This window comes from Tenrec ecaudatus, chromosome 1 (genome assembly GCF_050624435.1).
Source record: "Tenrec ecaudatus isolate mTenEca1 chromosome 1, mTenEca1.hap1, whole genome shotgun sequence".
NCBI classification, from domain to species: domain Eukaryota; kingdom Metazoa; phylum Chordata; class Mammalia; order Afrosoricida; family Tenrecidae; genus Tenrec; species Tenrec ecaudatus.
This window is the reverse complement of record NC_134530.1, coordinates 135669212-135813390: the sequence shown is the minus strand read 5'-3', so window position 1 is coordinate 135813390 and position 144179 is coordinate 135669212. Positions and strand designations below refer to the sequence as shown.

The 144179-nt window shown below is 38.4% G+C and overlaps 1 protein-coding gene across 2 annotated transcripts; it reads left to right on the top strand.

The window, feature by feature from the left end:
- The first annotated feature begins 62266 nt into the window (after positions 1-62266).
- Positions 62267-123612, top strand: OLFM3 (olfactomedin 3). Of its 2 annotated transcripts, XM_075540274.1 has the most exons (7): positions 62267-62395; positions 76445-76462; positions 88069-88215; positions 97932-98087; positions 102576-102795; positions 121711-121817; positions 122935-123612. In XM_075540274.1, the coding sequence occupies exons 1-7, from the start codon at positions 62267-62269 to the stop codon at positions 123610-123612; spliced, it is 1455 nt and encodes a 484-aa protein (XP_075396389.1). The 2 variants fall into 2 exon arrangements, with proteins under 2 accessions (XP_075396389.1, XP_075396390.1); XM_075540275.1 differs by lacking the exon at positions 76445-76462.
- Positions 123613-144179: the final 20567 nt, after the last annotated feature.

Sequence of the window (144179 nt, the reverse complement as noted above, 5' to 3'; positions counted from 1 at the left end):
TATCCGGGCCTGCACCATTCTCACAGTAGTGGTTATTGGAGCCCATTGCTGCAGGCGTCTGTCAGTTCATCTCACTGAGCCTTTTGCTCTCCCTCGGGTCCTCTGATTTATGAGATCCTATCTTCTCCAGCGACAGGTGCCACCTGATAGCATGTCCAAAGTTCCTGAGATGAAATCTCAGCATCCTTGGTTATAAGGAGATTTCTGGCTGCACTTCCTCCGAGACAGATCTTTTGGTTCGGCAGACACATTACTCACACCTTTCTTCACTAACACCACAAGTAATGTTCTTTCGACTTCCTGTCTATTTCAGTTTTAGCCTGTATCTGAGGAAATTAAACATACCAGGTCTTAGGTCAGGTGCATCTTAGCTCTCAAATGACATATTTTCTTTTTAATACTGGTAAAGGCTTCTTTTGCAGCAAAATTTCCCAATGCAATATTCTGTTTGATTTCTGGACTGCTGTTTCCAGGGGCATTCATTATGGAATTAAATATGAATATCAACTTAATAAGGTAATGTAGGAATTTGCCTTTATATAGGTGTCACTTTATATTATAAACATTTCATATGATGTTATTAAATAAAAATTTAATATTAAATGGAAATAATAATTTCCCTCTGCACTTGGCATGATTAAAACACTTATTTGTGCAAATCTCTTGTTTCTTGGAATCTATCACTTTCTCTAAAAATTGACTTTTAAAACAGATTGATTCAAAATATTTACTTTCCTGTGACCTTTATTCTAGATATAGAGCTAGAGCTAGAGATGTACATGAAAGAACTTTATATCAAGAAGAAATTTTATATCAAGAAGGCATCCCAGCCCAAATCGCATGCACAGGTCAGATGTAAGCCAGGGATCTCTCCAAACTAACATATCAGCTATCTGATGACACAAAAGGAGAAGTGGGATGTAGAAAGATCATAGGCCAGGAGATGCACAGTTGCATAGATGCACGGTCAACTGAAACTTGATAGGGTGCTGACAGCTCTCAGAGCCAACAGGACCAGATGGGTCTACCCCAGGAAGCAGGCAGAGTCAAAGAAAGCTGGAAGATGGGACGACAGAGAGGGGAGTTACTGGTTTCTACCTAATAAGAATGACATACAGCAAGGAGGCATATCAGGCTGAGACCTGATTGATAGGTTGTATGCCACTCTGATGTGTTCATACAAATTCAAGTTGGCATAAAATCATCCAGCTACCATAGTTGGTCATACTCATCCTTGTCAAAGTTTGACTATATCCTTACAGACAAAAACATTGAATGGCACAGACCTTTATGGGTCTTTTCACATGTTACTGTTATTGTTAGGTGCCTTTGAGAATTTGGACTCAAAGTCACCCCACCTGGACTTTTGTGATTCTTACAATTGTTATGAGGACCCCTTGTTACAGTCAGGGCGTCCAGTGATCTCATTAAGGGGCTTCCTCTTTCCCCCCGACCCTCTCCCTCACCAAACATGATGTCCTATTCCAGGGACTGGCTCTTCAGATAACAAGTCCAAGAATGTGTGAGATGAAGTTTCAAGATCCTCGCTTTTTAAAAGTATTCTGGCTGTACCTATTCCAAATTTGTTTGTTTTTTTTATCTGGCTATTCATGATGGTTTTCATATTCATTGCCAAAATTATAATTCATACACATCAATTCTTCTTCAGACTTTGTTATATTGACTGTCTCAGTTGAATAATATAGGAGGTGGTTGAAAATACCCTGGCTTGGATCAGGCACGCTTCAGTCCGCAAAGTCACATCTGTGCTCTTCAAAGCTGTAAAGAAGTCTTAAGCAGCCGATTGGTACAATGCAAGACATCTTTTGATGTCTTGATTGTTGGTCCCCTAAGCATTGATTTTGGAGTAAAGCAAGATGAAATCCTTGAGAATTTATATCTTATCTTCATTTCTCATGATGTTGTCCATTGGTCCATTTATGAGTAATGTCCAATGTCCATTGGTTTTCTTGACATTGAATTTTCATCCATGCTGAAGGCTTCTACACTTCATCTTAATTAGCAAATGCTTCAAGTCCTCCTCACTTTAAACATCAGGATTGTGTTATCAACATAGTGAATATTGTTACTTAGCCTTTATTCAAATCTGATGCCCAGTTTTTCTTCATGAAATTCAGATTTTCTGGTGATATGATCATCATACAGATTGAGTAAGTATGATGAAATAGAAAACCTTGATAAATACCTCTTTTTTGTTAACCTTCAAAGGTTTTATTTCAAGTTCTTTCTTTTTTTCTCTTTTTTAAAAAACATTTTATTAGGAGCTCTTACAACCCTTATCACAATTGATACATCCATCCATTGTGTCAAGCACATTTGTACATATGTTGCCATCATCATTCTCAAACATTTGCTTTCTACTTGAGCCCTTGTTATCACCTCCTCTATTTTATCCTCCCTCCCCACTCCCCCTTCCCTCATGAACCCTTAATAATTTATGCATTATAATTATTTGTCATATCTTAGACTGTTCGACATTGCCCTTCACCCACTTGTACTGTCCATGCCCCATAGAGGAGGTTATATGTAGATCCTTGTAATCTGTTCCCCCTTTCTACCCAACCTTCCCTCCACCCTCCCGGTATCGCTACTCTCACCACTGGTCCTGAGGGGGTTCATCTGTCTTGGGTTCCCTGTGTTTACAGTTCCTATCTGCACCAGTGTACATCCTCAGGTCCAGCTGGATCTGTAAGGTAGAAATGGGATCATGATAGTGGTGTGGGAGGAAGCATTGAAGAACTAGCGGAAAATTCTGTTTCATCATTGCTACACTTCACCCTGATTGGCTCGTCTCCTCCCTGCAGCCCTTCTGCAAGAGGTGTCCAATTTCCCACAGATGGACCCTGGGTCCCCAGTCTGCATTCCTCCTCATTCACAATGTTATGATTTTTTTTTTGGGGGGGGGGGGTCTTTGATACCTGATAATACCTGATCCTTTGGACGCCCTGTGATCTCACAGACTGGTGTGCTTCTTCCATGTGGGCTTTCTTGTTTGTCAGCTAGATGGCTGCTTATTTATCTTCAGACCTTTAAGACCTCAGATGCTATATCTTTTGATAGCTGGGCACCATCAGCTTTCTTCACCACATTTGCCTGTGCACCTGTTGTCTTCAGCAATTGTGCCAGGAAGGTGAGCATCTCAGACTGCCAAATTGTTAGAACAAATTGTTCTTGTGTTGAGGGAGTATTTTAGTACAGCTTAGAATCCCACCATCACTACCTTCAATTCTTGATCATGTGCTGCTTCTTGAAAGGGTTGCATGTTGACTAAGTCTTTTTGATACAATGACTGCGTATTATTCTCATAGTGTTTTAACTTTTCCTGCATTATCCAACATTTTCCCCATAGAATTATTCAATAAGACAACTCAAGGCTTCGATTTTTCCTCTATTGTTTCAACTTGATATCTGCTGAGCACATTCTTCCCTTTTGGCTTTCTAACTCCAGAATGGTGCACATTTCACTATAACTGCTGTAACTTGTCTTCTTGAGCTGCTCTTTGGAATTTCCTGTTCAGCTCTTTTATTTCATTTTTTCCATTTTCTGTAATGTTCTATGTTCAAAAGTAATGTGAGAGTCTCAGCTGATGACTACTCTTCTCCTTTCTTTCTTTTTTAATGACCTTTCCTTTCTTCACATATGATGTTCTTGATCTCATGCTGCAGTTTGTCAACGCATCTGTCATTCATGTTCAATGCATCAGTCTGTTGTGGAGGTGTTCGTAAAATTCAGGTAGAATAAACTCGACATTTTATTTTGGATTTCATGGACTTGTAGTCAATTTGCTTCCTGTGAATTCCATCTGGAGGTGTATAGTTTCCATTTATATTGTTGAAAAATGTCTTTTCATTGGAGAAGTCATTGTTCTTTCAGATTCCACATTTTAAGTTCCTTCAACCTGAGGGGCTCATCTTCCAACATTGTATCTGACCATGTTCAGCTAATATTCATAAGGTTTTGTTGCCTTACCCCTCCATATTGGACATGTTATCCCTGCTTCTTCCTCAGATTTTTTCTGATAACTCCATTGAAACCTGTTCATCTAGAGTGACCCCACTGATATGTGACACCCAATGTCATAATCCAAGAGATGGAATATTCTGAAATTGAGACTTGTCAGTGATAAAAAATACAGATAAAATAGACCACAACTCCTTCACTGTGTTCTTTCATCATAAAGATTGAAAATGAAAGTGATATAAAATCATGAATTAAATGATTGCTTTTTATTTACTACATACTTAGAGATTCACTAGATAGTACAAATAGTTGCTTACTCCTAGATTACTCTGGTGTAGATTTCTGTTAGCCCTCTTGGCTTATTTGCTTAGAACAGAATAACGTCCAAAGAAATTCATAGATGCTAACAAAAAGGTTTTGGACTTCCGACAAAATTGAGGTTATCCTGAAGGCAAACTAAATTTAACTATTTCTAAGGCATTATTAACAACTGTTTTTATTTTCTTGAAATTGCTTGGGAGAGAGATAAACAGGAAGAAGAGAGAGAAAAAAGAGGCGATATTAAATGAGATTTCATAAGTAATTCCTTGTAAGGAATGTCCATTATTAGCTATAAAAACTAATTTTTGAAAATCAAAATTAAGGAAGAATGTGATTGTTAGACAAATGTGAAATTGTCAATATAACATCTCCTGGTCATTTTTTTTCCTTATAAGTTTCTAAGGATGAAGTCTTTGAGTACAAAAGTAATTTGACCTGTTATCTGTTCAGTGACTTATATCCACCCACCTGTTCTAAGAAGGGCTTGTAATAATATAAAAGCTCTACCATCCCATAGGAGTTCTGGGCTTATTAGGTTCTCAAATGCAAGTTCAAAACCACCAGCCACTCCACTGCAGAATGACAGGACAAAGCCAGAAACCTTGCAGAGGCAGTTCTTACTCTGCCCTAAAGGGTCACTGTGAGTCAGCATCAACTTAATGGCAGTGAGTTTGTAAGGATTTTTGTGTGTTTGCTTTTTTATTTTGGACCACTTTACCAGACACTATGAATGTTCTGATGCAGAAAGGAAGCCAGACCCAGCGCCTGTTTTCCAGGAACCCCTGTACAATACTGAGCAGGAAGCAAACAAACACACAAACAAATAGAGTTGCATTCTTGCTCAGTAAGGTCATAGGAAAAAGAAGATAATGACTAAGATTAAAGTAATTGATTAAAATTACTTATTCAATTAAATGTTAAAATTATTATGACATGCATATCTAAATCTACAAGTCATCATGCAGGTAAAGGACAATGGATGTTGCAAATCCCCAAACCCACTGCCAATGAGTCCATTACCCCTCTCAGTGACCCTATGGGACAGGGGAGAAATGCCCCTGTGGGTTTCTGAGACGAATTCTTTGTGGGAATAAAATGCCCTTGGAGTGGCTGCTGGATTCTGACTGCTTACCTTTCAGTTGGAAGCCCAATCAGAACCACTATGCCACAAGGTATCCTATATGCATAAAGCAAGAGGTAATTTGGCCATTATCTTCTGCTTCCTTTAAACACTATGCTTACCTTTATAAAAATGAAAATCCATTAATGTAGATGATCTAATGCATATAAATACTTGGTTTTCATTATTTATCACCTCATAAAAGCATTAAGTGTGCTGATGGACCTATATTAAAAATAAGCTAATTCTGTGTGAAGAAATATAAAGCTATGGTTCAAATAAAAAAAACTGTTCATCTTCAGGTGATATTGATCTGATCCATCAGTATTGTCTTCCTCTTGTGTTCATATATATATTTATCTTAATATGTCTATTAATAATTACTGTAATTAGTATAATTTTCCATATTTTATTTCCACCCATTTATAAGATAAATGGTAAGTTATATTATTTCTATCATAGCTAGTCTTTGTTTTAAAATTTCCTCTTTTAATCACTCTGGAAGACTTCACTTGACTTCCTTAATACAAGCAGGGGACAGTATAAGTTTGCATAGCAAGTTAACAGCTGATGAAATTTATTAACTAATGAAAATTAAAGACTCTAATCAAACCCTTCTAAATTCTGAGGACGAGGTAGGAATAATAAGCTATTCTTTAAGAAATATTTGCAGCATGTTGAAATCAGTTCACCCAGAATAAGTGGGAACACGCATGTGCTTAATCACTGTGAAAAGTAATGTGTATCTAATACTAACTAGACGAGAGCTTGCTATTAAACTATGTGATCTCTAGTTTGTTTAAATATTTAAATGGGCTGAAATTGTGTTCCACAGGGCATGAAAGACTCGTGCTATCATATGGAAAATGGAATGATTTCCTGTTTGAACATGCAGTTGTTTCAACCTCTTCTCTCTTCTGTTTGCTAAACCACAGCCCCTTTTAATGGCATAGAAAATTAATATTTCTGTGATAGATCTTTACTTTTGTCTTTTTAGTGGCTGAAGCACTAAGTCAAGTGACTTTATTGAATTTTAAAATTCGCAATATTCTCTAGATTCAGAAAAACTGGAACAAACTTTATGTTTTTATTTGCTTTACTTTTGGATTTTTCATAATGGCTATTCTACATTGGAAGAGTGGGGAAGCTTAGTGGAGACTCTAATGTGTGCCCTTCTGGTGTGGCCTGGGTCACTGGAATTAATCAGAAGTCAGGTCATGATTGCCCAATTAGGAACAAATGAATGGCTGTGTTCCCCACTTTGTGCTTCTACAAGCCAGTTGTCTTTTTCCAAGAATCTGGCTCCCCCCACTCGGCCCACTAACCATATGGAGTGCATTTGCTTCCAGCCAATACATACATGATCCCTTCTTCCTCTTGAGTTGATCACTCAGAGAGTGCATTGATAATTCTTATAGGGATGTCTGTTAATTTGGGGTGATCTTAAAACATTAATTTATGTTTGGAATGTGCTGCTTTTCTTCTCTCCTATTTCCCAGGCACTTGGGAGACTGACCCATCTGTAGCAGGTTCTCTACTCTTGCTGTGCTTTTGGAGGCACTTTAATAATGGTGGTATATATTTTATGAGGGTTAGGCATGCACACTGCCTCATTGGTTGGGGAAGAAGAATAGAATTCTATTTGCCTTCCTTGAGAGCCGGAGCCTGTCTTTGTCTAAGTTTTTATAATTATAGTAGTGGAGCCATACAATATTTTTCCTTTTTATTAACATTTTATTAGGGACTCATACAACTCTTATCACAATCCATACATATACATACATCAATTGTACAAAGCACATCTGTACATTCTTTGCCCTAATCATTTGCAAAGCATTTACTCTCCACTTAAGCCCTTTGCAGCAAGTTCTCTTTTTCCCCTCCCTCCCAGCTCCCCCCTCCCTCATGAGCCCTTGATAATTTATAAATTATTATTTTGTCATATCTTGCTCTATCCGGTGTCTCCCTTCTCCCCCTTTTCTGTTGCCCATCCCCCAGGGAGGAGGTCACATGTAGATCCTTGTAATTATTTCCCCCCTTCCAACCCACTTACCCTCTACCCTCCCAGTATCACCCCTCACACTCCTGGTGCTGAAGGTATCATCCACCCTGGATTCCCTGTGCCTCCAGCTCCTATCTGCACCAGTGTACAACCTCTGCTCTATCCAGACTGGCAAGGTAGAATTCGGATCATGGTAGGTAAAGGGGAGAGGGGGAGGAAGCATTTAGGAAATGGAGGAAAGCTGTATTCTTCATCAGTACTACATCGCACCCTGCCTCATTTCCTCCTCTAGAGCCCTCTGTGAGGGGATCTCCATTGGCCAAAAAATGGGCTTTAGGTATCCACTCTGCACTTCCCCCTTCATTCACTATGCTAAGATTTTTTTTATGATGATGCCTTATACCCGATCCCTTCGACACCCCGTGATCGCACAGGCTGGTATGCTTCTTCCATGTGGGCTTTGTTGCTTCTGAGCTAGATGGCAGCTTATTCACCTTCAAGCTTTTAAGATCCCAGAAACTATCTCTTTTGACAGCCGGGCACCATCAGCTTTCTTCGCCACATTGACTGATGCACCTGTTTGTCCTCAGCGATTGTATCATGGAGGTGTGTACCCAATGATATGATTTTTTGTTCTTTGATTCCTGATAACTGATCCCTTCATAAACACGTGGTCACACAGGCTGGTGTGTTCTTCCATGTGGGCTTTGTTTCTTCTCAGCTAGATGGCCGCTTGTTTATCTTCAAGACTTTAAGACCCCAGATGCTGTCTCTTTTGATAGCCGGGCACCATCAGCTTTCTTCACCACATTTGCTTGTTCACCCACTTTGGCTTCAGGGGTGTGTCAGGAGGGTGAGCATCATAGAATGCCAATTTAATACAAGGAAGTATTCATGCATTGAGGGAGTGCTTGAGTAGAGGCCCAAGGTCCTTCTGCCACCTTAATACTAAACTTATAAATATAGGCACATAGATCTATTTCCCCATCCTCATATATATTTGCATGTACATGTCTTTGTCTAGACCTCTATAAATGCCCTTTGCCTCCTAGCTCTTTCCTCCCTCTCCCTTGACTTTCCTCCTGCCCCACTAGCATGCTCCGTCCCCATCTGGGTTACAGCTACCTCTTCGTTAAGTTACCTTACCCTTGATCATTCCCTACCAGGCCTGCCACTCCCCCCTCACCACCAATTTGGATCCCATGTTGTTCCCTTGTCCCTGGGTTTGTTAACACCACTTCCTTACCCCCCACCTCCCGTATCCCAAGTCCCCCCAGAACTGTCGGTCCAGTTGCTTTTCCTCCAGATAATTCATGCAGATTATCTTATTTAGACAGACCTGTGTAGATAATAACATGCACAAAAGCAAGACAGAGGAAAACAAACCAACAGTATACAACAAAACAACAACAACAAATCACTGACAAAGAACAAAACAAAACACATCAAGAAAGAAAAGCTTGTAGTCAATTCAAGGATCATTCATTGGCCCTTAGAAGTGTTTTCGAGTCCAGTCTGTTGGGGCACGATGCCCTGGCTCCAAAGTCCACACCCAGCACTCCCTGGGGACCCCACCGCCCCATTCCCCCGCTGTTCCCCTGCACTGTCCCAGTGCTTCACCTTGGTGTGGTGGGATCAGGTCAGGTGCAATTCCCACACTGTCTCCGGTGCTGTCCCCTGTAGCACCATGGTTCAGTGAGGGGCATCATGTCCCATAGTGGGGCCAGTCATGTTGTCCTCTCTGTGGACTGGCTGCTCCAATCAGGAACATTTTGTAAATGACCAATTTCACTCTGCACAATGTTTCCTGTTCCTTCTATGTTATGGGATGTTTTATGATTTCAACAACATTTTTTATGCATGCATTGTATTCCATTGAATATATGTACCATAGTTTCTTTCTTTTCTTTTATAAATCCTTTTACTGGGGGCTCTCGCAGCTTTTATAACAATCCATACAGCCATTGTATCAGCACATATTGTACATTAGTTTCTTTATTAATTTATCTACTGATGGGAATTTGGATTATCTCTAGCTTCTTGCTATTGCGAACTGTGTAACTGTAAACATGAAGAGGCTATGCCTATTCTTGTTCTTACTCTTCCTTCCTTGAGGCATATGCCTAATGGTGGTATCACTGAGTCATATGGTATTTCTATTCACAGTTATTTCAGTTAGGACTATTTCATTTTCCACAATGTTTGCACAGGTTTACCATCATACAAGCAGTGTATGAGGGTTCCAATATTTCCACACCCTCGCCAGAATTTGTTGCTTCCTGCTTTTCTGTAATTGTTTAATTTTGTGGTCAATGGTGGTGTAAGGTGGTATTTCATCACTCTTTTAACTTGCATCTTCCAGAAGGCTAGTGATCCTGAGAATTTCCTCAGGTGTTAGCTTGCCATTGAATTGTCTTCTTTGGTGAATTCTCTGTGCATGTTTTTTTCCCAGATTTTAATTGAATTATTTGTTTTCTTCTGGTAGAGATGTTGCATAATTCTGCTATTTTATTAATTAATCCCTTGTCTGTTGTGTGGTTGCTAAAGTTGTTCCCCCATTCTGTGGGTTCTCACTCTTGATGAAATCCTTTGATATGCATAGGTGTTTTATTTTTAATAGGTTTAAGTAATCTATTTATTTTGTCTATCACTTTGTGACTTTCCTTTATTATGCTCGGTATCCTGTGTATCTGTAATAGTGTCCTTCAGTATATCCCAATTTTTTCATTAATGATCCTTATTGTTTTGAGGTTTACATGTAATTTTTAAAATCATTTTATTGGGGGCTCATACAATTCTTATCACAATCCATACACACACCCATTGCATCAAGCACATTTGTACCTTTGTTGGTATCATCATTCTTAAAACATTTCCTTTCTACTTGAGCCCTTAATATCATCTCCTCATTTTCCCCTCCCTCCCCTTTCCCTCATGAACCCTCTATAATTCATAAATTATTATTACTTTGCCATATATTACACTGTCTGATGTCTCCCTCACCCACTTCTCTCGTTGTCCATCCCCCAGGGAGGAGGTTATACATAGATCTTATAATCGGCTCCCCTTTTCCACCCCACATTCCCTCTACCCTCCAGGCACCGTCACTCTCACCACTGTGTGTCCAGTTGCTATCTGTACCAATGTACATCCTCTGGTCTAGCCAGATTTATAAGGTAGAATTGGGATCATGATAGTGGGCCGGGGAGGAAGTATTTAAGAACTAGAGGAAAGTTATATGTTTCATCGTTGCTAGCCTGTACTCTGACTGGCGCATCTCTTCCCCACAACCCTTCAGTAAGGGTGTGTCCAGTTGCCTACCAATAGGCTTTGAGTCTCCACTCTGCGCTCACTCTCATTTACAAGTATATGATTTTTTGTTCTTTGATGCCTGATATCTGATCCCTTTGAGAGCTTGTGGTCCAACAGGCTTGTGTGCTTCTTCCATGTGGGCTTTGTTGCTACTGAGCTAGATGGCTGCTTGTTTACCTTCAAGGCTTTAAGAATCCAGACGCTATATCTTTTTATCTTTTGATAGCCAGGCAGGGCACCATCAGCTTTCTTTACCACATGTAGTTCTTTTAATCCATCCTGGATTTGTTTTATGCATGGGATAGGTGCTGGTTCTTTCATCCTTGTGCAGATATATATCTAGTTTTTCCAGCACCATTGTGGAAGTGTGTCTCATTGTCATTTAATATTTTTGGGTCTTTCGTCCAAAATAGGCTGTAGGCAGATGCTACTATTTCTGGGTTTTCTATTCTGATCCATTTGCCTCTCATCTTTCTTTAGATCAGGATTTATGGTGTGTTGTTTTGACTACCGGGGTTATGTAATAGATTTTTAATTCAGTCAGTACAAGACCTCTTGCTTTCTTCTTTTGGAGAATTCCTTTGCTTATACTGGGTTTCTTCTCTCTCCATATGAAGTTGGTAGTTAGTTTTTTATTTCTTTACAGAATGAAATTAAACTTACATTGTATTTGCAGATTGCTTTAAGCTGTCTTGACTTTGTAACTACGTTTAGTCTATCCATGAACATGGGATATTCTTCCATTTGTAATAGGGTTCTGTAATTGTCTTTGTATAGCTCTTTTGTTTCTTTTGTAACCTTTATTTCTATCCATTTTATAGTTTGTTGGGAAATGGTAAATGGTATTATTTTCTTGATTTCTTTTTCAGACCTCTAAGAGTTTGTATTCAAGAATGCAATTGATTTCCGTTTGCTAATCTTGTATTTGCAACTTTACCAAATTCCTCGATTATTCCCAACAATGTTTTTTTGGAGTCCTTGTGTTCTCTTTTTCTAAGATCATATTGTCTGCAAATAAAGAGAGTTATAAGCCTATTGTCCAATGATTCTGGCCAAAACTTCCAACTTGGTGTTGAATAAAATTGGTGACAGGGGACATGTGTTTCTAGTTATCTTTATTAAGAAGAATGTTTTCAGGTTTTTCCATGATCAGCTTGTTGTTGGCGATTGGTTTCATACATGGCTTTTATTATATGAAGGAGTTTTGCTTCTAGTCCTGTTTTGTTGAGTGTTTTATCAGGAATGGGTGTTCTGATGGGTATTTTCAAATGCCTTTTCTGTCTCTATTGCATGATCGTGGGATTATTATTCTTTGCCTTGTCTATACGGTGGATTAATTTCATTGCTTTCCTGTAGTTGCACCATCCTCGAGTCACTGGTATGAATCCTACCTAATTGTAGTGCACTCAGTATGTTGTTGAATTCAGTTGGCCAGATTTTGCAGAGAAATTTTTCATTCAGGAGGGACATTTGTCTGTAGTTTTCTGTATTTGTGGCATTTTGTTCTGCTATGGTAATAGGCGGATGGTGGCTTTATAGAATGAGCTTTGGAGTTTGTTGTCTATTGTGTACAATTGGGGATCATTCTCCACTAAAGGCTTGATGGAAATCCCTGTGAATCAATCTAATATTAGAATTTTCTTGATGACCTTTTTCTGTCTTCTTTTGTTATGAGTGTGTTGAGGTTTCCTACTTCTGTCTGTGTTAATTTGGGTAGATGGTGTAAATCTAAGATTTGTTTCATTTCTCCTAGTTTATTAAGCTTGTTGGGATATAGCTTTTCATATAAGTGTGCTATTATTCTTTTTATTTCATTCATGTCTGTTGTGATGTCACCCTGTCACTGATGATTATAGATATTTGCATCTTCTCTCCTTTTTCCTTTATTAAGTTTGCCAGCTGAACCTATACTCTGCCTAACCATGTGAATTAAAAGCTTTATATAGTGCTTAGAAACAAAGTTTTACCTTTCTTTGAAGAATGTATCAACAATTCATAACATTCTGAACTAAATTTTGTATTTTCATGTTAATTATGAGATATTGTAAGGACACTTTTGATACCCATGAATGGTTCACATTTAAGGTCAATATATAATTTGCTTAATCAATCCCTTGTGATTAGATTTTTGTCGTATTTATAATTTAATTGCTATATATAATGTGATTGAATATGTATGATAAATTTTGGGGGGGTTTCCAATAATTCTGTAAGCCTAAATTCTGGTAAGTGAATTGTGGTTCAAATAATGGAAAAGGTAAGATATTTAAGCATATAAAATTAACATATTCAAATATTAAATAAAAATAGAGAAAAGTATTTTTAATTTTCTCTAATCTTTCATCTCTTAGTGAATTATTGCTAATAGGATTTTTTATGTTTTACATAAATTTCCTTGCATTACTATCAGTACATATACATATGTACAAATACTTATTACATATGTTTTATACTTTGTTTTCTTTGTTCTGCTTTTAATTAGCAAAAGTAAGTCATGCAACGATGACCTTAAAATCTGCAAGTTCTCATTTTAATATGCAAGTATATTTCCAAGTGAAAAATACATAACTCATCATTTATTGGCTGCATAGTTACATAGTATCAGTGCACAATATATTTATTCTTGTGGTTAATCAATACCACATTAAACATAGGACATATATTTATCCATTGATATTTACTTTCTCTATAAAAGACCCCTAACAGTGGGATTAGTTGAATTTTAATGGAAATAACTTGTTTTGCAAAATATTTTAGCCATTTATGTGATTCCCTTACTCATCCTTCTGAACCAAGCTGTATAAGAGACCATAAGTTTCCCCAAATCAAGCTAAAGTAAAAGATGTCATGGATCTTTCATTTTAATAAGGAGCAGCACATTTGTGATGTTTTTAATTTTTTCTCCCGAGTGCATTTTAACATGTTATTATGGATTTATTTCCTATTTTATTTGACATTCTGTAGATTGCATTTTCATATACCTTATCTACTTTTCTATTGAATTATTTCATACTTGATAATAAATACCTAAGAGCTGCTTGAATATTAAGAATGTTAACACTTTTCTTTGTCATGTTTTTCTCAGGTGCCTTCCGGTCGTCTCCGACCCATAGCCACCTGCGCGCGCAATAGAACAAAACACTGCACGATCCTGCCCCGCCCTCACAATTGTTCCTGTGCTTGAGCCCTTGATGCAGCCTCTGAGTCAGTCCATCTCCTTGAAGGCTTTCTTCTTTTTGCCGGCCCTCCACTTTACCAAACATGCCATTCTTCCCTAGGCACTGGTCTCTCCTGACAAGATGTCCAAAAATGTAAGTCTTGTCATGCTGACCTCTGAGGACCACTCTGTGACTTTTCTTCCTCCAAGAAAGATTGGTTAGTTCTTCCACCAGTCCATGGTACGTTCAATATTCTTCTCCAGCACCACAATCCAAATGCATCTTTGAATTGTTCAATGCATTTCTTATTTAATGCCCAACTCCCACGGGTGTAGCATGTAATGAAGGATACTGTGGCTTGAGTCAGGCACACCTTAGTCCTCAAAAACATCCTTGCCCTTCAAAACTCTAAAGAGATCTTCCAAATTCCCTCGAATAAACGAATGCGTTCTTCCGGTGCTTCTTCAGCTTTCTGAAACATTTCAAGCAATTTTCCTTCGATTCCTGGCGTCTTGCTTCAGCCAATGCGTTCAGTGCAGTTTGAACTTCTTCCTTCCGCACCGTTGTTTCCTGTTCATAGGATATCGATTGAAATGGTGGACTGTCGATTTGTTCTCTGTGGTACCATGACTGTGTATTCTTTCCAACTTCCCTTGATACTTCAATCGTTTGCCGACAGATACTTTCAGAATTGCAATTTGAAAATTAAAGTTTTTCCCGAGTTCTTTCAGTTTCAGGTATGCCGAGTGCTCTTTTCCTTTTTGATTTTCCAACGCTAGGTTCTTGCATGCTTCGCTAGAACTTTTGCGTTGTCTTCTCCAGCTGGCAATGTACCTTTCCACCCCTTTAATTCCTCCTGTCTTCCACTTGCTTCAGCTTCTCTGTGATTAAGACCAAGTTCCAGAGTGTCATCTCACATGCACTTTGATCTGTTCTTTCTTTCTTGTCTTTTTCATGACCTTGGCTTTCTTCACAAATCACGGTCTTGCTCTTCTTTAGCACTTTTTAGCATTTCCCATTTTGTGTTGTTTTATTTTTAGACCATTTCCTGCTGACATAAAAATTTTAACAAACTACCCAGCATTGAGTCTATGCCAGCACACAGTGGTCTTGTAGGACAGGGTAGAACTGCCCTGTGAGGTTCTGAGACTGGAACTGATCAGCGAGGAGAAGGCTGTTCCCCTGACGAGCAGCTGGTGGTTTCAAACTTTGGATTTTGCGGCTCGCAAGTGAACAGTAATACACTATAATTCCTTTTAAAAATCCACATAGATTTTTCTTCAGGTAATTTGAAAAATAAGCCCTAAATTTATTTTAGAAATAGTAGCTAATTGTCCTTATAACAATGATACAATATTCAAGATTTTCCCTCTTAAGATTTCTTAAGATAAACAGTTTCACAATTAAGTGTATAATTCACATTACAGGTAATTTATTGAAGGAGACTGATATATATTCTTGTACCTTATACACAGAATCATCGTATTATTAAATATATAATCAATGTTTGAAGAATGGGTTAGGGAGAAAATCAAGGAAAACAAAGTATAAACTTAATAATAATCTGCTAAAGGAATGTGCTCCAATTACCTCCGCTTACAGAACACACTGCCCCACCGTTTAGACGCTGTCCTTTAGTCTTTCATGAAGTCGCATGCGGGGGCCTGGCATCAGTGAGTGTTTTTTCTGCAATATGATTTCAGCTGTAAAAGCAGGGATTGTTAGAACAGTCTGGGGCTCGCTTCCCCTAAATCATTCATTGCAGCAAACTGGGGGTAGTCACAACATCTTCATGATATCGCCTCGATGTTTTCCACATACTTTATTACATCAACAGAGCTCAAGTACAGGTTGCAGACTAAAACAAAAGAATGCTAATAATAGGAGATAAGTTCATAGGGTGATACTATTTTAAAAACTGCCCCAAACTGTAGCTGGAACCATTCTCCACTGTAATATCAGGATAACATTGACCTAAAGTTTCATTCCAAATCCTGCCTTTTATATTAATCTTCTCTAGCTAAAATTTTCATTTGGTTTTCTTGAGATTCAACCACATGTGGAAAAAATAGCACTTTATTTGATGTATATGCAAAATAATCATCCATCTGCCAGCCAGCTGCCTTCCTTCCAAGATGTGCTTCTTTACAAAAATAGTGAGACGTGCCAAACAATTGCATTCTATTTTTCCCATATAGCAACGTCACTGGGGTGGTGCCGAGGTGTCAGGGGAGTGACACCAAAATGACAGTTTATAAAAATTTTGTTCAGTGTTTCAGCATATTTAATATTTTTATAAAATTATCCCAGCTGTTGCAACAACAACAACAGCAAAACATTATTTTAGGCTTCACTTATATTCCCTGGTGTCATGGTGGATAGGCACTGGGCTTCTAACCACAAAGTCAGCAATTCACAACCACCAGCTGCTCCACAGAAGAGAGAAGGCTCTCTGCTCCCCTAAGGAGGGACAGTTTCAGAAAGTCACCCGGGCGTTCTACCCTGGCCCATAGAGTTGGCATGACTTGGCACAAAGTCAGTGACAGTGAGTTTGTTTTTCGGTTTCTGTACTAATGTATGGGTTGTTATCATTGTTGTCAGGTGCCATTGAGTCAGTTCTGATCAATAGCAACTTTATGCTTAACAGAATGAAACCCTGCCCGGTCCTGCCCCATCCTCACAAGTGTTCCTCTGCTCGAGCCCATTGATGTGAATACGTCTGCATGAGGACTTTCCTTTTGTTTGCTTCCCTGCCACACCAAGCATGCTGACTTTTCCAAGTATCTAAGATGAAGGCTTACCGGCCAAGCCTCTAAGCTGCCCTCTAGCACATTTCTTTCCACACAGATAGGTTTGTCCTGGTAGCAGTCCATGACACTTTTGATATTCTTCTCCAGCACCACAATCCAAATGCAATGAGTGTTCATTCTTCCTCAATCAATGTACAACTCTCACATGCCTACAAGTAAACTGAAAATGCCCTGGCCTGGGTTAGGAGCACCTTTGGTCTCAAAGTAATACCTTTGCTTTTCAATACTCTAAAGAGGCCCTGTGCAGAAGATTTGCCTAATGCATGTTATTTTTGATCTCTTGACTGCTATTTCCATCAACATTGATTGTGGTTCCAAAACAAGTCAAAGTAACACTCTTGCTTTTCTCTATATGAAAGTGGTGTCCTATAGTAGATCTACCCAATGCAATGGAGCATTTGACGTCTTGGCTGCTGCTTCCATGAGCATTGATTGTGGATCCAGGTAAGACAAAATCCTTGCCAACTTCAACCTTTTCTACATTTATCCTGATGTCACCTATTAGTCCAGTAGTGAGGCATTTTGCCTGCTTTATATTGAATTGCAATCCACACTGAAAGTTGCAAACCTTTATCGTCATCTGCAAATGCTTTGATTCCCTCTAAGTGTCAGCAAGCAAGGCTGTGTCATCTGCAGACGGCAACCTGTTATCAGACTTCCTCCAATCCTGACACCACATGATTCGTCATATATCCTGCCTTTCTGACAATTTGCTCAGCATAATGAATGATTAATTATGTTGAGAGGATACAACCCTGCTGTGGTGACCTTTCCTTATTTTAAACCATGTAGTATTCCCTTGCTCTGTTCACACAACTGCCATGCACATGATCCATGTATAAGCTCTGCATAAGCACCATGAAATGTTCTGAAATCCCCATTCTTCTCAATGTTACCCATACTTTGTCACAATCCACTCAATCAAATGCCTTTGCATTGTCAAGAAAACACAAACAAACCTTTTTCTGGCATTCTCTACTTTGAGCCAACAATCCTCTGACATCAGCAATGATATCCCTTGCTCCACATCCTCTTCTGAATCTGGCCTGAACCTCCGGTAGGTCTCTGTCAATGGACTTCTGCACTGGTTATTGGATGATCTTCAGCAAAAATGTACTTGTATGTGACATTAATGATATTGTTGTATAATTTGCACATTCTGTTGGGTCACCTTTCTTTGGAATGGGTACCAATATGAATCTCATCTACTCAGTTGGCCAAGTAGCTCTCTCTTCCAAATTTCCTGGCAGCGAGTAGTGAGCGCTTCCAGTGCTTCAGCAGCTTGTTGAAACATTCCACTGTTCCATCGATTCCTAGAGCTTGTTTTGGCTAATGCTTTAAGGGCAGTTTGGAGTTCTTCCTTTAGCACCATCGGTTCTTGCTCACATGCCCTTTTTGAAATGTTTGCTTGTCAATCAGTTCTTTTGGGTACAGAGATCCTGTGCATTCTTTCCATTTTCTTTTATGCTTCCTGAATCATTCTCTAATTTTGCCCATAGAGCCTTTCTATGTTGCAAATTGAGGCTTGAATTTTTTCTTGAGTTCTTTCAGATTAAGGTATGTTCTTCCTTTTTTGTTTTCCTAACTCTGGGTCTTTGAATATTTCATTATAGTATTTTACTTTGTCCTTGAAATTTTCTATTCAACTCTTTGACTACATCATTTCTTGCATTTACTTATGAATATATGTACAAGGGTAAAAGTAAACAATCCCGACCACCGTAGAGTCAATGCGTACCCACAGCAGCTGTAGAGGACCGAGGAGAATGTTTCCATAAGGTTTCCAGTGTTATAGTCCTTTAAGAAAAAAGACAGCCTTATTTTTCTCCCATTGATCAGCTGGCAGGTTTAAACATATGACCTTTCTGGTTAGCAACCACATGCTTAACCCTTTCAGGGCTCCTCATAAAGCCAAAGCTCCAGGGCTAATTCATGGCCTTGTTCTTTTTAAATCAAAACTGGCAACATTGTCTAATTATAATGCCACTTGATATTATGAGTTATCTCCTTCACTTGCTATGAGCCTGCCTTGTTTTCATTACTGCTAGTAGTTTTTATAGCTGCTGATTTTGTCACACTTTCTGGTGTTTTAGCTACAATATTGTAATAACTGGCATTTGTGAGCCCATATCAATAACTTTCTTGAGAATAAAGTAGTAATTTAAGAAAAAGAAAGGAAAAAATCTACAAAGACTTCCACTCAGTTACTAAAAATGCTGTGATTAATAATGTATAAATACATTGTAAAGCAATGTTGTTTATAGCCTGCGAAATATTGTAAGGATTAAATAAGCAATGTTCAATTAAATTCAAAACATTTTTCTTTTAAAACTTATATTAAACTTTATTCAGGGTTCTTATGGTCTGGTACAGGAAATTCTGTTGGGGAGTAGAGAGAAGAGCCGTGTGAGCTACTTTCCTGGGTGACACCGCGCCTAGTGACCTACTGTGCTCCTCCCGTGAAATCCAGCATCAGGCCTACTTTGAACATCCAACAGATTAACAAAAGTTTTTGTATTATATTCTACTAATTGGACTCAATTGAATCTTTCTATGAGATTTGTAATTCTTCCTTTGTCTCAGATAGCTCAGGGAAAAATAATGTTGTTCCTCAAATTACCAAAGGAACAAAGAGCATAAAGAAAATCAGTGATATACAGGAGAGGCATTAATAATAATAATATAATTAATGAAGGTGAAATTCTAGAAGGCCAGCTACAAAATGGGCAAAGATTGAGAGAATTTGGGAAATCTTGAAAGCTAAAAAAATGGGTGATCTAAAAAACTTACTACTGCTGAATAGTCTCATATTTGTAGGACACCTGCATACCAGACTAGAACTGCCTCTGCAAATTTCCAAGAATTTATATCTTTATGTGAGCAGAAAGCCTCACTGAACTTTCTACCTTAGAGTTGAAGGCCAACAAGTAACCCACTACCCCACCAGGGATAGTAAAGGTTTTCTGTTCACTTGGTGGGCCAACATTCTCAATGGTTTTGTAGTTAAGACACAGTAATCCCCCATGAATAGAGCCCTGGTGGTGGTGTAGTGGTTATGCTTTGGTCTGCGATCAGAATGGATGACAGTTCAGAACCATTAGCACTGCAGTGAGACAAAGAATGGGCTCTTTATGACGTAACAGGAGGTATGAGTCAGTATTGACAGGGTTATAGTAAGTAATCCTCACTGACCTAACCGAACACAACATAGTCACAGCATATCAGTTAAAAATTTTCATCATGAGATGCTTTTAGGATGGAATGCAACATGCTTACTCAGGCCATAGCCGGGATTCAATTGATTACCTCAGAGGGATTCTTCCATATAAGTGGATGCTGTGGGAAACTTCTTTGCTTTATGCTTTGACTGGATCCTGCATCTGGCTCATTGACCTTCAGCCTTTGGAACTGAACAAACATCTTGCCATATTGACTTTGGAGCCTGCAAGTCTGTCATTTGATCTGCAACCTTGGAGTCAGACCCTCTGCTATGACTCCTGACTGTATGTCCTTTCTTTCATCCTTCTGCGGCCACCAGGCGGTGGTCTTCCTGTCAGTCATCAACCACCACCTGAACATCTGGCATCCAGACTGGAAATTTGCCTGGATTTGTGCTAGCTCATTTCTACTAATGTGTGAGTTATATTCTTGACATGAAAGTTTCTCTATAGCTGTACATATAAATGTCACTTCTTTTGTTTCTCTAGAGAACCAAGCCTAAGATAGCTAAGAACAGAAAATAGAAGATCTAAGAAGCCCAGTAGAGTATAAATTATTCTAGGTCGTTTGTGGTGTCATAAATAAGCAAACCCTAGCATTGAGCTAATTGGTGAAAACCTTGATAACAGCAATTCTAAAGGTTAAGATTCTTCTGGAAATTAGGGCACCCCCCCCAAACGATGCTAAGAAGTTTTATATTGTTCATTGGGAAATCAAATGGAATATCCTTCCCTTCATCTTTTTACTTTATTGATGCTTCTCATTTTAAATATAATTAATGCCAAGTATATATTTAATTCTAAGTATGGTTTTCATATGCAACATGCAGCTCTCAAATTGTTCATTCCTAAAAACAAAATGAAACTACAACAGCATATACTCTTCAGTTGCACACCACTTCTTAATCAGACAGCTCTGTTCAAAACCAAAGTGACAGGGAGATGTTCAAATATATTGGGTACTGATCAAAGTCAACTAACTAGAACATGATTAAGAAATATGACACAGTTAAAACATATGTAACCGGATATTATTAAACATATCAAGGATATTTTGCTACCAAAAATAGTGAGTCGGGAATGTATTCGGATATGCCCAAGACGATGAACCCTTTCTATCACTTGAAAGTCAGGGAGTTTATACATCAGTGGAGTAAGAATGGCTTCAATTGCTTTACGGATATTTGTCTCAGTTGGCAATAAAAATCTTCGAAGAATTTAGTTTTTGTTTGTTTTTCACCTAAACATTTAGAATTGATTCCAATATTCTATATGTTCTTTTGAGGTCAGTGTGGTAGATATTAGTCTTTGTTTAGTTTTGTTTATACCGAAATGAATAAAGGCCCCTAAGACCATTACTACAGAGAAAGGCTAGGTGCTACGAAGAACTTAGGATGTCTTGATCATCACTAGTTATGTCTTAGCTCTTTCTTATCTTTAATTTGAACAGGTCTTATTAAATAAACTACCATCAACTTTCTTGAACTAAGGAAACACATGAAGAAAATTACTGAATAGATTCTTTGAAGGGGTGAATACAGAAGGAAAAAAATTGAAAAACTTAGCAAAATAAAAATCGACTGACAACCTATAGACTTCTTTGTGGTCACAAAGCTTGTGCCTCTGATGGATGTTGTGGGAGTGGCATGTGAAGGGAGAGGTGTCGTAAGGATACAAAGTGAGCCGGGAACATTTCGTTGTGTTAGTATTCGTCCTTATTTTACATTTTATCCTTTCCACCTATAGCTGCTATCGCTGTGTATGCAATCTCTCTGTATCCTAGAAAATACTTGGGTTTGATGGGCTTGAAGTTATTGTAAAATTCATAGACGATGTGACTATCAGAGGAGCAGTAGGCCTAGCTGTATAATGGTTTCTATGGAAACAGATATTTGACAGTGTTCAGATGATCATTGCCAACGTGCGCATTTTCCTTGCTTAATTTGGGAAGGTTCAAGGTTTAGGTTCTCTTCAGAGTCTCAGTAGGGAATAGAATTTCTGGACGGTCAGTGTAGGAACCATCCTTCCTAGGGTTGTGTTGGAGGGATTGATCAGGCTTCATCCTAGGAGATGAGAGAGCAGCACACATCTGAAATTTGCCAGAACTTTCTCATGCTTGGCAGCTGCATCTGCTTTGTTGAGGTCGGTCCGGTCTTCACAGTGCTGCTCCCTGCTTGCAAATGTATCTGGCCACTGCCATCCAGCTTATTGGGCCTGGATTGATTTCATTTGTATCAAAATGAAACAGATGTCAAATACATAATCAGCATGTCTCATTTTGTCTCCAAATTGCCTGCCAGGCTTACACCAGTGTTGTCCCAACTGCTAACGCAGTTTTCTGGCTTCCAGGCCTTCTCACTGAGCCAGAGCAGTACTACCTTACAGACCAGTACAACCTCAGGATTGAGCGGTCTGCTGTCTACAGTTTGCAGAAATGTAGAGGGAATTTGGTTGAAGGCTTGCTTAGTATTTTTCAGAATGACTGTAATTGTGTATGTGGAAATTGGCTATGTGATGATATGATATTATTTTATATAGCGGGCAGGAAGCCTCTATTTTTAAAAGACATGCGATATCAAGGGTATCAATAGTGCTGTGCAGCTTTGTGATTCAAATATGCTTTTTATTTTTACATTTAACCAAAATCTGCAAGCTTCATTTATATTTAAAGTAGTGCTTTCTTCATACAGTATTAATTTTTATGTTGCATCACACAGTGAATAATATCTTGAAATCAAATAAAAAATTATATCCTCATCATATGGCTAAATTTCCATGTATTGACCATAAAGAAATGAAAATTAAATTTGATGGCATTGATATTTGATGGCATTATTTATGTATATTCCTGATTACACAATATATGTGTTTTCCTGTTCTCCATAACTAAATTCAATAAAGAAATAGTTTTTAAAATTCTGTTTTTATTTTATCACTAAGCTAGACATGATGTTAAATATTCAAACAAGGGTAACAGAGAAATAGATGGAACTTTTGACAGTAAAATATTTGACTACATATTGGATCATCTGCTCTTTCAAAAATCCCAGATTTTAGTGTGGAAGGAGGACTTTGTGATTACTTTTCATTTCCTTAAATGTATTTTTCCTTACAAAAAGGACATCATTTAGAAGAAATAAAAATATTTAGGCTTTTTGTCATCCTACATATTCATGGACATGGAACTGCCAACTGAATTTTAAAAATTTACCAAAAGGCTTTTATTAGATAATCTTCTTATAATTCTTTTGTAAATTCAAGCTTTCTGACAAGGAAATGGAAATAGTTGTCTATTTGCTATTTAGAATTATTCTTATCAAAATACAATTCATAAACCTATATGTAAATCTAGGCTTCTACATAAACTAAGAGTTTGTGAAATGCCAGCCCTGATTAAAGTGACTATGAAAAAGTTTTGGAGCCAACTTCAAGGTATCCCATCAAAAAGGAAAACAGTTAAGTAAATTTAGGAAATATATGAATTATCTAAATATTGATCAGATTATTTTACACAGAAAAGAGGAAATACTGTAAAGCACAGCATCGGTTTGCTTGATTTTAAACCATTCAGTATTCCCTTGTTTTGGAAATCAGGAGAAGAGTGTGTCGTGGTTGTGTCTTCTCCTCATACTTCTTCCATCTGTGTGCTGAGCAAATAACCAGAGAGACTGGATTATATGCTGAAGACTATGGTATCAGGATTAGATGAAGGTTTATTAACAACTTTTGAAAAGCAGATGTCACAACTTTTCTTGCTTAAAGTGAGGATGACTTGAAGCACTTGCTGATGAAGATGAAGGATTGCAGCCTTCAGCATGGATGACAACTCAATGTCAAGACCAAAATCTTCACTTCTGGATCAATAGGTAACATCATGATAACTGGCAGACAGGCTGAAATTGTCAAGGATTTTGTCTTGCGTGGGTCCACAATCAAAGCTCATGGAAACAGCAGTCAAGAGATCTAAAAACATGTTTCACTGGGTAAATATGATGCACAAAATCCTTTAGCATATTGAAATTTAAGCATGTTATTTTGAGGACTAACGTGTGCCTCATCAAAGTCATGTCACTTTCAATTGCATCATAGGCATATGAAAATTAAACATTGAATAAGGAAGAACAAAAAGAATTGATGGGTTTGAATCGTGATGTTGGTGAAGAATATTTAAATTGTGTTGTGCAATTAGAAGCATACGTAAATGCCAATATTGAGAGAAAGATGTAAAAATTTTCTGGTTTAGACCAAAGTGAATTATCATTAGTCCTTAATGAAAAAATATTATCATAGTCCATAGAGACTTTATGAAATTTCACAATTGACGTTATGTTTTTAGAAATTTGATAATTTAGCTCATATCCAGTCACCTTCTCTACATCTCTACCCCTTGATGGTATGTCTCAATACTCTCACAATCACTGGTCAATTTGTCAAAAAAATAATATACATTTTGTAGTGCAGGTGATTTCCTTGAAAAGCAACAATTACTTAAGTCTCTGATCAGGCCCACTCAAATACTGTTTCGGTAACTGCTTTCTGCTAACTGAGCTACAGTTGATCCTTAAGGCTTCAAACACACTATGCCCAGGTTAATCCTGCATCCATTTCAGAGACTCCTTTTGTCTTTGACTAGAGTTCAAATGGAGACAACCCAAGGGAGCCCTGGTGGGGCAGGGAGTTTCATGTTGGGCTGGGAAACCACCACCGATCCTCAGGAGGAAGGCAAGTTTTCTCCAGTAAAGATTTCCAGTTTCAGAAGCTCACAGGAGCAGTTCTATTCTTTCCTATAGGGTGGTTATGAGTCAGAATTGACCCAATGGTAGTATTTTTTTAATTTTAGTTTGGTGTTGTCTTTATTCTCAAAGACTCTTAAAGTGTTTGTTACTCTTATATCCTTTCTCCCTGGACCTCTGCTCCCATTACTGAAAAACTTTACCAAGAAGATGCATGGCTACTGAGGACGCTGTTCAACTCACTGTGCTTGAGTCAATTCTGACTCTGGCTCTGCACTGAGTTCATGAGTTCTGACATAAGCCTCCAGTTGGCCTTGGAACATTGCCTCTAATGGCTCCAGCTCTGCTGCGATTTACAAACATCAGACTCAACTTTAGAACCTCAGTGCTGGACATTGCACTATTTGATGCAGTCTAGACACGCACCATCTACTGCAAGTCCACTCAACCCTGACGCTGTAGTTCAGATTGGTCTCATATACATGGAAATCTATGCGCATTGCTGAGAGGAAGGCGTGACTATGTGCTCCTCTGAAGTTTCACAGTCTTGGGAACTGAAAGGACGAGTTTTACTCTCGCCTGCAGGGTCACTGTGAGTGGGATGACACTAGCAGCACAATCTGGCACAAATATCCTACATATCGTTACAGGACACTCCAGACCCAGGATTGAAGCTTGTAACCACTCTCGCTGCGATTGGTAGTAAACGATCATCCATATCTTCTCTTTAATGAATACTATTTTAAATAAAAACATTACTTAGATTTCTTCATAGCTAGTTTTTTGTGGTGGTCTGGAACCTGACCTACACTCTCTCAGAGGGACTCCTGTGGTGACATTTCAGAGATGCGGTTCATCCTGTGCTGTTGGTGGTAGGTGCTGTCAAGTGGGCTACCACTCCTGGCTGTCCTACGGACAGCGTCTGGGCCTGCTCCAGCCTCACGAATGCTACTCTGAAAATGCCTCTTTAGGAGAAACTGGTATCTAAGATGTAGTAGCTGTGTGAATAAAATCTGAACATCTTGAATTAGGAAATTATACATACATCGCCGACTTATGAAATAGAGGTCAAAGTACTGTAGTCAATATCAGCAAGTCTTTGAGGAATGGGGAGAAAAATAAACGGAATACTGAGTAGTCATGTCACTTCCATTACCAAACCCCATCCAGCCCTTCTGTCACTGATTCAGTTTGGAATCATGGAGGCGCTCCAGGAAAGAATAGAATGTAAATAGTCTGGCAGTGGACAGGGCCTTTGTGTCTGGAGCAGTGGGTGGCTTCTGGCTGCTGAACGTTCAGCTCACAGTCCAATACTTAGCCAACTCCACTACCAGGGCTCCATGTTGCTCCTAGAGGGTTTTCTTAAATGAACCGGGAGATTTAATTTTTCACGGTCTGGCTACAGCCTATCCTACCTAACACCCTCTAAATTATATGTTAGGTTTGATAATAGGTTACTATTCAGATGTTGCAATTACCTACATATTCAATAACTAATAATTATATATTACTTTAATGTTCACTAATAACTCCCATATAAAATCTTGTATGTTCTTCTAATGGCTCAATGGGGGGACCACTCATTAGTGATTGCACCTCAGTTTTAGTGTCAGTATATTTACTCCCTTCTCCAATTGAAACACTTAAATTTTATACCAGCCCATATAATTAAGATAACAAAGCAATTATTGAAATTAGCTGTGTGGCTGGCATACCTGGTGTCCAGTCTACGGCCAGACACTTGCCTTTAAAGGATAAAATGAATACAATTATGTGGCACAATGATTTACTGAATCCTTATTAAAATTTTTGACTAATTTCAATCTCCTAAAACATTTCAGCATACTGAAATAAAATAAGATTTCATACAAAATATTATGTGGTTATAAAGAGTAATTATATGATTGCAAAAAGTGAAATTGAAATATTAAAAGCTTAATGGATTAAATAAATAATAATATTATATTTTAATTTCCACAAGCTATGAATTGTGTACATTTTTAGCCATTCAACCCTGACTCCTCACCAGCCCCCGGGTTTTTTCCTAAGAGCTCTGTTTATATATTCACAAAGTATAATTAAGAAAATACAGATACAGTAACAGAAGGTATCATAGTTATAAAAAGATATACAAATGCATGATTTATGTGAAGATACAGTAGTAGATTCAGAAGTTTAGCATTAAAGTCTTGTCTTACTTGAGCCAAACGAAACCACATGCAAGGTTGATTCTCACTCATAGCAAGCCTGTAGGACAAAGTGGAGAATTGATCCACAGGTGTCTAAGGGTGGAGTTGACAGCCCCATCTTTGTCCGGAAGGGCAGCAGCTACTGGGTTTGCTACTGGGCAACCCAACACGTTGCCCAATGCCCCATCAGAATTTTTTTTTAATCTTACTTTACCAAAACTCAAACCCACTACGATTGAGCTCATGCTAACTCATGGTGACCCTACAAAGCACAAGTGCCCGTCCGTATAGATCTTTATCAGAGCAGACCGCCTGCCTCACCTTTCTCAAGTGGATTCCAGTACTGGCCTTGCGGTTATCAGCCCATCATGTAACTATTTACAGTACCAGGTTTCTTCGCCAAACTTGCCCTTCTCCTTACGCACCACAAGCAGAACAGCAGAGTTCAAGGTCTGTAACTGACCTCTCTGAACTGCTGAGTACAACATTATTTTTGAGACACTTCATCCCCGAGGATTCAGAAGGCTACACTAAGCCCTGCGGAGAGTCCACTGTTAGGTGGTGGCCCAGAGCCATCAGTTCTCTCATGGGTTCAGTCCAGATTCCTTGGGAATTGTATACGGAGGAGAGAGCTTGAGAAGCCGTCCAAGCCAGGGCGCTACCGCCTTCCAGCATTGGCCAATTCCCTCTCAGATGGTATGCACTCTAAGGCTGCGCAGAGCAGGTGGTTTCCTCTGTGGAAAGCAAATTGTGGTAACATATTCATGAAATGAATATTTATGAATGATCTCAATCTTCATGTTATGTGTAAGGGAAAAATAAATTTTAAAGAGAGAATCTCAAGAATCGCTGATCTAAGGCACCATCTTTTAAATATTTACAACCTTCTAGTGTTACTTCTGAAATCCTTTAATGTGAAGTACAGTAAATAAATTAAGAGAGCAAAACTGAATCTGTCAGAGAATCTTGATAAATTCTCTTTTAGCGTGAGCAAACCAGTCATTTATGTAAATAGTTTCCTTGTTTCATGCAAATTGTTTTTCAAGTAAAGTCAAATCATTTTGCTACTCAAATAAAATCTAGTTTGAGACACTTACTTAAAGGCTAATGTTTAAGTAATTCCTTAGAGCTGCTTCAAATTTAGTATGGCCAGATTAGATGACTGGAAGTCAGATACAGAATCTGATGAGAGCTTATAATTTGACTCCATGCACATATATTTTGGCTTCAAATGATCTGATTACAGACAGGAAATAATACAATTTTATATAATTCACTAGGAGGACTAAAAGTGCACTTTTAAAAATATCTGATACCTAATTCTTCTTACATCCTGGGATCAATATTTTAATTGCTTTATCAGATTTTTCACTCACAACCAGGTTAGTCCTAATGCCCAGTCTAGAGATGCTCTATTTAAAAATTCTTGTCTATAGAGTAATTCATTTTTTCTTTATTAATACAAGCTTTACTTAATTGGTTTTATTGGTTAATTTTTAAAATGAGTTTCACCCAAGACAACAAGGTTAAGAATAATGTTGCTTACCAAAATTGTTAGTTTGGGAGGGAGTCAAAATCACTGTAATTCAGAATACCTGAACTACAAATAAAAGAAGATGGGGTTTAAGGATCTGCAATAATTTCAGTGTAATATTTCTTCATGACTTAAGTCAGCATGGGGCATTTCACAGGCCAGCTGGACACTTAGAAATTATGTTGGCCTGTGAGGAGCGATGAAACCAGATTCCTTCTCCCTGAGGAAGGTCAGACTTGCAGGGCGTTCGGCCCTTCTCTTCCTCATCCAACGTCACGACAAAGGATGCTTAATGCGAGAAGGCCACCAGCTCTGCTGTGTGATCCTATGAGAACAATGTCATGATATTGAACTTCAAAGTCCTCAGTTTTTGAAATATACAGAATGGCTTTTGCCTCACTTCCGAAGAGATCAATTTACTTAACATGGCTCACCGACATTGAATAAATGTTTCCCAATCTTTTAAATAATTGTTCTTGTTGTTGTATTAGAATTTGTATTTTCCATTGGAAGACACAAGGAAGAAAATGCAGGAGCAACAGCTGTCTGAAGTGCAGGCAAGAATAAGCAAGACTCATAATAGATCTTCACTCCAAGTGATGGGTGATTATAGCAGTAAAACGAACCTAATAAAGTAGATTAGACGTGAACAGTGCTGGCATTCAAATAATTTACCAACTGTTTTGCTGTCCTGATGATCATTTTAAGTAAAAAATAACATATACTGAAAGGTAGTTTATTGCTTTGTAAAATTAGTATTTAAATAAGAACAAGAAAATTGGTAAACAAAACTAGATTATAAGAAATTTTTAAAAAATATTAATGAAAAATTGAATACCTGACAAAAATAAAAGCGTTGTTCAAGATACTTCCAGTTGCTTCTTGATTGGCGCCCTTTGATATTCTTCCCTTTTTTCGGAGCATCATTGGCCATGTGATTTATCATTCACCATCTTCTCACGGGTGGAGTAGGATGCCCTTGGTTTGCAGGTAGGCTAATTTGACATTAGTCTTGGTGTCTGATAGACCGCAAACAGGTGATTTCTCTTGTGAACTTATCATGTTCAGCTTTGAAAACCCCCTTTCCCTTCTGCCGAACTTACAGCCATTGTTCTGACAATAGTTTTGGCTCTTTGAACACTTTCACAAATTGCATACTTCACTCACTATCCTATGGGAATTTGGGGAGAAACACAAAGCTGAAACACAGGAGAGTGTGTCGCCCTCTCCTTGTTAGGCGCTTTTTCTCTTTAGAGTAGATTTTTGTTTATGGAAGTCACAAACACAAGGGAATAAAAATGTAGTATTTCATCAAAAGCATAGTGCTTTTAATGAAGTGAAGAAATATTGCTAGCATAGCTTTGTCTAATTTGTGCATACCTGTGAATGGAATGAACATGACTAGAAGTGCTGGGGACATGCTGTTGTACAGATGAACGTTAAAAACAGAATAAGGAGGCTGCAGGCATGTGGGACAGCTGGGACAAGGATGTGTACCCCGAGTCCCCGCGCTGCACACCGGCGCCCTCCTGGCAGACCTCACTGCCCAACCCCATCACCTTCGTCACCATGGCCTTCGAGTGCCTGGGAAAGGAAGTGCTGTACGTGTTCAAAGCTGAGATGCAGTGGCGGAGGGACTGCTAACTTGACCAGATTGCCAACATCCTGAGAGAGGATGAAGGTCTGCCTGCAGCAGGAGGGGAGAGCCATATGCAGAACTGTGCCCGGGAGGTGGGGCAGTTCACACAAGTGTCCAAAGCTACCAAGAGCGGGGAGCTCACTACTCAGCCTGGAAGTGCCTGGCCAAGCAGAATCAGAGGATGCTGGCTGAGCAGAAGGCAGCCAAGAAGGCAGATGCAGCCAGAGGAAGACTACTTTGTAAACCTCCTTTGTCTGACTACTGTCCTGAAATAAAAGTGCTTGCTCTCCCCGGCACCTCCCCCCCCCCCACCCCAGGAGTGGGGACAGCATTCAATTCAAAAAACAAGAACTGGAAATTCTTCTACTTCCCATTGGAGTTAGTCAGACATGTTTCTGTTTACAATCTAATAGTAATATATTTTAAACATATAATTAGGCTTTGAAAATCAGCATTTCTATTGGAAGAAGAGAAGGCATCTGTAAAAGTTTACCCACATTGATAATAAAAGTATACTAAAAGAAATGTTATTTTTGCCTTATTAGAGAATTTGAAATAAGCCATGACTGTCACTGTCTTCATGATGAGCCTACATGTACTAATCAATGTAGAGGAGAGCTTGCATCTCTTCAGATGAAAAACTTAAGATGATTGAAGAAAAAAATTCATTTTAAAGCATCCATATACTTTATCTTTGCTAGACTATGAAACGAGATAATTTCAGGAATAAGTGTAATTATTTAAGTATAATAATAATAGTAAATATTTATTGGTGCCTTCATGCCTTGGAGAGATATAAATGCTGAACATATGCTAAATTATTTATACCAAACAGGGACTGTGAATGCCATTAATTTCTATACTGAATGAAAAATATTAATCAGAAATTTGACTCAGTTAATAAATAGTATAAACAGGATTTGAAACCAGGATACCAGGCTGTAAAGATTCTTGACTCAACTATTCTGTCATTCCAGGACATAAAAATTCTGTTGGCAACAGAATCACATTTAAGATATAGATCGACCTTGTACTATTCCTAACCATGGAAAAGTCAAAAGCTCCTCAGAGCGACTTTCTTTTGGCTTAAAGTAGCCTGCTGGAGGCATCAGAAAGCTGCAGAGAATGGAATGAGAGCACTGTAATAGCTAGAAGAGGAAATGTAAAGCATTAACATCATGCTCTGCTTTTTTTAAAAGTCAAGGGACTTCATGTGGCATGGTAGAATTTCTGGTTTCCCTCCAGACTAATGTCTATTTTTCAAAATGTTACATCTGGACATTTTTTGACATCTGTCTATTTTTCAAAATATTACAGACTAGCAAACAATTATGAACTACATTGTGTGTGTGTCCACAATAACCTGGAAATTAATCCTTTTGAACATATATATAAATGGATAAAGGTTTGGGAACTTTTCAAGGTGACAATTATTATTTCAATATTTACTGTGATTCAAAATAGAAAGTGATCCTATTACTTTGATTTTAAAGTAATACATTTGGTTTCTCTTTTGTTTTTCCATAAACTCTTATTTTTCTGTTTTCCTATCATTCTATAAGCCTAATCTTTAATTCTCAAGACAAATGTTCCCATGCGAATAAATGATGGAGTGCGAAACTATCAGAAATGCAATGTTAATTGACCTTGGGAGCTTAGCACTGGCGATTTTCCAGAGGGAGGGATATTTCCTCCTGATAGTCCTATGGATGAATCCAGAAGACTGGTGGAAGAAAATGACTTTTCAGTAAAGTTAAAGGGACACAGGATACACTTGCATTGATTATAAACTTATAACACCTTCTATGAAACCATTAAGTCCTAATGTAAGTTCAACCACATTTAAGGAACTCTAAGGTTGTTGGAGGAGGACATTCCTATTCACCCATTTTTCTAGGACTGGAAAGCGGAAGATCTTTGACAGGACAGAATGCCCCAGGGGCTGAATCCATGACTTCCAGCGTAAGAACAGTCATGAGAATGGCACAGGGCCAGGGAGTGCTTTATTCTGTTTTTATACAGGGTCACTGTGAGTCAGAACCGACTCAATGGCACCGAACCATAATTACAACCGCAACAACAAAGAATTTAAAACTTCTCTCTTTTGTTGGTATGTGGAAGGAATACAGCAAGCATGCTCCTGAGCAGTGGCCATTGCAAGTGTTCAACTCCTGTAATCAGGGAGGACCAGCTCTTGGAGAAGAGCGTTTTGCTCAGAACAGTAGAGACTGTAGAAGAAGAGGAAGACGCTGGAGGGAATGGGCTGATGCACTAGTTACCGTAGGCTCCAGCACAGGGATGAGTTGGAAAAGAGCGGGCAGTTTCATTCTATGTTAAGTAGGGTTCCCTTGAGTCAGAAAGGACTTCATGACACATAGGACAACACAGATAGTTGTCTGTTAGGCACTGTTATTTTAGCAATGCATTAACTTCTGAAAAACTGTAATTTTGGATCATTTTTAAAGTATTCACTAAAGTACATCTTTTCAGCTCATAACCACTTTAAAAAATTCTTACTATCATGTAACCCATATGCTCACCCTGCTGCAGAGCCTTTGGCTCTGAGGTAATTAAAATTACCCATAATGAGAGCAAACAAAAATAATCCAAAAAATCAGTATGTTTCCTTTTTTTAATTGGACTTGTTAAGATGGAGAATTAGACACAATTATCAAGAGAGTTGATACTAAAACAAATATGATAGGAGAACACATTTGAATTCTAAAAGTACCAAAAGTTTGATCTTCATTACTCGAATATAGTTATCAGTTATAATATTTTTATCTGTGTGCTAGACTAGGCCACCTATCTTGTTGATGCCAAGTTGAGGCTCCACTGTAGAATAATGGTCGCTTATTATCATTTAGCTTGGAAAATCTAACTTCTGTGTCAAAGGGGGCTAAAGTAAGAACATTTCAGGGAAAAGAGATAAATAACTTATGGAGGCCTGAATATTTTAAAAAGTAAACAAGCAATTTTTGTATTGCACTTTTTATTTTTAAATGAATTATCTTTTTTAAAGTTTTACTGACATTTAATCATGTACCATGCAACTCAATGGTTTGGATATATTTAAAAACATTGTGCAATCATCACCACAATCAATTATAGGACATTTTCTTCATTTTTTTAATAAATCATTTTATTGGGAATTCTTACAGCTCTTATAACAATTCATACATCAATTATATCAAGCACATTTGTCCATATATTGCCATTATCATTTTCTAAACGTTTTCTTTCTGTTTGAGCCCTTGGTATCAACTCCTTGTTTTTTCCCTCCCTCCCCTCCCCTACCATCATTGTGACCACTTGAAAAATCATAGATCATTATTTTCATATCTTACACCATCTGCTGCCTCTCTTCACCATGTTTCTGTTGTTCAACTCCCTGGGGTGGTGGTGGTGATGGTCATTATACATCGATAACAATGAGCGGTCCCCCTTTTCTCCCTCTTATCCTCCTACCTTCCCCCTACCCTCATGGTATTGCCACTCCCATTATTGGTCCTGATGGATTTGTCTGTCCTGGATTCCGTGTGCTCCATGTGCTCTTATCAATACCAGTGATCATGTTTCAGTCTAGCCATATTTTTAAGGTGGAACTGGGGTCTTGATAGTGGGGAAAATAATCTTTAAGAAAAAGTATAGTACTTACTTCAAAGATATATCTTAGAGTTGTCAACAAACTACAAAATAAAAAGAGTTCTAGAGAAAGCTTGAATTTTCAACTACTCAGAACCCTGTACTTATCAATAAAACATTCCCTTCTATAATTGGCTATCATCATTCGTTTCCCTTAAGTGCCTCTGGTAATTTAAATTACGGCCAAATTACTGCAACAGGGAGTGATGCTTTTGTTTTCATTCTCTTGATCCCACCCCTGCTCTTCAGTCGGCAACATTCACATTGCTGTCTCAACCAATCCATGGGGAGATCAAAGCAAGCAGTTCTACACTGTGATTGCTCGCTAGCCTGTTATGATCATATCCCCACACCATTCCTGACAATAGGAGTATGGGGCACTCTCGTTGCCTTGACAACACTCCCTTCTCTTGGTATGAAGGTCAAACCCACCCCATTACTATATTTTCCTTCCAATAATTGTGGTTTTTAACATTTGTTCTTCTTACTTTGACTCCTTCTAAAGCCCTGTCATGTCACACCACTCTTACCTTTGATGGTCCTTTTTTCATTCTGTACATATGCTTTCTTATCGATTCCCATGAGTGATGATGAACACATCTGAATCTCCTCATGCAATGACTGTCTAATTCTTTAATTTGTATTTCTCTCAAGGAAACAATTCCACTTGGATGAAGCATTAGTGTTTCAACACCTCTAAGCATGTTCAACACTGAATTCATTACTCTCTGCCTAGATCAATGTCTTCCTGATCATGGTTTATCTATCCCTGTTCCTGGACCGGGCTCAGTAATTCCATTTATCCCTTAGTTTTCTACAATCTGACTGTTCTTAAGTAACTTTGTTTAGTATGTCATTTCTCTTTACCTTACTCTAATTATCCATTCTACAAAATCTATGGTGACTACCCTACTGACATTTTCTAAGTAAAATATACAAATAAGCAAATAAGTCCCATGATTAGAGATACTTTTTATAACCATTCTCAGATGGTAATCTTGATAGATCTTCGTGAAGGGCACAGGTTGATCATAGATGCATAATATGAAGAATGTTTAATAAAATTCAAACAGCATGAAGAGAAAGGTTGTCCTGAAAAGGTTTTCTCATCCCACCAGCTCACACCACAATCATGACAACATTCTTAAAGGGTAGGGAGGGCTCTCCCATGAGAATTTTGTCAGGAGTACTCTCACCAATCCAAACTACAGCTCCAGTCTTTCCCTTCCAGATAATAGATTTTGTTGTTAAAACTCAGGTCATACTGAAAAAGAACTCAAGATGGGTCTCTTAAGGATGCCAACATTTTCACTTTGATTTTGTATAAACAGAACAGGACCAAATTCTTCAGAGAAGGGCTAGAGAGAGACATACCACCTTTAAATGTGTATAAATTTTGGATATGTTGAGAACACTTGCTTCTAATGTTGATAGTTTTTATTTTCAATGATTTTATGTATTTGTAACACTATTTTATGGCTGAGAATCATGAGGTAACTATATATGAGAAATACAAAATCAAGAATCAATATTTTAGTCAAGAAAATGGGAAGGATTAAGAGATGCTTTATTGGAAATAACTGGGGAAATATTTATAATTCACATTTTTTCACTCATTACCCCAAACATTTAAGAAGAGGAAAGTCACCAGAAATTTGAATATTTCAAGAAATTTTCTAGTTAATTCTGAAATGTTCCACTTCTACCTCCAGTGGCTGCAATTGTAAAAAATAAAACATCCATCTCCTAAATTTGCTTAAGAACCAGAGCAAGGAAGCCTTTGAGAGGTAGTGAACTTGAACTTGAATTTTGAGAGACAAGGAGGAGTGCAAAAGTATTCTATAAGAAGGACATACTAGTGAAGGACTTAGAAGCAGCGGGAATTTAGTAAGTGGTATAAGCCCAGAATTTAGTAGATGTGTTAAAAATACGAGAAGCAGTTGGAAATTTATTCACAAATCACATTTCCTTAATGGAGAAATTGAGAATCTAATGGTATTACCAGGTACCTATTTTGTTTGAACCTAATCCAATAATCGATCATTTTTTATTCACTTAGTGATATAATTGGAGCGAAGTCCGAGACCTAAGGCCATTGCTGTGTTTTATATCTGAAACCTGATGTAAGGAAAAGTTGTGAGGTCTCGAGATCAGTATGATGTTGATGATTTATAACAAATGGCTGTTTCCGGCAATGACCAGCCTTCCCCGGTGCTACTCAAACTCAGAGATCTTTGAATGGCCTAGTAGAGGGAGAGAATGTTATGTTAGGTGGAAAAGGGGACAACATAATTTTGCAATTGAATGAATACTTTTTCACAATTATGGATTAAATGATATTTTGGGAGGACACTTAATCAGAATTTATGTGACAGAATTATCATTTTTTAAAATTGTCATTAATATTGAAATAAATTGAAGGTTTTAAACATTCATATATTTTAGATATTTTGCTAAGAACCATAGCCTGTTAATTATACTATAATAGTCCTCATCATAACTTTGTGGTTCGTGTATTACTATTTACTTCTGTTATAAAAATAAGGTAACTGAAGTATTTCAGCCAAAATGAGCTGCAAAGTTTCAAAAATCCTTATTAGTAAAGTCAGAATTCACACTGAAGTGGGACTGACTCTAGAATATAAACTTTTAATCATTGAGTTATATGGTATTGTGGGATAAATACTAATGAACTTCAATCTACTTAGATGAACAGAGAACTGCCTAACATGACAACAACTGGTTGTAAGATGATATTTGAGTCTAGAGCAGGGGCGTCAAACTGGCAGTCCGCGGGCCACATACGGCCCCCGAGGTAATTTGTTATGGCCCATGATGCTCTGAAATAAAATGAAAATAGAAAACTATTGTTATAAAGAAATAGCCCTGAGGGGAGATCAAGGCAATAGCATACTCACAATTCCCTCATTAACTCTGTAGCTACTGAAGACATGTATACACGTGGCCCAGTGCCTTTCCTGGGGGCCTGTGGACTTGTATAAAAGTGCCAACTCAGTTCAGGTGACATTTGAAAGCGATGTGTCTGCCACTCTCAGTGTCACGTCATGTAAACAGATCCCAATAGTGAAAAGGTTAGAAAGAGCATTCTGTGCTGTTATGAATCATACCTAGAGGCAGCACCAGTTCATATTTTTAGAGGGAAGCCATTACGATTGTGCATCACAATTTTTTGTGCAACATTTTGTGTTTTTTATTACTTACTTTGTTATATTTTCTGGTCACAAAATAAGAGGTAAGTGAAAACTAGTTGGAGGAAAGTGTTGGCAAGTTTCAGGTAAAAAAGAATCATTTGAGTTTTATAAACACATTAAATTAAATGAAGTTTAAATAAAATCAATTATACAGTGTTTTGATTATCCTATCCATACTCCTGAATCCTCACTTCAAAATATAAATTTAACAAAATTTGTAAATGTGATGTGGCCCGCCTGAATCTTGCCTGTTGCACCAAATGGCCCACGTTTTAATTGAATTTGACATCCTGAGTGTAGAGCACGGCTCTCAACCTGTGAGTCATGGCCCCTTTGGGGGACAAATGACCCTTTCACGTGGGTCGCCTAAGACAATGGGAAAACACATATTTCCAATAATCTTAGGAACTGAGACATTGCTTCCCTATCCATCTCCAGATGGGTCTGCCCACATGCAGATACACCCACAGATGAGTACCTGCATGTACTCATGTGACACCATCACACCAACCCCACCACCCACGCCCTGTACAAATACAGGTGTATGTGACAGGGTTGACACCATAATGCACTTATGTGGACAAGTCACACATGTGTAGAAAGCCACTACTGTGTAGAAAGCAGCTACTGTGTTGAAAGAAGCTACTCTGTTAAAAGCAGCTAGAGTGTTGAAAGCAGCAGTATTGGAGGTAAAATGACACTTCATAAGTTATAATTACTGGGTAAATGTAAAATCAGGTACTATAATATCATCAACTACCGCAAAAAATATCTGGACCATGGGAACTTAATCTGGATGCTGATAGGTCTTTTTACATTCAGCTGCCCCCTTGTGATAGTAACAGGTCTGTAAAAAAAAAAAAATGAATGGTCAATCATAGGAAACTTTAATAAACTGCATTGACTGAACTATGCCACGTATCATCTTTTATGTTATTAAATCTATTGTTATATATTATTTTCATTAGCAAGCCAACCCATGACAATGGATCATGTAGAGAAGAAAATATACTGAGGATTCTTTACAGTATGGTTTTACCTCAATAATTACAGCAGGAATTGAGAAACCACAATGTGTGATTTGTTGTGAAGTTATAATCAATGGAGTCAAACAAAGTATAGGGCCATTTTGATAGCAAGCATCTGAGCTTTGCCAGCAAGGATACCAACTCTTTCAGAAGCAAAGCTGATGGACTCAAGAAAGCCAGACTTGACACTGGTGGCAAGTACCACAAACACAACATAGCAGCTATTGAAACTTTATGCTTGGTGGCTCTCAGAAAAGCCAGAGCTATGAAACCTGACACCATTGCTGAGGATTTATTGTAACCAGCAGCCAAAGACATTGTTCGAGTTAAGATCAGAGATGAATTTGTTACAAAATTGAGTACAATTTCCTTATCTAATGACATTGTCTGCAGAATAGATGACTTGTCTGGTAATCCAAGAAATTAAATCTGCTCCACTTCCAGTATTTAGCACCCAGCTTGATAAAGCTACAGATGCTGAAAACTGTTCACAGTTACTGGTTTATGTGAGGTACAATCATGGTGACTTTAAAGATGAGTTTTTCTTTTTTGCAAACCTCTTGAAACGACATCTACTGCACGTGATGTATTTGACAGAGTTGGTTCATTCCTGAAAGAGCATAAGATCTCTTGGGTAAAGGTTTGTGGTGTTTGCACAGATGGTGCTCCAGCTATGCTAGGATGTAGAACTGGATTTCATTATTTGGTACTGAATGAGTCACAAAAATTCATCGGACCCCACTTTATGATTCAACAGTAAATATTAGAAATGAACATGCTGCCCCACGAGTTACAAGAATAATGAAAAGTGTCATCCATTCTGTCAATTTGTAAAGGTGAGCACTTTGAACAGTCAACTGTTTTCATAACTGTGCCATGAGTTGGATGCGCCAAATAAAGCTCTATTTCACATTGAATGAGATGGTTGTCAAAAGGAAAAGTTTTAAAATGTATTTCTGAGCTTCACGGTGAACTCAAAACGCTTTTTAATCAGAAAGCAAGGCCGCAGTTTGAGGCACTTTCAGCGATGAAAGTGAACTGCAGAACATAGCTTGCTTGGCTGACAACTTTGGCATCTTGAACGAGTTAAATTTATCACTGCAAGGGCTAAATGCAACATCCCTCAATTTTTCTGAAAAGATCCAATTATTCCAAATAAAAGTTCAGCTTTGGAAAAAAATTGGGTGAAAATAAAATGTACATGTTGCCCACCTTATATGGTTTCTTTGAGGAACGTAACACATTGAACCAGACAAAAGAATTGTGATGATCATTTCTGTAAAAGAACACTTGCATATGCTTGTAGACTAAATTGCATGGTACTTTCCAAATCTACATGACACCCCATTTTCCCTGGCCAGAGCCCATTAGCAGTCAAAGTTGAAGTTGTTCCTGAGACAGTCCAAGACCAGCTTATTGAACTTAGTAACAGTGTTGCAGCGAGAACTGATTTCGCTATAATGCCAGTTAGGAAATTTTGGATCAAGTGTTTGCAATTATATCCTGTTCTGTCTGAGATTGTGTTGAACCTTCTTCTTCCATTTCCAGCAACATATCTTTGTGAAACAGGGTTTTCCAGCTTGTTGGTCATCAAATTTAAATACAGAAGTAGACTTGTTGTGGAAAATGATCTTCGTTGTACTCATGCAAAAAGTGCCGTAGAATTTCTGATCTGGTGAGAAAGAAGCTATCTCAACCTTCTCACTGGTTTTGTACACATGCTGTTGCAAAATATAGCAATGTAGTTTACTGTTGCCATATTAAGACTGTTACCCATGCTATACCGTGCTTCAAGACAAAATTTCATTTATTTTTAATTAGAAATAAATAGTTCACAATATATAATTACATATCATTTTTGATGAATTGCTATGTTTTAATTATCTTCTATTTGTAACAATGAAAATACATCCTGCCTATCAGATATTTACATTAAAATTCATAACAGTAGCAATTTACAGTTATGAAGTAGCAATGAAAATGTTTTTATGGTTTGGGGTCACCACAACAGGAGGAATTTTATTAAAGGGTCGCAGTATTAAGAAGGTTGAGAATCACTGGTCTAGAGTCTCTTTATAAATATATCACTACCAAGGATTTTAACAGTCCTCTAGTGACACACCCAATGAATGCTAAGAATATTGAGTTTTGTAATACTGAAATGGCAGCCAACCCTTTTAGGTTGGTCGTATCGTTTTTGTAGCAAAAATGTGTTAGTTCTAGAAGGTCACAAAGAATGTGATTCCCAGTAACTAGAATTAAAGTTTCCACTTTTTCTTGGTCTTGTTTTTCATCTGTCTGTGTTTCTAACGGTTCATCAGTAAAGTAGGAACGAAAACATTGGCAATCAAGAAAAGGTCAACTGTATATGCTAATTGTAGCGCATATGTGATGCAATCACTATTAGGAGTTCATAAATTAGAGTATGACTTAGATTCCTTCCCATAACACTACCCCATTGACACCATGAAGGTACAGACTAACCAGTCACCTTGCACGCTGGCAGTGAGCAAAGTATCTGTACTTTAGAACGGCTTCATCCTCTACCAACCTTAAAATGAAATGTGATTGCTTATTTTCTCTCAGGTACCCCACATCGTAAAGTCAACAAAAATACTTTAATCACACACACACACACACACACACACGTGAAATTGGCGAATCACTATTCCAGTACTGAACCATGGTTTATATTTCTTTTAAAATTTTAGAAAACATTAATATGAATAAATGGATGTCTATTTACATAACTTACGGAGTTTACATTAAGTAGTGTTAAATGTTCATTAATTTTTATGTTCTTTTAAAGCTACCTTTAAAATTGCCATAAAACAGCTTTTAAAATGCAGATTGCATTCCTAATGTGTTAAGACATTTAACGCAGTACTTACAATTTTATAAAGGCAAACATTTAAATTAAGGTACTAATAACTAAAAATGTGGCATTATATATTTCTCAAGTTTTATTATCTATCAATTTGGCATGTAAATCATAGTGACAATGACACGGAAAATATCTTATTTTGGTAAAATAGAAATGGAATGTATATATTTAAAGAAATTATATGCAATTTAACACATACAAAGATACATTTTAATCCAACTCAATGATTCTATTGAGAAAAATAAAAGGTATGTGATCTTCTATTTCATTTTTACAGTAGAAAAGAATCATATCTTAATTGTTTGTGTATCACAACAAGAACAGTATTGTCTTGGGTGATAAAAACAACTTTCTGTAAATTGGAGGAATTTTATCTCATCTCTCTGTGTTTTTAACTATACAAATGGAAACCAATTCTCCATATTGACAGATTTCTACAACTGATAAAAAATACTTATTACTTTCTCTTTTGTGTACATTTGGGAATGCAAACAGCTTTGTGGCATCTAATAGCAAATCACTGACCTGACTTTTTAAAAAATCATTTGATTGGGGGTTCATACAGCTTTTCTCACAATTCATACATACATACATATATTGTGTCAAGAACATTTGTACATATGTTTCCCTCATCATATTCAAAGCATTGTCTTTCTACTTAAGCCCTTGGTATCAGCTCCTCATTTTGCCCCCCTCCCTCTCCCATGAACTCTTGATACTTTATAAATTATTATTATTTTTTCATGTCTTACACTGACCTTTGTCACCCTTCACTCACTTTTCTGTTGTCCATACCTCTAGGAGGGGTTGATTGGCTACCCTTGTTTCCCCGCTGTCTTACCTCCTGTTATCACTACTCTCATTATTGGTCCTGAGGTATTTATCTGTCCTGGATTCCCTGTGTTTCCAGTTCTTCTCTGTATCCATGTACATGCTCTGGTCTAGCCGGATTTGTAAGGTAGAATTGGGTTCATGATAGTGGCAGGAGAAAGCATTAAAGAACTAGAGGACAGTTTGTATGTTTCATCGGTGCTATATTGCACTGACTGGATCATCTCTTTGTTGGGACCCATCTGTAAGGGGGTGTCCAATTGTCTACAGATGTGATTTGGGTCTCCACTCTGCACTCCCCATCCTTCCCATTGATATGATTTTTGGGGGGTCTTTGATGATGATACCTGATCCCATTGACACCTCCTCATCAAACAGGCTGGTGTGCTTCTTCCTGTGGGCTTTGTTGCTTCTGTGCTAGATGGCCGCTTGTTTATCTTTAAGCCTTTAAGACCCCAGATGCTATATCTTTTGATAGCCAGGCACCATCATCTTTGTTCACCACATTTGCTTATAAAACCATTGTCTTCAGCGATCGTGTCTGGATTGAGCATCTTGAAATGCCAGATTATTAAAACAAGTGTTCTTGCATTGAGGGAATACTTAAGTATAGACCCAATGTGAACTGACTTTCTTTTGGTGAAATACTCAAACTCAATATAATTAACTCATACAACCTGGAAGTGGCACAGATTATCTTAAAATGCACGCTTTCTTCTATTTTAAAGTGAATCTTTAAAACAATGTATAATATGCTATTGATGATAAGCAGGGATCATATTGCAATGGTTTCAACCTAGGGAGCCCTGAACATGTCAGCTGTAAGTCTATGAAGGTTGGGTGACATAACAGCTAGTGTTTACCAGAACTTGCCTCAGCTGTGCCTTTTCTGGAACTGTGACATATTCTAGGATGAGCACTAATGATTTTAGAGTGAGAAGTTCTTATATAATGCATGTGATGGTTCTGAATAACACACAACCACAACCACAAAATACGCATCCTGCTCACGTAGGACTCTGGGTGAGAATTTGAGCACCTGATCACACAAGGAACCTGAGTCAAGAAAAAATGACACCTAGTATCTGACTTCAACTCAATGTCATCAAGTCAATTCTGATTCTCAGCAGTACCATAGGGTGGAGTAGAACTTCTCCCTTTGGGTTTTCAAGATGTAAATCTGTACAGGAAGAGAAAACTTCCCCCACCCCACCCCACTCCACACACAAAGTAGCTGATGGATTTCAACTACTGTCCTTCTGGTTAGCAGCCCCACTCGTACTAACTAAGCTACCATTTTAATCAGACCCATGAACCAATCAAAACCCAGCCCATCTGTCATCACAGATTAAGTGTGCATTTTTCCTGCTCCTATACACAAATCCTTGAACTAGGGCAGGAAGTCTGTATACCAATTACCCATACTGACCTCTTCCCATGTGACTCTCCACACTTCATTTATTCATTCATAATCTGGAGGCTGACCTCTGCCAGTACATTCCCTGGGAAAGCTAGATCTGATCAATCTGACTTTTTGTGAATCTTCCTTCAGAATCCAACCTGTGCCCCTCAGACCCAGTCCTACTGCTCATCTGGTGAGGTGTGGCAATGCATGGACACAAAATATCCCTGATCTGAAAGAAGTAATGCGCCTTATAATTTATACTAGCATCCTCCTGCATGTGTTGTGATATTACATCCTTTGAGAATCAACCAGAAATAACACTGAAAGTATTATAAGAGAGATGAAAATATATGGATCTGGAGTAGATTTTATATTAGATTTTGGGCTTGGAGTAATAAATATAATACTTTTGTGATGAGAAAATTGAAGAGACAAAGTTTATTGGAATGTAACAGTGACTTTGAAAGTAAATTTACAGGATCAAAAATGCCACAATTGTGCAAAAATCAGAAATGTTCTCCCAAAACGGAGTTCCTAAATTAGTATCTGGGCAGAAAGAGTAGCTAGGCAGGTCCAACCAGGCATCACAGAGAAACCACCCCAATTGTTGGCCCTCTATGGGCTTGGGATTGAAGCAGACAAGGCCAAATAAAGTAGACACCACACGGGAAGTCCAGCGTGAAATGACTGATGAGAATCAAAGTGAACTAGATGTGTGGAGGAGACAGAGATGGTCACTCGATTTGAGTGTCTGGACCAGGAATATGATCCTAGGATAAGATAAAACAAAATAATATCCCCTAAAACCAAGTAGCAAATGATCCACAAGTTGTTGTATTGGGGATAGAAGTAGATTTCTAAGAAATTCATTCATTATGTCAGCCTTTTCATGTACTATAAGGTTTCATGAAAATATTCACATTTTAAAAGTCGTGGAGACAGAGAGAAAAGTTTCATCCATCCATCCTTTAATTGTTTTATGTGCAGTCACTAATGTTAGCTCTGGTGCTGAGCATGGTTGCAAATATTGGAGATAACGAACACAGGCTTTTGTGAGTGAGTTTCACAAAAACCCCGGCATCACTCTACCACTTAATTCAAGTCGGAAGAGTCTTAGTCACGATGCAAATAAAATCCAAAAATACATTTTTGAAGAGAACCTCAGATGCTACCAAATTACGCATTAAAACCAAGAGGCACTATGAAAATATGGGTTATCTCTTAAGTAGTAACAAACTAGAGGAGTTTAAAAGGGTTTTAAGTATCTAATTAAGATACTCCAAGAAAGAAGGGATTTTACCTTTAAGAAAAGCAGAAGGCAGTTTTCCTATAGGAGCTGTAGGAATAGATTGAGGCTGTTGAGCTGCAGAGATCAGAGTAAAACACACAGACACGAGGCAGCACTGCAAGCAAAGTAGAAAAGCACCTGTCCAAATAAAGCAAAGAAAAACATAAAAAGGGTGAATTATCCCCTTGAAAATACTATGTAACCATGAAATTGCTGTGCTCAGCTGCTTACTCTGCATGCAGCTTCTATGACTTTTGTCACATTCCAAATACCCATGATCTTGAAAACTTGTGTCTAGGCCAATGTAAATCCACATTATGTTAACATCATTCCCCAAGTAGCCAGTTGTGTATGTGCTAATTCAATGTACTTCCGTTTGTGAGGAACATGTAGCTTGAGGAAAAGCTGAATTTGAAACTAAATCCAAAATCTGAGAACAGAAGGGAACAGGCACCGTTGGCCTCTGTGCTTTTTGGTCTGTTCAGTGGCAGCCAAGCATCTGACAAGTTGCTTGGACAGCCAACGAAAGCCTGACATCTGCTGAGATGCCAAACTGTATTTGAGAGGTCCAGAAGGAGTCAATCTTTCCTGGGCTTTTATACTATAACATATCTTAAATTATTATCTGTTATTAAGGAGAATTTTTAAAAGGTTCAACACGCAGATATATATTATCATAAGCATAAAACCATCATGCTCTCTTCAATTAGGCTTGACTTTATTTCACAGAATTTGTCGAGTTAGAGTGGAATATATTTTCTGTTTCAAATAAAATCATTATTCTTTATAAAAATTAGAATATATTAAAATTAGAAGAATTTTCACTAATCCTACACAAGGAAGATACTACCCTTAATTTTGGAAATGTGCTTCTTTACTTTTCTCCGATCTAGACTGATCAGACTAGGTCTGAAAATGAGAACAGGCACATTGACCACCAAGGGGGTCTCCAGAAGATAGATATCAGGATCTTGTCTGAACACAGGCCTAAAGATGAAAGATCCAAAGGTCCAGGCACATCCTCCCTGAAGACAGGCACATTTAGGAAAATGGATGCTTGACGGACCTATATGATATTGTCAGGTGAGCATTCGATTGTTAACTGGGTGCAGTGTTTCAAACCCAACAACAATTCTTCAGTAGACAGATAAAGTTATCTGTTTCTAGGAAGAGTTCAAAGCCCCAGAGACCATTTATAGGGTTGTTCCGAGTTGGAATTGACTCGATGGCAGTGGACTTTAATAGATACTGGGATTGGACTTCATGAGCACAATTGGAACAGTGAATGGAGTATAATTATCAGGAGACCTTGGTCATGAATGGATACATCCCGTATCAAATCATCTAGCTGCAGACGGCTGATTTTAGCAATACTGAAAGTACTCAAGCAGCAAAAAAACTAGAATGCATTGCAGTGCTGCCAAGGAGATTCCCGTTAAGTGACACACAAGAGCAGATGACTAAGCCCTAACCTTTGATTTTCCTAGCCTTATCTACTAATCATTTTGGAATGGTATGTGGGCTGTCACACATCACAATGTTTATTTAGTTATACTTGCATCTTTGAAATTTGGTTGCACATCAAAATCCTTGGAGGAACTTTTGAAATATGTAACTATATATTTCACTCAAAACCTACTGACCAGCATTTCTGGGGAAGTGTGCCAGGAACAGGGCTTGTGCTCTATTCAATCCACTTTCCAAATGATGAGCTCCTGCGCTCAAGGGACTAGACACTAAGCATTCATTAGACTGTTGGGATTTTCAAAGGTATGCGCACTAGTAACAAAAGACAGGGACATTAACTCTGCAGTGGAGTTCGGCAACAGGATGGTTTAACTTCGAGGGGCAGAAAAGCAGCGGTGCTCACTCACAGGCAGGCCCTGTGCCCAGGACTTCATGGACAGACATATGACCTTGTTTTATGCAGATACGTTCATAAGGTAGTGGCAACTTCCAAACACTGAACTTATGTCCCCAAAGGATGTAGGACCAAAACACTTCACTTTCCAAAAGCATAGACAATCAGAAAATCTGCTATTGGAAATCAGATCTATAAAAATGTAATGGACTACTCTTGTCTGAAGTATTTGAGTTGCTTTGACATTGAAAAGCAGCCGCAATTTCCAACCCAGGTGCACAGCTTCAGATAAGGGTTTAGGACACACTATTGGACATTTATCTTAACTTTGTAGTTTCCAAGGAAACGGCATGCAGACTCTACCTTTTAACTTAGACCCGATATTAAACTCTTTGTATAGAGACATGCGTTTCTTTGAGATATCAATATTTTACTTTATTTAAAATGTACCTGAATTTCATCCTTTCCCCAATCTTATTATACCCTTATATCTTCCTCTGCTTGGTGAGATGCGCTATGATTTCTCTGGTGTGCATTCTCATTTGAAGGAGAAATTTAATAAGCCTGATTTTGTGAAACTATCACTATGTCATTCATGTTTTTCCCCTCCTACCAGATGTTATAATTTTTCACTTAAGGATCAGTAAACTGAGATTCAGAAATATAGTGAATTTATAACTAATAAATATTGGAGTTTAAAAACAAAATCAAGGCATTTCATAAACTGAATATAAAGGAAGAAATAGGACTAGAATTCAAATATCCTGGTTTTCCAATCCACTGTCACATCAGCATAACGTAATTCTGCTTACCACCTAATCTGAAAATTCTGCATTCCCTTTCACGTGTACCTTATGGGGACCCTGGATGTTCATGAGACTCTCCAGATACCTAAAAACTTCAGTGAAATTTTAACACTTGTAACTTCCAGCTAGCATTTGGCACTTCAAAGATTTCTTGATCATCCCTTCCCCTATAGATAAGAGGCTAATCCAATCACTGTAATGCATTTTAAATTTTATAACTGCCGAAAACACAATGCATTAAACCTCCTAGAGAACACTTAGTGAAACATGTTTCTAAAATGAGAGCACTCTATGAAGCAGCACTGTGCTATTCTCCATGTGCCCCTTCTATCCCCAAATCAGATTGAGTGAATAAGGGTGGGCCACAATCCAACTTTCATTTCTCTTAGACAAAATGGTGTCAAACAATACCACCCCCCCAAAAATGTAATTCCAATTCTGCATTACTTCTTTTTGGATTCTAACTGTATGCTCAGGACTTCTTTCTCTGACCTTAACTAAGGAGAACTTTTTGTCAGATGTCACGAGATAAAGGGTACCGTCCTCTAAACTGTCAAGTCTGCCCAAGACTTCAGTTACTAGCCATAAAAGCTTGAGAATCTTCAAGACACCTTCACCTCTTTACCAATAGATTCAAAGTTGTCCTCAAGTTCAGAAATCTCTGAGGGTCCTAGTTTCCTGACATAGCCTACTGCTGTCTGGTTGATCATGACACATGTTGACTCTATAGGACAGAATAGACTGCCCTAAATATAGGCTTTCCAAATCTATACTTTTGTTTTGTTTTGTTGGTGGTCAAAGAAGTTTAATAAAATCTATGATCAGAGGAGGCAATCTATCAGAATTTAAACTACAGCCCTTGTTATTTGGAAGGTTAGGGTTTGAGCAGGCGCCCTGGTGGTGCAGTGGTTACTTGTTGGGCTGCACTCTGCATGGTAGGCAGTATGGAATCACCAACAGCTCCATGGCTCCATGACGGACAGACTGGGCCTTCTACTTTAGTAAGCAGTGACACTCAGAAACCCACAGGGGTCGCTGTGAGTCAGCATGGACTCAATGGCAGTGAGTGGTTTATGGCAAGAGCTCTGGCTCCATTTTGAGCCTTGGCATAAATTCAACCTCCATTGGAGTTCTTTCTGACCATTAGCCAGCAATGTGGCAGCTGCTTTGCCCATAGGCCAAGTGTGCTTAGAAGTGTTTAAAAGGGAACTTTACAGGGTATGGCTTTCATAAGTCTTCCTCTTCTTCACATTCTTCTCCTTTGCAGTCTATACATTTTTAATGAACGCAGCATCTTTCTCTCAAAGAGTGGTTGGTGGGCTGAAACGTTCTCTTTAGCAGATGAACACTTTAAACAGTGCACCACTAGGGTCCCTGAGCTTCTGACTGATTGGTTACACATTTTGTGTACCTTCTACCACTTCAGTATGTTACGCATAAAGTCAATGGTTTCCAGCCCCCCCCCCCCTGCAGCTGACCTGCTGCTCCTCCTTACTCCCTTGGGTTTGCTAATTCTGTGAGAGCCAGTCGCAGAAATCATAGAAAGGACTATATTCAGTAAAGTTTCATTATAACAGCAAGGATCCAAATGTGAGCTACCCTCCAACTAAAGCCAATCTCCATTCGCCCTTGCATTTATGTGCCACCAACCAGGAAGGCCATGGAGCTTTTACATCCAAGGGGATTGTTGGAGCCGCCTTACATAAGATGGTCCATTGGACCAGCCCCCTCCTCTGAGGGAAGGTGTTAGCACAAAGCCTGCTTTCTGAATTGACCAGTTGCCACCTTGGTGGCCTCATCAGCATACTCCCAGGTGTGGTTTGGAGGCCTACAGATATCAAAGATTTCAACTTTTTAGAGAATTCCAAGGGTTCTGAAGTAACTATTAAAAATCAAGAACAAATACTCCATTTGTCAGACTGTAAAGTCAATGTAAATATCACAATGGGTGATTGCCTATTAAGTCTGGCTTCAAGTTAACTCTAAAGTATAATTATCCAAGAATCTATTATGCAAATCATGTCAGTAAATAACTGGGTAAAGCAACAACAAAGATGACCACTAAGAAGTATTTATTAAGTATATGCATACTTAGGAGAGAGTGCCTGATCAGGTATCACAATCTCAGAAACCCAAAAGAGTGATTCTCCTCGGTCCTTTAAGGTGGCGATGAGTTGGAATTGACTCTGCAGCAGAGGGCTTGGTTTAGATGGGTACTGCATGAATGAGTCTCAAAATGTGACTAAATATTCTTTCTTTTGTAATGATAGCATTCATCTCGAGCCACTGATTTGTGGACATTGACAATATCGAATGCCATTTAATGCAAACGTAATGGACATTAGTAAAACATGCCCAACTACGTGTTTAATAAAATGGATGGGAATGTTGTGAAAGAACTTCTCCAATCAAGTTTTTAAAGAGCGCCTGACAAATCTACATCCTTTAACAACTGAAGAGAGAAATTACTGAATTATATCTTCAAAAGGATTATTTGAATATCAAAGGATTAAGAGAGGCCCTAAAATAATTAAGGAAGGCTTAGAAATGTCTTACCAACCAAAAAAAAAAATCTCTCTTGATGATTGTGCTGTAAAACAAGTGATGCAACTAAAAAAAATACAAACACACACACGTTAATTCTTCATCGAATCTGTCTTCATGTTAGGAGCATGCATAATTACAATTGCATTCATAGATTTTCAAGATAATTTGTTTTACTTCCGTCTTCACTTTCGATTTCTACAGTACAATTTCAACGGCAACTTTTCTTTGGTTTTAATAAACTTTATTCTTCATTTATTTCAAATGTCTGCTTCTGTTCACTGTTCCCTCTGGATGGTGAGAAATTCCTGACTCTTCCTGGTGAGAAGTATTAGTATGTGTCTGGACAACTGTCACTATTGGTTGTTTCTTTTGCAAAGTTGACTTCTTTCTTGTGTGTCTTCCCTTTTGTTGGCAATCTTCCTGTGTCGTCTGTACGCGGCAACCCTTCGGTCGTCTCCATGGTGCGCAGGCTTCAGAAACTCCTATTCAAAGCGCAATCTGTGAGATAGCGGCTTCGGCAGCATTGGAAGCTTGTTCAACGCACAGAATTTCAAAACTAACTCCACATTTCAGAACCAAAGCCGAAAATTTGACAAGATTGTCTCTTTAAGAAACATTTTTCTTAACGATTCCCTAGAGATATTTTCTGAGATATTTTATCTTGTGAAATGCATAGGTCACTTCTGACTTTTGTTCTTTGGCCTCCACATCATGGTCTGCATAGAACCGGCAATACCTGATGCGTCTGTCTTTCTCTTATCCATTTCAGGAGTCAGAAACAACCACTCGCTCTTCTCCCAACTAACTCTCCCGGGTAATTGTCCCCCCGATCCTCGCTGCATTCCCCCCAGCATTCTTGGTGTCAGACAGAGAGCAGTGTAAAGCTGATTGTGGCAGATGTAGTTAGGTTCCAATACAGTATCTTATCATTTGATTTCTCCTTTGACCCATTTTTGAGTAATTCAGCTTAAAATTAACGCAGGGGAAATACATGTGGATTAAGCATCCAGTGATTCCTTCTCTCCATAGAGTGTATTGGAAAATGAAGCATTGCAGATACATTGTGCATGCAGTTAGTTTAAAATGTAAAATGATCTCCCTTTTGACCCACTTTATTCTAATTTTTAATATTTTCTTCTTTCTTTTCTATTGAATGTTTTGGTTTCACCTTTTAATTGTTGTCGGGTTTTTGTGTGTGTGTATTTCTGTATATGAAATCAAGCATAGGTAAATATACAGAGACAGTAACTGAATTTATAGCTTCTTAGAGGTATGACAATGGAGTTTGGGGGAAAATTTAAAGCTCATGAAAAGGACTACAAGAAAGAAGAAAATGTTCTAAAATTGATTATGGTGATGGTTACACAACTCTTCTTAATATCATTGAACTGTTGAATTATATGATATGTGAATATATTCCAATAAGCTGTTTAAAAAGTTAAATAAATCCCTGTTGAATAAATAGGTTATTAACCAACAAACAAACCTTGTTCCTCAAATATTTCCAAATGCAATAATTTTATGGAAAAATTTAACAAATTTATATATGCATTCTGATATATTTAAATGATTACAGTGCAGAAAAAAGAAAAATTTATGAGAAAATTATTTTTAAGCACTAGAAGAGGAAACTGTACCAAATTAATATTAGAAATTTTGGATAGTACAGTTCTTGGCCCAAAGACTGTATCTCATAAAATTTCAATAGATTAATCTATTTAAAAGTCAGTAAGAGAATAATAATATGCTCAAGCTTATATTTTCCCAATAACAAAATAATTGGAGAATTAGTTTTTAAAATGTAGACAACAAAATTATTAAGAAGTGAAAAACACCAACTACTCAATTTCATTACCAAGGGACAATTTTTGTCAACATTATTTCCCTCTATGTCTCCATTTTCTAGTTCATAATTCTACAGGCCATTTAAATAACTATGTGAGAATTCACAAAATTGATTTTATAGATCAAACTATTAGTTCTTCTTAGGGCTGCCTTTTGTATAAACTTAACAGATAGTAGTTAATGGAAATTTAACTTGTCAAGAATTTATTCTATACAGATGAAGAATCAGTGCTTATGGAAACATCAGTCAAAAAACAGATAATATATAACATTGGGCAAAAGACATCTGTGAAGTGAGAAAAGGCAAAGGTATCACATTGACAAGTAAGGCGTGCCTGACTCAAACCATGATTTCCTCAATCACCTCTTCTGAGCATGACAACAGGACAATGAAAAGGATGATCGACAGTGGATCCATAGATTTGAATTATAGTGCTCACAAATACTGACTAACTATGCACTGTCAAAAGAAGAATACATTAGTTTTGGGGGAATATAGCCAGTTAGTCTTCGGAAGGAAAGAAGAGACTTCGTCTCGTTATCTTGGATAAGTCTTCCAGAAAAACAAATTGTCAGAAAATGGTCAGATGCTTAGTCAAGAATAGGGTAAGCAAGAATGATGGAAACTTTCCAGAAGATGACTGACACATGGCTATAACAATAGGCACAAACATAACAATTTTGAGGATGGAGCGGGTCAGGCAGCATTTTGTCCAAGATCACACTTTGTCCAGTTGCTATAAGGTAGAACCAACTTGAGTGACTAAGTACAAAAACAATAATCCCCAATTACATTGGCAATTCAGTGAGGTAAAGAGTGTGGACGGCTTCATGTGTGTGGTGGTTCTATTAGCGATCTGGCCAAAAATGTTTCCTGAATACTTTTTTGCGGTAGTAGTTTATTTTAGAGATGTGGTTTATTCAATCACCCAATCTAAGATGCATCATACCCTAATCCTATTCCAGAGAACTACCTCCAAAATCGGGTCAGGACCCCAAGTACAGAGAGCAGTGCCTAAAGGACGTCATACATCACAAAATGGATTATGGCAGATGAGACAATAACTTGAAGGGCTACATTAACAAAAATAGACTACATCTCATTTTTCTATAAGATTCATAACTCTCATGACAATTTCAGCGACAAACTAGGTCTAACTGAGTTGAAGTCCATATCTTTAGACATTATATCTCCCTATGTTTGCCAGCTGGGAGCTCTCAAAATAGCAAAACACCCTTCACTGCACAGGATAATGCAGGGATAGCAGTGATAAGCAATGCTGCTATTGGGATCGCACAAAACTAAAGTTATTACATTACATTAAACACTAACTGACATCCTCCTAGTTGTATTTGTTTAAAAGCAAGCAACAATTATAATAATAATCTTCCGTACTTGGTGCTTGCGGTTGTTTGCTGCCAACAGACTTTTCGTTTCTACCAAACATAAATTTCACGAAGGAGATAGCTTTATGAAACCACTTACAACAACTTTTCAGAAAATTGCACATTTGAGGATCCAATTTTGCTCTCTCGCACTACCACTAAAACGGTTTCCTTTCTGATCACCAGGCAATTTCTCAACCTCTTTGAGATTTCTCTTCCTAAACAATTTCTTCCACCAAAGCTACTGGCAATAATTTAACACTTCAGCCCACCCTAGTGGGATGGGCAAATTAGAAACATCTGAAAATAGATGCCACTGAAAATGAAGCAGAGGCCAACGCCCTGACTGGAATCAGATGCTTGTTTCCATATGCAGAAGATTAAAACAGTGAGCATAGTTTGGAATTAAATACTCATTTTCTTGAGAACCTAGAAATGATTATTCCACAGTGCTTTGCCCACTAGTTCTGGGGTGAAAACAAACACACTTTGAAATTCATATTGGAGGGGGCTTCGATGAAAAAATCCCATTATCTTTAATTCAATTTTTCCTTGACTTTTTGAAGCTCCCACGTTTCCTGTAATATTGTAATGATGCAATTGTGAGTATGGATGAGAATTAAAATTATACAATTTAGAACAGCGGTTCTCAATCTGTGGATCATGCCCCGTTTGGGGTTGAATGACCCACTCGCAAGATCTACCTGATTCATAATAGTAGCCAAATTTCAGTTATAAACTAGCAAAGAAAATAATTTTATGGTTGGCGGTCACCACCACATGAGGAACTGTATGAAAGGGTCACGGCATGAAGAAGGTTGAGATCCAGTGATCTAGAATATGATTACTTGAATTCTGATACCATCCCTGGCTTGACTAGTTCTGTGCATTTAATTAGACTACACAACCTCTTTGTGCTGCAGTCCCGCACTTGAGGTTTATTATAGTCACATGTATCTTTTCTAAAGATATTACAAGGATCAAATGAGCTTGTGGAAAGGTGATTGGCAGAGGGCCTGGCTGAGAGAACTGAGTAAAGGCCACTACTATGTGATAGGAAGTTCCTAAGGGTGGGGCTCTGATGGGCAGGCTTTAAGTATTTTCCAAGTTTCTGTTAGCAGTCTATCTCAATGAACCAATCATAGTAGTAAGATGATTCTTCAGTACTTTAAAATCTTTAAAATACACTTTTAATTGGCCATTGATCCCAAAGTTTAATAACTTGCCTCTTTATTGCAAGGATTTTGGGTCCCTGCTCTTTCTTCTTTGAAAAGGGGAAAAGATGCATGAACGTCATTTGCGCTGGAATGATCATGCCTACCATTGATTGGGAGGGTGTGTCAAGTCCTGTGGCAAGAGCTTGATGTGTAGCAATTGATTTCATACTATAAATGCATACGGAGTTTGGTTCCATTTCTCCTGAAGTTGCACGCAGAAAGCCGAGGCTCTGAGAGCCCCGAGTTAACCACCTAGCAGCACCTGCGCAGTCGTGACGCAGCGGCTGCATGGTGGCAGCAATAGAAGGTGAACGCGAGAGCAATACTCTGTGGGATGGAAGGGACTCCACAGGAAATTCCGTTTAATATCTTCATTTTCCAGTTGAGAAACACAAGTGCAAATCAAGATAAATGTAAACTGATGGGGGGAGAAGTCTTAGTTTGATGCCTTATAGTTTGAAGCTCCTTCTGTCATACCCCGTTCCGCAAAGCTGATCCTGGATTTATATTTTCCTACGCATTCAATTTTTAGTATAAAATCAGGTGGGGAAGAACCCCAACGTGTGTGCTCAGAATATATTCCTCCTGCACACATCCATGTGTTTCCTCTCTGAAGTCGCAGCAACAGCTGCCAACAGAGAATCCCCCGAGCTTATAAAGCATCAGCCAGCTTCACAGATGAAGGGGAGGATGCGAAGACTGAAATCCCCCTTTGAAGAACTCCGCGCATGTTTTCTACTCTAAATTTGTTCTTTTATGAGTGAACCCTTTCAAGATGAAACTAAAATCCCCAGATAAGAATAGCAAAATATTGCTATCTAGAAGCAACAAGTGTTCCCTAACTGATTGCCAAAAGTCAACTTGGAGGAGAGTGGGGTGGAAGGCAGGTAGGCTCACCACTAGGAGTGGCTGCCAAGGGCTCAAGGCGAAAGAAAATGCTTTGAAAATGATGATGGCAACATATGCACAAATGTGCTTGACACAAGGGATGGATGTATGGATTGTGATAAGAGATGTGCGAGCCCCCAAATAGAATGGTTTAAAATAATAAATAAATAAAAACAAATGTTATTTTTACAAAAAGGAGCATTGGGTGAGTCATCATTCATCGATCTAGCCTAGTTTATTAAAGACCATGTAGTTGTTGTGAAGTGCGTGGAGTCCATTCGAACTCGGGGCAACTCCATGGCAGCAGAACGACACGCTACCCAGAGCTGCGCCACACCTGGCATGGTTCTCTGCTGGAGCCCACTGATGCAGCCGCCGCATCAATCCATCTAGTCTAAGCCCTCCTTTTCTGCTGCCCCACTACTTTACCAAGCCTGATGTCCTTCTCCAAAGAACATTCTCTCCTGAAAACATGTCCAGCATATGGGAGACCTCGTTTCGCCATCGTGGCCCCTAAGGAGCAATTTGGCAGTGCTTCTGAATCCAAGAGCTATTTGTTGGTCTGTTGTCGGTTTGTGGTACTTTGAATGTTTTCCTCCAGCACCACAATCCAAACACGTAGATTCTCTGATGGCCTTCCTTATTCAGGGTCCAACTTTCTCACGTGTAGGAGGCAATGGAAAATACCATGGCTGGTGCCAGGTGCACCTTGGTCCCCAAAGTAACCTCGGTACTTTTCAATACTCTAAAGAGGCTTTGTGCAGCAGATTGACCTAACGCAACCCCGTTTGATCTCTTAATTGCTGCTTTTATTAGCATTGATTGTGGATCCAAGCAAAACAAAATCCTTTACAACTGCCAACTTTTCTCCATTTATGATGATGTAATCTAGTGGCCCAGTTGTGTGGGTCTTGGTCTTCTTTACACTGAGTTGTAGCGCACACTGAAGACGACAATCCTTGATCTTCTGCAGCAAGTGCGTCAAGTCCTCCTCTCTTTGGGCAAGTGAGACGGTGTCACCTGTGCCGAACAGGTTGTTACTTAGCCTCCCTCGAATCCTGATGCGAGTTTTTCTGCAGAGAGTCCAGCTTCTCTGATCACTCGCTCAGCGTGATGGTTAAAGAAGCATGGTGAGAAGATGCAGCCCTACTACACACCTTTCCTGAGTTTCAACCATTGAATATGCTCTTACTCGGTTCTCACAGTACCCTCTTTGCCACATGAGCACAATGTAGTGTTCTGAGATTTCCATTCTTCTCAAGCCTGGACATACTCGATTATAGCACAGACAGTCGAATGCCGTTGCATAGCCAATACAACAACTTTTTAATATTCTCTGTTTCGGTCAAGATCCACTGAACATTAAGAGTATTATCACTTGTCACATGTCTGCTTCTGAGTCCTCCTGAATCTTCTTCAACTTCCTGTCAATGTAAAATTTATTGTTATGATTATTATTTTCACATTAACCACTTTGCTATTGGAGACAAACTAGATTAACCACAGAAAAGGAAGAAAAGAAAATTGATTTCATGCTTCCTTAGGGTTCCAGTGACTCTTGAGGCTTAATAGAGAAGCAAAAACAAGGGTTATACTAAGTACTTCTTGGCTTAGATCTATAGTAATTAGGTCTTAAATGTGAAATATAGAAATAATTGTTATTCTTAACAATAGGCAATCTCTTTAAATATTTTTATATGACCATTTTATAAGCACCATTAGGCAAAAGTAAAAAATATATATACAACTGTTCAATAAATTATATTGGTGCCCTTTAGCAAAAGTAGGTTCTGTGGTACTCTCCCACTGTAAAGCAGTGCTTTATTATTTTGGTTCTGTTTTTTTGTATTGAAGTCAGATTATGATAAAAGTAAAATCATATTTATTCTTTTATAAATATTTTAGCGAACTTTTGTCCTAGGAATATTGCTCAATTTTGAAGAAACCTTGGAAATATATAGCATCCCTGTCCTCTCAAAGAACTTACTTTCTAGAAGAGGGAGACCATATACTAAATTTGGTAAAGAAACAAAATATACAACATCCTAGTTTGTAATAAGTCCAAAGAGAATAAGAATAAATTGAGCAAACACAATATGGAGTATCAAGATGGAAAAAGTAATAAATTATAAATGGTATGGCTAGTCAAGCTATCATAAGATGATATTTGGATAAAAATATAAATAATGTCCAATGGTATTTTGGGGAGGGGATTTCCAATAGACGGGCAGCAGGAATAAAACTCCTTGAAAAATACCATGCATCCCTGAGGGACAGCCAAGAAGCCACGATAATACCAATAAGGAAAATACAGTGGATGTGTGTAAAACAGGAGATCAACAAGTAAAACTGGACCGAATAATGTAGAATCATATAAGTTGAGATCTTTGTTTCTTACCATGAATGCAATGGAAGTATATTGAAGAGTTTTTATGAATTAGCTTATCATATTTAACAGGATTACTCTGGTTCCTGTATTGAAAATTAATGTAAGAGGTACACAAGCAATACTGATGACTCTTGTAATATTCCAGGTGGAAAAAAAGATGGTGACTTAAAACAGGACATTGGCCGTGGGGGTGATACAAAATAGCTGAATGCAGAATACGTTTTCAAAGTGGTAACAACTTGCAAATGGAATTTATAAGGAATGTAGGAGGAAAAAGAATAGTAAGGCTTAAATGGAAATCTGACTCTGAGAGGGTTAAGCATGAATTGCCATTAACAGAACTGAAGGAGACTAAAGGAATGGCTGGTCCTGTGTGTGTTTGTGTGTGTGTGTGTGTGTGTGTATGTGTGTGTATGTGTGTGTGTGTGTGTGTTTGTGTGTGTGTATGTGTGTGTGTTTGTGTGTGTGTATGTGTGTGTATGTGTATGTATGTGTGTTTGTGTGTGTATGTGTGTGTATGTGTGTTTGTGTGTGTATGTGTGTGTTTGTGTGTGTGTATGTGTGTATGTGTGTTTGTGTGTGTATGTGTGTGTGTGTTTGTGTGTGTATGTGTGTTTGTGTGTGTGTATGTGTGTGTGTGTTTGTGTGTGTGCACAAACTGTTGTTTTTCAGTTTTGTTTTATTTTGCAGTGGGAAGCACATTACTAGCTCGTTTCTTAGCATGTTCATTTAAGATGTACATTAAACATCCAAGTGGAGCTGTCAAACAGGTAAATATAAATATAAACATAAACATAAATAAAGTATAAAGGTTTGGCTTCATAAATGAGACCTGTGAAGAAGAAATGGATTTGAGAGTCATTAAATATAGAGGAGGACAAATGAACAACAAATGTGGAGATAGAGAGGTCAGGAATTAGGAGGCAACTAGGTGAGTAGTGAGTGCATCTTTGAAGTTAAGTGGAAAAGCTAACTTAAAGGGGAGAGAGTAAACTCATGACTAGTGTTGCCGGTTTGTCTCCCACAAACCTACAGTGTACAGTGGGAACCCAAAATTCACTCTGCCTCTGTATATCTTCAGTTTGTTTATTGAAATTATTTCTCCAGCTGATCTGCTTCATTGCCTGCTCTATACATAGTATTTCTTATCAAAGAAAAGATGAGTATCCCACTCATTGAACAATTGATATGCTACCAAAAAACAAAATCCAAACTGGATGAAATCAAGACAATTCTATTTCATAGGATCTCTCTGTGGGGTGTTCGAGGCTTTAAATCTGTACGGGAGCAGAGACGGTTTCACCTTCCTTCCAAGAAGTGGTTGGTTTTGAACTGGCGTCTTGTGTTAGTGGTCTAACCTCAAGTGGCAGTGTTACTGGAGTTCTTTTGACATGCTAGAGGCATTTTCAAACCTGTTCTTATTCAATATTCAAGACAATCCTTTAACATAGGTCCTTTCATCCACATTTTACAGATGAGAAAATGGCAACTCCTAGATACTGTATGTCTTAGTCATTGTCGCGCATCTAATGAAGTCATGAACATGCAGCATGCGTGTCTAAATTACCATTCAGGTGCCACGGTATGGCAAGCGGTCTTTCATCTCTCTAGTCACTCACATGCCGCTTCCCACCCAGAACAGACAACATCAACTTGAAGTAACATCAACATCAGCACTCTTGTCTCCCAACTTCTACTTTCTACATTATTTTTTTGTCCCCACAGCCATGAATGGGAATTGATCTTTAGGCACCAACAACTCTAGTGTGTCGGGCATATCATTTTCACTGGGTCATTTAGTTAACGTGCTTCGTGACATGTCTCATTTCTGAAGTTCATATGTGAGACTATTACCGCCAATGACCTTCTCTACCACACACAACTGACTTCTGGTAGGAGACAAGGAACAATCTTCTCCCGAAAGTCATATTTCTTCTTGTATGTCTTATCCCGATGCATGAAATTCATCATCCAAATGCAAAACCTGGGAGTTCCTCCAGGCAATTTCCTCTGTCTCACTTCTCACATCTGTTCCCTCAGTAAGTGCGATTTTTATCTACTTCCAATGTCTATGGAATCTGTTCTTTCAAACCACACTGGCAGTTTCTTATTCCCAGACCGCATCATCATCTCCATAAACTTTTTCCTTTGATATGCTTTGGTTCCCTGTAAGATCCACTTGTTTATCATCCATCAAAAATGTTTCAAAGTTAGAATCATAGGAGTAAAGTAATGCTTCGCTGTTTTGTGTAAAACACTTAAATTAGAAACAAGGTCAAAGTCAAACCTACAGCAGAAGTTCTCAATGTGTGGGTCGCGACCCCTTTGGGGTCAAATGACCCTTTCACAGGGGTCATCTGATTTATAACAGTAGCAAAATGACAGTTATGAAGTAGCAACGGAAATAATTTTATGGTCGGGGGTCACCACAACATGAGGAACTGTACTAAAGGGTACCGGCATGAGGAAGGGTGAGAACCGCTGCGCTAAAGTCTTTGGAGCTAGTCACTGTCAGGGTCTCCAGCCCTGCCTCTAGCAAATCACTCCATCATCACGCACGCCGCGCTCATGGAACTTCTGCACCCACTGGATTTCTTGCTTGAACACCGACTGCTGCTTCTACATAAAATAATCACCACACCCCATCTGCAAACTTTTAAAATGAGAATTATGAGAATCACTTCAGTAGATTAGGAGAGCACCATAACCTATTTAATTTTCTGAAAAATTATAGTTATTTCATTCCTCATAACTAATAATCATCTTAATAGAATATTTGGTATTTTCATGTGTGCCACTTGAATTTATTCTAAAAATAACATATCTTATATAGTCATAAAGTCACGGAACCATAAACTTTCACTATTGCTCTCTTATCTGTTGTTCTCTTTCAGTTTCTTTGCACAATCATTAGATGTCTGGGATGTTGAAAGATGTACTCCATTTAGATTTTCTTTTAATTATTATCTCTTCCTTTCTTCTTAATTTGCAAATAACATTACTTTCCCTTGACATTCCATCTTATATTCTGCTAAAGATGCTATTATTTTGTTGACTGATAGTTCATTAATAAGTTTAATTACCATCTGCTGTGTTACATCTTGAATTATCCAGTAATTGGATGTATATTAGTTTTCAATTTTAGAAATTAATTCCTTGAAAAGACACATATTGCTTTTTTAAAGCCAGCCAGAGTTCCTGCTATATTTTTCAAACATGAGATTTATAAATCTACTTTGCTTATAATCATCACTATCTTGCAATACTAATGTAAAATTTCACATTATTTTCTATGAATACACCGTGCAGTTGCTACATTTAATATATAATAATTAGTGCTTTTATACTTACTGATTTTTCATATGATGTTACTTTTGAATGATTTCTTAGAGTGGTATTTGTTTTTGCTGGGCATTGTGATTTTAAAAAAAAGAAGTACCAGTAGATGTAAGTTGAAATCATCTCAGTGCTTTATAAGGGGGAAAAGGGATCTGAGTTCCAAGAAAACAGATGCAGGGAAGATAGGAAGAGTGTCAGTATCCACTCCACTGTAACGTGGCTGTTGAGAATAAAGAGCGCATGTATCTCTATAAAGATGTATTACTTTCCATTTTAATAAAGACCGTTTTTAAAAAATTCCTCCTGTCAAAATTATTTACGAACGATAGATTTCTTTGGCTACAAACTTTTGATACATTCTAAGAATTCTCCTAAGGAACCAAAACAACATTCTTCCTTTGGATAATAGATTCCTTTCCATGTAACTTTTATTCAGACATATTTCCCTATGTGTTTTCTCATATATATGTATATATATTGCTTTGAAACACATATAGTGTATAAGGCTATGGTCCTGGTTATTCCATTTGTGTCCTGGTTTTTGGATTTAGGCAATTTCTACTATTTGTATAAAGACTAAAATAAAATTACCCATCAGCCCCAGATTCAATATACTACTTTTGCCGACTGAACTTTAATAAGCAGATAATTGAATTTTAGAGCTTTGGGAACCTTAGAGAGCATGAACTGAACTCCATACAGATAGTGCAGGAAACAAACAAAAAAAAAACACCAAAAAACTGATGTCACAGAAATGTCAACCGGGCCAGACTTCATAGCATTTGAGAAGACAATAAGGACTACACCCTAAAATGTCCTACAAGTCCTGGGTGCCTTTTAATAAAGGACAGGTTCTTCTTAGGTTTCCAATATTACACTGTCATTTCTTACAAGATGAAAACAGAGTTCACTGAGCTGGGGCATGAGTGAGCACTTGTTCTGAAAAGCATGCCTGAGAGCCTATGGAATTTCTGTAACAGAAGTGCAGCTGCTACGCTGGCTTTTCGCTGTTTGCATAGATAAGCTGCCCCAGGATGACTGGCCATTACAGGCAGTAGCTATTAAGCTGTGGCTATGATTTTCAAGGCATTGTTGCTAATTTTAGGCTTTTGTTTAAAAAATAATCATCTTTTATTCCCAATATCTGATCATCTTGGAAGCCATTGCCGACTTTGTTTTCATGCACTCTCTAAAAACACTTTGCCCGCAGCCAGAGAAATCTGTAGATATTAAGTTTGATGGTTGAAATGTGCACTTTGGCCTCCTTCCATTTAAAGGTGTATTTTTTATGAAGAATAAAGAGCCGCGGATTATCCGTCCACAAGCCCCCAGAGGAAATAGACTCTGTTGATGGTAAATGACTAGAGTGGAGCTGGAAAAGCTCATGTCTCTTCTCCCTGCCTCCTATCTCTGCTCTGATAATTCCCAGTCAAGCCCTATCAGGACTATTGTTTGTCGATCGAGCAAAGTGTCCAGCAAGGGAAGCAGAGAAATGGCAGGGCACTTCCCACTCCGGTGGGGGCAGGCTGCTCTGAGTGCCTTCCTGGTGATTAGAGCTGGGAAGTTGATCTCCTTTCAGGCTGTAGTTGTGGTGTGCTGCAGTCACGCCTCTCTCCCTGGCAGCCCAGCATCGGGGATCCTAATCAGTCAGTATGAACACTCATTAGTTCCACAGCCATGAGTCTTCCACTGCTGAAGCTTGGCGCTGTGCTTAGCGCCATGGCAATGATTTCAAACTGGATGTCCCAAACCCTCCCATCCTTGGTAGGACTGAACACCACCCGGCTGTCCTCGGCAGACACCTTAGTAAGTCGCTCCGGTGCTTTGACTCTTGTGGAGACACTGTATTGAAATAGTTGGCTTTGTTGTGAAAACTGCACAGGCTGAGATTTGCTTATCAATTGACAGGTTTGCTTCAAGTTACAGTATTTATGTGGTGATTTATGTGGTGAGGGTTTTTCTAAAGTCATTCAATCTTTAAAAATGAACAGCTTTAATATAACTGAACTAACCGTGGAAGAATTTTTACAGACATAGGTTTAGTTCCGTTTTGGTTAACTTCTGCTTTTAATGTCAGCGGGTCCCCTTTCTTTCCCCCTTAGGGTATACTCTATTGTATCGTGTTTGCCTAGCTTCTCAGTTTCTTTCTGGGAAACTAAGGACTGTACCTGTTTGCCATGAATCCACTCATGAAATGCACCTCATTTCACCACATAAGAGTGAAAACTTTGGCAATTTAAAGCCTGGAAAAATATTTTAAAGAAAGTTTAAAAATAGGGCAAATAAGGAATTTACTTGCTAAAAATATTTTCCTGTACTGCTTAGTGTTTTATAAATATTTATTCAATCTCAAGTCTTGCTCTTGTGGTCTTCATTCACCTAAAATTAAAAAGGAGATGCTTTACACCGTCTCCACATTACAGGAAAGTTTTGTTGTTTTCCCCCCCTGATACTTTGTCGCAAGGTTTCATTAGCAACACGGCGGACCATTTCCAGGTAAGATGCTATGATTGTTTACTGTTATTGCTCTCACTTAGTATACAAAGACAAATAGAAGGAATGTTCTGGATGAGCAATATCCCTTTCTCTAATAAAAGGTAAAGAAACGATTAGGATGTAAACCTTTTTAACATTTATCAGATGTACTACAATGGATTAGAAAGAAAGCGTCATGTACTAAAATCAAAATAGCCTATTTTAAAAGATTTATCTGCCGTTAAGAAGAATGGTGTATTAATAAATATGTAATTAACAAACAGCATAGAGAATTGGCAGGGCAATTCATTAATTTCCAGCGTCACTGGCAGAGCACTTGGGGCAAACTTCACCTCGTTTCCATGCTTGCACCTCCCTTCAGTGAATGATGCTACTCTCGCTCCTCTGCTATGGAGAAGATTCGCTCCCTGCTTCTTTTGGCAGAGCAGATGGAAAACCATTGGTATACTATAAAGAAAGCATGCTGCAAGTCATCAAAAGCAGCTACAAAGTAAAATTTTAAAATTGCCTCATGTAGGATTTCTTGATCCAACCTTTTTCAATGTACTAGTATCTGACTGAATACCAAATAAGCTGTTGAATTAATTCTTCTAACACAAAGGGAATCTATATAAAGAAGTTTAAGAATGAGCTATATGTCAAACTTCATACTTCATTTATTCGATGTGTATACTTTGTCCTGTATTGATATTGGATTGGCTGTTTTCTCTTCTTCTTGACAAGGGTACTCCAATTTCCTAAAATCATTCATAGTTATGATCCTTTTAGGGAGATCTGGTTTTCTTTTCAATGGAAAATGATGAAACCTTTCCTCACTTTCAGATTTGGAATCTAGTTAATGAAATATAAAAAGTATTGCTATAAATGAGTCCAGGTGGCTCTGTCAGATAAGTGTTGGATTGCTAACCATAGGATGCTGAGGAGAAAGATAGGACTGTCTGCTCATGTAAAGACTTACAGCCTCAGTAACCTACATAACATTGCTGTGAGTTAGCATCAACTAGATGGCAGTGGGTTTGGTTTTTTGTATGTTGGATTTTTTCCATATATATATAAATTCTTGTAAAAGTATTTGTTAAAATGCCCCTAATTTGGAGCAGAAAATTCAGAAAAGTTTATATTATGTCCAGTGACAATAAATGTCATAAACTGGACTGGAGAAACCCAGTAGTAAAACATCTTTGGATATCCCTTGCAAAGGGGTAGTGGGGAGATGAGTCACTCAGGGTTCAGTGTAGCAACAATGAAACTCAAAACCTTCCTCTAGTTCCTGAACGCTTCCTCCCCTCCCAATTATCGTGACCCCAATTCTACCTTGCCGACCTGGTTAGACCAGAGGATGCACAGTGGTGCAGTAGGGATCGGAAACACAGGGAATCTAGGACAGACGAACCCCTCAGAACCAGCGGTGGGAGTGGCAACACTGGGAGGGAAGGGGGTGTAGAAAGGGAGAACCCATCTTGGGGATCTATGTGTAACTCCTCTCTGGGAGATGGGCAATGGGAAGGTGGGTGAGGGGAGACGCCGTGCAGTGTAAGATAAGATAAAAATAATTATTTATAAACGATTAAGGGTGCAGGGGGAAGGGGGGAGAGGGAGGGAGGAGGAGGGGAAAAAAGGAAACCGAGCTGATTCCAGGAACCCAAGTGGAAGGCGAATTTTGAGAATGATGAGAGCAACGAATGTATAAGGGTGCTTTACTCAATTGATGTATGTATGGATTGTGATAAGAGTTGTATGAGCCCCAATAAAAAGATTTATCAAATTAAAAAAATAAAATAAAGCACCTTATTGTGTTTATATTTTGAAGTAGTGGCCTCCTTTACAGAGCTTGCTGTCCATGACACTTCCCTACCTTAATTATTCACAATAATTGCTCCTGTGTTAGGATTCCCATGGTGAAGAATGTATGAATTTATATTTCCCAGAATGAAGTCATAAAATGTTAATGCTGGAAAGGATCTTAGAAACCATCAGTCTAATTATTTTCATATCATTTTTAGTAACAGTTTTGCTTTGCAAATTGTATCTTGTGTATCATGTGCTAAACAAATATTTGCCTTTTACATGCTGAAGTGGAAGTCGAAACGGATCATGGTTCAAATAATGAATGGAGGCGAGGAAGTAGAACAGTCATTCCACCATCTTTACTACCACCCAATCCACCCTTTCCCCACGCGAGACACATCCATAGAAACCTTAGAGCTCTGGAGGACTTACTTAGAAATATGACTGATTAATTAAACTTCCTCCTTCTGCATATGGTGAGGAGACCCAATTTGTATAAGTTACCAATCAAATATCACCAAACTAGTTAGTGGCCATGCAAGTCACCAGATTGCTGTCCTGTCCAGTGAAGCGCCTTCATGTGCTTCCTCATCTCCTGGCCCCTTAGAGCCACACAAATTTATCTCTGCTCTGCTCCACTGGTTCTCATGTTTCTGTGTTTCCTTTTTTTCTCTCTCTCTCTCTTTTCCATGTGAGTACCCCATGTGTGGCACCCCATATATCTTTCCTTACAGAGTCATTCAAAAGTTAAACTCAGGTAAGCCTCATCAGTCCTTCACGGTCCTAAATCTATAGAAAAGGAGAAAAAAAGAAAAAAAAACAAAAACCTTCCACTGCCGCTATTCTAGGCAGAGCAGTGAATGGGCATTTGCTGGCTAGTGGGGTCTTCCTTGTGGCTCTCAAATAACTCCACAATGACCTTTCCTTGTAGATGGCTAACTAGCCACGGCCATTGAGAGGAATGATCAATGGTCCTTTGACACAGAGGAAGAAGAGCCAGTGGTAAAGTGACTCAACACCATAAGTCAAATGTACCAATTCTTCCAATGAAGTCTTCTTTCTCCATTTTTCCAGATTTCACATACTTCTTAGGTGAATGAATGTATATAGCTTCAGTCAGAGTCACTTCTAGTCCTCAAATTGATGTAGCTGCTCATTAACATTTTAAACAAGTATGGTGGAACATTTTCACCCAAAACCATGTGACCTTGAATTTCTTGACTATTATTCCCTTGAGTGTTGATTGTGGATCCAAATAAAAAAACTCTTTGACAACATCAATGTTTTCTCCATTTATCATGGTATCTATTGGGCCAGTTGTGAGGATTTTATTTTCTTGGCAGTGACCTATAATTTACAATGAAGATGACAGTCTTTTATTTTCATCAGGAAGGGCATCAAGTACCAATTGCTTTCAGCAGGCAAGCATCTATCACCTGCATATCTCGGGTGGATCATAAGCCTCCGCTCAATTCTAATGTCATATTCTTATTTATATAGTCTCCAATTCCTTGGATTACTTTCTCCGCATACAGATTAAATGAACGTGGTAACATAGTCCAGTAGTGACACGTGGCGTTCCTGATTTTAATCCGTTCAGTACCTCCTGGCTGTATCTAAACAAGTGCTTCATGTGCCGATCCCACATAGCACAATGAAGTATTATCTCATTCCTATATTCCCTATGTTATCCATAATGTATAATGTTCCACATAGTCAAATGACTTGACATAGTCATTAAGACATGACTAAACACCTTGACGGTATTCACTGCTTTCAGCCAACATCCAACATCAGCAATGATTTCCCTTCTGCCATGTCCTCTTCTGAATCTGACATGAATTTCTGGAAAACTCTTGTTGACATATTGCTGTAGCCATTTTTAAAATTAATGTTCAGCAATGTTTTACGTGCATGTGAAATTGATGACGATGATGACAATGATGATGATGTTGTTGTTAGGTGCTCTCAAGTCGGTTCCAGTCCTTTGGGACCTTACGTAGAACTAAGTGAAACCCCATCCGGTCCCGTGTCATCGCAGTCGCTCCGATGCCTGAGCCCATTGCTGCAGCCATGGGGTCGATACACCCGGAGGGCCTTGCTGCCCCTCTCATTTACTAAACATGATGTCCTTCTCCAGAGAATGGTCTGTCTGATGAGATTGATGGGTAATTTGGGCCATTGTTGAGTCACCTTTCTTTGGAATGGAAACTATGTAGCTCTCTTTCAGATTTCTTGGTTTAGTTTAATGAGTGCTTCACCAATTCTTGTAGCCTTGGTTTTCACTAACGATTTCAGTGCAGCTTAGACTTTTTCTTTCATATGATAAACCTTGACATGTTTGAATGTTTGCCAGTATTTTTGGTACAGTGACTCTATTCCTTTCACATTCTTTCAATGCTTCTTGCATCTTTCAATATTTCCAATGGACTCTCAATCCACTCTATGCGTGAATATTTTTTTCATTTCTTTTAACTTGAGATATTCTGAGTGTGTTTTTCTCTGGTTTTCTAATTCCAGAGATGTGCGTATTTCATTACAAAACTTTCCTTTGTCTTCTTCTTTTTCCAGCTTTCACATCAGAAATTAGCCATTCATCCTTAGGACATTTTATCAAATCAATTTCAGATGGATGAAGCCATTCAATTTATTCTATTACTTTATAAGTTGCATTAGTGGTTGTTCCATACATTTGCATAATAGTTATATAAAGTATACAGCTATTGTATAATAGCTCTGAAGACTCAAAAAAAACAAAAGCAAACCAAACTCACTGTCATCAAGTCAATTCTGACATATAGTGACCCTAAAGGACAGGACAGAACTGCTTCTATGAGTGTCCAAGCCTGTCACACTTTTTAGGAGCAGAAAGTCTCTTCTTTCTCCTAGAGTGACTTGTGGTTCAAAATCTTGTTCTCAGAAGCCCAGCCCATTATGCCATTTTACTATGCAGTCAAGCTTTAGAATTGTATTGGATAATTCTACTCCATCCTACAGGATCACTATGAGGCAGACTGTATGGTAATAGGTTTGATTTTGGTTTGGGTTGGCCCAGTAGATAGAGCTATAAAGTTGTAAGCCACCCTTCCCTCCAGTTTCTTCACTATATTCCCACTCAAAATAGTATGAATGAAAGAACCCGGCAATTATGTCAGTGCTTCTCTGTGAGAGATAGAAAAAAAGAGCAGATAAAAGAAAAAATACACAGCTCTCATAATATTTTATGATTTTGCGTAGGATGTGCAGCTGTCAAGGAGTTAGATTTCCAAACACCTGAGCATAGTCTTTCTTTGCAATGGTATTTTTGAATGGCTAGGGGCACAGGGCCAGAGAAAAACCATGTTTGAATAATTTCAGTGCAGGTAATTTGTTTAAGGTGTGCATCAGATCTTGAACTGTGTTGTTGTTGGGTCTTCAAGTCTGTTCTGACTGATAGAGAAAGTGTGTGCAACGGAACGAAACACTACCTGGTCCTGTTTATCCTCATGATTGTTATGTTTGAGCCCATTGCTGCAGCCACTCTCCCATCATGTTGATAGTCCTCCTTTTCTTTGTTCTGGTTGGTTTCATTTGCTAGCCCTTTCCTTTACCATCCATAATGTCTTGTTAACGAATGGTATAACTTTTATTATTTCGAGAGTTGAAAGGTTTTTATATAAAGGAGATTTTTTTTATCAGCAAATAGTTAAACCCAATCTCTTATTAGAGTGGGGGGGGGGTAAGCTAATTTTGCTTGGGTTTAGAATCTTTAAATATCCCTTTAATCTCTACTTTGTCATATTTTTTTTTTCTATCTTTTATCCCTCTGTAATCTATTAACTGGTTCCATCTGCTTTTTGTAAGCGTCTGCTTATGAGGAGACTGGAACTTCAGCTATCAGAAGGCTCAGGATCCCTCAGGCACTTCTCTCTGAAGCCCAGTAACTTCCTCTTCATGCTGAGCTTCTGAGAATCCCCCATGATGTGATTCCACTACAGGAAGAACCTGGGAAAAAGAGCAATTAAAAAGAAGAACATTCAGCAGACACCAGCTGTTCACAAACCTTCCCTTCTACTGCCGTGGTGGGAAGAGGCCTAGAAAGACCCCGTGAGCATAAGCTATTTGTTTTTCTACATTTCCAAAGATCTAGCAACTTTTCTTCATAAATACTTCAATACATTAGTCAACTGAAAATCCGATAAAATAAATGGCATAAACTGAAACAAACTCTAATTGCCCTGTAAATTTCATAGCTTTCAACCAACTGCCTTCTTTTCATCCCTAGATATTTGACTTCACCATTATGTATTTCCCAGAGTCCCAGGCATTGCCAATTATCTAAGACAACAGATAAATTATGGTATAAGTTGAGTGTGAGAGTAGAATGATAAATCTTGACAGGGACAAAGAATGTGATCTTTGCTTTTTGGAAGAATTGTCAAATAAACTAGAGAGCAGACTTTATCCCCTTGCTTAAGTGCCTAAAGCAGAAGTAAAGCCAATGGGGAAAAATTAAAGAGAGGAATGCAGATCAAGTTCCTCAGCTTTCCAGGGGTGGAAGGGGTAAACTATAGGCCATGACTTTCTTAACATTGGAAGATTTCAGAAGGAAACAGAAGCCATATATTGGAGAGTCACATGGACTGGAAATAAACTAGGAATAGCCATGCCTTCAAGATCCTTTCCAAATCTATGCTATGATGGTTTCCAACATTAATAATCCTAAGTGATTGATCTAAATTTGTGCCTTAAGATGTTCAATGTGTTGGCTTGTGTTTCTTAGAGTCTTGAGTTATCTTGGGGGAAGAATACACATCTCTTAGTTCACTTCCAAGTAGACTTATATGAAATAGGAAGAAAACTCTTATATAGTGACATCTTTATTAACACATCCTCCAGAACACAGTCTCTTTTTTTGTGTGGCCTGTCATCATCTCTCTAATTCCTATTTTCACATTTCTCCTCTCTCCAGAAATAAACCTATTAGCATGCTAAACCATGTTTCACTCCCTGGACCAAGCCCATCTCTGACAGAAAATTTATAAGGAATTTTCATCACTCAGGAATTTGCACTCTAAGTACTATGGATTTTAATAGCTGGGTTTCTTCCTGCTTCATTATTTTCACCTTGTCTACCAGTCGCAGTCCTACTGCTACCTGTACTTCTCAGTCCTTAGTTCTGTGAAATTTTCAGAAACTCAACTTGAAAAATAAAACCTAGCACTCTTCAACCAGTTTGCTTTGTTCTGTTTAAAAGATTGTAACTCAATTTTTTGCTTCCCCTTCACTGGGGGCTGATTTATGAGCTCTGTGTCTGCCACAGGAAAAGTCTGTTGAGTCGTATTGAATCTTTACTGCTAATCCCTTTGGGGTTCCAGTACCTACTTGTCTCCATACATCTTGAACAAGGTCCTCCACCTGCCTGGGGACATCTCCACCCATCAATGCCAGAGAGACCTGCTTGTCTAAAGTACTGTGTATGCCCCTTTGGATTCCTTGTCTCTCAGATCTAAATATTGGTCTGCAAAAGAAGAAAAAGTAAAACCAAAGTGGGCTTGGAGTCTTTAATAACTTACAAGTTCATTTCAAACATGGGGTGGGGGAGTATTGTGTATGGTAATTGGTATGTGGACATAGACAATCTATCTACATTCATCGGTATTGCTCAATTTCCTGCCAGAGAGTAATTCCAACCCATAGCATCCTACATAAAGAGTCCTGGTTAAGCTTGGGGAAAACTGGCAGTGTGAAGTTCAGCAGGCAAAAGGGGAGGCTTTGATGATGCTGGAAACCTTCAGGGGCAGTTCTCATTCCTGTAGCGTCACTAGGAGTTGACCCGGCAGTGGCAGGGTGTTGACCCTACAACTCAGTGCTAGTGAATTTGAGGTTATGGAGTCCTAGTTATAAAACGGCAATCCATGCAGCTGCTAAGTGAAACATCTATAGTTAGAATGCATAGGAGGAAAAAAAGTGTGCCTCTGCTCCTATCAAAAACTATAGCTTAGGAAACCCCATGGGACAGCTCTGTCATACAGTCTCCATGTGCTAAATTCCCTTGATGCCATACAACAAGGTTACCTATGAGTGGATGTTCATTTGGAAATAGGGTTTTCCTTGGTATGTTATGAGACTACATCAGGCTGTCTAGTCTGATACATGAGACTATAACATAGCATGAGACAATGTCAGTGTAGGGTGTCTCAGACCTGTTCACTTTGGAGGGGGGGTATATTAGGCTGAGAGAAAAAGCAGGCACAAATAGAGATAAGGGAAATGATCTGTGGAACTCTCCAAAGAACTAAGGTCTCAGGACATTGGGACAAGGTTTGTCTTTTGTTTTGTTCCATCTGTTTTGTTCTCCCCGAGGCAGGGAGGATGTAGAGAAAGGAATAGAGAGAGAAGATGCTGCTGGAACCAGTGTCTGGAATTCAGACTACCATCTCCTAAAATGTGAGCGAAAAGTTTTCCTTTCATTAACAGCAACGACTTGTGGATTTGCCTCTCCATGGTCCGGCGTAGGGCTGCATTGCCTAGGTTTTTAGGTTCCTAAGTGAAAATCTCTGACCTCATGGAAGTAACTTACCAGTTCTTTCTCCCAACGAAACTCTGAGTGCACTGGAGCCACCAACGTTCCAGTTATCAGCCAAGCATGTTAACCTTTTGTAATAGTCAGAGACTCCATTTCTTAAGGTAGGTATTTCAAAAGAATTAAGAAAGCAGTTTCTAATCAGAAAGAACTATAAATACATAAAATGATTTTATACACACAATGCCTATAGAAACAGAACTTAATTTTATTTGCTCTTATTTATGTCTATTTAATCCTCAAAGTCTTTAATTTATGGTACAAAGCCCCTGAGGTTCTGCGGAAACTCATACAGTAGTTTTATATTTATAAATCATCTCTTTGTAATTAAATTTTAAGCAAAAAACCCAGACTTGAAATTCAATTGTTAAAATTATCATTTAAAGTCTCCTATTTAGAGCATTCATAAATATTTCACGAGTTTCTTAATATTAAAAACTGCTAAATAGTTCATTTACTTCTAATTAACACAAACGGTTCAAAGAGGATTCCATCGGTAGTCAGTATATTTAGCAACGTTTGGGGTAGTAATAAACTGAACGCACCCTGCAATTCCAAGGACAGGGCTGGAGTGAAGTTCTCTGTGACTGTGTGTGAAGGGGGAGTCAGATCAGGGACTGCAAAGTGCTGGCCCTGAAATCAGATGGTCGAATACAAATCCCAGCTTTGTTGATTACTACCTGGATGATTTTCAGTTAGTTCTTAATTTTCTGTAAGTCTCAAATTTCCTCATTTTTAAAACAGGCAGAATAACAGTACTGGGGTCACAAGATTATTGTGATGGTCAATGACAGTAAAGGTGGTTGACAGCTAGGCTAACCTATTGCCATTGATTCAAATATGATTCAAATCTGGATACTATTGAACAAAGCGGAGCTGTTTCCTTAGTTCTCCAATGGTGTAAAACTGTACTGGAGGAGATAGCTCTATTTTTCCTCCTCCCAGAGAGTGTTGATTATAAACTGCTGCGCATGACATTAGTAGTTCAATTAGTAGTCCAACCCATTACACCATCAAGTCTCCATACTGCCAGGCTTGAGCTCCCTAAGTTTTTGCTGTTACTATTACATAGTGCTGTAGTACGTTATGCCTAGTGGCTAACCATTAGGTCACTATTTAAAACTCACCATCTACTAAGAGAGAGAAAGATGAGATTGTCAGTTTCCATAGAGATTTACAGTATTAAAAAGCTTATCTTGGGCCACCATGACTCAGAATTGATTCTAAGGCAGTGCTTTTGGTTATGGGTCAGCTTACATGGGAGCGGGACTTTTCTCCTAACTATTCAAAAACCCATTTATATGTAACCTTCCACCTGAGGTTTGAATTGCTTTTATTTGGATCCTCTTTTCAATACCAGCACTGGTGGCCCAAAAAAGAGCACTTGAGACACTCATAGAGCTGTCTTTGTTTGTCGTTGATCCAGACATAAAGTCTCCATCAAAACCCACAGGGCTGCCAAGGACTCTTCTTTCATATTAGCCTTTTTGTCCCCTATTCTTTTGAGTTACTTTTTCTTGCCAAAGAGAGTGTGTGTGCACGTGTATGAATATATATATACATATATATTATTTATATATAAATAATTAAATATATAAATATATTTATATATATATATATATTTGTATCATTCAAACTAACTGTGTACTAGGGAAGGTCATGGCACTCCTCAATGATTCTTACAGGAAGACAATTGGAAGAGCAAACAAGGCTGGAGTCTACTTTTATTAAGCTGACACTTCAGGGAGAACTCTAAATGAACTTCAAATCTTGTTCACCTTCCCTGCTTCCTTCAATCCAGACAGCAACTGACTACTTGCCCGATCCTGATAAGCCGCTCACTGGTTAGACAAATACTTGGCAAGTGAGCATCAATATCAAGACTGGCAGGTTTAATAATCATTGTTTGCACTGCTGTTAAAGACATTTTAATATTATAATTGGGTGACCCCCCTACTCTTTTACCCCAGAGCTAAATTCATCCTGTGGAAGGCCTCCGTTTCTGATATATTTGAGATTTGTGCCCAATGGTAGGGAATTCTAGGTGAACTATAAGATCTGCATTTAGATATATTTGTCCTATAGTTACTTGCCATAAATCTTTAATTAGAATTAGATCACTGAAAGTACTTTGCTCAGCTGCTTCTCTGTAGATACGCTTTGTATTTTTCTTTAATGCAAATAAGATGGCTCAATAATCTTTAAGATCTATGTGACTATAATAACATACAACTTTAAAAATAGATTTTTCTATCCACATTTAAATATGCAGATAGGGATAGTAGGAATAGGAGATGGAAAGGGTTGGGGCTCTTAATAAAAGTCAACGTAAGTGTTCATGAACAGTCTTGTGAGGCTCTAAGTGGCACAAACAACTAGTACTCAATTAGCAGCCCCAAACTGGCAGGTTGAACCCACCCAAGGCATTTAGAAGGAAAATCCTGTGACGGAGTGATATTTAAAATGGCGTTTCCACCTAAATCTCTGTAAGTCCCACCCAATGATTGGGTGAGACAATATAAACTAGTGTGTCTAACACTAATAAAGAGGATTGGTCAGTTTTCATTACCACCCACCTGGCGATAAATATGAGCCTTCTTTGAAAAAATATGAGAAAGCCCGGAGCTCTTGGGAGATCACATTGAAGACCTCTTTCAGAGGGTGAAACCTCTGAGACCAGGTCATCCCAGATTGTGATGCAGAAGACTCAGAGGAGCAGGGCTGAGACTCAGGGGTACCTTCTCTGGATCTGAGGCTTTGGGATTCTGGGAGTGATTGACAGGAAGGCTGACTTCCTGGCCTATGGAGGCCAATATCAGGTGACCGAGTGGCTCAGAGGTTGACAACCAGAGAGGCTGCTGGTTGCAGATACCAATAACTGTCTCCTTACTGTTGGTTGATCCTGATATTGTGACATTTCAACGTCCGTCATACCCCCTTAACTGAAAGTATTGTCAATGAGTGCAGCCTTAGCACTTACTGAAGTGAGCACAGTTGTAGAGTGCTGTGAGAGGGATGGTGGGTGTCAGAATAGGTAAAGAATGGTGGACTATGGAAGTCTGTTGGACTTCTGCCAAGGACTGATGTCGGAGACTCAGATGAGCAGCACTGAGACTAAAGGTTATCTTCCCTTTAGCTGAGGCCATGGAATTGCAGCACAGAGTGACAGACAGCCTGGCAGGGTCAAATATGGCCCACCAGTGACGTTTATTGTACCCTGGTTGCATAGTAACTCACACATTGGGCTACGAACCATAGAATCTAAAGCTGCCAGCTGTTCTTTTTTCTTTTAATCATTTTATTGGGGGCTCACACCACTCTTATCTTAATCTACACATCCATCCATTTATATGTCAAGCACATTTGTACAATTGTTGTCCTCATCATTCTCAAAACATTTGCTTTCTATTATGCCCTTGGTATCAGCTCCTCATTTTCTCCCTTCTCTCCCCAATACACTCTCCTCCCTCGCGAACCCTGGAAAATTTGTAAATTATTATTTTTTCATATCTTACTTGGTCTGATGTTCCCATGTAACCATTTTTCTGCTGTCTGTCCCCTATAAAGGAGGTTATATGTAGATTCTTATACTAGGTTCCCCATTTCTATTTCACCTTCCCTCCATCCTCTGGTATCACCACTCTCACCATTGGTCCTGAAGAGATCATCTATCCTGGATTCCCTGTGTTTCCAGTTCCTATCTGTACCAGTGTACATCCTCTGGTCTAGCCAGATTTGTGGGGGTAGAATTGGGATCATGGTAGTGGTGGGGAGGAAGCATTTAAGAACTAGAGGAAGGTTGTATGCTTCATTATTGCTACACTGCACCCTGACTGGCTCATTTCCTCCCTGGGGCCCTTCTGTAAGGGATGCCAAGTTGCCTACAAATGGACATTGGGTCCCCAATCTGCACTCCCCTTCATTTACAATTATATGATTTTTTTGTTCTTTGATGCCTTATACCTGATCTCTTGACAACTGGTGTGCTTTTTCCATGTGGGTTTTCTTGCTTCTGAGCTAGATAGCTGGTTGTTTACCTTCAAGACTTTGAGACCCCAGATGCTATATCATTTGATAGCCAGGCAGCATCAGCTTTCTTCACCACATTTGCTTATGCACCTGCTTTGCCTTCAGTGATCATGTCAGGAAGATATGCAACATGGAATGCCAGTTTAATGGAACAAAGTGTTCTTCCATTGAGAGAGTACTTGAGTGGAGACTCATTGTCCATCTGCTGCCTTAATACTAACCCTATAAAAATATGCACGTAAATCTGTTACCCCATCATCATATATAAATATTTTACATATGCACATGCCTGTATTCAAACCTCTATAAATGCCCTTTGCCTCCTATTTCTTTCCTCTATTTCTTTATAGTTTCCTCTGGTTCCGCTATCATGCTCAACCTTCATGTAGGTTTAAATAATTTCTCTTGGTTACCTAGCTTTTGATCAGTCCTTCCCAGGCCTCTCACACCCACCTTATCACTAATTTTGGACTACTAGCTGTTCCCTTGTCCCTAGGTTGGTCTACATCACCTCTTTTCTCCCACCTTCCCTTCTCCCATGTTCCCTCGGAACCATCGGTCCCATTGTTTTCCCCTCAAGACTGTTCATCTGGCCTATTTTATCTAGGTAGACAATGATATGTACAAAAAAACAAACAAACCAAGACATAGCAAAATAAAGTGAAAAAAGAAACGATGACAAAATAAAGAAAGAAATAGATTTTTTGTAAAGAAAAACTTGAAAGAGTTCAAGGTCTCTTTTTCAGCACTCTAGTAGTGCTCCTCCAGTCGAATCGGATGGGGTGCCATGCCCTGGCCTCAAAGTCTATCCTGGAGGTCTCTACCCAGAGAAGGATGTATGGCCTTGGCAAAACCACAGGGGCAGTTTTATTCTAGACTATAGGGTGGTTACGAATCAAAGTTGACTCAATGGCAGTGGAAGGCAGTGGTCAGTGAAAACAGGATCTAAAAACAAGCACACAATAGGAGACTAAAAGGATAGATCTGATAATGTTGTTTTTTATTAAAGCTCGAGGACAAGGACCCTGGAATATCTTTTTCTTTTCTTTTTTTTTACTCTGCCTGCACTTTATTTGGTTGATAGTTCTGCTGGGTATACAATTCTTTTTTTTAATAAATAATTTCATTGGGGCTCATACAACTCTTATCACAATACATACATACATCAATTGAGTAAAGCATCCTTATACATTCGTTGCCCTCATCATTCTCAATATTTGCCTTCCACTTGGGTTCCAGGAATCAGCTCATTTTCCTTTTTCCCTCCCCCAATCTCTCTGCTACCCCCTCCCTCATGAACCCTTAATAATTTATGAATTCTTATTTTATCTTATCTTACACTGCCTGGTGACTCCCCTCACCCACCATCTCCCAGAGAGGAGGTTATATGTAGATTCCTGAGATCAGTTCCCCCTTTCTACACCCCCTTTCCTCCAGGTGTCGTCACTCTCACCGCTGGTCCTCAGGGGTTCATCCTTCCTAGATTCCCTGTGTTTCCAGATCCCTACTGCACCGCTGTGCATCCTCTGGTCTAACCAGGTCTGCAAGGTAGAATTGGGATCATGATAATTGCGGAGGAGGAAGTGTTCAAGAACTAGAGGAAGGTTTTGAGTTTCATTGTTGCTACACTGAACCCTGAGTGACTCATCTCCTCCCCACTACCCCTTCTGCAAAGGATGTCTGGCTGTCTACAGATGGGCGTTGGGTCCCCATCACACACTCCCCTCATTCATGGTGATGTGGTGATGTTATTTTTTCCCCCTGCCTTTGTTGTTTGAAACCTGGTCCCCTCGGCCCTTCATACATGTTGGTGTGCTGCTTCCATATGGGCTTTGTTGTTTCTGGGATAGATGGCCACTTGTTTACTTTCAGGCCTTTAAGTCCCCAGATGCTATATCTCTCAATAGGCAGCCACCATCAGCCTTCTTCACCACACTTACTTATGTACACATTCGTCTTCAGCATTTATGTGAGGAAGGTAATCACACAATGATGGTTTTTGTTCCTTGGTGTCTGCTACCTGGTCCGTTCAACACCTTGTATTCACTTAGGCTGTGTGCTTCTTCTCTGTGGGCTTTGTTGCTTCCAAGCTAGATGGCCGCTCATTTGCCTTCAAGCCTTTAAGATCCCAGACGCTATATCTTTTTGATAGGACCCTGGCATCTTTATGGGTGTCTTGAGTGGACCCAACCTCTCCTCCCTTACAGACCTTGTTGTTATCCACCATGTTGTCACTATGGCACAGTGGTTGTGCATTGGGCTGTTAACTGAGGTCAGCAGTTTGAAACTCCCTGTTTCTCCTCCAGGAAAAATTTGGAGTCTCAGAAACCTACAGGGCAGTTCTACCCTGTCCTATAGTTGGCACCAACTCCACAGCAGTGAGAATGACAATAAAAAAAATCTGCTACCTGACTATTTTCCAGAGTAATGAAAGCTCAGGAAAAAGACATGAGTGATACTGCTTGTAATAGTTAAAATTTTGCTTCAACGTGGCTGGGACATGATTCTCAGTGGTTAGGCTGCTATATAATTATGTAAATTGGCAGTTATGTAACAACATAATCATTCTTCATTTTGTGATCTAATGTGGTCATTCTGCGTGTCTTCATAATGTTAATTTTAGAATCATTACTTGTTTTTTGGAATCTAATCATACTGGTTAGTGAGGAAAGGGGTGAAATGTATAGCTTCTCAATATTTGTTCAGTGTTGTCATTGAATTCCAGTCAGCTATCTGTATCCATTATACTTAAAAACTTTAAAATTAAAAGAGACCTGTGTATCATTTTAAGGTACATGATGAACTGGGATATAGGATAAAATGAATGAGATAATATCTGTTTTTGCTAAGGATTTTGAAGAGCTAAGTGCCCACAGAGTGTAACTAGTGAGAGAAGCGTACTTGCTTCAGACCCTTAAAAATGTGTCCCTAATCCAGGGAAACACTCCATCTTCTTTATAGGTAAAGAGACCATTCTAACGAAAGAAAATTTTTTTCAAGAGGCTCTGTGCTGGGTTTCATCCATCTTCCCATCACTAAGCTCATCTCACCCACTGAGCTTGAGCTTTTCTCTAATCATTTCTTAGAGTAGTCTGTACAGCCTGATTAATTAGCTACTTCACCCCCCCCCATTAGATTCTAATTTAATATTTTCTTTCTACTCACTATACAGGAAACACTCCCCTATCTGATTCATCCTAGAAATTCTAGAAGGGAAGGATATTTTTTTTTCAGATTCAGACTGTAGCGCAAAGCTTCATCAGAAGGAAGCTCATCAATGAAAAATAAACTCAGATTTACAATAGTTGCATTCTTTATGTAGTATATGTTGGGTAGAATTTGGTTATATCCTTATGATTAAGCTTCAGAAATGATTATATAGAAGTACAGTATCCTATTACTGTAGCCACTGTATATGGATTTTGGCTCTCAAGCACTTGAGATATAGATTATCCAAGCAGGGATATACCAAAAAGGAAAATGTTCCCTGGATTGTAGCTTTAGATATTCAAAATTAAATAAAACATAATGTAAAATATCTCATAATTTTCACATTGACCACATACACTGAAATGATAATACTTTGGATATAGTATGATAAATAAAACATAACAGCATAACATTGCAATTAATTTTGCTTCTCTCATTTCACTTAATTTCAAAATGGTCTACTGGGAAATTTTAAATTACATATGTGACTCTCATTATATTTCAATTGGACTGTATTGTTCTAGAATATACACCAAAACTAAACACACTGTCATTAAATGGATTCCAACTGATATATATAAGGTTTCTGAGACTGGAGATCATTATGGACTCAAAAAGCTACATCTTTCTCTGACAGAATGACTCATGTATTTGAACAAGTGACCTCATAGTTTTCAGTCCCACATTTAACCCCTATATCCACCAGTGCTCCTTTCTAGAGCATAATACCTGGTCTCAATTCTCATTCCCCCCTCTTATAAGATGCATATCTTCAGACATATTGATTAATTTCATCTTCTCATGTGTACATCGGTATGGTAATAGATCCCATGTCTAATGGTTGTTATGAGGTTAAATGTGATTCTAAGTCTAAAATACTAATACAAGTAATTGGTATGTAATAAGATATATATGTTAATATTAACATAATCAATAATGCTACCATCATTTTAGTTATTGTATCATTCTAAAAAGGAAAGAGGTATTTCATTATCCATAATAAAAAATTTGAGAATAATCTGGAGACAGACTCATTCAGAAGATTATCAGATACTATGAAGTTATTGTAGTTATTGATTCTTTCATGTATTAAACATTCATCAGATGCCTCCTGGATTCCCAGGCACTGTTGTAGACACTAGCGTGACAAATTTCCATGGAATTTGTCTGAAAGCAAAGAGTTCCTCAAAGATGTTTGCCTGTCTTTTATTGACTGCAAAAGCAGCCAATGGTGTGGATAGTAGAAAATTATGAAAAACTATGAAAATGAGAATTCCAGGGCACTTAATTTTGTAGATATGCTACATATACCAAGAGGTAATCATTTGAGCAAAACTGGGGGTGGTGGGCAATGCATCCAAAATCAGAAAATGTGCATATCAGAGTGGTATGCTTTCTCTGTTTTATTCAATCTGGATGCTCTGTATGATACACAAATTGTGTGAAGAAAATATTAGACTCTCCCCTCCTTCCACCCCTCCCCCTGCCCTCCAAATTTGCATTTCAGAGGACAGCACTGAAGCTACCGCTTAGGGAAAGGGGCACATCTGATTAGAGCACACAGGAGAAACGAAGAGGGATGGAAAGGGAAGGGAACATATCCTGGCCTACCAAGCCCCGAGGATGATATTCCTGCTCAGAGCAGACAATGCACAGAGAGGCCCATAAAGCCGGCCCCACCACCAGACATGATGTGCCTCCCTAAACCATTGCACTATGGAGACAACACTGGAGACACAGTGTGGAAATTGTGCAAAATCTGACCCCATCACACTGGGGTGAAACACTAAAGGCACACAACAGAACAGTAAGGGACACAAAGTGAAGAAATCCCTGAAGAATACCAAAAATAGACTTTGGAGATAGAGTGTGGTTCCCCATCAGGCTCAACTATAAAACACTCATAAAGGCCAAAAACCATACCTTGAACTATTCAGAGACTTTTCTATTTTGTCAGTGATTTTCTTTTTGTTGTCATTTTGTTGCTTTTCTTGTTTTGTTGGTCTCGACTTCCTCTGTTGTTTTGTTTGACTGTACCTGGTCTTTGCAGTTATCAATGTCTATCTAGATAAGGAAGGCAGGATAAACAATTCGGAGATGAAAAGAATGGGACCCATTGTTCCAGGGGAGATACTGGAGACGGGCAGGTGGGAGAAAGGATAGGGGTGGGGGTGGGAACCAACCCAGGGACAAGGGAAAAGCAAGTGAACTAAAATCAATGGAGAGAAGGGCACATGATGCCTGATCCATTAATCAAGGGCAATGTAGCAGCTTAATCAAGGGCAATGTAGCAGCAAGAAATTACTAAACTTGAATGAAGGCCGAACATGATGGTGGGACAAGAGGAATGTAAAAGGAAATAGAGGAAAGAACAAGGAGGCAAAGGGCCTTTATAGAAATATAATACAGGCATGTACATATGTAAATATATTTATGTATAATTAGAGAATAGATCTATGTACTCATGTCTATATGTTAAAAATTAAGGTAGCAGATGGATATTGGGCCTAACTCAAGTACTCCCACAAGGCAAGAACACTTAGTTCTAATAACCTGGCATTTCATGATGCTCACCTTCCCGACACACAGCTAAAGACAAAGAGGTGCATAAGCAAATGTGGTGAACAAAGCTGATGGTGTCTGGCTATCAAAAGATACATCGTCTGGGGTCTTAAAGGCTTGAAGGTAAAGAAGAATCCATTTAACTGAGAAACAACAAAGCCCACATGGGAAAAAGCGCACCAGCCTGTGTGATCATGAGGTGTCAATGGGATCAGGTATCAGGCATCAAAGACCCAGAACCAAAAATCATGTCAATGTGGATGGGGGGGTGTGCAGAGTGGAGACCCAAAGCCCATCTGTAGACAATTGGACATCCCCTTACAGAAGGGTCATAAGGAAGAGAAACCAGTCAGGGTGCAGTATTCCTCTGATAAAACATACAACTTTCTTGTAGTTCTTTAATGCTTCCTCCCGCCCCACCCCGCAATCTACTATCTATGTAAAAATCTGGCTAGACCAGAGATTGTACACCGGTACAGATAAGAACTCAAAACACAGAGAATCTAGGACAGAAAAATTCTTCATGACCAATAATGAGAATAGTGATACCAGGAGGGTGGAGGGAAAGGTAGAGGGAGACAGGGAGAACCAATCACAAGGATCTACATGTAACCCCCTCCCTGGGGGATGGACCACAGAAAAGTGAGTGAGCGGAGACATTGGTTAGTGTAAGATATGAACAAATAATAATAGTTTATAAATTATCAAGGGTTCATGAAGGAGGGAGAGTGGGGGAGGAAGGAGAAAAGTGAGGAGATGATATCAAGGGCTCAAATAGAAAGAAATATTTTTGAAAATGATGACGGCAGCAAATGTACAAATGTGCTTGTCACAATGGATGGATGGGTGGATGGATGGATGGATGGATGGATGGATGGATGGATGGATGGATGGATGGATGGATGGATTGTGATAAGAGTTGTACAAGCCCCAATAAAATGACTTTTTTAAAAGAAGAAGAATATACTAGACCATATGAAGAATAATGTGATATTAAGACTGGAGGAAATATCATTAACAACTTGCAATATGCAGATGACTCCATTTTTTGTGCTTAAAGCGAAGAGTATTTGAAGTGCTTACTGATGATGATCACAGATTGTATCTTTCAGTATGGATTTCCACTCAAAATAAAGCAAATAAATATCTTCACAACTGGGCAAATAGGCAAGATCATGACAACTAGAGAAAATATTGAAGTTATAAAGGGTTTTATGTTACTTGGATCCATAATAAACCTCAGGGAATCATGAGTGAAAATTAGTGTATTGCACTGGGCAAATCTGCTGTGGAACACTTCCTTATGGTGTTGAACAGCAAAGAGGTCACTTTGGGGATAAGGTGTGCTTAAGCCAGACCTTCACATTTTCAATAGTCCTGTACACATAAGAAAGCTAGACAACGAACAAGGAAGACAAAAGAAGAATTGATGTCTCTGAATTAGGGCATATTAAATGTACCTTGAATTATCAGGAAAGTGAACAGTTTGTCTTGGATGAAACATATCCATAATGCTTCTTGGACTTCTTCGGACATGTGAAGAGGAGCCAGTTCCTAAGGACACTGTCTGCCAAAGCAGAGGGTTAGTGAAAAAGATGAATACCTCAATTACAATGGCCGACACCGTGGTTGCAACAATGGGCTGAAGCGGGGCAATAATTGTGATGGCGATGTAGGTCTGGGCAGTAATTTTTTATGCTGTACATAGTTGCAACCAACTCATCATCACCTTACAATAAGAGACGTTGAAAATTGTAGTCACATTCTGCCTCTACAATATTTTGGAAAATTGACAAGGAATTTAGATGAATAATTTCTTCTATCAATCAGCTATAGAAAGCATAGCCTTATATAAATGTAGAGAGCTTCACATAACTAAACTCACGCAAAACCAAACAAACTGGAACTCAAACTAAGTGCAAGTATATTGAGTAAATATCTTTCCTAAATACCCGATTATTCATCAAAATTCCTTGTTAATTTTTAACAAGACTGTAATGACTTACAGATGTTTTGTTTGTTTGCTTGTTACTTACAATCCCCTGAAAAGTCTTTACTCTATTGTATGGATTAAAGAAGGATCCCGATTGTTAATTAAAAACACAAGCATGTTCATGAGGTTGACTCTGTGGTAGATTGTCCACATAGAGTCTTCTAGAACGTGATCTTTACAGAATCAGACAGTTGCATCTTTCTCCGGTAGAGTGGTTGTTAGGTTTGACCTGCTAATCTTTCTGTAAATAATGCAGCATTTAGCCACCCGCTGTCACTGAGTTGATTCCACTCATAGTGACTCTAGGACACAGCAGATCTGTCTCTTTTGGCTTACCAGACTGTAAATTTCTATGGGAGCAGACAATCTGCCTTTTTCTGTGGAGCAGTTGGCAGGTAAGCAATAAACTACGCAACCAGACCTCCTTACTCCACCAATAGGGTCCTTTTAATCCAATCCTAAATATTCTGGAGTCCTACCAATAGCATTCTGCAATTCAAATGAGAAGTTTCATGCTATATCTACTTAGGAGGGAAACAGTAAAATTATATTCACAGATACATTTGTATATGCCTAAATTTTCTTCTGGAAGACTTTTTAAAAAAACATTTTATTAGGGGCTCATACAACCCTTATCACAATCCATACATATACATACATCAATTGTATAAAGCACATCTGTACATTCTTTGCCCTAATCACTCTCAAAGCATTTGCTTTCCACTTAAGCCCTCTGCATCAGGTCCTCTTTTTTTCCCCTCCCTCCCCGCTCCCCGATCCCTTATGAGCCCTTGAAAATTCATAGATTGTTATTTTGTCATATCTTGCCCTATCCGGAGTCTCCTTCCTCCCCATTCTCTGCCGTCCACCTCCCAGGGAGGAGGTCACATGTGGATCCTTGTAATCAGTTCCCCCTTTCCAACCCACTCACCCTCCACTCTCCCATCCTCACCCCCCACCTCCCTGGTCCTGAAGGTATCGTCCACCCTGGATTCCCTGTGCCTCCAGCCCTCATATGTACCAGTGTACAACCTCTGCCCTATCCAGCCCTGCAAGGTAGAATTCGGATCATGGTAGTTGGGGGAAGGAAGCATCCAGGATCTGGGGGAAAGCTGTGCTCTTCGTCGGTACTACCTTGCACCCTGACTGGCCCATCTCCTCTCCTAAACCCCTCTATCAGGGGATCTCCAGTGGTCAACATTTGGGCTTCTCGTCTCCACTCTGCACTTCCCCTTCATTCACTATGGTATATATATATATATATATATATATATATATATATATATATATATATATATATATATATATATATATACATGATGCCTTATACCTGGTCCCTTTGGCACCACGTGATCGCACCGGCTGATGTGCTTCTTCCATGTGGGCTTTATTTCTTCTGAGCTAGATGGCCGCTTGTTCACCTTCAAGCCTTTAAGACTCCAGACACTATCTCTTTTGATAGCCTGGCACCATCAGTTTTCTTCACCACATTTTCTTATGCACCCGTTTGTCTTCAGCAATCATATCATGGAGGTATGCAGCCAATGAAATGATTTTTTGTTATTTGATGCCTGATAACTGATCCCTTCGGGACCACACGATCACGCAGGTTGGTGTGTTCTTCCATGTGGGCTTTGTTGCTTCTGAGCTAGATGGCCACTTGGTTATCTTCAAGCCTTTAAGACCCCAGTCACTATCTCTTTTGATAGCCGGGCACCATCAGCTTTCTTCTCCACATTTACTTGTTCACCCACTTTGGTTTCAGTAGTTGTGTCGGGAGAGTGAGCATCATAGAGTGCAAATTTAATAAAAGATAGTATTCATGCATTGAGGGAGTGCTTGAGTAGAGGCCCAAGGTCCTTCCACCACCTTAATACTAAACCTATAAATATAGACACATAGATCTCTTTCCCCATCCTCATATATATATTTGCATGTACATGTCTTTGTCTAGGACAGGCTGGATGAACTATCTGGAGGAAAAACAATGGGACTGACAGTTCCTGGGGGACTTGCGGTGGGGGGGCTAGGGGGATAAGGAAGTGGTGTTAACAAACACAGGGATAAGGGAACAACATGGGACCCAAAATGGTAGCGAGGGGGGAGTGGCAGGCCTGGTGGGGAATGATCAAGGGTAAAGTTGCGTAGAGAAGAGGTATAGCTGTAGCCCAGGTGGGGACGGAGCATGGTAGGGGGGCAGGAGGAAAGTCAAGGGGCTTTTATAGAGGAAGACAAATTTTTAATGAAGCTTAAAGGAGAAAATGAAATTCTGAGAAAAAAAAACAGGGGAATTTTATCTGGAGGTTAAAAACAGGGTGGTGTCATGAACTGGTTGCTCTAGAAGAATAGCAGTCTGTCTCTGGAACGTTCCTTTGAGTTTAATTGAATTCCTTGAGGTGACAAAGGTGTCAAATATAAATTACATTCCAAACAATGGATCAGCAGTATGGGATTATCTCATATCTTTGCTACAAATCAGCTTCTCCAGGTTGTAAGCATTGCAACTGAGACTCGCATGCAGATTTTGGAAGGGTTTTATAGGGGATGGCCATGTCAATACCCGTGAGGAGAGTAGACGAGAATAAGATTGGAAAAAGGAAGACTTTGGCTCTCATGTGAAGCCACCGTGGCTAAAACCTCAGCCACCCTCAGTGGAAGTGCTGGAGCGGGATGACTCGACTGCATGTTCACGTTGGGGAAAGACAGCCAGGCCTTTATTCCAGTAAGTCAATGGACACGGACTGCTCTGGGAAGGATCCTGATCTTGAGCTAGGCTGCATTTTTCAGCCTAGGGAGTAGCTTCTTTACTGGTTTGGCTGCTAACCACACATTCAGCAGTTCGAACCCCCAGGCACACCGAGGGAGATTTCTACACCAATAAAGAGTTACATTCTAGGAAACCCACAGGGAGTAATTCTGCTGTGTCCTCTAGGATCCTAATGACTCAAAATCTTTGTGGTATCCACATAACTTCTGTTCATACAATGAAAGTATTTGTGCCAAGCTTCCTGAAAAAGTTTCAGACCAAAAAAAAAAAAAAATGAAAACTACTGTCATGGAGTCTATAGGGTGAGGTGGAGCTGTCCCTGTGAGTTTCTGAGTTGACAGGAGTAGAACGCCTCCTCTTTCTTTCTCCAAGTGTCATGATGGCTTCGAACTTTGGACTTTGCTGATGGCAATTGAACATGAAGGATGCATATCTGTACAATGTGTATAATACACTTGATATTGGCGTCGCTGTCTATAAAATATATTAAGAATAGAAAACCTCATGTCCAAGAACTGAGGATGCTAACAGGTAATATTCCAAAAGGGGTCAGCTTTGAAAACCTGACTCTCCCTTGATTACAGATAAAATTTATAGTTGCAACAGAACATTTCCTAGATAACAGCCCCAAAATCATGCTACTTTTACTACTGTGGATTAATTGACTCACAACAGCCCGAAAGGACAGAGTGAACAACCCATGCCTTTCAGAGACTGTAAATCTTTACTGGAACAGACCGCCTCACTTTTCTCCTGCAGCGCAGCTTGTGGTTAGCAGCCAAATGCGTCACACATTTGGACCTAATTAAGCAAATTTACTTGAGAAATACTCATCCTTAGAAATGAGATGGTAGATGTGATTTTCGGCTTTTATAAAAACATAACTGGTGTGAGCTAATTTATACTCTGGCAGATTCCCCATTGTTATCACCTCAAAATAAACCCTCTTTTCTACTCTACCTTGGGAATGCTTATTGACTGTGCTGCTCCAGGGCCTAAGTCCAGTTTTCAGGTAACAATATGACAGGTAAGAAACATCCAAGATTTTGACTACCTTGGCATGCACTAATTGTTGGTCTGAGATATATAATAAAACAAGGAGACAATGCACTTTGAGTGCCAAAATAATGGTACGGGGAATTCTTCAAATCAGGGAGAATTTGACAAAATCTGGGTAAAATTAATGGTTTATGAGGGACAGAATAAAGTGAGAAATCTAAAATGAGTGCCCTACAAAGATCTGAATGAATGAGGTGTGTTTGCAAGACACACATAGACCAGTGTACCTGGAAAGAAGGTCCCCGTAGGAAAGTATAGGTGATAAGACTAGTGTAGCAATTACATAATCTCCTGTCACTACACAGCTAGTAACAAAATAGAGGAGTCAGATTGCACTGGAACATGAATGCCACCCTGAGCTAGTATTCTAGGAGGTAGTGTGATATGTGCCCAGTGGTAATTTGGGAAGAGCAGTTTGTCAGACTAGGCTAAAAGATTCTCTTTAGTTCTTCTGTGGACCTGCAGCCTTTGCAAACCAGTGTTGATCGAATTATTTTTATCCTCCATCTTCATATAATGTCTTTACCACTTTATAAATAATTGGTCCTTCAATACAGGGGAAACTTCTTGAAACCAACCAGGCATTGCTTGAAAAAATCATCCATAAGTAGTAATCTGAAAAGAAAAACCTACTAGTTAATCCCTACTGTTGACATGGAATAGCTAATAGATATTTTGTAAAAAGACTGGTTCAGTGTGGTGGAGCAGTTATATGATGCTTCTAAAGTTGTATTAACAGTACAAAATCTGACCCCAAACCATTAGAAAGTTGTGTTAAAAACCACTAGAAAGATGTGATATAGGGCTTTAAAATATGAGAGAAATATTCTTAGGGATAATGATAAGAAAGTGTAACTGAATGTAACTATGCTGGTATGTATATTGATTAAATGCTCTCTTTTAATATTAAAGAGTAAAAAGACAAACTGTCAGGAAAGATATTTGTTTTAAGAGCTATAAATCAACACATGTATCTAATGGTGACCTGTGGTTTGTGTGTTTTTCGTCAGACTCAGATTAGCCCCAAGGAGGGGTGGCAGGTGTACAGTTCGGCACAGGATCCAGATGGACGATGCATTTGCACCGTGGTTGCTCCAGAACAGAACCTTTGCTCTCGCGATGCCAAAAGCAGGCAGCTTCGCCAACTTCTGGAAAAGGTAGCGATTTTTTCCCAGATATCTTTGTGCTTATTTCTAATGACATTTACCATTTTAAAAGAAACTCCTGTAAAGAAAACATGCATCTCTTTTTGCTGTATTGTTATACTTGTTGGTTTCTCTTCTCAGCTAAGCTCCCTCATTTCCTTCAAAGGGGTGTGCTACTTTTCCTGACACACAATCCTAAGTATCCGATCGTTTTAGGAGTCCTGGCAGTACAGTGAGTTACATATTGGACTGCTAACTGCAAGGTCAACATTTCGAATCCACCAGATGACCCAAGGCTTTCTGTTCCTGTCATGATTTTCAACTAAGCACCACAAAGGGCAGTTGTACTCTGTCCTGTAAGGTCACTCAGAGTTGGAATCGACTTAGTGGCACTCAGTGATATATGATTGCTTGTTATTCCCACTTTATTCTCTTGCAGACTATCGACTATCTGTTTTAATATCCATTCTTCAATGGGGAAAATATTTAACTTATGAAATCTTATCCTAATGCCTGAAAGCCATCCAGAATGCTGAGCCTAACATTTGGCTCTTTGAGCTCATATTTTTGGATCTCATTAACAACCTTGCAGTGAAGTTAAAATAATGGCTTGCTATATGCAAGCTATCAAGAGAGATAATGAATAATTCCAAGTATTTATCATCATTCTCTAAGTCATTCCTTTGAACATTAAGCTCTTCAATTTAATTCAATAGCATTCTGTATATATACTCTACTTAAGCCAGATCCATAACAATCAAATACAGAGTGCCCTTGCTTTGTTCTGTTTTAAAGAGAAGAGTCAGCTCACAAAGGTTATTTATATTACTTTGGGGTTAAAAAAAACAAAATTCTATGAATTATTTTTCAAATACACCCATTCAGAGTTGCTGTGTTGAACTTTGGATATAGTAAATCAGATACATTGCCAATATTGATGGAGGAATGCCAGCATACTGATCTAATATCCAAGATGATAGGATAAATTTAGTAGTATGTGTTTTTGGAAGACATCATATTCAATGGTTTACTTCTATGGAATGTCATTTCTACAAAGCTTTATACACAATTAAGTAGGAAAGCATTAAGTAGGAAAATTGTATGAGGAAATTAAGAGAACCAGTTAAAATAATTAATAAAGACACTTCATTTACACGATTTCTAATCTAGATAGTCACAGTAGCTGTCATCCATTGTTACATTACTTTTATGCATTACTTGGAGATCTAATGAGTTTACAAGGTTTAAGAGGCCTTCATTACATGTTTCTAATATAGAGATTCATCTGTTTAGAGTCCCTTTCCCGTCCAAGATAACATCACCTATTTGCTCTTTCTTTTTAAGCCTCTTTTTAGGATGAGAGCCCATTCTGTTCACTCATTTAATATCTGTCTCTTAGACAACAGCATACGTCCTTTTCATTAAAATGTGATGACTCTAGCTAATGTGCTGTTAGAAATAAAATAAATTTCCTTCTTCCTGACTATTGTTTTCCAATTTTAATTTCCTTTGTTTCTATGGGGAAAAATCCAAATGTAGAGTTTTGTTACTAGTGAAATTAATTATGTTAGTAATAATATTTAGTCCTTTTCCAGTTTATTAAATTGTATTTCCCTTCAGATTATTGAATTTCTATCCCACTATTATTCCATACAGAATTACCTTTTCTCCACCTCAGTGATGGTTCTTAGACACTCTGGCCTTGTTTTTCACTATAGTACAGCATGTCCACATGTGTGTATGTGTTGATTGTGCCCACTCATGCATGTGAACACATACACAGACATTCCTTCAAAACAATTGTAAATATTAAAATGAATTGTGTATTGTAGCAAAGGGAAAATCATCTCTCAAGGTCCAATGTGAAATATGTTCCCAAGTGAATGCATTCCAGTGCTCTGATAACACAAGTTATTAAACTAAGGATGAATTAAAGCAAAAGCATGCAATTCAGTTGAAAGCAACCATGGAAAACACCCTAACCAATGCATAATGTGTTTGAAGATTTTGAGGTTAGCACAGCAAAACATATTTCTAAAAACCCGTTAGTAAACTAAAAGATCCAAATAAATGTATTAACAACATCAAGGTCACCACAATTTAGATTGGCCAAAATCTACAGTTAGGCAGGATGATGCCAACAAGGGAATAGTAAACTGTGTGTGCCAAGTTACAGTGATCCAAAGGAAGTAAGAAGCATTGATTTACTGCACTGATCTAAAAGGGGGAGGGGACGGAACATGTAAAGTACGCATTCTTTACGTAGGTTAAACAGTCTCCTGCACACCTCTAGAGCTTCACATATCGTCAAGAAACCAGACAGCAATTGTCCTGGGGTGGTGAAATATGCTGCATTGCAAACTCAAAGCTGACTCTTCAAATCCAGGTAGCAGTATCCACATCTGAAAAGTCAGCCATTGAAAACACTCAAAAGTTATACTCTAACTACGTGGGGTCATCATGAGTCAGAATTAATTCATGGCAACTGGTTAGATAGAAAACAGGAATATGGACTTCCAGTAGTTCATTGGCTGTTAACCAAAGGATTGATTTAGTCATATATTGCAAAAACTAAATCTGCTGCTGTTAAATGAATTTCAAATGTTATTGATAATCCTTATGAAAGGCCCTACTAGGTGGATTCAAATAGTCAAACATAGGTTAGTGATTGAACATATGTCACTTGTACTAGACAGAGACTATAGTTAGATAATAATGAATAAAATTAATACGACTATTATTAATAACATAGTTGTGCAATGATGAAATGCTAGTTATAATTATCTACCACGCGCCTGTGAGTTTGTCAGACTGTGGTGACCTGTGTGTTGCTGTGATGCTGGAAGCTCTGCCACCGCTCTTTCAAATCCCAGTAGGGTCATCTGCTCAGTAGGTTTTAGCAGAACTTCCAGACTAAGGAATAGCTTCTCTGTGTCTGATGATTTAGCCATCACAAACCCTATGGACAGCATCGAAACATTGTCAGTTACTGGAAACCTCATTAATTGAAGCAAAACATTGTCAGAGCTAGTGCCAGAATATGAAACTCCAGGTCCGAAGGCACTCCAAATACTACTGGAGAGAGCGACGTTCTCAAAGTCGACTCGACCGCAAGGGCGCGCTAGAGTTGAGAGGAGTGAAAACCTTCAAGACCGTTGCTTGTTGATGGAGCACAAAACAAAGTGAAAAGAAGCTGAAAACATCCATTAATAATTGGACCTTGGAATTACAATGTAAGAATCTAGGAAAAGTGGAAAATTTCAAAAATGAAATGGAACACACGAAGGCCATCGCTCCAGGCATTAGTGAGCTGACGTAGACTAATGTCAGAACATCAGATGCCTTACTAGGGCCAGAGTGACAGATTGAGAGGGACTGGCTGTGCATTCATAATCGAAAGGTACATTTCAAGATTTATTCTGAAGTGTGATGTTGTCTGTGATAGGATTATATCTATTCCCATACAGGGAAATCCATGCAGTACAACTAATATTCATATTTATGCACCACCAAAAAAACTAGTGAGGATGAAATTGAAGAATTCGACCACCATCTTAAGTGTGAAATGGATCAACATGCAATCAAATTGATCAACATGCAATCAGTAATTATTGGCAAAAGTTAGACTGCAAAAGTTGGAAGCAACGAGGAAGAGTCCTTGGAAAATATAGTCTTTGAGATGGAATGAAGCCAGTGATTGCAGGATACAATTTTATAAGACCAATGATTTGTTCACTGAAAATAGCTTTATCAATAATATAAATATGACTGTACTCTTGGGCTTTTCCACATGGAATACACAAAATCAAATTGATAACTTCTGTGGGAGGAGACTATGAAGAAGCTCTAAAGCAGCATCTAAAACTCAGCCGGGGCCTGACTATGGAATAGACTATCAATGTCCCATATGTAAGTTCAGTTTCAGTCTGAGGAAAATTAACACAAATCTATGAGAGCCAAAATACCACCTTGAATATATCTCTCCTGAGTTAAAAAAATATCTCAAGAACAGATGTGATTCATTAAGCACTACAGAAGACCTGGTGAGCTGCTGGATGTCATCAAGAACATCATACATGAAGAAAGTAAATGGTAATTAAAAAGACAGAAAAGAAAAAAAGTCGATCAGTGTGTATGTCAGAAGAGACTCTCAAATGTGCTCTTAATAGTAAAGTAGCTAAAGCAAATGAAAGAAATCAGAAGTCAAAGAGTTAAAAAAATTTCAAAGAGCACTTCAAGGAGACAAAGTAATATAATGAAAGGTGCAAAGCCCATGAGTTAGAAAACTGAAAGATAAGAGCATTCACAGTATATCTTAAACAGAAAGAACTCAAGAAAAAGATCTTGCCTCAAGTTACAATAATGAGGCATTCTACGGGCAAAATATTAAATGGTACGGAAATTGTCAAAATAAATGAAAAGAATACACAGAGTATGGTAGGTGCCTTGGCTGATATTCAGGTCAGCTTATACTCAAGTATATATGGTACCAGCACCAAAAAGACTATACCCAAAATTGCTTCAATTATTCCAAGAGCTAGCATATGAACTAGAACCAATGGTACTGAAGGAAGAAGTCCAAGCTGCACTGAAAGCATTAGCTGAAAACAAATGGCTCTAGGAATTGATGGAATATGAACTGAAATGGTTTAACAGGCTGATGAAGCACTAGAAGCATTCATTGTGCCAAAAAGATATGGAACACAGCTTCTTGGCCAACTAACTGGAAGAGATCCATATTTGCACCCATTTCAAAGAAAGTGACCAAACAGAATGCTCAAATTATAGAATAATATCACATGCAAGTAAACTTTTGCTGAGGATCATCCAAAGATGATAGCAGCAATACACTGACAAGTAGCTGCCAGAGATTCAAGCAAGATTCAGAAGAGGATGTGGACAAGAGATACTGCTGATGTCAGAGGGATTTTGACTGAAAGCAGAGAATACCAGAAAGATGTTGCCTTGAGTTTTACTAATGATACAAAGGCGCTTGACTGTGTGCTTCATGACCAACTGTGGATAGCCCTGAGAAAAAGGAGAATTCTGAATATAACATTGTACTCACGAAGGACCTGTACATGGATCAAGAGGCAGTTGTACCAAGAGAAGAAGGGAATGCTGAATGGTTTAAAATTAGGAGTGACATGTATCAGGGTTGTATCATTTTACCATACTTCTATAGTCTGCATGTTGACAAAACAATTAGAGAAGCTGGATTATATGAAGAAGTATGTGGTTTGGGGACTGGAAGAAGTCTTGTGAACAACCTGCGATATGTAGATGACACAACCTTGCATGCTGCAAACAAGGACTTGAAACACTTGCTAATGAAAGTCAAGGATAGCCACCTTCAGTGTGGGTCCACGTTAATATCTAGAAGACAAAAATCCTCACAGCTGGGCCAATATGTAGCATCGGGGGAAACAGAAAAGATTGTAGTTGTCAAGGATTCTATGGTGCTGAGATCCATTATCCTTGGTCATGGAAACAGTAGTCAAGAGATGAATAGACACATTGCATTGGGAAAACCTGCTACACAAGACCTCTTTGAAGTGTTGAAAAGCAAAGATGTTACTTTCAAGATTAAGGTACACCTCATCCCAGCCTTGGTATTTTTCAATTGCCTCATATGCATGTAAAAGTTGGACATTGAATAAGGACGACCAAAGAAGAATTAACACATTTCAATTATGTTTCTGGTTAAGAATACTGAAAATATCACGGGTTGCTAAAAGAAGAATAACAAAAAAAATCTGCCTTTGAAGAAGTGAAGCTAAAATTCTCCTTAGAGTCAAGGATGGTGAGACTTAATCTCATCTACTTTGGCCATTGTATCTGTAGAAAATAGAACCTGGAAAAGGACATCATGTTTGCTAAAGGAATTGGCAATGAAAAAGAGAAAGACCCCCGACATCAGTGGTTCTCAACCTGTGGGGCGCGACCCCTTCAGAGGTTGAACGACCCTTGCATAGGGGTCGCCTAAGACCATCGGAAAACACATATTTAAGAACCGAGACACTGATCCTCTATCCATCTCCAGGCGGGTCCGCTCACATGCAGATACGCCCACATACAAGTACCCGGTGCGAAGACTGTTACCCATGCTACGCCCTGCTTCAAGGCAAAACTTCATTTATTTGTCATTAGAAATAAATATTTCACAATATATACTTACATATCATTTTTGTGATTAATCACCATGCTTCAATTATGTTCAATTTATAACAATGAAAATATATCCTGCACATCAGATATTTACATGATGTTATATAACAGTAGCAAAATGACAACTATGAAGTAGCAACACAAATATATTTATGGTTTGGGGTCACCACAACATGAGAAACTGTATGACAGAGTAGCAGCATTAGGAAAGTTGAGAACCAGTAACCACTACTCTCCATGATGGATCATCACAGTGGCTACAATCATGAGCTCAAATATAAGAACAATTTTGAGGATGGCGTCCGACCCGGTAGTGTTTCATTCTGTTATTCATAGTGTCACTCTGAGTCGGAACTCACTCTATGGCACCTAATAACAATATAAAATTAATAATAATAATAGTCATTCACATAACTTTATCCTTTCTAGTTATTCCTGAGAGCCAAGGTACTTCCCTAAATTAGTTGAAAATGAAACAAATGCTTTGGGGCATAAAATACTATCTAGTGCCACTAAGTCAGTAGATTGTAGATTAGTTTAACTTTGGGTTTAATATTGGAAAAGCTGAAGCCCTTTTGTTGTGCAAAATCTAGATGAAATAAAGAGTTCAAATAAATTTTCCATGAAGGAGAATATCAGACCCTTTAGCAAACGTGTTCCAGAGGATCGAGGTTCAAGGGTACATATAGAAAGAAGAAATTAAGAACAGCATCAGACATGACCTGAAGGAGTGCCACGGCAGCGAGGTCTCCTCTATGCACGAACTAACGCAGCTATCTGGCCCGCCGTGTCATCAGGGAATGTGAGGGTAAAACTGGAGCTCTGTGAGTCTACACATCATTAAGATGCTAAACAATTTCAGGTAGAACCAGCAGGAGAAACCAAGGGCAGCCCAGAGCCAAAATTTTCCCACTAGACAATCCTGTCTCCAATCATTACCCCAAATGTAGCTCTTAAAATTATGCATGATTCTGCACTATAACAGGTCACAATTAAATCTCAGCAAAATTCCTTTTAGCACATTTTCCCATGATACAAATAAAATTGAAAATTCTCTTAGTAGCGTTACTCAGATAAGAAATAAAGCATACAAGGGACAGAGAACAAGAAAGAATCACTGGAGCTGTACAAAATATCTTGCCTGTCATTTCTCAGTCTGGACAATGCATGGGCACATGCTAATTTCTAGGAGAATGTTAGCCATACAAATGATGCATGTCTTCATAGGCGAATGCTTATATTCAAATATGTAAGACACTTTAAATACACATGTAATTGACTTTTCTCTATCCATTCTTAATTATGCGTGAAGTTATAAAATTATTTTGAAAGCAATGCATGTATCCAACACATAGGTATCATGTTTTGATGTTATCTCAGTAATTTTGTGCTGCATGAGCATTTAAAAAACTAAACTTTCAGAACATAGGAATGATAGCAAAAAATTTAAAAAACATCTTATAGCCATGTGTTAGAAAATAACCTTCCTTAAAATAAAAATTTATAATTACTACTATTAGACACCAAAAGTTGTTCAATAAATATAAATATTTATCCAAAAATATTTATTGAGCACTTATTCTGTGCTTGTTTTAGAACAAGGACTTGGAAATGAAAGATAAATAACACCCATCTCTAACCTCTTGGAGCTCCTGAAGGGATAATCTCTTCATTCCCAACCCCAAACACACACCTTGCACAGTTAGCTCTAATGCAAACCAGGCTGTACATATCCCGAGAAAACAGAATGGTTAGCACAAGACTCACCGAAGGAGATCAAGGAGGGCAGTGGGACCTTGTCTGTCAAGAGAAGTGAAGGGACCGAGGCAGGCCGTGGCAGAGTTCATGGCCTTTTCTGAAGGATTCAATGACTGGCTGGCCCCCTAATCTTTGTGCGCTTACAAATGAAACGTGTTTCTGGGCAAATTCATATTTTCCTTATTTGTAATTCTGAAAAGGTTTTTAGTTAATGTAACATTTTATTGATTACCTAAATAATGCAGTCTCATTGTAAAATAATGTGATATAAAAATATATGAAATAAAATAAGCAACTAAAATCTCATCACCATATTTGGAGATGTGGCTAAGTTTTGATGTATGTGTTTATGCATATATAACATATAATTGTGTTGCATATTGATATAGACATCATATACTTACCACACACTCCTTTCTGTAAAATTTATTTCTCTATGGCTCTTCCTACATTTTATTCTGCAACATCAATACCAGTATTAGGTTTATATATTCTGCATTAACATGTATTATTTTGTTTTGCAATGTATATTAATAAATATTTGAAATGTTGTACATTAAATTTTAACATTACATTCAAACATTTCAAAAGAGGAATATGCATTCTTCATACTATATATTCTTTTAATCCTATAACTTTCTCCATATACTTTACTCATATATACTATTTTCTATTACACACCCTATGGAGAGAGGCACACACATTGCATGTTGGTATTGTATTTACAATAAAAAGGTTTTATTATATATAAATTTATTATAATAAAATTATATAAAGGGTTTAAATTTTGTTGTGCTCACTTTACACTAGTTAATGGAAAACCCTTTATGAAGAGCAAGCTGAAGAGCGAGCTGTTATTCGCAAATTTTAATAGGCAGGAGAACACTAGAGTGCTTTGTTATTCTCAGGCAAGGGTGGGAGTTTGCAGCTTTGACAAGCTCTCAGGTTAATGCCAATTTGCTCTGTGGACCACACTTTTGGCATTCATAGCAGGGATCGATCTTATTCTTGGTCATGGTTTAGTGACATTTCATTTTTCAATTTATGCGACATCCTCTTACTGTGTGTTTTCCCTTTGTTCCAAGTACTTTTATGCCCCACAAATTGACTGAGTTTTCTTTATTGTCATGTCTACATGAGTTAAAGCTCATCCATGAGTACTGGCTGCCTCTCAATAGTACAGGGCGCAATGGGACGTAGATGGCGCTATCAGCCTAATGTCTTTACTAAGCATCCAACCGAATTGCCATTTGTTAGGTCCCTAAACAGTGGAGTCCTTGATTTAGATGTCCCACCACTGCCACCACTGCTCTCAGTTTCAGGCCAGGAAGTTCTTTAGACCCATTATGAAGTAATGGCCCTGGAATCAGTGTTTCTGGTTCTGGTGGCACCTCATTACCATCCACCATTGCTAAGCATTCAATAGCTTTAAAGAACCAAAGTTAGTACTTATAGAGACAATTTATTTTGACAAATTGGTCATTCTAAGCTTATAAGATCTTATTTTCATAAATTTTATGTTTACAATTAATTTTACAATGTATTAAATTATTGTTTATATTCAATTATTTCTAATATTGGAATATCCTTTCTGTCATTTATGATCGAATACAATTTCCTACTGCTAAAGATTATGAATGCTCATAGTGAAGAATTTTCCTTCAAATGAATAATCAGGACAGGCAGTTATGAATTTAGCATTTTGGGGATTTTTAATGTGAATGTCTTCTTTGCTCTTCAGTAGTAATTGCATTTAATGGTAAACTGACAATAATACACAGCTGGTGTTTTTTGTTTAACAGGTTCAGAACATGTCCCAATCTATTGAAGTTTTAAACTTGAGGACACAGAGAGATTTTCAGTATGTTTTAAAAATGGAAACCCAAATGAAAGGGCTGAAGGCCAAGTTTCGGCAGATTGAAGATGATCGGAAGACACTAATGACCAAGCATTTTCAAGTAGGTTTGACTTTTGCAATCTTGTCAATCCAAATGAGGCCCTGTTACGACGGGGAGTCAGCATGGCAATCAGCTAGAAAGAAGTGTGTGCTGCCCGGTGCATGCAAGGTCAAAGACTCCCTGGGAATGCCAATCATCTATCCTCAGAAACTGACCGCTAGCTGGCAGGAGTGCATAGATGACTTGCTATAAATGGATCCCCCTCCTCCAAGAGCAAGGTGAAAGTTTGTGTAGGCCCTTCCAAATGAACATCCAAGGGAAATTAATAATTCAATTTTTAAAGTTTTTCCGATGATTTTACGTCTTGGTAAATCATTAAAATGTGCAATAACACCACTAATACCAGTATGTAAATAGAGGTCATTTCACAATTTCATATTAAAATTCTGTTTTTAGATATAAAGCAGTCTGAAAATAATGAAATTGATAAATATTGCTATTAACATATTATGCGGACTTTCGTTAATTATGCATGACATTATCAAGTATTTTTTTAAATTGCCCCCTATAATGTCATTTGAATCTCTATGAACAAGAAAAATATCTGCCTTGCAAAGGCATAGAACTTCATACTTTATAAAGCACGCTGTGGCTGGACACAATGACCTGTATTTTCTGTGCTAATTATGAAGCAAAGCTCACTGTTGATGGTGGGAAGGGGCCCTGAGTTCCAGCATTTGGTCAAGGATTATAATGCCTTTTTTGTACAGCGAGTAAGGAGCCATGCAAAGCATCAGTGCATAAAACATTTTAAAATATTTTTTTTAGGTAAGCCAATGTGTACTAAGCACATACATGAACACAGGGCAGTGTTAGGCCATCAACTACACAATATCTTTTCTCTCAAAGACAACCGACATGTGAAGTTGATATGAAATACAAGCATAGGTATTACCTGAGATGACAAGGAGACCCTGGGATGTACAAGCACTTAGCCTATGTGATTACTAACAGATAAGTTGGTGACTTGGGTCCACCCAGAAAGTGCCTCAGCCGAAAGGCCCGGCAATCTCCTTACTAAACATCAGCCATTGAAAACCTATGGAAGCACAGTGCTACCCTGACAGAAGTGGGATCTTCCTGATTTGATCAGAACTGACTATCAAGTGATTTTTGAGCGTACACACAGACACGCAAGAAAAGAATATTTAATTTTGCTTAGAGAAGATACGGGGTTAAAGTATAAGAGTAGACAATATTCAAGAAAGCAGTTTTGCATTAGTGCCCGCCCCCAAAACAGACAGACAAACAAATGCTACTTTATTAAAAAATTGAGAAGAGGGTTAGAGTAGACATCGCAGAACCACGTGGGTTCCATGCTGAAGACATTCAAAAAGGAGAATGTGGAAGAGTGCCCTTAGGGTGGCTGGGAAGCATTTCCAGAAAGGATACGGTGCAGGGGCAGTAAGGGAGACTGCTGAGAGTCTGGGCAGCAACCTGTAAGTCAGCCAAGCCCAGCTGGTCGCTGCAATGGGAACCATGTGAAGCTGAGAGGACAGCGTGAGACTTCAATGCAGGCAAGGCTGAGAACACGTGGTGAAGCATGCACATCTATAAAAAATCTTGAGAAGAACCAGAAATAAAAGAGAAACAAAGCTAAGTGAAAACCAAGAAAATAATGTGCCTGTTATATACTTTTCCCTAGCAGCAGTCAGGCTTCCAATCGGAAAACTTATTTTCAGCATCACCTTGTGAAACAGTTATTTGAATTTACCTATTACATAAAATCTAAGCTAGGCAAGTAAATTCTAAAACTATATTTCAAAATCCAGATAACAATACAAATAACACTTATTTTAAATATTTATACATAGTTGAGTCCACTTCTGATCATTTTAAATATACTAACTAAATGATTAAACACTTATTAGAAGTAGTGCTATTTTTATTCCAATACAGAAATCAGGAAAAAGAAACCAATGGACAAAAAGTTTGGGTCATTACTAAGCATCATATATAAGCTGATATGTGTTACAGCCAAAACTGAAACCTAGAAGCTTCATCTCCATAGTTACCAACCGTAATCCCAATGCTGCACTTTAACTCTATGAATTAAATATATAATATATGTATAATAGCATGATTATTTTCAAATAATCATGAAAATGACATCTATTTTATAAGGTATGTCATGTACATGGCATGCATATTTATATATACACATACAGATATACAAATTTGCATATAACTATAGTACAAGAAATATCTGTTGAATTCTTTATTCCCTAAATCCCACCATGAATCAGATTTTGTGCTAGGTACTTGGTCTGTTTAAGAAGTGGAACATCTAAAAACTAACCTTAGTGTTGAGAAACACTTTTATACCCAAAGAAAATCCTCCTCTCGTTCAGTTTTTATTTCATCGTTAAGCAGATTTTGTTTTCGATGCCTTTTTAATATGGAAAGTTTGCTAGCTGCCAAGCTGAGGCTGTCATTCTTCCATAAAGTGATCCATGTTGTGCAAGTTACCACAACTCTGCCTTAGTAATGCAATCCACATACTAGAACGTGAACTTCTAAAGGGAATTAGCAAGCAAGGATCTGTGCCATCTCCCACTAGCCTTTGAAGAACTTTAGATGTGCCCTGACTGGACTTTCCACTGCTCTCTAGCAAGTTTCCAGAATTTCAAGAATAATCACCAATGATCAAATTGAAAACTTTTAAAAAGATTCATTCCAGGGAGGAAAACGCCACCCAAATTTGATATCCAGTCGCTCTTTTTTTTAATATACCCACACTAAACAAACAAACAAGCAATTTTGATGGAATAATTGTGACCCGTGCAAGCAGACATGTTTCAGAGTGGAACTGCAAGCACAGGGTGTCCAATAGCTGTGATCTTCCCACAGCACAATGCCAAGGTTGGTTCCAAGGTGTCTCTGGTAGATAGCAAATTGCTGTTACTTGGTTGCTTAACCATCCATGCTACCCAGACACTACCATAAGTCCTTAAGAGGGCATAGGCTCTTTCATTGTGACAGTTGTTACAATGTGCATCAAATAGTATCAGCTGAGCGATTCTGTCTTCTTAAGAAATCACCCTGTCTTCCTTTAAGGAGGCCATACAACAATGCTCAACCTAATAAGTTTGTTTCCAATTGAGCCCCCAAAATGAGCAGGTTCTGCAATCCTGTCTTTTGACTGTGATAATTGCAAGTATTTCTCATTCTTAAGACTTCACTCTTTTACTCACCACGTGCTTTCAAAGATTTCTGAATTTACAAAGCAAGTGACAATTTCCCCGTTAAGAAACATATGCCGATAAATCAAGGCAGCAATGGGAGTTCTTGATGTTTTAATGCATTTACAGTAATAACATTTCTCAAATGTAATTTAAAAATGCAAATTTCAGCTCTTAAATTAGTTAGTGTACAGCATGGTTTCTGACAGTATCTACGGGTTATTCTCAAATGATTATAATAGTGACAGTTCTTTCCACAAATTATTTTATCTATAATAAATTCACCAGGGAATCAGACGTATGAAATATTTGTGTTGATCTTACTATTTCAATATGTCTGAACACTGCAGATGAAACTGCAGGTAGACAACGTCCTGGAGTGGGCAGAAATGGGGCCCCAGCTTAGGCATAAGCTTCTCGCTCTTGAAAAATCACTGCTTCAATTTCACCCAACTCTGTGCGACTGCCTTTTCAGTTACATGAACAATGAACATGTTGGTCCCTGAGAGTGTTCATTTACAATCCAAGTAAACAACTCCACCTGAATGTGACCTCTAAATGATCTCTACTAAGGAAAAGAAAGTCAGAATGTGGGGAATAATTCAAAATGGTAAACAGTAGCATATATTTCTTTGACCTCTGGGAGGCTTTGCATGATTTATTATACCTGGCTGAGCTTACCTTCCTAATGATGTTGTGCTAAAGTAGAATTAAAGAGAGCTCAGAATACCTGGGCAAATGTGTAGCAAAATGCTAGAGTGGAAGAGTTGATGATCGCAAACACATTCTGTTAGAGAGAAGCTGGTCTAGGATCCGTAATTTCTTGTAAGGACCCCCTCTGACAGGAATAATCAGCAGGTAGGTAATAAGCCTTAGCTAGACAGACATAACATACTTGACCTGTATCCATTAACTTCATTCAAATTCCATACACAGAAGATGGACAGCGCTTATGTCTCCTGTATTGTTGACATTATAAAATAATACCAGATAGTGGGCTGATACAAAAACCTTTAATTGACACCAACTGGAAGTTACTCTAATTATGTTTAGGATCAATTTGATTTGCAGAAAAGCATCCAACCATTTAAAGAGAAGTCCTTGGATTGGAAAGCTGAGATGAATGGATTTATCACGAATGATGGGTGTGGCTGCTTGCATTTTCACAAAATACATTATTTCAAGCAAAAATCAATGGGGAATATGGAAATTATTTTAATCACATTCTTTAAGCATTGTCTTTAAAAGAACATAGCTGCTTGGTTTGCTCTAAGTGACCCTCAGGGATGATGGGCTGCTTTCCCAGGAGCTGAAAGAGAAGATGGACGAGCTCCTGCCCTTGATCCCCGTGCTGGAACAGTACAAAACCGACGCCAAGCTGATCACCCAGTTCAAGGAGGAGATTCGCAATCTGTCAGCTGTCCTCACTGGGATCCAGGAGGAAATCGGCGCCTATGACTACGAGGAACTGCATCAGAGGGTGCTGAGCTTGGAACGCAGACTCCGCGACTGCATGAAAAAGCTAAGTAAGTACAACAGTCTCATTTTTTTTCCTCAGTTGTCTTCTCACAGAGTTTCAATGAAAACTGTGCCCTCATGGTTTTCAAACAGTCATAAAGTACCTGATTGTAGGGAAACTGCTGTTTTCTAAGTGGAAAGGGTTTCTGAATTATTTTATTAACTGATTCCTGATTTGCAGAACACCATGTCACCATATGTAGAGTTGAAATAATTTGGCACAAACAGCTACACTAATGGGAATAAATTTTATCATACACACATCGTACGTGCTAGTCAACCATTGTTTGTCTATTAAAGAGGGGTAGGAACTCTGATAGCAGTGAAAGCCTAGGGAAATCATCAGAAGCGAAGCAATGACTAAGGCCAAGCAAAATGACTACTCTGCCATGCAAAGTTACCATCAACAATTCTGATAGCCAACCAACCAGTTGCCTCTAAGCTGATTTTAACTCATGGCTACACTGTGTTTATCTGATAGGCAGGCTAGAAGAATAGAAAGGAAAGCTATGAGAACAGATTTCCCCACTCTGCAAAGGCCAAGCATATGAGTGTAGGTCTTGCCTTCTAAAAAGTTTAGTTCAATCTGCTCTGAGTTGACACACTATTCGACTGTATCTTGAGATAATTACTCAATTGAGGTCATCGTGGCACAAGTCTGCAACTTAAATACAAAATGACACTGAGTTTCGGTTAAAGGTGATTTAAAAATATGGAAGTAGATACTGGTGATGGTGGCCCAATGTGGTGAATATAATTAACAATGCTGAATTGTAGAGATATTCATGGTCGGAATGGAAAATGTATTTTTTACTTATGTACAATGGGGCTCCAAAAGACTCATGGGAAAATGAAATTAAAAGACAATGGAACATTTTTGCAAACATTTTGAAGTCCCTTTCTGTGTGTGCATACATGAACATGTGTGTTTATACATATACACACATACATACACATGAAAACGTACTGCCATCGAGTTGACTTTGACCCATAATAACCCTATTGGACAGGGGACAGGGTTGAATTATCCTTGTGATTTTGAGACACTAAATCTTTTTGAGAGTAATAAGTCCCATCTTTGTCTTACACAGCATTTGGTGGTTTTGAACTGCTATCCTAGCAGATCACAGCCCAATACACAACCACTTTGCCACCAGGGCTCCTATACGTATGCATACATATCCATAGGTAACTACTTCTAATATCTGGACACTATGTATGATTAAAAACTTGATAGAAAGGCAAGCTAATATTTTCCCCCCAATTGAAAAATACAATGACACCCTTTTAAAGGTAGCTATTTTGTGAAATTCAGAAAAACAAAGCAGCCATCTTCAGTTCTGTCTCTCAGTTTCACTGTATGTGTAACTATAGATACCTGTATATCCATACATGTCTGTCTATCTGTCTGTCTGCCTGCCTATCTATTTGTCGAACTCTTTTACCACACACACAAGCACACACACATATGATGATTATGAATTGAATCAGGATTGATGTAATCAGGGACAGAACTTTACTTGTCGACATGACATGATATGATAGGGAGGGAAATTCAATAATCATGGAAAACATTTTCTCTAATTAAAGGAAATGTCTGTAGTAGGACGTTCTTGGAAGCGGAGTCTAAAATAAACATTAATTTCTAGTGAATACATCTTTAATAAGTAAATATAAGTTGTAAAGTGAAATTAGAATGAAATTTCAGAAGCAATATGGAGGCTAGTTACAAATGCAAGTGAGAAAACAGGGCTCAATACAAAACATCGCATTCATTTATCACCGATTCCAAACAATGTGGGGAACCATCACATGAGGAGCCCCCCTGCAGGCACTTGCAGAATTGCCCAGAGAACTAAACAAAATCAATCAGGAAAAAAAATCATAAAGCTCGAGGCTAAACACATGTACAGGACTTTCAGCTCCTCGCTCCTCGTTAAGCAAGAGCCACACTTTTTCCTCTCTAGTTGTTATCCCAGAGTCAGAGAACCCCAGGGAGGTGAGCTCTCCGCATGCCTCCAACAGAAAGAAGTTGAGAAATAATTCAAGCCTCAAGTTACAGATTGAAAGGTGCTACGGGCACCATATTGAACCGTGCAGGAAGCATGAAAAGGAGGTGGGAAGATCACACAGAGTCCCTGAGCCAAAGCAGTCTACTTGCAATTATTTCCAGAGGTAACAACAACAAATAATGGTACAGAAGGAAGAAATCTAAGCTACACTGAAAGCATTGGCCAAAAACAGGGCTCTCGGAATTCATGGAATACCAACTGAAATGTTTCACCCAGCTGATGACACACAAGAAGCACTCACTCTCTATGACAGGAAAATTGGCCGATAGCTACTTGGTCAGCTGACTGGAAGAGACCCACGTTCATACCCTTCTAAAGAACACTGACACAGCAGAATGCTCAAATTATAGACAAATATTATTGACATCACATGCAAGTAAAATTTTACTGAAGATAAGACAGCGATCGTAGCAGTATATTGGCAGGGACCTGTTAGAGGTTCAGGCCAGATTCAGAAGAGGACATGGAACAAGGGATCTCCTTGCTGATGCTGGTGGATCTTGGATGAAAGCAGAGAGTACCAGAAAGATGCTTCCTTGGGTAGTATTGACTACGCAAAGGCGTTCAACTGCATGGAGCATAGCAAACTATGGACAGCCTTGAGAAGAATGGGGATACCAGAGCACATTATTGGGCTCCTGCAGAACCTGTACATGAGTGGGAGGCAGTTGTAGGAACAGAACAAAGGAGTGTTTCATGGTTTAAAACCAGGAAAGGTGTGCGTCAAAGTGAAATCCTCTCACCACAACCATTTAATCTGTATGTTGAGCAGATAATTGGAGAAATTAGATTCAATGAAGAAGAATGTGGGGTCAGGACTGGAGGAAGGCTTGTTAAGAACTTTAATATGCAAATGAAACAAGCTTGCTTCCTGAAAGCAGGGAGGACTTGAAGCGCTTGCTGATGACGGTCGGTTGTGGATAGCCTTCACCATGGACTGCAACTCAATGTAAAGGAGATCAACATCCTGACAACAGGACCAGTAGAAAATACCATTATCAATGGAGAAAAGACTGATGTTGTGAAGGATCTTTGATCCATCCTCAATGCTCCTAAACACAGCCGTCTAAGGTTCAAATGATGTATCACATTTGGTAAACTGAGCGCAGGGCCTCTTTAAAGTGTTGAAAAGCAGGAAGGTTACTTTGAGGTCTAGAGTGTGCTTGAGCCAAGCCATGATATTTCTAATTGCTTCATATGCATGTGACCTTTGGACATTGAATAAGGGAGACCGAAGATCAAATGCCTTTGCATTGTGGTGCTGACAAAGAATATTCCAAGTACCATAGGCTTCCAAAAGGACAAACAAATATGTCTTGGAAGAAGAGCTAAAATGCTCCTTAGAGACATGGATGACAGACATCGTCTAATGAACTTTGCACATGTTGTCAGGGAATACCAGGACCGGAGGACATCATGCTTGGTAAAATAGAGGGGCAGCGAAAAAGAGGCAGCCCTCCATACGATGCACTGACACACTGGCTTCCACCTTTGAACAGTAGTGAGGATGACACAGGGCTACGTGATGTTTCCTTCTGTTGTGTACAAGGTTGCTATGAGGGAGAACAGAGCTGACACCACCTAACAGATACCACAGTTTTTATCCTAAGAATCACCTGTCTAGATTCCGTGGCTCCAGTTCATCCATTGTCTCTCCCACAACAACAACAACAAAGTCCCTACTAAGTAAGGACAGGTAAGAAGATGGCCCCAACCAGTTAAGGCATTAAGTCTTAATTTGTAGCTGTTATAGTTTTGGGAATTAACACTTGAAAAGCACATAGCATTTTTTTTGGTATGCCATAATTACATTTAGTTTTTAAAAACATTTTATTAGGGGCTCATACAACTCTTATCACAATCCATACATATACACACATCAATTGTATAAAGCACATCTGCACATTCCCTGCCCCAATTATTCTCAAAGAATTTGCTCTCCACTTAAGCCCTTTGCATCAGGTCCTCTTTTTTTTCCCTCCCTCCCCGCTCCCCCTTCCCTCATGTGTCTTGGTAATGCACATAGGATTTTTATCAATTTTAAGTGTGAATTTTATTTCAAATATATATATATGCTTTACTTCGCTGGCAATAGTTTCCACAGATACTAGGTTGTATCCTCTCAGATCTGTCATAGACCCACACTTTGTGATTCTTTTCTAATCCACAGACACCACATAATTCCTCCCACGTGTCTTCTTCTGAGACGGAAAAATGCATTGCAACAAACGTCTAAGTGAATACAATGCATTTTTTTCTTTCTTACTGAATCATGCGTAGGGATGGATTTAGGTCTTCTGGTAAGGATCCACCAGATACCAGCTGCATTAACTAATGCATTTATTTTTATCTTGACGAAGCAAAAGCTTAAAATACAGCAGTGAACAAAAATAGCGAAGGACAATAAACCCGGCACCTGACTTGTGTATGTAGTGAATGATATGGTTGCTACTGGAGTTTCGTGGTATGACTGTTGCTGCTGTTAGTTGCTACACAAGAGCGTGTAAACTGTAAATAGTTCTCACCTGCCGTTACCTCGTCCCTTTATTATTATCAGCCCTCACTCTCCTGTTCACTCATTAGAGCAGTCAAGGTCACAGCAAATCTTAACTCATTGATCAATTTTGACCTACAAACTTGATACTTTTCTCTATCATATAATGTCTATGCTAATCAACTAAACTGCTTAGTAAGCAACTTCTGAATGACTGACTATTTACCAACCGGACACATCCCTCCAGTACCGGGTGGAAAGCCTGTGAATATATGCAGTCCTAATAAAATGACACATAAATCCACATGATCCATGAAGCAATATATAAACGAATTGTAATGTTTTCATTTTAAAAATCACTATTGCAATTTGATAGAAAATTCCTGATAAGATCGTATAGTTGCAGAAAAAATCAAATAGGTAATTTTGAGTATGATACTAGGAAACAATGTGATTAACATTTTACAAAATCTTCTTCATTCCTGGGAATTGGTATATATATCTTGCACCAAATATCCTGAAGAACACTTTAACCCGCATGCTTAATATTATTTCATAAATGAGTACCCTAATGTCAACATATCATGGGTTCATGTAAGAAAATAGATGTCAATTGACATCAGGACCATTGATAGGAATCTGCGGCTATTGAGTTGATTCTCATGCATGGAGCCTCTATGTGTTCCCAATTAAAGCTTGGCATAGTGGTTACTTGGCTATTAGGTATCTTTAGCGAAGCATTTTGCTAGGCCTTTTCGTGGCACCTCTGCATGGATCCTAATTACCCACTCTTATTTGAGCAGCATGAAGGCACCAACACAGATATTGCCACGTAAGCAGTGCAATAGCAGAGGCAGGAAGACTCATCAACAGAACCTTCACTGTGCGCAGAAAACTTTCCAAAGGCACAGCCAGTTAGTAGAAGGTAGAAATGGATTAGGAAGAGACAGACTGAAATTTTAACAACGTTGAATTTATTTTCATTTCCCTCTTCAGCGGATTTACTTGTAGGTAAATGTCACGGAATACATCATAGGAATCTGAAGATACCAAAGAGCAATCGAGTCTCATTGCCTGCAAGACCAAAGTTAACTTACAAATAGCAAAGAAGGTGCTGAGAGCACCACAGGTCATTGAGCCCCATAGAGGACCATTTAGCTTATTTCTACTATAGATTGGAAAAAATGCTTCAGCAGCAGTGCACCCTCGTGGCCAGCATGAGATTCAGTACTGCTCTTTCCTATATACTTCATTTCCCCTATGAAAGACTAAATAGAATCAAGTCTCCTGTGTCTAATTATATCACAGCACATTCCTATACCTGTAGAGTATAATTGTGTGCATGTGAAAATTAGGCTAAAATGCATAGTTAAAACTCTCATACATCCCTTGAGATCACCAGACCTTTCCTGTAAATTATAACCAGGCTTTCCACCTTTCTCCACTCCTTCCCTCTTCCCTACTCAGTGTTTCTTTTGGGAGATTTTTTTGGTGCCATCTAGTGAAGCATAAGACTCATCTTTCTATTAAACAAATGATTTCAAGGTTTGGCATTTATACAAGTTATTAATAGCATTTGGAAACTAGATCTTACAATGAGAACTGCTCTTACTGTCTTTATCATGTGCATACTGAATTAGTTTGTAAAAGGCAAAATAAATAGTCTACGTGGTAATTATCTTATTTACAGAGTCAACATATTTATTGACTGCCTGCTATGTACGGGAACTTTGCTAGGTACTTGGAGTTTTATAGATGAATAAGAAATAGGCTTTCTGCGCAAAGGTGGCCTTTTTAGAGGGAACAAGAAACACATTAGGAGATAGAAAAACTGAAGGTTTGGGACCTCTTTGAGGAACCTTGGAGGGAAGGCTTGGAAATCTCATTCTGCAGTCAACTGCTAAACAGCCGATTAGTACAGTTCTGCTTTAACACATATAAAGTCACTAGAAATCAGAACCCACTCAGCACCTGGTTTGGTGGCCAGCTGGTTATTAGAATGAACTGATATGACTTGATGCCTCACTTGCCAGTGGTTGTTCAGACTCAGGGACAAGCAGAGTTTAGGGGTCTGATGAAAAGATAGATAAAGGCTTACCCAAACCAAGCCCATTGCCATCAAGCTGATTCCAACTGATAACATCCCTATCTAGGGTTTCTGACGCTCTAAATCTCTGAGGAACAAGGCAGCCTCATCTTTATCCTGTGCCAGGGCTGGTGAATATGAACCTTGCAAGGAGCAGTCTACTGCTTATTTGACAGTACCATCAGGACTCTAAGACAAAGCACAGAATGAGAAATGGACAATTATGTACACTTGGTCAATAATACGATGTACGAGTGGCTGCTCCCCCAAATGGAATCATTTTCAAAGCGATGTGTTTAATTGTATTTACAAGACAACTTTATCACCTTAAAAAATCTTCTCCACGACACTTAAGACATTTGTCAAGTCTGTGATTCCGTTCTGGGAAATTTATTTCAGAGTCATCAGTTTGAATGGCTGACAGCACCTCCCTCGGTTTTTTCCTCCACCTTTTCTACATCATCAGCTCTCTGTCCTTTCATGTCCCTCTTCATTTGTGGAAATAAAAGAAGTTGCATGGATCAAGGTCAGGTGACTAAAGTGTGTGGGGCAAGAAAGGCATGCTGGGTTTTCTTTGCCAAAAAACGGTGCACTGAAATGGCTGCATGAGCAGGTGCATTGTCATGGTGGCAAAACCATTTGCTCAGTCTGCCACAAATCAGGCTTTTTTCGTTACACATGATGATGCAATCTTTTCAGAACCTCTAAATAGAAAGCTTGATTAACAGTCTGACCTAGTGGAATGAACTCCAAAAGCACTATCCCCCTCACTTCAAACATACAAGTGAGCATCGTCTTTGTCCTCAAATGACATTTCACCTTTTTTGAAAGGAGAAAACCACTTATGCACTTGAGTTTTCCCCCAACACTGTCCTTGTAAGCTGTGTTCACATCACAATCGTCCCCATGGAATTTTCACTTCACAAGAAACAAATTTCACAGCAGCACGTTGTTCTCTTCAATAAGCCGTCACAAAAGACAGCGTTTGAGTGAAACCGCTTTTATGAAAAATTCACTGTGACGAAAGAACCTTGCCAGGCAACACCACTGGGTACACTCGCTCAGCAACTTGCTTCGTGTTTCCCTCGCGGGAAGACAGGCCTACTACCCGAAAGCCCTGTTCCACCCAGCACAATTCCGAAATTTGTTTGGTTTTCGTTTATTTGTTTGTTTTGTTTTGGGGGGGTGCCTACCCCTCATCTATACACCTTGTCCCAGAAACAAACACACAAAATCAGTTGGAAGAGGTGTTTTTATAAAATCATTGAAAGGTAATTTTAAGAGATTATAACTGTTTACAGGAATAGGAAGCCCTGTCTTTCTGTCATAAAATTTTGATTGTTTTAGAAAATGAGATCTATATAGATACATAATGTTCTTGACCCTATTTACCAGACACCTATTGGAAACTGGTTCTCTTGTTTCATCTAATACAGCATCTCTCAAGTGTAGCCTTTCTCTCCGCTGTGTAGTAGTTAAGATTGGCCATGCAAATAAAATTTTAAATTATATAAATAGATTTTACAACCAAATATATCGTAGAGACAAACTCGTTTTAAATAGTTACAATAGCTTTTTAAAGATCAAGTAATTTCTGCTTCTTGCTATATAAATCTCTCAAAGGCCTTTAGTAAAAAGCGATAATATTCTGTCCATAAACATAATCACTACTGCATCTAATATTCTTAAATGGGCATGGCCTTAGGATTCAAATGCAAGAACTGTTAGTCTATGATATTACAAAGTATGAGACAGATGGTTTTTATGCTTCACTGATTCAAACAGCTGATCTTTTCTAAAACTATTCTAAAACTACTGATTGATAAATATGATTGTAATTGATAAATATATATAGATATGTATTTTAAAACACCACAATGTGATATAGGTCATCAGATAAATAAAGTGGTCACTTTTTTCAATTGGCCATTTGGTATATTTTTCATGTTCAGAAAGCATGCACTCGATAGATCATAAAATGCTAATGTTTTCATGTGTCTCACTGCTGACAGTGAGAGCGTAGCAGGAGAAAATCAATGAAGCAAGACTCTTAACTTCCTTCTTTGACATCCACCTCTGCGGAAACATTTATCTTCTGGGCATTTGGGGAAATTATCCTTTCTGTCTGATTTCCTTTGTCCTCATAGAAAGTAAGTGTGAAATGGAAAAGACAATGATATATTCGAACAAAAGCCAGTTTTTGTGAGCTGAAGACTCGAAATAGCTTTTATTGTTTATTTTATTTCACTTTCTTTTTCCAACTTCTGCGTGTCATCAGAGTCTAAGTGTACTTGCACTCCATACCAAAATCCATGACTTTATTGCCAAAAAGTACCCGTATTTTTACATTCCATAACATAGCTAATTTATGTTTAATTTTAGCTTATGTAATTGATAAAATTTGTCAAGGAAGGTTGTAATGCAAAGAAATCAACATTAAGAGAGCCTTTCTTGGTTGGTTTTGCTTCCAAAAAATATAAGTAGATGGTGATGTGTCTATTATTGTTTGTTCATCTTACCTCAACCACAAAGACCACTTCCTCATCACTAGCATGTACATATTTTGGGATTCCCGATATATTTAGGTTCTCCGTGTTTAAAATAACAAGATGGGGAGATTCTGTTCTTCCATCTTACAGCTGAAGAAGCTCTGAGAATTCAGAGTACTCACCAACATATAACGATAACGGAATGGTGTAGCTGAGATGCGATAACTGATCTCCTAACTTCTGCTTCAGCATTCTAACCTGTATGGCATTCACTACCTCAGGAACCTACCATGCAAGTAAAAACAAAATGGATAAAGCATTGTTTGAGTCATGTCGCAATGCTACGGTTCTTTACTTATTCTATTTTACATCATCAATTACTCTCCCTACTACCCTATTTATACAGGCAAGCATGCATCTATTCAAGAACAATGACGTTGAAATAATGATAAAAATATTCCATAACCCCAAGTCATCTCTCTTAGCTAACACATTTAACTGCGTCCCTAGACATTTTTCTGATCAAATTGTGCTATTTACATCTCTGTATGGAATATATCCCAAGTAGCTTCCTATATGTTTAGTGTGCTTGCTTGGAAGTTAAAAATTATCACAGAAACCTTGGGATAAATTGTTTTGAGCCCATGTCTAGCAGTACCATGGTGTCCCATGGACATGATGCTAGGTCACATTCTGAAACCATCAAAGCTGACGTCCCAAGCCTCAGAGAAGCTTGAGTGGTTTGGAAATGTTGATTGGATTTGACCTGATCTAGTCCCATAGATGGTTCTTATGCAAGTTTTCACTCCACCAAACTCAGTTCACGTTAAAGCTTTTTCTTTATGAACTGAGTCGAGGATCATTTACATCCAGAAAACTGATCGGCACCATAATGTGCATACATATAAAAGAAAATACAGTGTTTTGTATCTTCCTGTATTGTAAAATCATGTTTCTATCCTAAGGCAACAGGAGATATCTATAATAAAATGGGAAATACTGCTAGTAACGCAGATTAACAACCCCACACTTGAGGATTTAGTATATATTCTGACCATTTAAAATGTCAGGTGACGCTGTATAACTACAAAAAGGCGAATTTGTGAAAGAGATCATTCTCTTCCTATAGAATCTTGAGATCACTGTAATTTCTTAGTGTTTGTGTTTCTATTTGGCCATTTCTTCTAGAGTTAAAAAGTTATGGGGCTGGTCTATTTAGGAATGCAGCATTTATTTATATCTAGAACAAATTTTAACTTAATTGATATCTGTATCTGCATATTACTTTTCTTCAACTTATCATGAAAAATAAGTCTTCTTTAAACTAAAGTTTCAAGAAATTTTAGAATAATTTGATTACCTATAATCAGTGGGTCTTGAACTGGAGATTTTTTCCCAAAAGTCATAATCACCACTTTAAAGACAAACGTATAGCGTGTCTTCTGGAATCATATTTATAGCACCATCTAGTGCATGCCTACACACGAATGACCATGATCAATATTCAGCTTCTCTCTCTCTCTCTCTCTCTCTCTCTCTCTCTCTCTCATTCTCTTTTGTAACATGGGTATGAAATAACTGCTAAATAGTATACTTTGTTGGAAGACCTCTGATTGTTTTACCTTGAATTAATTCAAGAGAGTGGATTGTCACATCAATCGGACGATACCGCTGCAAATGAAGCACATTAACACTTTCCATTTCTGAAGACCACAGTGTTACAGCTTCTATTTCCACCTACTTCCTACACATGTAGGAAGTGTACCATAGTAATATCTGGAATTTATTTTGAAAAACTAATATATAATCATATATAAACAATAATATATAAACATTAATTCTTTTTATTTTATTGTCACATGTTGTTTTTCCACCACTTGTCTGTAAAATTGTCATACTGTGATAGCATGTGTGTTGCTGTAATGATGAAAGGTTTGGCACTAGTATTTCAAATGCCCCTGGGGTTCCCAAAGATGAACAAGTTTTAGCAGAGCTTCCAGGCTAAGAACAGACTATGAAGAAGAAATAGACCTTCCATTTCCAAACACGAAGGGTTACAGCCTTCAGTATGGGTTACACACAACTCAATGTAAAGAAAACCCAAATTCCTACCACTGGACCCATAGTTAGCATCATAAAAACTGAGAAATGATTGACATGTTCAAGAAAGTTGTCTTCTTTGTATGCACAATCAGCGCTCATGGAAGTAGCAATCAAGAGAGCAAGTGATACACTGCATTGGGTAAATCTTCAAGGTGCTCAAAATCAAGAATACCACTTTGAAGACTTAGGCAAGTCGCATTAGGTAAATCTGTGGTCCAAGATTTCGTTAGAGTTTTATAAAGCAAGGATGTCTTTTGAGGATTAAGGTGCTCCTGACCCAAGCCATGGTATCCTCCGTTGCACCATATGTATGATGTTGAACACGGGAGACAGGAGAATCGATGCACTTGTGTTATGCTACTGGGGAAGAATATTGAAAGTGCCACAGGACAAACAAATCTGTCTTGGCAGGAATACAGCCACGGTGGTCCTTAGAGGCCGGGATGGAAGACCATTCCCTGGAGAAGGACATCACTCACGCTTAGGAAAGTAGTTGTATGCCACCTAGCTGATTCCGACCCGTAGAAACCCTAAGCACAGCACAGGGCAACATGGCCCGGTCCTTCGCCATCCTCACAATTCCTCCTATGCCACAGCCCATTTTTGTAGTTAGTGTGTCAATCTGCCTCATTGAGGGACTTCCTCATTTCTCTGCCTCTCCACTTTTCAAAGCACAATGTCTTTCTCAGGGCATATATCCAAGTATGCAAGACAAAGTCCTGCATCCTTACCTCCAGGGAGCATACATCTTGTCTTCCTCCAAGACAATTTGGTTTGTCCTTTTAGCAGTCCATGGTCCTTGCAATATTCTTCCCAGCTCCGTAGTTCAAGTTCATTCATTCTTCTAGTCTTTCTTATTCGGTATCCACCTTTCACATGCAGATGAGACAACTGAAAACGCCATGTCTTGGGTCAGGTGCATCTTAGTCCTCAAAGTAACATCCTTGCTTTTCAAAACTATAAAGGGGGTTGGGGAGCAGATTTCCCTGTTGGATTCCCCTTTTGAGCTCCTGAATTCTGCTTCCATTAGCACTGATTGTGGATGCAAGATAAAATTGTGGACTTCCACCTTTTCTCCATTCACCATGATGTTCCCTGCTGGTCCAGTGGTGAGGACTGGGTCTTCTTTGCATTCAGTTGTAGTTCACACTGAGGGCTGCAATCTCTGATCCTCATCAGCCAGTACTGCAAGTGCCCCTCACTTTCAGCAAGTGTGGTTCTGTCATATGCATGCTACAGGTGGTTCATAAGCCTTCCTCCAATGCGAGGACACACCATGTATCTATTTCTTCATATAATCGGCTTTCCTGATTATTTTCTCAGTGTACAGATTGAACAAGTATGGTGAGAAGATGTAATCCTGTCACAAACCTTTCCTGATTTTAAACTGCACAGTATTATCTTGTTCTGTTTGCAAATCTACCTCTTGATCCATGTATAAATTCCAAATAAACACAATGAAGTATTCTGGAATTCCCATTCTTTCAAGGCTATCTATAGTTTATTATAGTCCACACTGTTGAATGCCTTTGTGTCGTCAATAAAGCACAGGTAAACATCTTTCTCATTTTCTCTCTTTGGAGTCAAGATCCACCTGAAATCAGCAATGATATACTTTGTTCCAAGTCCTCTTCTGAATCTCTGCCAATCTCCAGTCAATGTACTGTGGCAACCATGGGATGATGACTTTCAGCAACATTTTACTTGCATGTGATATCAGTGACAGTGTTCTATAATTTGGGCATTTCGTTGGGGCACTTTCTCTGGAATGCACACAAATATGTATCCCTTCCAGTCATCTGCTCGGGTAGCTGCTTTCCACGTCAGCGCCACAAAGGAGTAGTGCTTCCAGTGCCTCGTCCTTGGGAAACACATTACTTGGTTTTCCATGAATACATGAAGCTTGGTTTTGGCTAATGCTTTCACTGCAACTTTAGCGTCATCCTTCAGTGCCATTGGCTCCTGCTCCTATGCCACCTTCTGAAATGGTGCAATGGCAACTCTGTGTATTCTTTCTATTTTCTTTTGATGCTTCCTGAATGATTCAATATTTTTTCCATAGAATCTTTAATCTTACAACTCAAGACTTGATTATTTCTGGAGTTCTTTTAGTTTCTGTTATGCAGAGAAGGTACTTCCTTTTTGATAGCGGGGCATCCTAAAGAGGAAGGCCCTCGGTGTGGCAGATTGTCTCAGTGACTACAGTGATGGGGTCAAGCACAGGAAAATTGTGATGACCACTCAGTCTTGGACATGTTTTATTCAGCTGAACACAGAATGTATATGGGTTGGAACCCACTCAAAGGCACCTTAAAACAATAAGATATCAATTTCTGTGTATGAAATTTCCTTTTCTATAGCTTCTAATTTTCCTAGATTCAGACTCCATGCATAACACATTTTGCTCACTAATGGATGTTGAAGCTATTTCTTCTCATATTGAGTCATACCACATCAGCAAATGATGGTCTTGAGTGTCTGCGCCGCACTGAGACATTGGTGTCCAGTTTACAGCGAGGACACTGGTCTTTTCCGGTCATCTTTTGAGTGTGTTTCAATCCATGCTCAATATAGCAGAAAACGTCCTATTGTTAATTATAGGGGCTGGGTGCCTAATGTTTTAGAAGTTGACTATCTGCTCCTTCTTCCTCATCTGTCACATTCTGAGAGCTCCTTTGAAACCTCTCCACATTGGTGGACCTTGCAGGCATTTGAGGTCATGGCAATATCTTACAGTATCGCAGGATTATGCAACCCATCACAGTGTAACAAACTGACAGGCAAGTAGTAGAATTTAAATGTGAATGCTTATATTGCTATTGAAGCACATATTGTTTCTTGGAAAATAATTACTGGACAATAATAGCTATCCTTCATTTTTGAGTTCAGCATCACAATACAATCTCAAGAACTCATTGGAAAATAAGGAATTCTAATATAGTGGCATTTTTCAACTTGTGTGATGAGCTGCTAACTGCAAGGTCAACAACTAAACCCATCAGCTGCTCCAAGGGAGAAAGATGAGGCATCTCAGAAACTCATAGGCCCCCTTCTACCTTGTCCTATAGAGTTGATATGACTCTGCCTGGACTTGAAAAGAATGGGTTTTGTATGTGTGTCATTGGAAAGAATTAGTTGTACAGTTCATGTGAATTATCCTTTTAAATATTTCAGTAATTGTTAAAACCATTAAGTTCAGTTTTTCCTAAAGATCTCATACAAGCTTTCTCTCTCTCTCTCTCTCTCTCTCTCTCTCTCTCTCTCTCTCTCTCTCTCTCTCTCTCTCTCTCTCTCTCTCTCTCTCTCCACACACACACACACAACACACACACACACACACACACAAACTTCTCATATTTATGAGATCCCTTTCCAGACCTAGCCGCTATTTTGAAAGAGGAAATTCTTATCTAACTTATTTATTTATTTTGCACCTTCAAGAACTTCTTAGTACAAATCCTTGGTAGGTCCATCAAAGATACTTGCCTCGTGTGCATGTAAAAGGTGGATGCTGAGTAAAAAACACCGAAGGAGATTGATGTATTTGGATGGTGAGGCTGGAGAAGAATATTGAAAGTACCATGAAGTGTACAAACCAAACTGTTGCAGAAGTATGGGCAGAGTGCTCCTTAGAGACCAGGGTGACAAGACTTCATCTTACATACTTTGACCATGCTGTCAGACAAGACCAGTCCCTGCAGAAGGACACTGTGCTGGGCCAGTGGAGGGGCAGTGAAAGAGAAGGCACAGCGGCTGCACCAGCGGGCTCAGAAAAGGAATGAGTGGGAGGATGGTGCAGGGCAGGGCAGTAATGTCCTCTGTGATGCTTAGTGTCTCTGTGGATTGAAACCAACTCAGGACACCCAGCAAAAAGATGCTTTTGGAGAAAGTTTGACGTTAAGAAAATGTCCTTATGCCGCCATTCTTTTATCTTCTTCCTGAATACCAGGACACGGATCATTGCCTTCCAGCATCCACCGTTGGGGATGAGACGCCCGAGGGCAGACTTCCTCCTGTCCTCCGCTGGTCAATCCACGTGCTTGACCATCCTCAAAAATTTGAAGATTTCTTTATTTTTAATCTAATATCATTTTACAGGGCTTTCTTTCTTTATTCCTTTATTATTGTTTTTTAAATAGATTATTTTTCAGACAATTCAATGGATCCTTTAAATCTGAATATTTAGGTTCTTTAATTCTAGAAATGGATGCATAATTTCTATGCTACCCCTTGTTTTTCTCATGCACCACTTTTTGTTAGATTTTGTTGCCTAATTTTCTAGAAACCATTATGCTTCAATTTTGGAATTCTCTAATAATTTTATAGGTCTTTTATCACATTATTTTTCATTTTTATCTTTTGTTTTAAATTTTAGGATAAGTATTTTTATATTTGAAAAATTTTACTGTCTCAGACATTTTTTTGCTCTTCATTTATGATACACTTATGTTCTAGACATAAGGCTATCCAAAATTTCTCTCAGGACACTGGAATCTCCTCTTTTCTTGAAATTGTCTATTTTTTTCCTACCTACAGAATAACCTTAGTAAGTCTTATTGTAAGCTTTCTGAAAACACCTGGTATTTATTACTAGTCTATGTACTTCTGAAATTTTGAATAGAAATCTACTTGATGTCTGTGTATTTGGTAAGACAAGACATTTCATTTGATGTATGAGAGTCACTGGGTCTACCAAGAGCAGGAACTTGGATCTAGAAGGTCAGTGCCTTTATTTACTGCTATCAAGAGTTAGAATCACCTAAATAATGACCAATAGAAATAAAAGCAACCCTTTTCAGATAATAAAAATAGTTTGTGGATGTTTTTACTTTTTTAGACTGCTTCTGAGGTCATACATCTAGGAATTAAGCTCTTAATGGAGTAACTATTTTATCTGATTCTCAAAATGCAAGCCAATCACTCACTGCCATTGAGTCAGTGATGACTGACAGCGACCCCTGCAGGTTTCTGGGACAGTAACTGTAACTATTTACAGAGGCATCCTGGCTTTCTCCCACTGAGCTGCTGTTGGCTTTGAAAGGCCAGCTATGCGGATCGGATCACATAGCCATTATCCCACCAAGGCTCCTATGTGACTTCTGGCGTCTTTTATTAGATGCACAAGATCTACTTAAAGTCTTCAAGAAAAGGGTTTCCCTTGGAAGGCACAGGGGTTTCCTACAGAACCCTTGCATGTTCTTCCACTTTATAAGCATGTGAAAGCTGACAATGGAAAAGGAAGGAAGGTGCTAGAATTGTTGCACTTGATTCAAGAAGCTAGGGAAGAAGGTTGAAAGTAATGTGGATTGTCAGAACAAGCAAACCTTTCTTGTAAGAAATACAGCCAGAAATCTCCTTCGAAATGAGCCAGGTGAAGCTGTCATGTTATCAAGAGGGACGAATCTCTAGAGAAAGACATTCTGCCCAATGAAATAATGGGTTTGTGAAAAGAGGAAGACCCTTGAAGAGAGAGTGTGACATGGTGGATGCAATAGTTTCTAAGGAAACCACTGTGCGATTGGTCCAGGAATGCGCAGTATTTTAGTCTGGTGTGCAGGGCCACTATGGTTGGAGCCATCTGAATGGTACCTAACGATAGCGTGCTTTATTCTTACATGTCTGCGTCTTTTACCTCCTCCACACATACATTGTGGCATTTAATTTAGTTCTAGATCTTCAATTATCACTCTTCGTCCATCTCCTGCCTCCTGACTTAAAAATCCTTACACATTAATTACTCCATGCCATTGTTTTGGCTTTTTATTTTTTTTACCAGGTTCTCTCCATTATAGTTTCACTAATTTTTGATAATGAATATGAAATCAAATATGTCTCTTATCTTAAAATTACTTTTCAAATTTTTACTTAGTTTTGCTAATACATTTTATTCATTAACAGAATTCATTATCCAGAGTAAGAAAAAATTCATATTCTGTGCTTTTTTTGTGCTTGTCTTTGGAGCTTATCTTTGTATTCATTTCAATCTAGGCATATTCCTATTCTTTAAAATGCTTTAACAACAATAAAAACAACATTCCTTGTGTGATTTACTTCTAGTACAGGGATTTCATATCACATGTGACTTTTGAAATTTTTATGCACTGCCTATTAAAGATCATATTCCATTCATTTGTTGTATTTTCAGAGAAAGAAATACTCAAGTAATTCTGTTCAAAATTGTTTACCTTTTTCTAGGCCTAATTGATATATCTTTATTCATATATTGTGCCTGTCTCCGTACCAAGTTAAGCTGATACATTCTAAACAAGTTTGACTCAAGGTCTTGTTATTCAGTATAAATAATATAAAACCTCCTGAAATTATTTACTCAAGTAAACATCTATGAGAAAATTGTAAAGTAAATCACTACCTGAAGATTCCATCACATCTAGTATATTTCTCAAAACAAGAGAAGCCATTTTCAACGCAGGTGTCGTGAAGGCCTAGAGTACTCAATGTGTAGTTGTACAGAGTTAAAGGTAAGCATGCACTACTTAATGAAAATATGCTATATTCTCATTGTTTTACATTCTGGAAAATACGCATTATTGTAGATGAATCACAGCAAATTAGTCAAAATAAGCTCTATTGCAAAAATAATGTTTTGCTTCATATGCTTTAGGGACCCATGTGTTTTCTTCTCAGCATTAAAACACCAACGAGGACTAACTAGACATTTGAAAAATAAACAAAGGGCGACAGAAGGAAAGCTCCACACAGGACAGCAAATGAGGAGAGTGAAAAAGAAGAGAATTGGAAAGGAAATTGTAAATGATCCGCAGTGAGCATGGCTCTGTTTAGACCAAAGGCCAACCTCCATAGGCATGCATATTAACAGCGCTGCCATGTGGCCTTTCATAAGATGCATGACAAATCTCTTTTGTGTTTTGCTGTGTAAAAATCTCACAAAACATGTATTGGATTTCTGTTTGTTGTAGACTTTTTATTTATGAACACTGAGTTTTTCTTAGGATCCTATTCATAGTTGGAGTGATGATACTATATTTTAAAAATAAAAAGTGATTAACTTTTTATCATTTATTGCTTCTCTTTATACTCTACCGTTCCCTATATGTGACTGCAAAATCTTATTTGTGCATGTTAATACCTGTTCTACCATCCTTTCAATCTGTAGAAGGTTCTTGCCCTTCAAAACTTTACGTCTCCCTCGTGTAGACTGTAACTGAGTTTAATTGTTGTATTCCATTAAGATCTGTTTCATAGGAGTTGTGCATTAACCATAACAAACTGAAAGTCAGTTTGTGGAGCTCTTTTTGTTTTGTATAAGCTGTACCTACTCACAAAGGATGTATGGGGGTGATGTAAGAAGTGGTGAGTGATCAGGTAAATAGACCCATGATCAATTTGCTTAATTTTCCTGGCTTCTACTTAGAAGAAGCAGCTACTGAATTCAAATAATGACAGCCTGTCTTTTCGCTTATTACTTTCTAGGTTTAAATCAAATCACTTCCCATTTTAAAATCCCACATTTTAGACACAGAGCATTGAGAATGTGACTGCTCATGAGAGAGCCCACAATATAAATGGTTGTGCAGTTAAAGTACGTGATATTAATCCCATGACCTTTCTTTCTTTTATCATCCCTTTCTTTGCTGTTGGTGTGACTGTCAAACCATTGGTTATGTTCACTGAACGTGTTTATGTTTCTGTGATTTCAGCATGTGGAAAATTGATGAAAATCACAGGCCCAATTACAGTCAAGACATCTGGAACGCGGTTTGGCGCTTGGATGACTGATCCATTAGCATCTGAAAAAAATAACAGAGTATGTTGCTTCAGCGAACACCTTTGCTCATACATTATATTTTCTTTACACTTTATCTCTACATGGCTAATAAAACCTTCAAGGATGCCATACATTTTGAAAAGCATTATGTTGTTCACATATACTCTCCATATGATAATATTAACACCTACGAAGATCAAATGGGAAGTTTATATTTTCCCAATGTTTCTTCATGTAGTTTACCAATATATTGTCTAATTTTTATTACATTTATCTTGGCTTATGATCAGTGATTGAAAGAAACTAATTAAAATTATGATCTTTAGAGTGACAATATAATATTGCTTTAAATGACTTAAAGTTCAAATCACTAAACCAGCTGAAAATAACATTAAAATATGCTCATCTTTTTTTTTAGTGTACTGATATTTTGGAGGCATTTTCATATACTGAAAATTTCTGTGTTGTGTTAATCAATATATTGTAAAGCTTACTGAAGCTTTTTTAATACTATATTATATAAGTCAGTACAAATTTAATATTCTCAAGGGCTACCTCAAGCAAGATTATTTTCTGAATTACTGAAATACTTTCATTAAAAGGTTTTTGTGCCTATAACCTGATTCAGTAAATATGAATAAGTACAACTAGAAGGTTATGTGGTACTCATAAAGTATAAATATGCATGCGTATATATACACACATATATTTGCATATATATACATATATATATAGCTATACGTTTTTCAGATATGGGATGAATACACTCTGGTAAAGGTCTTTTTTTAGCAAGTGTAAAGACCACATTGAACTGTCAGCTCATTTTAATGTGATTGGCACTCACAGATGTAGGCTTGTTTTACTCAGTGATATGTGCTGAATGCTCAAAAAAGAGAGAAAAGATCAGAAACCCAAACCACTGCAAAGCAATCAACCGATTTGTGGACACATAGCCTGTGAACTCTCCCCGTCGGGTCGGCAGCGGTTGTTGTTGCTGTGAGGCGTCACTGAGGCAGTGCGCTCTCACAATAAGATAAGGCAGCTTCCCTCGCTTGAGAAACTAATGCTCCTTTGAGCTTACTTTTCCTGTCTTTCTTTTGGAATTCACAGGGAAGTACAGAATTCAATCATTCTGTTTCATTTTTTTCCTTTGCAGGTGTGGTACATGGACAGTTATACAAACAACAAAATTGTCCGTGAGTACAAGTCAATTGCAGACTTTGTCAGCGGGGCTGAATCGAGGACATACAACCTTCCTTTCAAGTGGGCAGGTACCAACCACGTGGTCTACAACGGCTCACTTTATTTTAACAAGTATCAGAGTAACATCATCATCAAATACAGCTTTGACATGGGGAGAGTGCTGGCCCAGCGAAGTCTGGAGTACGCTGGCTTTCACAATGTGTACCCCTACACGTGGGGTGGCTTCTCTGACATTGACCTCATGGCGGATGAAATCGGGCTGTGGGCTGTGTATGCAACCAACCAGAACGCAGGCAATATTGTCATCAGTCAGCTTAGCCAGGATACCCTGGAGGTAACGAAGAGCTGGAGCACAGGCTATCCCAAGCGAAGTGCCGGAGAGTCCTTCATGATCTGCGGGACACTGTACGTCACCAATTCTCACCTGACCGGAGCCAAGGTCTATTACTCCTACTCGACCAAAAGCTCCACGTACGAGTACACAGACATCCCGTTCCATAACCAGTATTTTCACATATCCATGCTCGACTACAATGCAAGGGATCGCGCTCTCTATGCCTGGAACAACGGCCACCAGGTTCTCTTCAATGTCACCCTTTTCCACATCATTAAGACTGAGGATGACACATAAATGTGATTTCTTTTCATTGATATCAGCAATGCCATTGGTGATAAACTCTAGAGAACCCCTTCCAGGGTTTGTTTTCCTTTATTATAACGTTTTCATCTTTCCTCCAAAGCAGTTTTAGTGTAAAGTGTGTGTCTCAAAAACAGTTAAGCCTGTGTAAAATCGCCTGTTGGAAATACATGTTGATTCCTAAACCTACAGGACTTATCTCGTCCTTGTCATGAAGAGCACTAATGTAAGCTTAAGTAGCTAAAATCATAGTTTTGCAAAAGATTAACGATCTGCCTTATATTAGCGTCAGAGACTGAGGGTGGCTTCAGTGCATGAGTGTCTTTTTGTTGTTGTTGTGATTCTGTCATTTTTTTTAAGTTTTTTGCTCGACATCACAAACTGTTTTAGTGGGAATTAGAAAAGAGAAGTTTCCTCCATTAATTAAAACAGCGATGATTTTATTTATATAGAAAAATAATATGACTCATTTTGCTATTATACGATTCTCTGATGCGGTGCTGTACAGTCATTTTTAAACCTCTTGCTAACACTTTATTGACAATATGTATTTCTACCATTGTAACCACCATTGTGCAATTGTATCTCTTCTGTGATAGTAAGTAATATTTTTTTATAAAATACGCAGACATTTAATCTCAGTAATTATTGTGGGTCAATTCTGAAGTATGTCAAGAAGGGAGTTTCTTCTCAATTTTCCCCTTTCATAAGCGTTATAAACTAATAAAACCAAGCTCGGTCCCTTTGTAGAGGCTTTGACACACTCAGCCCTCATTAGACCACTGACATTGACTGCTCAAGCAGAGCCCTGTCCCTGAGTCACTTAGGTAACTCAACACTTCAGAACAGCTGCATCATACAAAAATAATTGTCTTTTAGTTGAATTTTACTTTAATATACAACCAGACTATATTCTTCATTCTGGAATATATCAGTATTTTACCTTATACATTTACACACAACTTGCAATAATATTATGTCAGAACTCTCAAAGTACATGAAGTATATATGAAAGTTGTAAAAAGGAAAAAATATAGTCACACATAGATTTAGTTATGAGCCCAGGAGAATTATTGACAAGATGTGTGCAAAAGAAAGTGATGGAGAAATATGGGAGTTTGTGTGTGCATGCACATGTGTGTTTGTGTGTGTGTGATTTAAAAAAACGTATCATCAATGTAGAAAATTAAATGTGAAGTAGCCAATGTTGTCAGGCCAGTCGGACTCAAGGGAAACCTGTAGGACACAGTAGAACTGCCTGCTAGTTTCCAAGGCTGGAATCTTTCCAGAAGCAGATGGCTACATCGCTCTTATGCCAAGGGGCTTGTGGGTTTGAACTGTGGACGTGTTGGTTAACAGCCAAGCACTTAGCTTAGTAAGCCACCAAGATGAACCCAAATAGAAAAGTGCTACTGATATTTATGCTAGAAACCCCACAGAACACATCATCTATATGTCAAACATATCGTTTTGGGTGTTATCTTAAATATACTTACCCCAGTAGGTTTATGAAAACTAATATGGGTTGGGTTTATAATTTTAAAAATATATGATAAATCGTGTCTGACTTAAATTGCTGTAGATCTTTAGTTTTATGTATGTATAATGCCACGATTTTCTTTGGTAACTATGTAATCATTCAAATAAAGTATTATGAAAAGTATTAATAATCCCTTAATTAGTTAATTAATATTCAATGACTTAGTGTAATGTCATTTTAATATTTCACAGTCAGAATATTTTTTAAAAACCAATCTTAAACTAAAATAAATGTTAAACTTCAACAAAAAGAAATGTATTCTTAATCTACAAGTTTGGCATGATTTAATGATCATTCTGGACCCTTTTTACGATATTGTCTTAACTTTTAAAAAGTTTACGTAAATTCTATTTTATATTTGAGAATTATAAAACTTTAGGGGATTCACTTGGCATTAAATAAGCAGCATAAAAATTAACTAATACTTTATACATCAAGACTGTATGGGGAGAGTTAAGTCATTTTGAGAAATGAACGCTATTCCTATGTACGGCAGTTGGTCACTAGCAGATATTGGGGTCATCTGAAAAATGATGTGATAGGGTGTCAAGTGCACCATAAACCCAGATAATCACTGCTGATTTGTTATGTGTGTACCTCGTAAAGCACTTGCCTGGTGTTGCTTTGCTTTTGTGTAAGGTTCCCTCACTGGACCCAGTGTCCAGGGCATGTGCTTCTAGAGCAGGCTCAACAGGTTTTATTACTGTCACTAGTTGTGGAGGTAGCAAATATTCAAAACTGTGAGTTAGTTTAGCCATTTACAGTTATAAAGCAGCTTCTTAATAAATTATTATTAGTTTTGTGTCTGAAATAATAACTCATTTTATTCACAGGTTTTTAAAAAATCAACAACAAATAAAATTTGTGGGAGAAATAATGAGTATTTATAAATCACTCACATAATTCAATCAGCAAAGAATTCAAAGTTCCAAAATTATTAGCCATGAGGGAGCTGTGTAACTTGTGTTTTCTGAATTAACCATATCATTAATAACTGATATTAAATTAGAATAATAATGTGATTTAAATGTATTGGTTTATAATTTGTGTTTGTGACACTTGAATGAAATAATTTATTATTTGTATCTGAATTTATATCTATCTGTGAGTTTAGAGACTAGTAGAATGTATGTCAATGCATTGCCAATATTCATGTAATACAAGGAAAAATAATGGCAAATGCATGTAAACAGTATAAAGAGTGACTGATTAAGATTTATCATAAACTCAAAATCTCTGATTCATATTTTAGTACTTATTCAGAAAGTCATTCCCCTTTATATTCTGTAGTGTGCTAATGAAATCTAATTCTTGGAAAATAATGCTATCTTCTTATTGATTCTTACTCCTGATAAGAAAATGTTCTTTATACCTGAAAACTATTATAATACTTATTGGTAAATATTTTCAACCAAAATTATTTTTTAAATGTAAATACATAAAAATGTGCTCATGTTCATCTTAAAGTAAAGCTAGTATTTTCTTACAGTGGTAAGTTTTATATATATAATAATCCCTTGGCATTGTGGTCCTAAAAGATAGATTTAAAAGAAGAAAAAGAACTTGCTAGCCTCTATAAGAAAAGGTGATGAAATTGTTTTTAAACATGCTACATGTGACCGATAGCAAAAGTAAGTGTATTCAATCAAGTGAGGACAATTATGAAAATACAGTCATTGGCAGAAATGGTACAAAGCTTTCTAGAAATGTGTATTCTTTGAAAACAATACCAAAATGAGATCTTGCTGAATTTCTGGGCTATGTATGATTATATTATGCACTGCGCATACTAAGTGAGTACTACCTATGAAATGATAAAATAATGTATACTTAGATACAAAGGTCCTGTCATGTTCTCCATCGCCAAATTATATGTCATTCATGAAAAGAACTTCTGTCCAGTGATGTACCTAGTTTCATAAGCAAAGAGTATCAACTCACTGCTTATAACCAGAACCAGTCACCTGTAGAAAGTCTCAGTGTCAGTTCAGGATGTTGTATTGATACTGAAGACCATAGACTATTCTCAGTTTCTATAAATTAACTACATCCACCCATTTCTATAATCAGTGACTCTTCCGAAAAGGTCTGAGGTTTAATGAAATCTGTTCTCTTGACTCATTGAACTTGCATTTTTAAAAACACAAGGACTACTTTAGTGTATAGAAGAAAACCCAACTCCCCCAAAGCACGTGTTCTATACGGACGCATTAATTTAATTCATAGCAATTACTTTAATGTGGAATAAAAAGTATTTGCTCTATTGTTTAGTGTGTCAGAAAGACGTTATTGCCTATAGATAAATTTTAAGCTGACTAAGCCAAATTTCATATTGAAATTATGTTATGTAGTTTATTATTTTGTGGTTGTTGTTGGAATTATTTCATTAAGTTTAGATGAAGGAGAATCCTGTTCAGAGTTTTCCACATATGTGAAATGTCAAAATAGTTGGTCCAAGAACAAAAACTAACTTCTACCCATTGAAATTTGATTTACTAACTATAAATAAATTGTACCCCCCCAAAAGACTTGAAAATGATACAAGAATAGAGTACTAGTCATGTTGCCAAGAATATTCACAACTATGACCCCCTTCTAACAACATCCCTAATTAGAGATGTGAAACATTATGATAGATTTGTAACAATTCTCAGAAATATTTCTGTGCCACTAGAGGTTTTTCGATAAACAATGCACACATATCCAATTCATTACTAACTTACCCCATACCCAAGCTCTATACCCCCAGAAAGGACTGCACCCTTTAAAAGAATGATTAAAATATCATTGCAACCTACCATTCCCGGACATAATTCAGATTCAGACGATAGAGAAATAGAGAGTTCCAGAAAATATGTAATACTTGACAATTATCCTATACATTAAGCGTGAATTCAGCAAAAGAAATCAAACCCTAGTCACTTTAAGGAGTGTGGGATAGAAATTAATCATCCTCATATATGTTACTCATGGGCAGTTTTTAGTTTCCCAACTAGAGAATACTATATTATATATGTAATATATAATATAAACATGGAATATATGTAATATATTTTATATACATATATAATTCCTGAGCAAAACTATGTACAAGACAATAGTCTATATGCTAGGTATATAACTGTCAAAAGATAAATAATGTCTTCCTGCACTTTAACTGCAACAAAAATATGAAGAAAAAAGGTCTGGTTGTGCCAAATGCAATGAAGAAAGTAAGCAATTTTTCAGAATAAAGAATGGAAATTTTCCAAGGTTGTGGAGAATTAGGCAATCTATTTACCAGAAAGAGGTCTGTCTGTTAGTTGCTGCCCACTGAGCTCTACAGTGGTCTACCCTGTTGAGGTCGAGGCAAATTCAACTCGTAGTTACCCTTAGAAGCAGCATACAACTGCCCCGTAAGGTTTGCAAGGCCGAGATCTTTAGGAAAGACACTGCCACATGTCTCTCCACGCCTCTCTCCCGCAAAGGGACTGGAAGCTTTCAATCATTAACCTGTTTCATGTCAAGAACGTAAGTCCAGCACCAGCAGGAGTCCTTCAAAAAAAAAACAAAAAATCTAAGGCAGTTTTGCTAATTAAATGTTATCTTATCCACATAAAAACACCAAATATTCAAGAATATGACTCTGTGGATGTCTGAATCCTCTGAACATGTGTGTTAACATGTGTATGTGCAGATGTCTTCGCATTCTTTCATGGCAAGGGAATACAGATTTCATCAGATACTCAAAGAAGTCCATTACCCAAAAGGCCACTACTTTATAAATGAAATCTAATTTTATTACCAAATATCTTTATACCAAATACCTAATTTCTGTTTTCTACCTTGAAATCCTCAAGAACTTCAGCTTGCTTCAGAGAAGAAATAATGAGTATACTATATTTTATTTTCCTAAGAAAAACAGGAGGTTCAGTATATATATATATTCTAAATCCATTATTCGTCTTCTATTGAGCTTTTAGGACATGCTCCTGCCAGATTTGGTGACCCGATAGTCACCATTATGAGGTTAGTCATACATGAATTTGAGCCTTCTATAATCCTACCTGTTGGCAGCACCAGGGCACTGATTGGAGCTGAGTAGATGCAGCGTGCTCATCAAATTTAACTGCAAACTCTTCTGAAATTAGCTTCAATGCAACACATAGAATGCACAAAGAAGAAATTGTAACACATGCTATGGGTTAGGAATCATTGAATCTGCCAGGCATGTATACTATAGCTGCAGAAATTAAATTAAGTATTTTTAATTTAAAAAATGAACAAGCAAGCAAACACAATCATTTCTAGTCATTCTTGCAAAGGTGAAGTTATGTTGAGTGGAACACGGCTGCTTCTGTTAGTAGTTTCCTTTGATTAACATCCCTGCTTCCACCCGCAGAAGACATGCATGTTTCCACTTCTAGCTGCATAAAAAATAATAGAAGAAAACATCTCCACTCTCGCCCAATGTTTTTAATTAAATTCCTTTAGAAACTACACTTGGAATATCAAATATGCTTTTTGAAAGAAGGCAGACTTGCTTTTACAAAAGCAATGGGTTATTAGAGTCAAATGATAATTTTGCTGCTCAAATATTTTGCTCTAGCAAAGTGCATGATTAGCTTCTTCACCATTGGTCCTCAGAGTTTACAATAAACCTAAACAAAAGCATTATTTCTGTTGTATGTTGTTTTCTTGAACTGGTCTTCCCATATTTTTCCATGTACATTTTCTAACATTCCTATGCAATGGGATGTCAAGCACTGGCCCCCACTCCCACCCAATTTATGAAGAACAAGCCATGGTACTGATATTTTCAATGTTTGTTTATTTTTTCCTCTGCTATGTTCCAAATCAAAATCCTTCTCTTTCCCTCAACTGTCCCCTGTTCTCCTTCACCCCTTCCTTCAGTTAACACAAACACCAGGTCATTGCAGCCTGGCTCTCTACCGCCTCCTCTGAATTTTCAAACATCAAATCTCTCTGATTTCTCTGTTGTTAACACCACACATGGTTAAGCCCTTTAGTACTAGTTGGTGGCTTACACCCCCCGGGGCACCTCAAAAGATGGAGCTGGTGGTCTGTTTCCGAAAGGTCATAGCTTGACAACTGATGAACACACTTCTAGGCAGACAACCAAGCCTGCATCTGGAGTGGAATCGTTTTGACAACAACTAAGCAGTGGAGTCATGGAAAAGAGGACTGCCACAGGCCCTTGTTCTGGGAACTTTCCTTCCCACTTGATTCCACCCACTGCATTGCGTGCTTCTATCAGAAAGTCTTTGGTCCCCAGCTCTCTAACTCGAATCTGGTCACCTGTTTAGAAATGCTTTTGATGGTTGTTTGCTCTCTGTCTTACTTGGAAGAAAGTCCTTGTGAGCTTCTCCAAAGCGCCCGGCCTAGAAAACTGATGGTGCAGGGCTGCTCTGCGCACCTGGGCTCACCGGGAGTTGGAATTGACTTGACAGTAACTGAGAAATACCAAAAAGACACCCCACCCCCCAAAAAAACCCAAAAAACAAATCTCATTGCCATGGCGTCAATGGTGGGTTGCTGAGACTGTCAGTAGAACTCCCACTCTTTCCTCCATGAAGCTGCGGGTGGTTTGCAACTCCACCCTTTGGATTCAAGCCCAGCTCACGGCCACTGCACCAATGGGCTCTAACCAGACTTCATTTGGGGAATTTTTTAGTTTGTTTTGTCTTTCTTTTTGCTTTGGCCAAAGGTCACTTTGACCTACTACAGGTTTAAAGAAAGTCTTCTATGAACCCCCTCTTATCCAAATCTAAAGGAAAGAATATGGTATATAACTTCCTTCATAACCCACATTCAAGAATAACTCATCTTCATTAAATTCTTACTGCTTCTTCAAAATGCACATAAAATTTTACATTATTTCTGATAACTATGGGGGAAATGGACTTTTTTTTGGCATTTTTCGAAGTAGCAGTCTTAAATTCTCAAAATGATCATATCACATCATCAAAGTTGTATCATCTAGATTGGGAGCAAGAAGTTATTTTCTTCATATACTATGACTGGTACAGTGTTAGATACCTAATAATAGTCCAGTGACTACTAATAAAAAAAGAAATAGATGATTGAATGATCCACATAAGCACAGCCCCCCCAAAAATCTGCTAACATAACGAGAAATGAACTCTCCTAATCTTATTTTACTGAAAATTAAATATCTTATTATAGTAATATCCTAAATATAAGAATGTTAAGAACATAAAACCAGCTTAATTTACTTTTGTGGTGAATGCATTTCTCCTCAGAACAGTTTTATACAAAACAAAGTAGCCTCACTTGGCTACTTGCTGACTTTCATATATATATATATATGTGTGTGTGTGTGTGTGTGTGTGTGTGTGTTTGTTGTGGTTGAAAGTATGCATATCAAATCATGGACTCAACAGTTTCTATATATACTGCTTAAGTACATTTGTTACATTCAAGTTGAAAAGTGTTCTCAAAAAAAAATTTAAAAAAAAAAGAAAAGTGTTCTCACCTCCTTTTCATCTCTCATTAACTCAATTCACTACCCTTTAAGGTACCTATCTAAGCTTACCTGTTGCTTTTATCAACTGAATCACATATATGGGATAGTTCTTTAAAAATGCAAAATGCTCAAGGTGCATGTTTTTTACCATTTGAGATAAACTATGGTTTGGTTTAAGAAGACATCAGAGGGTATTTTGGTTTATGGTTTCTAAAGGATTTCAAAGCAATAGTTTCACAAGTCCATCTAAATTTCAAAGCAGCAGAATCTAAGACCAGTTCTCCTGGCTGCTGGAGAAGGAGACAGTCCCATAGATGCAATTAACCACACAGTTCATTTCCTCCAGCTATTCCTAACACTCCTTTTCCCTCTATGGTTTCAGGGAAAGTGAGATCAACTGGTGTGACCTGGGTAAGAATTTCTATACTTTTAAGACCTCAGGTACTACACATTAAATTAGGAGATAAAGCAGAAGCATTAAACTTGTTATTAGATCATCAATGAAGAAAGATGTACAAACGTAGAGGCTCTTATGTCTGGCATAAATATACTATCAAATCTGATAGAAAACACAATAACTTCAGAAAACCAAATAGCATCAGCATCGAGTCAATGCCAACTCATAGAGACCTTACAGAACAGGATAAAATTGCCCCTGTGAGTTTCAGAGACTGAAAAAAAATTATTTTTAGATGTTACATTCTATTTTATTTTAATTTTTTATAAATCATTTTATTGGGGTCCTATACAACTCTAATCACAATCCATACATACATCCACTGTGTCAAGCACATTTGTACATGTGCTGCCCTCATCATTCTCAAACCATTTTATTTCTACTTTAGCCCTTCGTATCAGCTTCTCATTTGTCCCCTCCCTCCCCACCTTCCGTCCCTTACAAACCCTTGATAATTTATAAACTATTATTTTTCCATGTCTTACACTGTCTGAAGTCTCCCTTCACCCACTTTTCTGTTGTCCATTCCCCAAAGAAGAGGTTATATGTCGATAATTGTGATGGGTTCAATCTTTACAGGAAGAGAAAACATTGTCTTTCCCTTGCAGAGTGGCTGGTGGTATTGAACTGCTCATCTTGTGGTTAGCAGCCCAACATGATGCCACTGCACCACAAAGGCTCCCAACTAGATAACTGGGTCTTCCAAAACAAAGAAAAAAGAGACTTACATGCATCAAAATCTTCACTAAAGGAATGAAAGGAGCAACCAAATGCAGAGGAAGAAATATTAGCAATAGCACAACAGACAAGGGACTTGTGTTAGTATGGGTAATTTCAAGAAACAAATCCACAGAAACTCATGTTTAAGAGAGAGTTGTATATAAAGGTTAAGTGCACATCAAGAAAACATCCCAATACAGTGCTGCCCAAGCCCACAAGTCACCCATTAATCCATATGTTCAACACCAATCCACAAAGTCCTCCTCCATCTCACAAAACAGTTTCAATGATGCTGACTGATGGAGGAAAGCCGAATCAATGAATGTATAAGCATCTCAGCACTGGCAGGGGTCTCCACAAGGCTGCTCCAGCACTCAGGGCTGTATCAGGGTAGGTCCATGTGGCTTCTCCTCAGGGATGTCTTGGAGGATGAGCCTTGCAAGCTGAAGCAAGGAACTGGGTAAAGCAGCTGCACCCTTGTCCAACTATCAAAAAGCAAGAGACCCGAGAACTAGAAAGGCGAGGCTCACTGAGCCATTGATCTCGGCCAGGTTGGCACAATAAACTAACTACCTCAGGACTGATCATTACAATTCATGGAAAATGCTTGCACCACAACAAGAAAGACTAGTAATCCAAAGACTAGTAAAAACATGAAAAGACCAAAGAAGACATTTGAGCAGTTAACAAACATAGGAAGAAATGCTCATGATTATTAGTTATTGTTAGCTATCTGGGAGTTGGTTCCTACTAATAATAAACCTTGGTACAATGGAAGGAAACACTGGTTGGTCCTGTGCTGTGCACACTTTCATTCTTAGGTTTCAGCCCATTGCTGCACCCACATGTCCATGCATCTTCCTATCTCTGCCACTCCACTTTAACAAACAGGAACTGATGTCTCTGCACAACATATTCAAAGTACTTGAGATGAAGTTTTCCCATCTTTCTCTCTCAGGAGAATTTTGGCTGTAATTCTTCCAGGACAGATTTGTTTGTTCTTTTGCAAGTCAATGGTAATTTCAATATCCTACACACAATTGATTATTATAAAACTAATTAATATAATAAAATGATGGCTTAACTTATAATCTGCACAACCTGGGGAATATTATACTGAGATAAGTTAATCAAACAGGATAAATATTATATGAGACCACTATTTTAAAAGACCTATAAAATATTTTCATGCTAAAAGAAATGTTCTTTGAAGGTTCTCTAGGGTGGAAGGAGAAGAGAGGTTAAGTCACTAGTTAGAAAATTGCCACATTTTAACTTGGGGGAAGAGAAATGCCCTGTATGAAAACCGTGGATGGTCAGATAAAATAAAAAGAAAAACATTAAGGACCTCTCTTGATTGACATGTAAAATATGTGCAATGTTCTATATTGCTTAAAACAACAAAACAGAACATTTTATTTTGTGACTTAACTGGGAAGTCCTATGAAACCATGACCCTGCACCTCCAAAACGAAGAAGCAAATCTCATAGGGTTTTTGATGATATATAAGCCGTCCCAGTCAGGAGCCCTGAGGGCACTGTGGATTAGGTGTGGGGCCACTACTGATAGGGTTAGCACCTCAAATCCATCAGCTGCTTCACAGGATAAAAGTGAGAATATTTGTTCCTGTAAAGATCTAAGTCTTAGAAGCCCTACCTAGGGCCCTCAGGAGTCACAATCAACTTAGTGGCCCTGTATTTGGAGTTGGTAAGCACCTTCAGAAACTACTTTTTGGCTTTGTTTTTATTATAGCTGTATCAATCACACAACTTTTACCAATCCCCTTTTAACAGGTATACAGTTGATTGATAGTAATTGCCATAATCAGGGGGGCAACTTCAGTCTGAATTAATGTGATATTTCTATTGAGGTTCATTCCCTATTTTCCCCAACCACCCATTACCGGTAACTACTAATCAACTTTGTCGTCCATACATTTGACTTTTCTCGTCAATTTATGTAAGACAGGTCAGGCATTATTTTTCTTTTTCTATTAATCTATTTGATTCAGCAAGTTTTCCAGTTCCATTCACGGTATAGCAGTGAGTCAAGGCTTCATTTCTCCTACCAGATGAGTGGCATACCATCCTACGTGTGTACAATAGTAGTTTATCTATTGATCTATTTATAAGCATTTACTTACATTATGTCACCATTTGGGGGAATAGACACAAATGGGAATAGGATATGAATCTTGCTGTCAGTTATCCAGGTAGCTGTCTTCCAAATTTCCCAGCCTGGACCAGTGAGTTCTTCCTGTGCTTCAGCTTTCTGAAACAGTTCAGTGGACAGTCAGTCAATTCCTGGAGCTTTGTTTTGGGTTAATGCATTTAGTGCAGTTTGACTTCCTCTCAGCATCAAGGGTTCCTGCTCATAGGACACCCCCTGAAATGATGGAGTGTCGACTAGCTCACTCTGGAGCAGTGACTCTCTACATTCTTTCCATCTCCTCGTTGTGCTTCCTACATAATTCAATGTTTTGCCAATAGAATCTTTCAAGACTGCGATTTGAGGCTTGAATTTTTTTATTGAAAACTTTCAGTTTCCATTATGCTGGGAATATTCTTTGTTTGGGGTTTTCTAATTCGAGGTCGTTGCACGTTTCATTACAATGCCCAGCTTTGTCATGTCTGGCTTCTCTTTGAAATTTTCTTTCATATGCCTGACTTCAGCCTTCATTCCATTTGTCTAGCTGCTCTTTAATTAAGAGCGAGTTTCCAAGTCTCTTCTGCCATCCACTTGATCTTTCTCTCCTTTTATGTCTTTATAATGACTTTTTAAATTCTTCATCAAAATTGGTCTTGATGTTCTTCCATCCACAGTTCCTCAGGTCTTCTGTCTTTGGGGTTCAATATGTCAAATTTGCTATTGAGATGTTCTTGAAATTCAGGTGTGATAGACTCCAGGTCATATTTTGGCTTCTGTTGACTCATTTTCATTTTCATCAGCTTTATCCTGAACTTATGTATGAGCAATTTATGATCTATTCTACAGTCAGCACGTGATCTTATTTTTGATTCTGGAATTGACCTTCTCCATTGTGTCTTCCCACAGAAGTAGTCAACGTTATGTCTATATATCCCGTTTGGGCAAGTCCATGTGTATAGTCACCTTTGAATTGTTGACAAAAGTATTTGTTGTGAAAAAAGTCATTGGTTTTGCAAAATTCTGTCATACAATCTTTGGCTTTATTTCTACCACTACAGTGCTGACCATAATAAACTATGGTTAATGTTGAGAAGAATGAGATTTCCAGTACACTTCATAGTGTTCATTTAGAACTTCTACATGGATCAAAAGGCAGGTGTGCAAACAGAACAACCGAATACTGCATAGTTTAGAATCAGGAAATGTACATCACAGTTACATTCTCTCATCATGCTTGCTCAACCTGAATGCTGAGCAAATCATCAGAGAAGCTGGATTATATGAAGAAGAGTGTGGCATCAGGATTGGAGACAGGCTGATTAATAACCTGCAACATATAGATGACAGATCCTAGCTTGCTGAGAGTGAAGTAGACTTGAAGCACTTGCTGATGAAGAACAAGGATTGCAGCCTTCTGCATAGATTACAAATCAATGTCAAGAAACAATGATCCTGAAAACTGGACCAGGGGGCAACATCATGATAAATGGCCCAAAGGCTGAAGTTGTCGAGGATTGTGTCTTGCTTAAATCCACAAGCAATGCTCAAGGAAGCAGAAGTCAAGAGATCAAAAGAAGAAATGCATTAGATAAGTTTTCTTCACAAGACCTCTTTAAAGTATTGTAGAGTAAGCATGTTACTTTGAGGACTAAAATGTGCCTTGCCCGAGCCATGATACTCTATTGCATCAAATGCATGTGAAAGTTGGATATTGAGTAAGGAAGACCATAGAAGAATGAATGCATTTAAATTGTGGTGCTAGAGAAGACTATGCTTCCTAGAGGCAAGGATGGAAAGACTGTGTCTTTGAACATGTTGTCAGGAAAGACCAGGTCATGGCAAATGACATCGTGTTTGGTAAAGCGGAGGAGCAGAGAAAAAGAAGAAGATGGACTGACCAAGTGGCTGTATCGATTTGCTCAGGCAAAGGAATGATGCTGAGGATGGCGCGGAAACGTGCCGTGTTTCCCTTTGCTGTGTGGAGCAGAGGGTTGATATGGGTTGGCCCTAGCTGGATGGAACCTAACAACACCAGCGAACAAGCATTTAGGTTCTTTCCATCTTCTGGCTGTTATCAATAGCACGCTGATGAGCACTTGGTTTACAAATTCCTTTTCCAGCCTCTATTTTCATGACTTTGGGGTACAGAGCTAAGAGCAGGATTGCTGGATCAAATAATAGTTTTGTCTGTAGCTTTTTTGAGCAACTTCTACATTATTTCTCATAACAGCTGTACCAATGTGAATTCCTTCTAACAATGTGAAATGGGAGTGAAATGCTACCTCATTGTGGTTGGGATTTGCAACTCTCTGATGGCTAAGTGCCTGTTCATGAGGGTTAGTAGTTGCAAAAATGCTTTGAGGGTGGCATCTAACCTCCTCTAACTTCACAAGGGAGGAGGAAAGTCAAAACAAATTTCCCAAGTCCCATTCCTATGAGGCCAGAGCATACATACCTGTCCCCCACTACCTCCTGCCGAAACTTTCTTCCTGTAACCAAGCATGGTCTCTTTTCATGCCCAAGGTCACCATGTTCTGTCTTCAGGGTCAATGAGTTGTACACAGGGATCTTGGGTCCAAAGAACACACTCAGCCCTGGCTTTTCTTTCTTGATGGTAGTGAAGTCCCCACTTTCTGACTCTGGGAAAGCTCCTTTTAAGCCCAGCAATGTAACACAGCTGGCCGATCCCCTCCTTAGTGTTCTACAAGCCCTATTTGCATAGTCCCAATCTCATGACGTGCTATGTATCTTTTTTTCATTATTATCAAGCTCTCTATGCTCTTTGCTGGACTCCAAGAGCCTTATGTTTCCAGAAATAGAAAAACCAACCCTCAACTTGTTGTGCAATAATGGCAAGAGAAAGAAGATGAAGTCTGGAAACGAAATGTTTCCTAATGCTGAAGAAAACATAGCTACAGTAATCCAAACAGCTGGCACTCCTATGAGATTAGACACGCAAACCAAGTGAATGCAGAAATAAACCCACATGTCGATGGCCGGCTCTTCTGTGACCAATATGCGAAGTTCATTCAGTGAGAAAAGATGATAAATAGTGCTGGAGAATGTGGATTTCCACATGCAGAAAAATGAAACAGGATCCATGCCCCAAAGCATATACAAAAGCAAATTCAAAATGGATTAGGGACCTAATGTGTAAGCTAAAACCATAAAACTCTTAGTAGAAAAAGCTTTATCAAGGCTATCAGACCTACTTTTTAACAATTAACTATCAAGCATAATGACAAAAGCACAAAAACAAAAGATAGCAGAACCTTATAAAATTAATCATCACCCTCTAAAAGGATTCCTTTTTAAAATTTCACCCACCTGATATTTGGCTTAATATTTCTCTTTCCTTCACTAAGTAAAGTGGTTTCATAGAAAGATGAGTGCTCTTTGACAAGACAGGCAGGGGGTTGTCAAACTACCATCAAGTCAGGGAAAGAAGAAGTAATCATCCCTTCCCTTTCAGATTTTATCTTTCCTTATCTTTTATTTTGAAGATTCCACCAGGAAGACTGCTCTCTAGTAATCACTCATTGGTTCTAAATAAACACACTGGATGACAGTTTCTCAATAAAACCAGTGACAAAAGTCTTTCCTAGAGTAGAGGCAATTCTTCCAGGACACAGACACTTTGTTCCAAACTTAGGTTTAACTATGTTTTTAGAAACTTTATCAATTTCTATAAAATCATGTCTTGGACCTTATCGGTAATTTTCAAAAGTTTTCCTTGAGAGACTGAGGATTTTTATAGGGATTCCTTAGAGTCAATCTATTACAAAAACATAAAGGAAGTTCAATTGTATGAAGCAATGATCCACAAATATACTCCAGTCATCTACAATAAAAAGGCAGTTCCATTTTTATCTACTTTTAAGTTTTCATTATATGAAATAATTTTGTTGTTTAAAAAAAGAAGTATGAAACCTACTTACTTAGATGATCCCCAAGGTTTACTTCTATTCTTATTTTCTATTCATCTAAGATGCTATTGTTAGGTGCCATTGAGTCGGTCCTGTTCGCATAGCGAACTTGTGCAAAACAGAACAAATTACTGCTTTTTCAAGTGCCTTGAACTCATTGATGCAGCTGCCTTGCAAATCCATCTCTCTGAGGACCTCCCTCTGTTTTCCTGTTCTTCTACATCACCAAGCGTGTCTTTCTCCAGGCGTATGTCTCTTCTGACAACATACACAATGTGTGGAAGAAGTTTTGTCGTCCTTGGTCTACAGAGCCTTCTGGCCCTGTTTCTTTCCAAACAGATCGTTTTGTCCTTTTAGCGCCCCACGAGACTCTCAACATTCTTATGCAGTACCACCATTCAAACGCATTGATGCTTCTCTGTCTTTATTCAGCATCCAGCTCTCACAGACATATGAGGCAATGGAAAATACCTTGGCTTGGGCTAGACACACCTTAGTCCTTATAGTAGCATTCTTGCTTTTCAGTACTTTAAAGAGATCTTTCTAATAAAACAATAAAGGTTATGCATAGAAAGGAAATTTGATGTATCTATTGTTCAGATTAAAAGAAAAAAATATTGGAGGGAAAAGAGATATTAAAAATAATAGCTTACTAATTCCATTTATGATATAAAAATTTCCATAGTTTCCAGAAGTTTAAATATATATTGTTTTAAAGCATTAACCATGTTCCACTTTTTGTATATTGTTTAACTAAAATCTACTGAACGGTGGATATGCCTCCTCATAATTCAAATGGAAATATAGGATTCTTTTATTTTTACAATTCCTTTTCAAAATGATTTCTCTCACATGGCTTCAATTCTTTATGAATAACTTCCAAATCACAAATTCTTGTTCAGAATGGTCAGAATGCATATTTTCAATCAACTTAAACTAGCCATACCTCTAACTGAACAAATTCTTCTTAAACCAGATTTCCTAGGGGATAAAGTCTAATCTTTGAAACACAATATACACACTCATCTTTCATCTTCAACAAATAAATACAAAATTAAAGAAAAAAACAAACATCTTCACTGGTATCAAGTCAATTCTGACTCATAGCATCCCAATATGACAGGTAGGCCAGCTTCGGTGGGTTTCTGAGGCTGTAACTCTTTGTGGGAGTAGAAAGCCTCGTCTTTCTCCTGCAGAGGGGTTTGAAGTTTCTAATTTCAGACTTTGTGGTTAGCAGCCCAACATGTAACCACTACAACTTCAAAGCTCCTCAATAAATACAAGGAATCCTCCAAAAGTTGTGGAAAATGCATATTATAAAAATGTACAGTTTTCAAATATTTCTGTGCAAAATGGACTGGTACTGATTTGTTACAACTTATCTGAATAAAATCTCATTTGATATACAAAGAAGGATAGGAATCAGTTTGAAAGGGCTCCCTCAGAGCAAGAATTCCACTGAAATTGAAGCAAGAGCAACAGCAAATTACTATGGAGTTTGGTTAAAAGAATGGCGAAGTCATCGATGTCTTACAAAGATTCTGTAGACAATATCTGCCCGAAATCAACAGCTTACAAACGGCTCTCATTTTTACAGTCACAAGATGATCTTCAAGATAAAGCTCATGGCAGCAGACCGCACTCTTTGATTTCAAGGAAAAGGATAGCCTTTTTCATACCTAATTGAAGAGGACAGCAATTAACACCCGAGTCAATGGTCAATGCCATAGATATCTCACAGTTCTGACTGAAACTGAAAGCTAAGCAATCTTCCTGTGCATTTGGTGCCAAACTATTGTGCCCGGATCATTTGCAGGCAAGAGCAGACCTTTAAATGGATGTTTTAAACAAATGGTATCAAGTTCCTGATGCATTTGTTTGGAAAATGTAACAGGAAAGAATAAACGGTTGTCCCACTTGAACCTGAAGGCAAAACAACGCCGGCAAGGAATACCAGGAGGTGGTAACGGTGATGGTGACTCAATATAAAAATGCACCGATCAGGAGCAGAGGTCGTGGCAGCGGGGTTTTTTAATTCCCTTGGCATTTTACTTGTTAACGCTTTGTAGGGAGGACAAAGAACATTAATATTTGCTTATTTTCAAAGTGTTTGCAGAAAGTTATATAAGGCTTTGGTAGAAAAAGAACAGAAAAGAAAATCTCCATCATCGTACTCCAGTTCATTTCTTTAATCAAACAAGGGTGATTTTTCAAGAATTTCAATGGGAAAGCCTTAGTCATCCAGTTTGCCATCCTGATTTGCCTTCTTCAGACTTCGTTTGGTTTCCTAATCTTCAAAATTTTAAAAGGCAATCCTTTTCCTCCAGTTAATAACAGAAAAAGACACTATTGTCCTGGTTGATGCCGCAGGCCCTATATGGCATTGGGAATGGACTGAAACCTGAAGAAGCCTCACTGCCATCAACTCGAGTCCACCTGACACCAGGACAACATAGAGCAGTCCCACGCGGTTCCCAAGAGTGTAACACTTGATGGGCATAGAAAACCCGTCTTTCTCCTGCAGAGGGGCTCATGGATTTGAATTTGTGACCTTGCTGCTAGCAGCCCAACAAGTGACTATATGCCACCAGGGCTCCTTAGGAATGAAATAGAAGGGTGGCATCATCCTTTATAAGTGTCTTGACTTTCATGGACCATACATTGAAAAATAAAATGTATATTTTAGTTTCTTTAATCCATTTTAATGAAGTTTTTGAAATCCCTTTATACCTAATTTTGTTCATTATGGCCTTTTCTCTGCTACTCATTCTATGTTTAGTATTATGAGTTTATGGTTAGCATCTCTCTTATTTGTTTAACTTTGCCCATAATTCAAGGAGTAGCGTCTTCTACGAAGCTTTCTTGGTGAGAGAAGAGCCTTTTCCTGGAAGCTAAAGAAAAGTTAAGGTTCAAACCCACAGTGCCTCCTTGGGAGAAGAGACCTGGAAATCTTCTCCCATAAAATCAAAGCTTCCAAGACCTATTGGACAGTTTCCCTTCGTTGTATAGGGCAAGGAAATGGTATGGAGTCCACGTGTTGCCTCTGACTTCATGGGAGAAGAAGGCAATTCAACTCTCTGCCCAAGGGCAAGTGCTCTGATTTGGAGGTCAGCTATGCCTCCAAACTCCGCTCTTCTTTACCCTACTCAGATGCGAATTACTTCTCCCAGGGCTCCCGCTTCTCTGCTAGACGTGAGGATAGGTTTCAAAAGCCACCGAGAACTTAAAGATAATACTCACGATTATGAAGCTTAGTAGAAAATTTAACAGGTTTAAGTTAGTGTTAGAAATGGTAAGGATACAGTTCTTTGGTCAGCCATGCCTCTTCTCCCTTATGCTTCCAGGGACATCTCTCTCTGGTCCTTGGCCTATGGCTCATGCAAGCCCTTTGGCAAGTGTTACAAAGTTCTCTTAGTGGCTCACAAATGCCCCAAGGGAAAACCCCCTGCAAGTCAGCCTTCCTGTGTGGACCTGCAGAGCCTGCTACTCTGCCTGGTGGTTCTTGTTGTCCCCACCTCTCCTCCACTGGTTTCTTGTCTTTTTTGTAGGTCCAGTTACCTCTGTTCCTGATTCTGAGATCTCTGATTTTAAGCCTAGAATTGAAACACTGGTAATTGCCTTATTTTCATTTTCCCACTCAATCATTTTCTGGGAGTTACCAAGCCTGTGGATGGAAGACCCAACCAAGTAACTGCCCTGTTACTGCACAGGGGCACTGAGGGCAGAACTGACTCAATGGCACGGAGCAACAAACAAGAAACCTTTGGAATTATTTTGTTAGATGTGTCACTTGTTTGTTTTCTGTGTTTTCCTTTCTTTCTATTTAATTATTTTTGTACTACCATATTCCCTTGAATTTACATCAGTCACAGTACCTTCCATCCTAACCTAATGGTTACTTGGAATGAAGGCCATCATGTAGATTTCCCTAGGACATTGCAGCCATTCCCTAGTAAATGGGAGGGTCTTTACACTGCTAGCTTTGCTAAACAGACCATTATTTTTCTCTCATAGGATCACTGTCCATCTCTCTAGACGAGTGGTTCTCAACCTGTGGGTTGTGACCTCTTTGGGGGTTGAAAGACCCTTTCACAGGGATCGTTTGATTCATAACAGTAGCAAAATTACAGTTATGAAGTAGCAGGGGAGGGGGGAGTCACCACATAATGAGCAACTGTATGAAAGGGCCGTGGCATTAGAAAGGCTGAGAATCACTGATCTAGACACATTTAAGTATTTCAATACCTTTGTTCCCTATGTCAAAACTTTCATGAGCATATAAACAGGCCCCCTTTCCCAAAAACTTTTCTCCTCCTTTGTACCCACTCACTTCTCTATCGTGTGATAGACCATCAAACCTGCGAGCCAGAACCAGTTCCCATTGAGTCAATTCTGACTGATGGCTACCCAAAGTCTGTTAGAATAGAACTTTGTGCCCTGGGATTTTAGTGACCAGTCTTCCAAAGTTCTTCACTAGACCTTTCTCCTGATGAGCTGGAGTGAACTTGATTGCTTTTAGGCTAGCTGGTGAGTGTATTAACTCTTGGATGTAAACTCCTGCCAAAATAGAGTGCTGTCTCCAGTCTCTCCCTTGAAGTCTAACATACATCCTTCTATCAGGCTTATTTCAATACAAATTATGACATCTGTCTTTCATTATTAAATGATATGAGCTTCTGTTCCCCATTGCATCAATTTCTAGGTTCTCTCACTGAATCCATCTAACATCGACGACATTATTTCCCATTATGAACGAACACATTTCCTCTAGTTCCTCCTCAGTGTCCACGTTCAGAACACAACACTTCCTCTCTTTAAGTTTCTGCGATGCTCCACTCTGGATGTTCTCTTTCTGCTCTTCTCTCCGAAATTCTTTTTGATCTGGGCTTGACCCCACTGAATCCAGATAATTCTCCTTGTAAAAATTAACATTTACAGAATAAGACAGGGCATGAGATAGATAAGTCTGTAAGAAATCCTGTGCTTTTTGTCTACAAAGGAGTAGGCAGTGATTTGTATGAAAATTTCAGGGAAAGATTAGTCTATATGTTTATAAACAAACATAAAGAGACATAAAGCTCCACCTTTGATCAGATGATCTAATTAATTATTTTCTCATGTATCCGTGAGCTATTTTGCTAGAGCAAATTTCTGTGAGAAGCTAACTAGTAATGCTGGAATGTTCTTAAGAAAATCCCGTCTTTGAACTCTCAGTTCCCCACAACAATTCGCATTGGTTATATTACTCTGGAGACATGATTTCTAGTGGTTCAAGAACAAGA

Bases quoted from the DNA above. Each gene is read 5' to 3' on its own strand.
- OLFM3 (XM_075540274.1), top strand. From the start codon at position 62,267: ATGAGTCTTCCACTGCTGAAGCTTGGCGCTGTGCTTAGCGCCATGGCA. The intron at 88,216-97,931 runs GTAGCGATTTTT...TTTGTTTAACAG, and splicing joins TTCGCCAACTTCTGGAAAAG to GTTCAGAACATGTCCCAATC. The intron at 102,796-121,710 runs GTAAGTACAACA...CTGTGATTTCAG, and splicing joins CGACTGCATGAAAAAGCTAA to CATGTGGAAAATTGATGAAA.